This window comes from Aethalodelphis obliquidens, unplaced genomic scaffold (genome assembly GCF_003676395.1).
Source record: "Aethalodelphis obliquidens isolate GAN/ISIS:26980383/991018 unplaced genomic scaffold, ASM367639v1 scaffold1, whole genome shotgun sequence".
NCBI classification, from domain to species: domain Eukaryota; kingdom Metazoa; phylum Chordata; class Mammalia; order Artiodactyla; family Delphinidae; genus Aethalodelphis; species Aethalodelphis obliquidens.
In genome coordinates, this window is record NW_020837945.1 from 13,037,817 (window position 1) to 13,173,414 (window position 135,598).

The window sequence follows — 135,598 nt, forward strand, 5'->3', positions numbered from 1 at the left end:
CAGGCAATCTCAGACCATTTTCTCCACCTTCTTGAAATACCCAGGTACCTACTGATCTCAGACAAAGTGGGCAGGCTTTGCCTCCCTGATTTGAACCAAATACCTCAAACAGGTATTCTGAGGCTCTACCATGAGTCCCAGGGATGTCTTTCTCATTTCTCCAAGGAGATTTGGAATCCTCACACAAACAGGATTTCTGGTTACCTCTGGTATCCCAGTGTCTCCAAGTGGACAGACAGGTTAGGCCTAGATCATGACCCTCACATGCAATGAGACAAGCAGTGCAGTCAGTTGTGAGGCAACCTGTTTTGGTTTGCCTTGGACGGTACCAGTTTTAGCACTGACAGTCTTACATCCCAGGAAAACCCTCAGTCCCAGAAAAACTGGGACAACTGGTCAACCTAACAATCAGCCAAAGTGGAAAGAAAAAGAATGCCTACAAGCAGAGATCAACTGCATGTTGGCACAAGTAGTTTTTTTTTCCCTTTGTGTCTATACACAGTGCATTTTCTTAGATCTACCAAAATGCTAAAGTAATTATGTCCCCTCTTTATCATAGCTTGAAAATATTCATAGAAGTCTTGGAGCCGGCTTTCTTCCAGCCGGCTGACTGCTTAGTGAAGCATTTCCCCGCTTAGCTGCTTCAATCTTCTCACTTTTCATCATTTTAGCTGATCTCTTCTGGAACCTCTGCCAATTTGTCTGCACCTTCTTCATACCATGGTACTCCGGATTGAACGCCAGAGACGTTTGTGTAGACTTTCACCTCCCCATCTCATTAGGTGCCTCAGGCAGCAAACGCAGCAAACCCATGTAAGCACCTTGTCCAATTATTGTAATTGCTTTTGAGACACATACACACAGACAGATACGCTTTGTTAGTCAAGAGAATTAAACACCATCCCTTTTGGTTAAAAAAGGCAGGGCAATAATCTTGGAACACTGATGAGCATAACAGTAAGAAGGGAAGTGGATGGCGTTCTGAGGAGCTTCTTAGAGATCCAGCTCTGCCCCAACAGCTGGGAAACCTTGGAGACAGCCTGGCTTTTCGTTTTCTCATGAATAAAAATGAAGGTTTAGAGAGGTCATCACAAAAGTCCTGAAGAGCTATTTGGGAAAAGACAGACACTACTTCAGGATAACGTTTCATCCAGTGGATCTCAATAGAGGTGGAGCTGAATCACTTTTGCTAAGTACACCGGCTTTTCCAGTGCACTGGCTGCTGCCCCTCCAAGGCAAGTCAACATTTGGAGAAAGGGGAAAGAGACATTTCTGCTTTATGGAAGCTCTTCTAGTGATTATGATAGTGACCGTGGTAGGCTAAATAATGCCGCCTCTTAATCCCTGGAACCCGTGAATATGTTAGGTTACATGGCATAAGGTATTGAGTTGCAGATAGAATTAAGATTGCTAATCAGCTGACCTTAGGTAAATTACACTGAATTATCCAGGTGGGTCCAATGTAATCCCCAGGATCTTTAAAAGTGGAAGCAGGGGCAGAAGAATAGGTCAGAATACTCGATGTGAGAAGGACTCTTTCTGCCATTGCTGGCTTTGGAGATGGAAGACGGGCCACAAACCAAGAAACATGGGCAGCCTCTGGAGCCTGGAAAGGGCAAGGAACAAATTCTCCCCTAGAGTCTCCAGAAGGAATGCAGCCCCACTGACAACTTGATTTTAACCCAATGAGACCCATTTTGGACCCCTGACCTTCAGAACTATAAGATAATAAATGTGTTGTTTCAAGCCACTAAATACGTGTCATCTTGTTGCAGCAGCAACAGGAAACAAAAACAGTGACCTCTAGGGCCAATGTGCAGACACGTACACTCACTCTCACACACATTCGCACACACTCATGTGGTCACACTCACATACATATTCCCACCAACCCACACTCTCTTTCATGTGCACACTCATGTACACTCTCGCACACTCGCATACACTGACACACACACGCACTATTCACTCACATACCCATGCACACGCACTCACTCCTCACACATGCTCCCTCGCATACACATTCACTCACTCTCACACTCATTCACACACATACTCACACACTTGTCCTTAAAAATGAATCCATGCAATTGCCCTGGACTTTATGGAATAATACGTATAGGCTTTTCAGTGTCCTCAGGAGAAAACTTTAAATCTCTTCTAACCATACCAAGAAATAATTGGCAGTGAAAGAAGCTATGGAACGTGATGGGCGTTCTGGCAAACTCAGCTTCTGCCAGGCTCACTCTCAGTGACCTTACCCCGCCCCACCCACACTCCCCCAGGGGAGCATCTCTCCTTCATCTCACGCCCCCCTCACCCCCTTCATCCCCTCCCCCACCTTGCCAATCTCCCTCCCTTGGCCTGAAAGAAGCTCCTTACTTTCTGTGCTACTCAACACAGCAAACTCTTAGACCAAGAGGATAACCAGCCATAAAACTGCTCTCCTTGCTCCTTTCCTCCCTGATGCTTCCCTCCTCCAAGATGCATTTGAAATGCTCTTCCTGATACCAGGATCTGATTTTTTTTTCATTTGCTTAAAACTTCCGAGGCATTTAGGGCACAACTTAGCACTGCAGTTCGTGATGCTCGTTGGGGTCCGTGGACGGCTAATCTGATGGGAAAAGTACTGGGCGTGGAGTCAAGAGGCTACAGGCTAGTCCTGGCTTATCACGTTATTTTGTGGTCCCTTAATTACAAAATATGTCACTCTCCACAAAATAAATTAGGCTGCTGGTCTCTAAACCCCACGCGAAATGTTTCATTGTGAGTGTGTTTATGTTCAGTGGGAATGTTCTGTGTCCCTCAGAAATTAAAAGCTCCTTCAGGGCATGAGTTGAGCTTCCATTTATTTTTAATTCAGCCCCACACCTAGTAAAATGTGCCGCATCCTGTGGGTGTCCAGTAGGTGTGGGTTGATTGACTGCTGGCCTCAAAGGAAGAAAGCATGACTCAATTCAAATAGTACAAATTATGAATCCACTTAGGAAGGAAAACTGCTGTGCGGGCATGAATTTGGATCTTCTTCACATCACCAGTGACATTTTGGAACTCTATGTCTAAATGTGTAACAACTTTTAGCCTGCTATAAAATAATTATTAGCATCATTATAGCTTCATGCTGTAATTATGTTTTTACAGCAGAAAGTGTTTCATGTGAAAACTAGACTTCCTTACTTTATTTAGAAAGCAACTGTTATGAGCTAAATTTTGTTCCCCCAAATTCATACGTTGAAGGCCTGACCCCAGTACCTCAGAATGTGACTACACTTTGAGATAAGGTCTTTAAAGAGGCAATTCAGTTCAAATCAGGTCATTAGAGTGGCCCGAATTCAATATGACTGGTGTCTTTGTAGGAAAAGGAGATTAGGACACAGACACATACAGAGACAGGACTGTGTAAAGACTCAGGGAGATGATGGCCATCTACAAGCCAAGGAGAAGAGACTCAGAAGAAATCTTACTGATGCCTTGATCTCAGACTTCTAGCCTGTAGGACTGTGAGAAAATTAATTTCTATTGTTTAAGCTACCAGTCTGTGGTACGTTTTTTTTTTTTTTGCAGTACGCGGGCATCTCACTGTTGTGGCTTCTCCCATTGCAGAGCACAGGTTCTGGACGCACAGGCTCAGCAGCCATGACTCACGGGCCCAGACGCTCCATGACATGTGGGATCTTCCTGGACCGGGGCACGAATCCATGTCCCCTGCATCGGCAGGCGGACTCTCAACCACCGCGCCACCAGGGAAGCCCTGTGGTACATTTTTATGACAGCGCTAGTAATCAAATATAGCAAGTATATAGGCAAATTTTGTTTATTTCAGATGTTTGTGGAAAGCATATTCATTTTGAAATTATATACTTAATACCTGATCGTTGTAAAATATTTTTGTAAAGAGAAAAGAAAACAGAAATTTGATGAAATTTATATTTCCCCTTCGCTCACCACTGGTGCAAATCCTTCCAAAACTTTTAAAAAACAAAAATATATGCATATAAATATAAAAACTTTTTGAAGTGGATAATACACATACAGTCTATAATCAACTTTTTACTAAATATATGTCCATTTTGTTCTTCCTTTTTAATAAATATAAATTTAATGGCTGTCTAGTTCTCCATTATATAAATGTATGATAACTCAATCAGTCCTCTTGTTTCACAGGTAAGCTTTTTCCTGGTTTTTACTTTCATCTGATAAACAATGCACACTTTGCATTTGCCTGGTAGCTTCCTTCGGATAAATAGGAGATCGCTGTATCAAAAAGAATGCAGTTTCCAGACTTCTGATACTTTTTTTTTTTTTTTTTTTTGCTGCGTGGCTTGAGGGGTCTCAGTTCCCTGACCAGGGACTGAACCCAGGCCACAGCAGTGAAATCCCGGAATCTTAACCACTAGGCCACCACCGTTTTTCAGAGACTCATTTTGTTCTCCACCTTGTCCTCCGTACCTCAAACGAGGCCCAGCACAAAATAGAGGCCAGTCAACATCTGTTGAATTCATCAATTTTGCCAGATGAGGTAGAGTTACTCATATCATATCATTTCTAAATCTATTTTAAGATGCCATAAAATTAAAAGTTATTCAATGTGCACAGCCATGTGTAAAACAGATAGCTAGTGGGAACCTGCTGTATAGTGCAGGGAGCTCAGTTCGGTGCTCTGTGGTGACCTAGATGGATGGGATGGCAGGTGGGAGGGAGGTCCAAGAGGGAGCAGATATATGTATACATATAACTGATTCACTTCGTTGTACAGCCGAAACTAACACAACATTGTAAAGCAAATATACCCCAATAAAAAGAAAAAAGTTATCTGAAGACCCAGAATTCACGGTTAGTCAGAGATTGGCAGCAATGAGGGCCCATTGGTGCCTTCAATCTCATGTACATCAGAGAATCTTACCTATAGCATCTGAATCAGAGTGACACCTCTCCCAGGTGACGTTGCTCTCAAAAATCTGCACTTTTGGCAATGTATGGACTTGGAAAGAGTGGAAGTGGTTAGCCTAAATCATTTGCCACTATTAGAAAAACGAAACAAAAAACTAAACCCACACATTCACACATACACACCTCACCCAAGCTCAGCTTCCTAGAAGGCCGGCATGTAATGCCTCTGTCTTAGCCCATTCAGGCTGTTATAACAAAATACCGTAGACTGAGTGGCTTATAAATGACAGAAATTGATTTCTCACAGTTCTAGAGGGCGGGATGTTCAAAATCAAAGTGCCAACTGATGCAGTGTCTGGTGAGAACCTGCTTCTAGGTGGCCATCTTTCCACTGTAAACTCACATGGGCTAAAGGGTGAGAGAGCTCTGTGGGGTCCCTTTTATAAGAGCACTAATCCCATCATGGGGGCTCCATCTTCATGACCTAATCACCTCCCAAAGGACCCACCTCCTAATGCCATCATAGGAGGGTTAAGTTTCAACATAGGAATTTTGGGGTGACACATTGAGTTCATTGCAACCCCCTCTTCAACAGAGATAAGAAAAGCAACACCTTGTCTATAGCACTGGACTGTCTTTATATTAAATATCCGATTCATCTATTTTACAGTCCTGAAATGAAACCTACAGATGGAATGGCCAACCCACAACTATGTAAATGCTCATGCTTGACTACAATAGAAGACATCAGTGAGTAGTCAGATGCTTGCCTTTCATGTAAAACTCCAGGAACAGGACAGTTAATACTGCAGACAAAAACGGGTGTGCTGCATTGGCAACTCAAACCCCATGAGAGTGTTGCCATCGGTGATGGGATTTTCAGAAACGGTGAACAACTCTTGGTAATGTTCTCACAAAAGAGAATGCAGTGTTGTTTCAATTTACATGGTTACCCAAATGGGATTCATTGCATATTAAAAGTGTGTAAAAAATAACTTGTGTTGCATATAAAGTGGAATTCAGGTCTAGGATTAGATCACTATCAACAAATTTTTCACCTACATGAATGACCAACAAGATATTAAAAAATAATGCAGGGCTTCCCTGGTGGCGCAGTGGTTGAGAGTCTGCTTGCCGATGCAGGGGACACTGGTTCGTGCCCTGGTCCAGGAAGATCCCACATGCCGCGGAGCGGCTGGGCCCGTGAGCCATGGCCGCTGAGCCTGCGTGTCCGGGGCCTGTGCTCCGCAACGGGAGAGGCCACAGCAGTGAGAGGCCCGCGTACCGCAAAAAAAAAAAAAAAAAAAATGCAGTCTGGGGGACAATTCTTCATTGTGAGGGAAAACCTCACTCATTGCAGGGGTATTAGCAATACAGGCACCTACCTACTAAGTGCCAAGTATGTCCTTAGTCATTGTGACTACAAAAAGGTCCCACATGCCTGGAGGGGTGGGATGGGGGTGGGGAGTAGGAGGGAGGGAGACGCAAGAGGGAAGAGATATGGGAACATAGGTATATGTATAACTGATTCACTTTGTTATAGAGCAGAAACTAACATACCATTGTAAAGCAATTAGACTCCAATAAAGATGTAAAAAAAAAAAAAAGGTCCCACAAAGATGTGGAGAAATTGGAACACTTGTGCATTGCTGGTGAGAAGGTAGAACAGTGCAGCTGCTACGGAAAGCACCATGGCAGTTCCTTAAAAAAAATTAAACATAGAATTACCATATGATCCAGCAATTCTGCTTCTGAATATATATCCAAAATAATTGAAAGTAGAGTCTCAAAGAGATACTTGCACAGCCACTTTCATAGCAGCGTCATTCACAACATCAAAAAGTGGAAACAATCCAAGTGTCCACCAACGGATGAACAGATAAACAAAATGTGGTATATACCTGCAATGGTTATGTATCTATTCAGCTTTTAAAAAGGAATAAAATTCTGCTACATGCTACAGCATGGGTGAACCTTGAAGAAATTATGGTACGGGAAATAAGCCATTCACAAAATGACAAACACTGTATGATTCCACTTACATGAAGTATCTAAAGTAGGCAAATTCATAGAAAGTAGAATGGTGATTATAAGGGACTGTGGGAGTAAACTGAGGGATTAATGTTTAACGGGTAGAGAACTTCAGTTTGAGAAGATGAAAAAGTTCTGGAAATGGATAGTGGTGATGGTTGCACGATACAGTGAGTATACTTAATGCTACTGAACTGTACACTTAGAAATGATTAAGATAGTAAATTTTGCGTAATGTATATTTCATCACACGCACACACCTGCACCCCCACACACACACACACACACACACTGGAGATACTGACAGCACAGAAAAAAAAATAAACAACAGCAAAAAAAAGTCCTGCAGATTTCCAAACTCCTCCGAGAGTGGAACTGCACAATTAAGCATCAAATATGCTTTTTAAAATAGAGGCCCAGGGAATTCCCTGGCGGTCCAGTGGTTAGGACCCGGCGCTTTCACTGCCAGGTTGGGTTCAATCCCTGGTTGGGGAACTAAGATCCCACAAGCCTCGCAGCGAGGCCAAAAAAAAAAAAAAAAAAAATTGAGGCCCAAACACTATACTTTAAACGGGGAGTGATGGAAGTGTGAAGGAGAATATCTCAGGGACGCCAAATTGGTTTTCTCTCAAGTTCCATTGATTGCTGGAAGTTGACCGAAGTGCTATGGTGAGAAGGCATCTAACCTGCCTTTGAACTCAGCAAGGAAGATCACCTAAATCTATCAACAGTGCCTTCCGAGGGCAAAAGAATGAGGCAAGGGTGGCCATGTGTCACATGTGTGCGGACTCAGAAATGTAAACCCTCTTACTCTGGACATCTTCTGCCTGTGAATGAAGCCTAAAATCAAAACAGCTTTTTGGGGCTTTCCTGGTGGCACAGTGGTTGAGAGTCCGCCTGCCGATGCAGGGGACCCGGGTTCGTGCCCCGGTCCGGGAAGATCCCACGTGCTGCGGAGAAGCTGGGCCCGTGAGCCATGGCCGCTGAGACTGCGCGTCCGGAGCCTGTGCTCCGCAACGGGAGAGGCCACAACAGTGAGAGGCCCACGTACAGCAAAAATAATAACAGCTTTTTGGCAGGAAAAAAATGCAATTGACATATCAAGCTCCATCTTCCCACATTTTGCAAAACATTTCAGAATTTAAAGCAAAGAAGAAACATTGGGTTCAAATATTCAAAACCATATGTATTTCACTGAACAAGAGAAACTCACTGTGACAGAGAAATAGAAAAAAAAAAATAGAACGGCTTAGTAGATCTATAAAGCCTGGTTTGGGGAGCAGTCTGGAGGTATTTACACTCAGGCAGCTCCAAAATTCAAACACCGAGTAAAATTCTTCCATGTATTAACTTGGATCACATTTTCCTTCCATAGTCTGCCCTCTGGTGACGTTACTATGAAGCAAACTCATCTGAGATTGAATTTACTAAGGGAGAAGGGGGAGGGTAAGAAGAAACGAGCCAATTCTGCCCTAAGACCTTCTAATGATGGAGGAAATATTCTGTGGCTGCTGGTGATGGTGCTGGTGATAATGCTGGTGGTGATGACGGCTGTAATATCTAATCCACATGTAACTTTTCTCCATGCCTGGCTCTATTGCAAATGCTTTACATACATTCATTAATGTAATCATCACAACAGTCTTTTGGGGCAGGTACTTTTATGATACCTACTCAGACGTGAGGAAACCCAAGCAAGAAACCGATAGGCCCGTAACACCCTGCTCTAAAATATTAATTAAATAAAATTCCCTAATAGTTTGTTCCTAATTAAAGTCTCGTTAAGATTCTCTCTCAAAGGAAAAGTATAAGCTGGTTAGTGAAGGCCATCAGTCATTCACACATGTGTGTGAAGTACCTTAATCAAATATTACTCCAAATACTTGGGAGTTTTCATTGAAGGTGGGAAGGGAGGGGTGGCATTGGAGGAGAAGCACCTGAAGAATAGGCTTGAGGGGAGGGGCTGCTGTAGTTGGAGGGGCTTGACTCAGGCAGTGAGAAGGCACATGCATTTGAGTCAGAAACAGGGTGTCAAGCAATCCCACTACTGGGCATATAGCCTGAGAAAACCATAATTCAAAAAGAGTCATGTACCATAATGTTCATTTCAGCTCTATTTGCAGTAGCCAGGACATGGAAGCAACCTAAGTGTCCATCGACAGATGAATGGATAAAGAAGATGTGGCACATATATACAATGGAATATTACTCAGCCATAAAAAGAAGCAAAATTGAGTTATTTGTAGTGAGGTGGATGGACTTAGAGTCTGTCATACAGAGTGAAGTAAATCAGAAAGAGAAAAACAAATACTGGATGCTAACACATATATATGGAATCTTAAAAAAAAAAAAAAAAGGTTCTGAAGAACCTAGGGGCAGGACAGGAATAAAGACACAGATGTAGAGAATGAACTTGAGGACATGGGGAGGGGGAAGGGTAAGCTGGGACAAAGTGAGAGAGTGTCATGGACATATATACACTACCAAATGAAAAATAGACAGCTAGTGGGATGCAGCCACATAGCACAGGGAGATCAGCGCGGTGCTTTGTGACCACCTAGAGGGGTGGGATAGGGAAGGTGGGAGGGAGGGAGACGCAAGAGGGACGAGATATGGGGATATATGTATATGTATAACTGATTCACTTTGTTATACAGCAGAAACTAACACACCATTGTAAAGCAGTTATACTCCAATAAAGATGTTAAAAAAAAAGAAAAAAAAGAAATCGGGTTTTCAGAAAACGGGAGGGTTCCCAGCATGAGGCTTATTTTCCTTGTAAATTTTCCAAGAGACTGCTCTTGACATGTATGACCTTGGTTTATTTTTCTGGTACTGTCATGGATTCCATCCTTATAAAGCTGGTACAGGGCTTCCGAAGACCACGTATTGGTTCAAATTGTCACTGGATATCATTACCATGATGGTTTCAACTGCCTAGTAATTGTATCAGCGTCCCAAATAACCAAAACATGTATTTAGGAATAGACTTAGAAAGGTTTAATGTATTCACCAACTACGTTTTAACAAAAGGGAAAGGGGATGGGGTAGGGAGGGTAGAGAAGATGATAAAATAGCCCTGGTGGGTTGATTTGACTCGGTATCATGATTTCCTCAGGATTTGGAATAGTGTAGATGCTCAGTGAATGTTTGCTGATAATAACTAAAGGGATGAATTCATGAAATATACCAGGGACATCTTTAAAGCAAGAAGTCTGATTCGACATCAGTGACGTCACTGTCAATCTCTTTCAGTTTCCACAGATAACACATTTGTAGTCATATTTTACGTGGATTTTAACCCCTGGATTCTGAAATCATTGCGTCTCTGAGTGACGATACTGAGGGGATGTGGATGACATGTCCATTACGAAACAAGACGTGACTGTTGGTCTGATATGATTCATGGATTTGTGTCAATGGATGGGATTTAACAGCAGATGCTTTATTAGGGACATGATGTGATGTGCAGGTAACATCAGTTTGTGGTAAGTATTTCACAGAGCATTCAGGTAGGGTGGAAAAGAGTGCCTGGTGAAAAGGGTGAAAAGTTGTGAGAACTTTAGATGGGGAGATGAGAAGGACTTCCCTGAGCAGATGACATTTAAGCTGAAACTCGGATGATCACAGGAGCCACCATGAGAAGATGGGGACCCCGCATGTGCAGCGTCCACGGAAAGAAGGTGTGGCATAGACTGCAAAGGAATAGGTAGGGAGAAGGGTCTGCAAAAGTAGGAAGGCCGTGACCGGGTGGGACTTTCTAAGCTAGGGAAAGGATCTTGGCTTCTGTTTTAAGTGCTATAGGGAAGCCTAGGTGGGTGGTGGCAGCTTAAGGGAGTGGCACAATGTGATTGTAAAGAACACTGGCTGTGTTTGAGGAATTGGTTAAAAAGGACAAGTGAGGCAGCAGGGGAACCAAGAGGAAGGTTCTTGGCAGAAGTCCAGGCCAGCAATCACGGTGGCTCTGCTAGGCTGGAAGACAGAGGGTGAAAAGAGAAGGGCAGAGTCGGGATGTGTCTTAGGAGAGTGGGCAGGACCTTTTTGGGGATTAGTGGAAGAGGAAAAAGAACAGACTCAAGGATTGGATTTGGGGCCTGAGCTGCTCAGGGGATACGGGTGCCACTTATGGAAATGCGGAAGACCGTGGTTGGAGTAATTGGTTCTTCTCTTTTTGGAAGTGGAGAAGGAAACAGATCCAGAATTTATTTTAGCCTCATTAATTTTGAAATGCCTCTTTGACATTGGGGAGGAATTCCAAGCAGGACACTGGAGATGCGGGCCTGAAATTCTAGCGAGAGGCAGCTGAGTAGCCGATGCGTGTAGGTAACAAAGAATGCATGTGCGCTGCATCTGTCACATCGTGGAGCACGTTCTGTGTGCCTGAGCCCAGTAAGCGCACAGCCTCCTTGTGACGGAGTTACTACTTCTGCACTTTTACTGGTTAATATTAATACTTTGCGTCTGTGTCTCCTGTTAGAGTTGCCTAAACACTTCCCCAAGGGCTGTCTCTGTCACATTTCGCTCCTGTAAATCACACTGGGAATTAGAAGGCCTGGGCAATGGTGGCCATAAGGACAGGAATTATACCTGTAGAAACTTATACCTGTTGAGACACACAGATGACGTCAGAGGGTATGCACACCTGTGCTTATTCTCTAAAAAAAAAAAAAAACAGTTTTTTTTTGTGATGGACACAAGAGCCCTCTGCTGTTCAGACTGGGCGTACCCATTAACTACAATTTTTCAGCTGAACTGTGTGCAACTATTGAATCAGAATTCTCTTTAATTTTTGTAAAATGTTCTTGGAATAGAAATCCTACATGATGTATAGACTGATGTGTATAAAATTGATGACTAATAAGAACCTGCTGCATAAAAGAATAAAGAAAGAGGGCTTCCGTGGTGGCGCAGTGGTTGAGAGTCCGCCTGCCGATGCAGGGGACACGGGTTTGTGCCCTGGTCCGGGAAAATCCCACATGCCGCGGAGCGGCTGGGCCCGTGAGCCATGGCCACTGAGCCTGCGCGTCCGGAGCCTGTGCTCCACAACGGGAGAGGCCACAACAGTGAGAGGCCCGCGCACCGTAAAAAAAAAAAAAAAAAAAAAGCATCTGGCCCCAGGCAAGGTACTTTGGGCATCATTATCTGCCCTGGAGAATTGCTATGTGGCATAACAACTAATTAATAGCAAAGGGCTCTTGACACCTATAAATCCAGATGTCAGTGTTCAGTGGTAAAAACAGATACGCACATTACGGTAGAAGTGGTATGGAGCATGACTGGCCCAAATAGTGCTTCCAGGCTATAGCTGGAATCTCACTAAATTTTAAACAAGTTAGGTTTGTACCGACAGGGTTTTTCCAAAACCATTGGTTTCCTTGGCCTCCTGCACAGCTAAATGGGACAGTCCCTGGAGAGGTAGGCGGGTTTCCTGATAGGTCACACCTCCCTGGGCAGGCCTGCTCAGCCCCCCACAGGAAAGCCATGGTCTCATCTTCATCAGCCATTGAATCTTGCTTAACCCAAGACTGACAAGACCAAAACATATCCCGCTGGCTGCCTCCTGCCTTGTGACAGGGTCAGCTGTGTTGAAAGCAGAGCTGACCCCCAGCAGCAGGTGACTGAAAGAATTGTAACAATGCCCTCTTCTCATCAGGAAATAAAATGTGTTGCAAAGCAATTCTTATAAATCATTAGGGTCCAAATACAGACCACTGAGACACATAGGTGTTCTGACACAGCCTAATTGGGGTGCTTTTGGAGCAGCAGTGAGCCTGTAACTTGTGAACCACTGCAGAGCAAAAATGAGAACCAAGAGATGTGATTGCAGGACCCTCTTATCACATGCACAAGGAGGGCTGGACCAGGAAGCTCACTGTAGCAGTGTTTGTATGTTGAAAACCCCCCAGGAACAATCTAAACGTCAGAACATCAGTAAAGGAATAGCTAAATAAAATGTGACATGTCCATAGGATAGAATTCTAGACAACAATAGAAAGACATTATATCTCTCTCCCTCTCTCTCTCTCTCTCTCTCTCTATGTCTCTCTGTCTCTCTCACTGGTGTGTGTGTGTGTGTTTGGCTATCAAAAATTTAGTATCGAGTGAAAGTAAGTTTCTAAATGAACATCCAATATAGTATCATGTGTTTTATAAACATATAAAATAATGTTATATTTTTTCATGGAAAATATATTTAAAGGTATACGATATATATTTTTGATGGGCCAGAAGGATACTTGGCAAATTTATAGCACAGATTATCTTAGAAGAAGGAGAAGATGCAGGGACTGGGGAAGGATCAATGGGACTTCCGTTCACTTTGAAAAATTTTATTTGTTATATGTATATGTATATATGAAAGACCAAGCAAATATGTTATGGTTCATCCTGATGGTGAGAGAAGAGGGGTAGGAGAAGGAGAGACAGGAAGAAGGAGCTAACTGCTTTCATTTGGCAGACAGGGCTCTTGGCAAAAAACCCACAAGGAGCCCCGTCCCTCCCTCCCTGCTGCACTTTGAAGAGAGAGAGGAACCTGTTCTCTCTACCCTGCAGGCCCCCTGCATGGCACCCAGGGGGGATGCTCAACGCAGCTTCCACTCCATTTCTGCACAAGCTGAAAGACTTGCTTCTCCCATCTCCCTCCTCAAGGCCACAGACGACAGCCTTGGAGCAGGGACACCTGTGATGTCAGCCCAGGGGTGACTTCCCAGGAAGGTCACAGAAGTGTCTTGTAGGCCAGTGCCACGCCCCTTCCTGGCAACAAGCATTGATCACAAGACCAAGGGCAAATTATAGCCTTTGCGGCCCATGTGTGGCTGTGTCTAGTCACCCAGCTCAGAGGGAAATTCCCTCAGTTAGACTTGTCCTTGGTCAGGGGAGAGTGTCCGCTTCCTGCTCTGCCCACCTCTTCTCACGGAAAGATCCCCAGTCTCAAGTGTCTGTCCAGCGTTTTGGGGAACGTGGGACTCTAAACGGGTGGATCCTTCATGCTCCCCACCTCCCCTGCTCCGGTCTAGGAGCTCTGCCCCCTCCACACCTTGCCCTCACATCCTTCAAGATCTCGGCTTGCAAGATCTTAGTTCCCTGACCAGGGACTGAACCCTGGCACTCAACAGTGAAATCGCGGAGTCCTAACCACTGGACCAGAGAATTCCCCCTCAAGATCTTCTTAAGTCTCCAGGTCCTTCTTTCATCTGGGTCAGAGGTATGTATCCCTTTCTGCTCCTGTGTGTCCTGGGGGCAACCTCAGCAGAGAGGAAGGAAAATACACAGAAAACCAACTGTTTTCTCTGCTCTGATGGAGACCCCTGCTCCCTGCGCATTAGCTGGGTTGATCCTTCCACACTAGCAAGTGGATTTTCTATTATTCCTATTTGGCAGGTGAGGAAACTAAGGCTTTGACTCGACCCCGTACCTGGTCTCACTAAGGAAGAGTTCCATTTCTCTCCTTCCTCTTCCCTCCAAGGCAAGTCTTTTGAGATAGAGAATTGGGGAGGGGAGAAAAAAAAAACACAGAGGCAAGCAGGGGAGGGAGCAGGGACCAGGGGAGTATTTTAGGTGGGGTGTCTTGAGAACAGCATCTGTGTTGTACGTTTGCAGTGAATGGGAGGGAGGAAAGGGGGATTTTCAGAGCTACAGTGATTATGGGTTTCCTCGAGTACAGGAAATAGATGAAACAAATCTGAGATATTTTGAAATGACTGTTGGTTATTGAGACTGTCTTATTTTGAAGGCAACAACATATTGTAGCCAATCCATGAGGCTCATACCTTTAGAAGCTTTGTAGTAATTAAGTGAGGACCAGGGTCTGACCTGAGGCCTCTGGGGTCTGGCACCATGTCCTTTCCACTGGCCCTGGCTGCCTGTCCCACTGTTCTCATGATCTTGACCTAGACCTGGGGCAGCTGGACTGTTGAAGAGCCTATCAGTTAATGCTTAGCCTCTGATATATTGAGGCCCCTGAGCACCCACTGGTGACTGGGCACAGCCAACCTTACCTACAGCATCCTCTCTGCTGGAGAACATCTGCCCCTGTGTCCTGCTGGCAGTGCCCCATTTCCTCCTCAAGGCCACCACCTGACCAGTGAGGGGCCATGGAACCAGGATGGGGCAAGGAAACTTCTCGCTGGGACTGTGGGTAAGCAAAGAAAACCAGAGGAGAGAGTAGAACTTACACATACATGGAAATAAGAGGCCAAAGATTAAGATGACCGAGAGGAATCTGAGGAACCAGAAGCAGGACCCAAAGCTTACTGTTCTGGTAAGCCTAGCATCCCTTCCCCCATCCATCTCTTCCTTCATTCATTTGCTCACTCATCCATTTACTCTACAAATGGGTCTGGCACTGAACTCTGTGCCGGGGGCACCATGGAGAACCCCACAATGCTCTAGTCCTTGAGTGTTTACATACCAGTGAAGGAGGACAGAAGGTTCGTTCACTTTTTTCCGTAAGGTGGCTCTAGTAGCACTTAGCTGTCTTTAACTTCTTTTTAAACAATTTTGTTAGATTGTACTGTGACCGCTGTCATATCAGCATGCATTTTTTAAAAAGTCATCAAAATTGGTGATAGGCCATTTTAATATTGAAGATGAAAGAAAAAAAGCAACATTTTCAGCCTATGATGCTTTATTATTTCAAGAAAGGTAAAAATACAACTGAAACGCAAAAAAAGATTTGCACAGGGTATGGAGAAGGTGTTGTGACTGATTGAATGTATCAAAAGTGGTTTGCGAACTTTCATGCTGGAGATTTCTCGCTGGACGACGCTCCACGATCGGGTAGACCAGTTGAAGTTGATGACGATCGAGTCCAGACATGAATTGAGAACCATCAACGTTATACCATGTGGGAGATAGCCGACATACTACAAATATTCAGATCAAGCGCTGAAAATCATTTTCACCAGCTTGATTACGTTAATCGCTTTGATGTTTAGGTTCCACATAAGTTAAGCGAAGAAAACCTTCCTGATTGTATTTCCTCATGCTATTCTCTACTTAAATGTAACAAAAACATTTTTAAAACAAATTGTGACAGGTGATGAAAACTGGATTCTGTGTAACAATGTGGCAGGGAAGAGATCATGGGGCAAGCAAAATGAATCACCATCAACCACACCAAAGGCCAGTCTTCATCCAAAGAAGGTGATGTTGTGTATATGGTGGTATTGGAAGGGATCTGGAATTAGTCAACAGAAAACCCATAATCTTCCCTCAGGATAACACAAGACCGCATGTTTCTTTGATGACCAAGCAAAAACTGTTTCAGCTTGATTGGGAAGCTCTGATTTGTCCACCGTATTCACCAGACATTGCACCTTTGGATTTCCATTTATTTCGGTCTTTACAAAATTCTCTTAATTGAAAAAATTTCAATTCCCTGGAAGACTGTAAAAGGCACCTGGAACAGTTCTTTGCTCAAAAAGATAAAAAGTTTTGGGAAGATGGAAGGGTGAATACATTGTTCAATAAAGTTCTTGATAAAAATGAAAAATGTGTCTTCTATTTTTACTTAAAAACCAAAAGAACTTTTTGGCCAACCCAATATAAGGTCAAGTGGCGGTAAGTGCTACAAAGAAAAATAAATTTGAGCAGGGAGACAACGAAAGCCTAGAGTGAGGCTGGCTCCTTCAGTTTGGGTGGCCAGGGAAGGCCTCTGAGAAGGTGACATGGCCGCTTGGATAAAGGAAGAGGGTGTTCCAATAGCAAGTGCAAAGGCCCTGAGGCAGGACCCTGCTAAGGAACTCTGAGAAACCAGTGTTGCTAGCCCAAGGGAGCAAGGAGAAGAGTGGCAGAAAATGCGAAGAAGAAACAGCAAAGGGCTTCCCTGGTGGCGCGGTGGTTGAGAGTCCGCCTGCCGATGCAGGGGACACGGGTTCGTGCCCACGTCCGGGAGGATCCCACATGCCGCGGAGCGGCTGGGCCCGTGAGCCATGGCCGCTGAGCCTGCGCATCCGGAGCCTGTGCTCCACAACGGGAGAGGCCACAACAGTGAGAGGCCCGCATAATGCAAAAAAAAAAAAAAAGAAACAGCAAAGCTTAGACCATGGAGATTTTGTCAGCCAATAAAAGGACAGATTCTTTTATTTTTAAGTAAGATGGTAACCCATTGAAGAGTTTTATGCAGGGGAGTGTTATGATCTGATTTTTTTTTTTTAATGTAGCCCTAACTTGGCCATACTCAAGTCAGCAGGGCCCTCTTTTGAGTCCCAGAGCCAGAAATCTCTGAAACTAACCCATTTCTCAGCCCTCTTCCTAGATTCAAATCTTCTTTCCTCCTTTTCCAGCTATTTGCCTCATTTTTCTTGTGCGTTGATCCACACTTCTTGCCCCCGAAGCCTGCCAGCCCCAAGATGTACTTCTACAACAGTTCTATCACTTATCTGTCAATTTCCGGCCCAGGAGCCCCAGCAAAAGTTGCAAAAGGCATATTTGCATCTCACCCGCATCAGTAGAACAAAAAGGGGGCACAGCTGTAATAAACAAATAGTTGGAGGTAGGAAGTTCTAAAGCTAAAAGAGGAGGGAAAATGATTCCAGCACAACTAAATATAGATTCCACTGTGGACCATGTTGCTGAGGTGCAGGCTTTTACAGAAGACGTTCAGTTTTGCTTAAGACCCTTTGCAATCATTCTTAAGCTGTACAGCAAGGGGCCCTTAGGGAAGGGCCACCCATTGGCTTACAGATGGGAAGCTTGAAGTAGCTCACCGAGGGTCACAAGGCTGCTGAGTGTCAGGGCTCAGCTCCATCCCAGGCTCGTGACAACCAACCAAGGCCTCTTTTGATAACCCTAGGAAAAGATTTACGAAAGGCTGGATAACAATAAAATAAGCTTATGTAACACTTCTCCCCAGTGCAAATTAAGAAACTGATTTGAGGAACAGAAACTTGGTGAAGCTTGCCTACCTACAAAAGGCACTGCAGAGAAAGTTGAATACTTAAAATAGAAGAAAATAGAAGAATGGTCTGTCAGGGGACTGGGAACATTATTTCTGCTCTGAATAACTGAGAGGTTGCCTGTGAAAAAGCTTACACTCAAACTTGGAAATTTCAAAGTCTGATGTAAGTTTCTCCAGTAGACCATAAAATAACCAACATTTGCAGAGTTTAGCAGTTTGCAAATCCCGGTCATCATAAACATCCGCTCATTTAGTCTTCACAGTAATCCCAAGAGGAACTGAAAATCGGTATCATCATTATCTCCATTCTACAGCTGAGGAGACTGAGGCTCAGAGAAATTAAATGACTTTCTAAACTCAAGCAGCTGAGCCTTGGACCTCAGGCTGCTGAATTTTTTTCACAAGCTATAGAAGAGGGAAACTCAAGCGTGAAGGTAGCACGATGTGGATTTGAATCCCAGCTTTGCTACTCACTTACTACACCTAGGCCTCAGTTGACTCATCTGTAAAATAGAACGAATAACACCTCCGTGGTAGCCATTGTGAGAATTAAGTGAAGGAATGTATAAAAAGCACCCAGATCAGTGCCTGACACAATGCAGGTCTTTGTCATTATTACTATTTACAGCTTCCTTTTCATTAATCTCAATTTACAGCCTTTCTAAACACTCTTTGCGTAACACATGACTTAACAGACACAGGGGAGGCTTAAAGACACAGGGGAGGCTTCTTTTTTTTGGTCTCACTCCCTCACTCATTGGCTTGCCTTCTTATTGAGAAAGATGTTGGCCTGGTGTAAGCAGAGATTCACTTATTAAAAGAATCAGTCGAGTCACCAGGAAGTAAATGTGACGGAGAAGATGGTCAGCACTTCATTCATTCATCCAATAAATATTAATGAAGTTTCTATCATACGCTGAGCTCTAGGGAGACTATGGTGAACCAGGCAGGGAAGCCCTGGGTCTCAGGGAATTTACAGAGAAAGCAAACACCAAGCAAGTCATCACCAACTGTCTTAGTCCGTTCCATCTGCTATAACAAAATGCCATAGACTGAGGCTTAAAAACAACAGAAATTTACTTCTCATACTTCTAGGGGCTGGAAGGTCCAAGATCAAGGTGTTGGCAGATCCCGTGTCTGGTGAGAATCCGCTCCCTGGTTCATAGATGGCTGTATTCTGACTATGCCCTCACACAGCAGAGGAGGGGAGGGGTCTCTCTGGGGTCTCTTTTATAAGGACACTAATTCCATGACTTAATCACCCCCCACAGGCCATCACCTTGAGGATCAGGATTTCAACACATACATTTTAGGGAGACACAACCATTTAGACTATATCAAGGACTTAGATACCTCTGGTCCCCTGGCTTTTTGGGGTTTCAGAATCAATACACAAACAGAGCTCCTTCCTCCCCATCTGCCTCCTCCACTTGTCCACAAAATCATCTCCAATTAATGAGCATCAAATCTAAGCAGAGAAAATAATTAAGTCCTCAGTGATTCCCATCACTGCCACTCACATTCCATTGCTAAGAACTAATGACGTGACTGTACCTGGATGTAGCCCTTGACTGGGCAGTCACTTTCCACGCTGGGGAGGGGAGAGCATAAATTTTTGGTGGTCAACTGGTCACCTATGTCGCTACCAGAAAGAAGGGCAAACATATCAGTAATTATAACACCTAATGAAAATAACACAGGAAAGTTAAATATAAAGATGTGGAAAGAGATAGAAAAAGGCATGCCAGGTACATATTAAAGGCATGCCAGGTAGAAAATTATCACCTACCAAATATGTCACAAACCTTTATGACCTAAAAATCTTAGCCTCAAAATATATAAAGCAAACCCTGATAGAAATGTGAGGAGACACTGAAAAATTCTTGTAATGGGTGACTTTATTATTTTTTAAGCCTTTCTTTTTTAAAAAAATAAATTTATTTCTTTATTTAATTTTTGGCTGCGTTGGGTCTTTGTTGCTGCACACGGGCTTTCACTAGTTGCGGCAAGTGGGGGGCTACACTTCGTTGCGGTGCACAGGCTTCTCATTGCAGTGGCTTCTCTTGTTGCAGAGCACGAGCTCTAGGCACACGGGCTCAGTAGTTGTGGCACACGGACTTAGTTGCTCCACAGCATGTGGGATCTTCCCAGACCAGGGCTCGAACCCGTGTCCCCTGCATTGGCAGGCGGATTCTTAACCACTGCGCCACCAGGGAAGTCTTGTAATTGGTGACTTTAAACACACCTCTCAGAAATTGGCTGATTATTACAAAAATGAATACGGCTCGAGAAGTCCCACCTAATACAATTAACAATTATCATTTAACAGATATCTGGAGAGAAATAACTTTTTACCCAACAGAGATTACACAATCTTTTCAAAATTTCATGAGACATTCTCCAAGTGTATTAGGTCACAAAAGAAATCATAACACAAAATGCCAAAAGGAAAACTCTGAGAGTACATATTCATGAACTATAATGGAATAAATTAGAAAATAATAACAGAAAGATAACCATCAAAAAATCTATCCTCTTGGATATTTTACAACATTCAGCTAAGTCCTAGGTTTTAAAGGGAATAAAACTGGAAATTATAAGCTATTTAGAATCACAAGAGCACTTACAGAGAGAAGTAAGTCAGAAAGAGAAAAACAAATATTGTACATTAACGCATATATGTGGAATCTAGAAAATGGTACAGATGAAGAGGTTTGCAAGGCAGAAATAGAGACACAGAATGTAGAGAACAAACGTATGGACACCAAGGCGGGAAAGCGGGGGTGGGTGATGGTGGTGGGATGAATTGGGAGATTGGGATTGACATGTATACACTAATATGTATAAAATAGGTAACTAATAAGAACATGCTGTATAAATAAATAAATAAATAAAAATTTATAAAAAAGAATCACGGGAGCGCTACATATGTATCAAAGTTGATAAGGCAGCATTCAGAGGAGAAATATATAGACTTAAACACATATAACACTGATAGAAAACCAGAAAGGTTGAAAATAAATGAATCAACCAAGTTTTCAACTCAAGAAGCTGGGGGGAGATGGGGAGAAGAGAGATAGAAAATAAATCTGAAGAAAGTTGAAGAAAGGAACCAGGGAAGATCAAAGTAGAAATTAATAAAAATTTAAAAAGACAATAGACTCGATTAACTGGTTCTTTGAAGGAATTAATGGAAAGACAAACCTTTGGCATACCTGTCGAAAGAAAAAAGGCAAAATATTAAGTCAAAAATTGTAAGAATATTACCTTTGTGGCAAGCTTTTAGAAAATCTGTAGATGAAGTGAGTAACTTCCTAAGGAAATATTCGTTATAAAGATTCATCCAAGGAAAGGCAGGAAACTTGAATAGAATCTCAACCATAGAAGAAAGTGAAGAGCTATTCAAAGATCTACTAAAATAGGCATCAATTCAGAGGGATTTTCAGGTAGATTCTACCAGATCTTTAGAGAAGAGATAAATCTATATAAACTGTTTTCAGAGCCTGGAAAAGACAGGAAGCTTATCTAATCATTTTATAGATTCCATACTAGGATACACCCTTACTCTCCACATATATGTGTAGATGGTATATATATGGTGTGTATATATGGTAGAAATACACACACACACACACACATATATATATACCTCACTTAAAACAAAAATACAAAATTCCACATCCAGCAGTGTATTAAAGGAATCATGAAAAAGAGTCATTCTAGGAATGTATAGATGTTTCAATATTAAGAATCTATCAAAGAGGGACTTCCCTGGTGGTGCAGTGGTTAAGAATCTGCCTGATAATGCAGGGGACACTGGTTCGATCCCTGGTCCGGGAAGATCCCACATGCCACAGAGCAACTAAACCCGTGCGCCACGACTACTGAGCCCACGTGCCACAACTACTGAAGCCCGCGCGCCTAGAGCCCGTGCTCTGCAACAAGAGAAGCCACCGCAATGAGAAGCCCGCACACCACAACGAAGAGTAGCCCCCGCTCGCCGCAACTAGAGAAAGCCTGCGTGCAACAACAAAGACACAATGCAGCCAAAAATAATAAATAAATAAATTTATTTTTAAAAAAAGAATCTATCAAAGAGATGAAAGTAGAAAAACCATATGCATTCACAGACGTTTTAGAGGCTTTTGCTAAAATTCACCACCCATTTGAGATAGCAAACCAGGAGAAGAAATGTCTTAAACCTGATAAAGTGTGTTAATAACCTAAGCAAGTTCCATTTTATGGGTCAAATATCATAAATCCTTCCCATAAAAGTCAGAGATAAGACAAGATTCCTATTCAACATTGCGCTGCAGGTACTAAATACATCAAGACCAGGAAAAGCGAATGCTATTCATTGACAAGTCTTTTCTTTGGGTCAACAGAACCAATCGTCTATATCTGTTTGCATTTTACAGTTTAAAAAGAGTTCCATAAGTGCTATCTCCTGCAACCCTCACAGTGTACAGGTGAGATGAGGACAAAGATTGTCATCCCAGCTTTCAGGATGAGGAACCTCAGGGACATGGCACTTTTAGATTTCCCTAAAGACACAGGGCCGGTAAGCAGTGATGGAGGAATAGACCCCAGGTTTTCTTATTCTTAATCAAGTTCTTCCTCGATGCCAGGGAGCCTCAGTTAAAACACAATACACCTCATTGCTACCAATGACTGACACTGGCCAGGCCACTGTGCCTCTGAACAAGTTGGGGCCCCAGGAGCAAACTGAGGTGAAGACGGGGGGACACTGCATGGTGACTAAGACGGAAAGAAGAGAGAGGGTGCTGAGGACAAACATTCTTGGTGCCACGGCATATGACCCTAGACGCTGTTTAACAGATGATGCTGGCCAACGCTCAAGGGTGCACCAGGCACTCTCCCAGGCACCTGTCTATGTCAATCATTTAATCTTCAGAGCTCTCATGAGGTTGGCACTATTAATATTACTCCCATTTTACAGAAAACAAAGCTGAGCAACGCACCCCAGCTTATGGATTTAGCAAGGGTAGTACCAGGATTTGAACCCAGGCAGCCTGGCTCCAGGGTCTTTGCTCAAAATCACTACAGTATAGTGTCTTTAAGCCAGTACCCTGGTTCCGGGGGTGAGACCAGAAACCAACCTGCCATGTGTGTGTTTTAGATATAAAAAAAAAATCATCAGAGCATCAATTTGCTCACTCCAGTTTTCTGATATTGCTGAGGCCAGGAGGAGGGCAAAGGTTCTAACATACACACAATCTGCTTAGAAACATCTGTTTTTATTAAGTATCAGTTTTGCTGCCTCCTAAAACTAGACTTAGCCAAGAGAAAGGAAACAGTGTTCCCCTCAGCTTGCTCCCTTCACACTATAGACCTGTGCACTGAATCTTAATAAGAACAAAAAAACAAAATCAGGAAAAAAATATGATTGCCCTGTTAGGACCCTAGATAGGGACTATAAAGTGTTATTTTAAAGAATTACAAAACAAAAAGAAAGAAACAAAGAAAAAGGGGGTGGGGATATTAGGGGAACAAAAGAAAAAAAACAGAATTACCCACATAATTATAATTCATTGCTCAAAACTTCTGCACCTTTCCCCAGGGAAATGCAATCCCTATTGAGGCATAGCCAGCTAGGGAAGAATGCTGTTGCCTTAAAAAACAAAAACAAAAACTCTTTTTAAAATAAAAAAACCTTTTTTTAAATTAGAGTATAATTGATTTACAATGTTGTGTTAGTTTCTGGTGTACAGCAAAGTGATTCAGTTATATATATATATATATATATATATATATATATATGCATATATATACACACACACACACACACAAATATATTCTTTTTCAGATTCTTTTCCATTATAGGTTATTACAAGACACTGAATATAGTTCCCAATTCAAAACTTCTTTTATCTGCAGCTATAGTCATTTCTTATGTCAAAGGTCCTTGATGCTTTTCCCATACCCCCAACCTGTCTCTAGACCTTGTTGCATTTCCCAGAGAGAGCCTGTTAACCCTGTGGTCTAGTCTAGTTTTTCCCTTAGCACATATGTTTATAAGCATAGTTAGATAATCTCAACTCTATGTTCACATGGACCTGCTGGATAATATCCAAACAGAATTACTTTACTTTGTACAATGTGTTCCTTCATCTTGGAAGACCTTTCCCAACACAGGGATAGCCTGTGCTTCCTTTAAGACCTAGTTCACCTCTTCCAGGAAGTCCTCCCTAATGACACCATCACATGGGCTCCAGTAAAACCCATACAACACACCCACAACAGTACTTCCTTTAGCACTTCCCACGTTATAATATTTTTTTTTAACTTGTCAGACTTTCACCTGAAATTGCAGTCTCCATGAGGGCAGGGACACTGTTCAGATCTATGTTTATTCAGATCTGTGTCTCCACTGCCTTTGGATTAAGAAATAAATTAGTATTTCAAGTTTATTGATTTGTCCTGAAAATTTAAGGTCAATGCTTTCAAATATACTAAATATATATTATAATATTTTTAATAAATAGGCTTTAAAGTTTTAAATTTTCATAAATAGTAAATTTTAGATAGAGGTAACTTAGAAACAATTTATAATGTTTCTAATAAGGACATTATAAATAATGTTTATAAGGAAGTAATGAAACAAGGGTCCTTTGGCATTAGCAATATATTTGGACACTTCCTTAGGAATTTTGTATAAAAAGCCCATAAACTATCTCAATAAATCAGAATGCAGACAAGGACTGGAACAGCTACTATCGTTTAGGTGATAATATTTCTTTACCAAAGTAATAATTAGAGAAAAATATCCAAGGAAATAGGATAAAAATAAAAATCTTTGCATTGATACTTTGCATAGGGGGAGGGGAAAAAAGAAGGAGTTATGAATGATTTTGATAAATGGATGGAAGGAAGATCAGGTATTAAATCTTACCCAGACTGGGATGGCAATAATGTCACTTTGCAAGAGAAGTCAATGAAAATGTCGTAGATAATAAGTACAGAATCTGTCAATCTGAATAGTAACATACATTAAAGATTTATGAAGCGATGTCCTTACATTATAGAATGATAGGAGTTATGTCTAGGGGAGACAGATTCTTAGAGTGACAGGTATTACAGGAGAATACTGCGACAATTTTAAGAACTTTAAAGACAAATTGCCAAAAATGATCCATGAAAAGCAATTCCACTGAAAGAACCAGATGTGAGGTAACTCTCATGTAGCCACTAATAGATCATTTTAAAACGTAAAACATCAGGATATTAAAAATGCACAACGGTATAACCCCACTCCAGGCACGTAAACTGGATCTGTTTATGCAGGAAACATATGTCGTGGGCCCCAAACTATTTTCCCAAGGGAGAAATCATAATGAATTTGATCTGATCCATCCAAATTCTTCTCCTTGAATCTCTTATAAGCACAGATGTAGAAGATGAATACCTGAGATTAAGAGGGTGACAGGCAATCACGAAAGAGTGGAAAGCTAGCTGTTATAACACGGGATCAAGCTTGGGAACTGCTCTGTTTCAGGAAGTGTATGTGAGGTAGGGGGTGGGGACAGCACAAGACCTAGGCCCCCATTTCGCTTTGATCTGATCTCAGGGGGAGATGAATCACTCCTTTGATCTAAAGGAGAGCCTCAGATCATAAGACACGTTTGAGGAGGAAAATGAGCCTCCTCAAATACAGAAGAGCCAAATCCACAACTTCTTGGCAGGCATTGGGTAGGCAATGACAATCTGCACTTGATGTAATAGTAACAACAATAATAATAATTGCCCCTTGTTTGTGATATAGGTAAGGTGGGTGAACAGTTTTATATTCGTAATCCAATAGAAACAAGAAGGAAATATTTATCTTTTTTGAATCTAAAAAGTGTGAGATTTCCTCTCTCTTAAAGACCTTAAAACCCAAGTATTTCTCTAAAAAAGATGTATCTAAAATAAAGGAGTCAGCAAACGTTTTGTGTAAAGGGTCAGATAATAAATGTTTTAAGCTTTTCGGGCCATAGGTTCTCTGCTGTAACTACATGACTCTGCCACTGTAGCATGAAAGCAGCCATAGGCGATATGCAAATGAATGGGCATGGCAGTGTTCCAATAAAACTTTATTTCTAAAAACAAGCAGTGGGCCAGATTTGGCCCATAGTATGCCTACCCCAATCTAAAACACTGTTCAAAAAGTAACAAATAAAAAAAATAAATAAAAAAAAAAATAAAAAAAAAAAAGTAACAAATAATGGGCTTTTACATAAAACATTCTTTCATGCATAGTAGGCAAAGACAAACCAGATCAAAATGACACTAGTATTTGAGGAGAGATACTTGAAGGTGACAATTAATGGTGGTGATGATGGCAAGTAACAAGGGAAGAAAAAAAGCATGTTTATTTATTATTTAACAAATGCTTACACAGTGCTTACTAAGTTCCAGGCTCTAATCCAAATGCTTTATAAATATTAGCTCATTTAGTTCCCAAAACAACCCTATCATAAACAGCCATTATTATCCCCATCTTACAGATAAGGAAACTAAGACATAAAGAGGCTGTCACTTGCCCATCATCAAAACGCTAGTCATGATGGGAAGACAAGAAAGTCAAATTAGGAGAGACTCTCATAGAAGTATTATTGGAAGACTAAATTAAAATTCCCTTCCACAACTAACTAGTTAGACCATGTAACTATCTGGTATACACTCCTCTCTAAGTACCTCAGAAAGCTGTGATCATAATGGTGCCCTCCCTTTTGATTGCACAGAGTCCCTGCATCTCTCAAACGTGATTATGCATTGGAAAGGGCTTCATTACTTCTGTTCGCTTCCACAATATGTTAGTTAATATCAATACTCAGTTATGAAGCACTGGGATATAAACACCAATAGATCTGTTATTTTCTCGGATATGAAAATCAACAACCAAAATAGGAAATGTAGTATTTATACTAGAACCAAAATTCATGAATGATCACTGTGACCATCTCAGCCTTGCAGAATTCAAACATAAAACCTGCCTCTTGGACTTCCCTGGTGGTGCAGTGGTTAAGAATCCGCCTGCCAGTGCAAGGGACACGGGTTCAAGCCCTGGTCCAGGAAGATCCCACATGCCGTGGAGCAACTAAGCCCGTGTGCCACAACTACTGAGCCTGTGCTCTAGAGCACAACTAGAGCTCTAGAGTGCCACAACTACTGAAGCCCGCGTGCCTAGAGCCCATGCTGCAACAAGAGAAGACACTGCAATGAGAAGCCTGTGCACCACAGCGAAGAGTAGCAGCCCCTGCTCGCCACAACTAGAGAAAGCCCGCACACAGCAAGGAAGACCCAACACAGCCAAAAATAAAATAAAATAAAAAAATAAATTAAAAAAAAGAAATATAAATGCTTCCATATATGAAAAATAAATTAGAATTTAGTTGACAACTTCTAATAAAAAAATTTTTAAATAAATAAAACCTGCCTCATCAATGTCCTGGGCTCTAAAATGATTTTTCACATATATGAATTAATTTGATGCTAACAACAATTGTTTTGCATACTAGAAATCTAAGATTCAGAGAATCAAGTTCACCTTATTAAATCGTATTAAATCGTATTAAAAACCAATTCCCTTGACTCTGTCCAAGGCTTCATAATAGTAAAGTAGCTCAATGTGAGGGACATGGTACAGTGAGGCATAAGTAGGTTTATTATTTTACTTGCACAAGTATTTTCTAAATGCTTAATAGTGCCCATTTATTTGTATTACTTGGAATTGAGTTGTCAACATAAATTTTTTGGTAATTAAAGTGTATTTCTTTCATTATAAAACTATACATTTCAATCTTTCTTTTTTAAATAAATAAATTTATTTATTTATTTATTTTTGGCTGTGTTGGGTCTTCGTTGCATAGCGCAAGCTTTCTCTAGTTGTGGCGAGCGGGTGGTACGCGGTTTTCTCATTGTGGTGGCTTCTCTTTGTCGCGGAGCACGGGCTCTAGGCGTGCGGGCTTCAGTAGTTGTGGCACGCAGGCTCAGTAGTTGTGGCCCACAGACCTAGCTGCTCCCCAGCATGTGGGATCTTCCCGGGCCAGGGATCGAATCTGTGTCCCCTGCATTGGCAGGCAGATTCTTAACCTCTGTGCCACCAGGGAAGTCCCTCAATCATTCTTTAATCTATTTATTTCCTTTCATGTCAATATTCACACATGTTATATTGCCATCTTAGTCCAGATTCTAGCCACTCCCATCTTGCAGGACAGTAGTGATTATTATAAAGGAATACCAGTTCTGGAGGATGCCATTAGGAGCTATAAATGCAGAAGATTTTATATTGAATCAATTAAGATATTCTCAATTATGAATAACAGAATACCCAGCATAAACTGGCTTTAACAATAAGGAAATGTATTGGCTTTCATAATTCTAAGTCCAGAAGTAGAGCAGGCTTCAGGGTTGGTTTAATCCAGCAGATCCAGCAGATCCAGATTCATAGTTGTTAGACAGCAAAGGGATGAAATGGATCAGGGGAGGCATTTGTCATTGTTTTTGGCTGAGTAGCCTCTGAACCTCCTTATGTTTGGGATAAGAATCTGGATTTATTTTCCCAGATTATAAATTCTGGTGGAAAGTAAACTCTAATTACCTATGATTGAAACTGAAAAACAGATTTGTCAGTCCCCAGGCACTTTTGTAGCTAAGGTGTGGGCAAATGACCTAGACTTGGTCAACTGGACACCTCTCCTTCCCTCAGTCATCCCCAGAGATGAATCAGTAGCAAGTGACCCAAGGAAGCAGGGTCAGAATAGAATCTGAATGGTCTGCCTGGAAGGGATCTTTCACCATGGTTAATTGACCATGGAATTTCTAGGACCAAAATCATAAGGAGCTCATAAACAGAGGCATGGTCTGAGACACTTCAGGAGAGATTCTCAAATGCTAGACCTGAATTAGTTTACAGACCCAGAGCCTCTTGAATGAAGGAAAGGTCAGGAACTCTTGATGAGGAACACTACAATATGATCACAAATATATATTGAAAATCCTCATTTTGATCTTGCTCCAAAACAGTTACCATCATTAATCAGAATAAATGTGTACTAGAGAAGCGAAAATACCTAGATCTTCAGAGCATTGTTAGAAACTGGGTCTGTTACTAATGCTACCTCCTATGGAAGCAGAATACCACTGTTGTCTAACAGTCAGAGAGATTTATGGGGAGTAAGGTAATAAATTGAGTTTTGACTTAAGTTTGTCTTCATTAGGCTCAAAGAGCCCCCAAATCTGTATTTATTTCCTCAGCTTACAAAGGTATAACTGGAACCGATACACACAACAGAGTAATTCTCCACTTTGGCTCTCTAAAATCCATGAAATAAGGGTCATTATGATAGGAATGGCCAAGTGCAAACTGATGGAGCTCTCCCTACATAAAATAGCACATCATAAGTAATATCACATCCCTAGGAGAATTTCAGAGATTAAAAGACCTGAAAGATCCAGAGGTGATGATTGCTACCACATTCCCATTTAACTTTCTAGTTCGGCCAGTGAAGAAAACCAGATTGGTCTTGGGGAGTAACAGTAGATTACTATAATCTTAATCAGTTACACCTGCTGTTCCAGCAGGCTTCATTTGACAGAAGCAAGCATACAGAGACCCTGGCACTTGGTATGCATCTATGAATTTGCCAAAAGCGTGTTTTCTCTATCCCAACACCCAAAGAACACCAGAAGCAGGTGTTTGTTTGTTTGTTTGTTTGTTTGTTTTACCTGGCAAGGACGATAGTACACCTTTACTATCTTACTTCAGTATTATGTTACTTCTGTGATACTGTGCCACAGTTTGGTCTACAGGAATCTCAGTTGTCCAAAGGACATCAAGTTGACAGAATCCAGGGAGCTGAAGTAGCAGACACCCAGGATGACTGGGTTAGACAATTCACATCAAAGCATGGAAGCTGGACTTCCCTGCTGGAACAGTGCTTGAGAAACTGCCTGCCAATGCAGGGGACACAGGTTCGAGCCCTGGTCTGGGAAGATCCCACGTGCCACGGAGCAACTAGGCACGTGAGCCACAACTACTGAGCCTGCGTGTCTGGAGCCTGTGCTCCGCAACAAGAGAGGCCGCGATAGTGAGAGGCCCGTACACCGCGATGAAGAGTGGCCCCCGCTAGCTGCAACTAGAGAAAGCCCTTGCACAGAAACGAAGACCCAACACAGCCAAAAATAAATTAATTAATTAATTTTAAAAGAGTGTGGAAGCTAAGTCTCATAAAACTACATCAGATTTGGGGTAGTGGATTTGAGGAAGAGGTGGGGGAAGGGGTCCAATAATGGAGGACATGTAGGGCTCTCTCTCCAAGAGTACGCTGTTGTACCTTGCAAGCCCTATCACTGGGAGTCGGGTGCCATGTTTGTGGACTTTAGACTTGTATAATACATTGGGTGTGCCATCCGACTCCATGGGTGACTCAACTCTCAGTTTGGAGAGGAAGAAAGTCCAGAGCTGGTCCAGGCTGTAGTATCAGCAACTCTGCCATTTAGCACTTGTGATCCAGCTAATCCAATGAGGTCTGACATGTCTCTGGCCATTTGGGATACAATAGAGTCTGTGGCAGGCTCTGATAGGAGAACCAAACAGATGACCCTATGGTTCTAGCAAATAACAAACAAACCTCTCAGCAAATAACAAACCTTTAGAGAACCAGCTCTTCGGTTGCTATGCTACCAGGCAGCATGACATAGTGATTGGGAGCTCGGGCTGGCTTTAGGCTGCCTGAGGTTGAATCTCATCTCTGCCACTTACTAATTGTGAGACTGTGGACCACAGTTTATCCTTCCTTTGTCTTGGTTCCCTACCCATAAAGCTGGCTTAACAGTAGAGACTTGCCGGGAGGATTCAATGTGCTCACACGTGAGAAGGGCCTGGCATGGCGTCTGGCACGTGTGAGTGCTCATAACTATTAGTTATCATATCCCATATGTTGAACAAGCATGAATCGCACCACAAACAAAACCTTAGTTGTGTTTCCCCTCACCCCTTCAACCTCTCCTCAGTGAAATTAGTCTTCTCATGAGCCTAGATGAAACTCTAGGAGGTCCTAGAGCTTTTCTACTCATTTCTAGGTAATAAGTGAGTCACCTTAAGTCACAGTTTCAATTTACTACTTAAATGGCAGAAAACTCAACTTGACAGTGTTAAATCCTCACCCTTCCTTGACTTTTTGTCTGGAAGCTTCTGCTCCTCCTCTGCCCCTGCTCATGTCCTCCCCAACTTGCCAGTTGTTAGTGTGGTACCACCAGGGGGAAGCAGGAGGGGGGAAGGAGGAGAGAAGGTGTCTAGACCAGCTCTCGTTTTGCTGGTGGCTTCATGCTGAGTCTCAGGGCCGACAGATGGTTAGTGTCGGATCTCCCTCATGGGTGTTTTGGTGGGTTCTTTAGAGGTTTTTCTCTGGATCCTTTTCTTCCCCTCTTCCTTTGACCACGAAGGATGTACCTATTCTGTGTGGTCTTTTGCAATTCCTTCTTTAATCTCTGGGCATGCAATACCTGGTCAGCTCTAGCCTCTTTCTGTCAAGGTCTCCAGGTGGCCTAACCAATAAGACCCCAAATGAACCACATCACTGCTTTCCGTCTCCCACTCAATCCTGAGTGGTCCTCAGGAAACACTCAGAGTCACCTCCCCTACCCACCCTGGATCCAGGCGTCACCACCCTGGTTCTGCCACTAGGAAAGGTCTTACCCTCTAGATTCCTTAGGCGTCAGACCCCCAGCCCGTGGGCTACGTTAGTTGCCTTAGGCATGGTTTATACCTGTCTCCCACCCTCCACAGAACACATTTCAAAACTCTCCCAGTGACCCCTGAAGTCTTCCTCATGAAGCATGAGATTAGAAGTCAGCAAACTTTGCTTGAAGAGAGCTGGGTAGTATATTTTAGGCTTTGTGGGCTCCAGGTCTGTGTCATAACTACTCAGTTCTGTGTTGTAGCTTGAAACACAATATATGGACAATATAGACAATACGTAACCCAATCAGCATGATTGTGTCTCAGTAAAACTTTACTTATTTATTTATTGTAGCATATTCTTGTTTAAAAAAACTCCGAGTGTTTTTTTTTTAAAATTATTTATCTATGTTTTGGCTGCGTTGGGTCTTCCTTGCTGCACGCAGGCTTTCTCTAGCTGTGGAGAACGGGGGTTACTCTTCACTGCCCTGCACGGGCTTCTCAGAGCTCAGGGCGCAGGCTCAGTAGTTGTGGCGCACGGGCTTAGTTGCTCCTCAGCACGTGGGATCTTCCCGGACCAGGGCTCAGAACCCGTGTCCCCTGCATTGGCAGGCGGATTCTCAACCACTGCGCCACCAGGGAAGTCCCAAAACTTCACTTATGAAAAGGTGATGACCAAACCCAAAGTTTGCCGAATGGGAGGGTCGTATTCCTCTACCCCTCGTCTCACTTCCCAATTATGTGGGTTGGAAGCAGCCGCTTTCTCATTACCAATCTCCTTACACCAATTCCTCTCTCTTTGTAATCTGACCACTTTTATCATCTCAAAGTGGGGAAGGATGTTTAAGAGTTTAAGAAACACTTTCTCAGACATTTCCCTTGAAAATGTTCGCACATGGACCTGCCTCACCAACACTTTTGTAACTGATAACAAATTGTCCACTCATGTGGCACCTTAATTGAAAATGAGGCAGGAAATGTTTTAAATGCGTTAGCCTGGAGAGGGCTGCACACTCCAGCTGGTGCCTCCAGTAGAGAACTGAAGGCTGTGCCTTGAAAGTCACAGAGTGAACTGAGTTCCTTTCTCAAAAAAGGCATAGCTATCGTCCTCCATTCTATCATAGGCTGTCTTGCTTTCTTAAAGAACGTGGCACAAACCCTCAGTTTCCTTGTTAACTGGGGTGTGACATTACAGCAGCCTTGTTGTGACTTGCTGTAAAACGGATGTCACTGGGGGTTATGGAGGTGCCTAGAACTAGTTTCCTTTAAAAAGAATGGCCCTGACAACTTTGCCTTGATGAGTTCTTGTGTCTGCTTTCTACAGATGTTTCTGTCTCCTTCCTCACTGTCAGCCTGTCAGCAGTCACTTCACATTGCTGTCAGTTTGCCTATCCCTAGCAGCCTCCTTCCCTATTTTGCTACCTTTAATGTGCTTGGACTTAAAAATCAAAGACTCAAGGTGTTAGAATTGTTGGATAATTGTAGTAAGAGTGAGGGTTGAGTGACTGTCCAGTTTGTAGCATATATGATCTTAATATGTGGACAATAAGACATCTATTTTGGCTGCTTACAGAATTGTTTTTATTTGTCTGTTTAGATGGAACATTTATTGTGGCTGCTTACAGATATTATCCATTCACTCATCCTTCATTTATTTATCTTTTGCTTGAATGCAAGGGTTCAGCCGTGCGGCTAATATTTTGCCCCCAGAAATGACCTTTGTTTTGGATGGGGTTAGAATCGCTTTTTTAATCTTCTGATTGATTTATGTACTCACAAATGTATAGAATTTCATATAAATGCATACATGTGATCTATGTATTTTTTGGACACTTTTTTTTTTTTTGCTTTCATCCTCTCCTGCCTTCATCTACATATCCACATTAGGGCTCCTTTCCCAGCTGTGATGTAGCATGTGCCAACAACTGGGTTTATATCCTTCCACATTTTCTGCATATGCGTATACAGTCACACAACACACACTCACACGTGGAGTGTCTTTTGTTTAGATGGCAGTCAATCTTTGTTGTCCACTCAACAGCCATACCTTAGGGCCGTTCCTCCCACTTGTTCTTTGTTAACAGAATTTATTTGTTCCGATAGTATGCAAAGGTCTCTTGGTATGAAGAAAGTCACCCATATTCTATCTAGCTCTAAAAAATGAATCTGGATTGGTTTTAAATAGGGAATCTCATTCTTCTTTTCCTTTGTTTAGAGATGATCGTATAGCTCAGTTCTGGTAAATGAGAGGTAAGGAGAACTGTGTAAAAAAGTTCCTTTTTTTAATATAAGGAAACGTACTATGCCTGCTGGATTTCACAATGGGGCCACTTGAGATTCATGACCATCACTATTACCTGAGAATCAGATATCTCAATCAAAATACCAATAGAATTTGTTTTTTCTCCAAAATTGACAAGCTTTAGCTAAAACATATAAGGAACTGCAAAGGAACTAGCATATCCAGGATAATCTTGAAGAACAACAAAAATGGAGGACTTACTGATTTCAAAACTTTAACCATAAACTATAGTAATCAATACAGTGTGTTATTAGTGACCAAAGGAATAGAATAATAAGTTAGTTCATAAATACACCCACACATATGCAGCCATTTTTTCACAAAAATGCCAATGCAATTCATTGGGGGTGGGGAAGAAGGCTTTTCAATAAATGGGGAAGGAACAACTTCTTAAAAAATGAAACTTGAATCCTATCTCACACATACACAAAAATTAATTTGAGGTGAACCATAGACCTAATACAAGCTTTAAAACTATAAAGCTTCTAGAAGAAAACAAGGCAGATATCTTCATGACCTCAGGACAGGCAAAGATTTCTTAGCCAGAATACAAAAAGGATTTAAATATAAAAGAAAAAATTACTACATTTTACTACATAATAATCAAAAGCTTCTGGAGACTTCAGCTTCTAGTGATGAGGTAGTAACAAGGTTCAGATTTACCCTTCTGCTGTAAAAAAATATTTGAAAACTGGAAAATTTATAGGAAACAACAATTTTCAGAAAATGGACAAAAGGCCAATTACTGACAGGGGAACAAATATAAGAATTATCAGGGGGCTTCCCTGGTGGCGCAGTGGTTGAGAGTCTGCCTGCCGTTGCAGGGAACACGGGTTCGTGCCCCGGTCCGGGAAGATCCCACATGCCGTGGAGCGGCTGGGCCCGTGAGCCATGGCCGCTGAGCCTGCGCGTCCGGAGCCTGTGCTCCGCAACGGGAGAGGCCACAACAGTGAGAGGCCCGCGTACCGCAAAAAAAAAAAAAAAAAAGAATTATCAAAGACTTCTCAGGAGAAACTATGCAAACAAGAAAACACACATACAAGGTGTGTTTGTATGTGTGAGATAACACACGTAACAATGCTGGGGGGGAAATCCTGTAAATGTAGTATTCTATACCCACTGAAAATATCAAAAATAAAAATGAAATATAGGCTTTTTCAGGTAAACAAAAGCAGAGAGATTTTCAGTGATAGTAGACATGCGCTAAAAGAAATACTATAGGAACTTTTTCAGGAAGAAAGAAATCAATACCAGATGGAAACTTGGATCTATATAAATGAATGAAGAGCACTGGAAATGTTAAATATGTGGGAAAATATAAAAGGATTATCTTGTTTTTAAAATGTCTTTAAAAGAAAAAAGACTGGGAATTCCCTTGTGGTCCAGTGGTTAGGACTCAGCTCTTTCACAGCCGTGGCCCGGGTTTGATCCCTGGTCAGGGAACTAAGATCCCACAGACCACGCAGCATGGCCAAGATTAAAAAAAAGAAAAAAAAGGAAAAGAAAAGAAAAATGACTGTCTAAAGCAAAAACGATACTAATGTGTTGTGGACATATGTAGGAGTAAAATACAGGACAACTGAGCACAAGGGTTGGACAGAACACAGATAGGTTAAAAGTAAAAGCGTGAAAAATATATCTCATGAAAATACTGATCGTAAGAAAGCTAGGGATTCCCTGGTGGCGCAGTGGTTAAGAATCTGCCTACCAATGCAGGGGACACAGGTTAGAGCCCTGGTCCAGGAAGATCCCACATGCCGTGGAGCAACTAAGCCTGGGCACCACAACTACTGAGCCTGCGCTCTAGAGTCCATGCACCACAACTACTGAGCCCGTGCGCCACAACTACTGAAGCCTGTGCGCCACAACTGCTGAGCCCATGCGCCACAACTATTGAGCCCGCACTCCACAACTACTGAAGCCCGCACACCTAGAATCCATGCTCTGTAACAAGAGAAGCCACTGCAATGAGAAGCCCGCACACTGCAATGAAGAGCAGCCCCCGCTCGCCACAACTAGAGAAAGCCCACACACAGCAATGAAGACCCAACGCAGCCAAAAATAAATAAAATAAAATAAATAAATTTTTTTAAAAAAGAAATTGCATGGTATTAAAAAAATTTTTTTTAAGAAAGCTAGAGTGGCTATATCAATATCAGACAAAATAGATTTCAGTCTCAATAAATTTAAAAGGACTGAAGTCACACAAAGTATGATCTTTGACCACAATGAAATTAAATTATAAACCAACACCAGAAAGATATTTGAAAAATTCCCAAATATTTTGTATTGTATTCCCAAATGTATTGTATGTAAATAATACATTTCTACATAACTCATGGATAAAAGAAGAAACTACAAGGGAAATTACAAATACTTTGAACTAAACAGAAATGGAAACACAACACATCAAAAAAAATTTCTTTTTCAACACATCAAAATTTTGAGAGGGAAATTTCCTTTTTTTTTTCTGGCCATGCTGCGCGGCATGGAGGATCTTAGTTCCGGGACCAGGGATCAAACCCATGCCCCCTTCAGTGGAAGCACAGAGTCTTAGCCCCTGGACCACCAGGGAATTCCCTAGAGAGAAACTGAAAGTTTTAAATGCTTATACTACAAAAAAATATGTCTCAAATCAGTGATCTATGCTCCCACTTCAAGAAGCTAGAAGATGGGGCTTCCCTGGTGGCTCAGTGGTTGAGAGCCTGCCTGCTGATGCAGGGGACACGGGTTCGAGCCCTGGCCTGGGAGGATCCCACATGCTGTGGAGCGGCTGGGCCCGTGAGCCACAACTACTGAGCCTGCGCGTCTGGAGCCTGTGCTCTGCAACGAGAGGCCGCGATATTGAGAGGCCCGCGCACCGCGATGAAGAGTGGCCCCCGCTCGCCACAACTGGAGAAAGCCCTCGCACAGAAATGAAGACACAACACAGCCAAAAATAAATAACTAAATAAATAAGAAGCTAGAAGAGCAAATTAAATGCAAAGCTAGCAGAATAAAGAAAATAATAAAGAGTGAAAATCAATGAACCAGAAAGTACACAAACAGTAGAGCCAATCAATAAAACCAAAACTCTTTCTTCAAAAACATCAACAAGATAAGTAAACCTCTAACAACACTGAACAAGAAAATTCTAAAAAGAACATTCAGGTGACCAACATCAGGGTTGAAAGAGGCAATATCACCACAGACATAAAAAAGATAATAAGAGAATATTATGAAAAACTTTATGCCAATAGATCATCAACCTTTAAATAGACAAATTTCTCAAAAAATACAAATTATCAAAACTGGCTCAAAATAATAGAGCACCCAAAGAGCCCTATATCAATTTTAAAATTGAATTATTAATATAAAACCTTCCCATAAAGAAGACTTTAGGCCCACATGGTTTCACTGGTGAATTCTAACAAAATCTTAAGGAAGAAATAATAGCAATTCTATGCAAACTCTTTCAGAAAATAGAGGAGGGAGGAACTACTTCTCAACACATTTGATGAGGACAGACTATTCGGACACCAAAACCATTACAAGAAAAAGAAACTACAAACCAGTATCACTCATAAACATAGAAGTTAATATTCTTGACAGAATATTTGCAGATTGAATCCAGCAATGTATAAAAAGGGTAATACCCCGTGACCAGTGGTATGTGTTCAGGAATGCCAGTTGGTTTAACATTCAAAAACCAATCAATGTGGGCTTCCCTGGTGGCGCAGTAGTTGAGAGTCCGCCTGCCAATGCAGGGGACACGGGTTTGTGCCCCGGTCCGGGAAGATCCCACATGCCGCGGAGCGGCTGGGCCTGTGAGCCATGGCCGCTGAGCCTGCACGTCCGGAGCCTGTGCTCCACAATGGGAGAGGCCACAACAGTGAGAGGCCCACATACCACAAAAAAAAAAAAACAAAAAACCAATCAATGTAATTCACCATTAAAACAGAATAAAATAGAAAAACCATACAGGCCTCTCAATAGACATGGAAACTGCATCTGACAAAATATAACACCCACTTATGATTTAAAAGATATTTTTAAAAACTCTCAAGAAACTAATAGAAAGGAACGTCCTCAACCTGTTATAGGGCATCTATGAAAAACCTACAGCTAACAATGTAATGGTGAAAGAATGTTTACCCCTGAGATAAGACACAGGATAAGGATGTCCACCTTTCCCTCCTTTTATTTAAAATTGCCTAAAGGGGTGGGATAGGGAGGGTGGGAGGAAGGTTCAAGAGGGAGGGGATATGGGGTATATGTATACATATAGTTGTTTCACTTTTTTGTACAGAAGAAACTAACACAACATTGTAAAGCAATTATACTCCAATAAAGGTGAAAAATAAAATAAAATAAAATTGTAATGGAGGACTAAGTGCAAACAAGAAAAATAAATAAAAGACATACAGAGTGGCTAGAAAAACATAAAACTGTCTTCCTGCAAGACATGATCATGTATAAATGGCCAATATGCATATGAAAAAATGCTCAACATCAGGGCCAGGTATTAGACTCTGGGGAAGTAGTCCATGAGGAAGGAATCTATCTGTTTGTGGACAGGCTTTCTCTAGTTACGGCGAGCGGGGGCTACGCTTCGTTGCAGTGCGCAGGCTTCTCATTGTGGTGACTTACCCTGTTGCAGAACACAGGCTCTAGGCGCACAGGCTTCAGTAGTTGTGGCACACGGGCTCAGTAGTTGTGGCACGCAGGCTCAGTAGTTGTGGCACGTAGGCTCTAGAGAGCAGGCTCAGTAGTTATGGTGCACAGGCTCAGTTGCTCTGCGGCATGTGGGATCCTCCCAGACCAGGGATTGAACCTGTGTCCCCTGCATTGGCAGGCGGATTCTTAACCACTGCGCCACCAAAGTAGTCCTGGAATGTATCTGTTTTTGCTTACTGCAATATCCTAAATACCCAGTGCAGTGCCTGTCCATAGTAGGTGTTTGCCTTTATTTTGTGAATGAATGAATAAAAGGGCAAATGTTAGATTGTGGTAGTTCGGTCCTGAGAGGTCACATTTCACTTCAGTCAAGACAATTTTAATATTTCAATTTTGGAAAAAGAATCTTAGATCCCTATTCTTAAGTAAGACAGAATATGGCTAAGAGAAACTGTTTTCCTTTAGCAGTTACTTTTGATGGTTAATTTTCTGTGTCATCTGGCCTGGGCCACCAGATACCGAGATAAGTTATTTCTGGGTGTGTCTGTGATGGTGTTTTGGATGAGATTAGCGTCTGAACTGATGGAACCACAAAAATAGAATGCCCTCTCCAATGCAGGTGGGCATCAGCCAATCCACTGAGGGTCTGAACAGAACAGAGGTGGAAAATGGAGGAATTAGCTCTTTTTTTTCCTGCCTCACTGCAAGAGCTGGGACATCTCATCTTCTCCTGCCCTTGCACTGGTTTTCAGGCCATGGCCTAGGACTGCCCACCAGTTTTCTTTCCTTTTTTTTTTTTAAAATAATATTTTGTGTTTTTAAGGGCCTTGAGTTTTGTGGGGGTGTTTTTTACAAACTTATTTATTTGGGGCTGTGTTGTGTCTCCGTTGCTGTGCGCGGGCTTTCTCTAGTTGCAGCGAGCGGGGGCTACTCTTCATTGCGGTGCACGGGCTTCTCATTGTGGTGGTTTCTCTTTTTGCGGAGCACGGGCTCTAGGCGTGCAGGCTTCAGTAGTTGTGGCTCGCAGGCTCTAGAGTGCAGGCTCAGTAGTTGTGGCACAAGGCACAGTTGCTCCACGGCATGGGGGATCTTCCTGGACCAGGGTTCGAACCTGTGTCCCCTGCATTGGCAGGCGGATTCTTAACCACTGCACCACCAGGGAAGTTCCCCACCAGCTTTCTTCATACTCTAGCTTGCAGATGGCAGATTTTACGTATATATGTATCTCCATATACAGTCATCCCTTGGTGTCTGAGGGGGATTAGTTCCAGGACCTGTTGTGGATACCAATACTGAGGGATGCTCCAGTCCCATAGTCTGCCCTCTGTATTCACCGGTTCTGCATGAACGGATTCTACCAACTGTGGATGATGTATTAAGTTTGCTGTCCACATTTGGTTGAATTTGTGGATGCAGGACCTGAGGATATGTAGGGCCAACTATATATTTACTGAAAAAAATCTGCATATAAGGGGACCCACATAGTTCAAACCTGTATTTTTCAAGGATCAACTCTATATAAAATATATATGGAGAAAAAAATATAGATATATTAATGGTATATATATGAGAATATATAGAAAGAATATATATTTTAATATACACATATATATATATTTATTCTAATGGTCTGTTTCTCTGGAGAACCCTAACTGATACATTACTCATATGCTCATATGTTTACTATCATAAATAAGATTGTCTATCCAAAATACTTTAGGGTTGCTACACACTTATCTGTATGATTTCTTTTTGTAAGGAGCTTACTCTTTATGATTACAAAGGTAATACATGCCTTCTGTATGGAGTCTAGAAAGTGCTGAAAAATTAAGTAGAAAGTGAAAATTCCCTAAAATCCCATCACCCCAATGGACATTGAGCTCTTCCTTCTTCCACTTCCTGTTTTCCTCATAGTTTTTTCCACTATTTGGGCACTAACAACATAAAGGGCATGGAGATAGAGATTGGCACAAAAAGGAATCAGGTGGGTCCCTTGGGGACAGAGGGGGATGGACGTCCATGTGGAATTTTCTAGTGGGTAGTTGGAAATGTAAACCAGGAGAGATTTCAGATCTCTAAGTGGGGAGGGAGAGGGGTCACAGAGGTGTCAGGTGAAATCTCAGGAAGGGGAGGAAGCTGGCCAGAGAAGGAAAGCAGACCAAGAAGAAAGGAAGAATCTTGTACAGTATCATTAGTTTATACTTGCTCCAGAAAGTATATGGGGTAACGCATTAGAAAGAATCTGTTTTCTCTTGAATTCTTATCAATGAATGTTCTTCTGGGCTCTTCAGGAGTGAGATGCTTTCTTTCTGTATTCTCCACACCTGCAGACTGTAGCCAGCATTCTTTTCAAGAGAGTGAGTTGACATGTGAAGGGCACAGAATTAACCAGAATACTACTTTCTGAATGCCATCTTCTCTTTCCTCTGAATATTGATTTCATCTACTCTTTTTAAAAACAAGTTTGTTTGGAATGGCTTTTCAGAACTGTCTATTTCCACACACACATTATGAATACAAGAATCTGTTTAAATCAATGCTCTTTGAGAGAAGGCAAGTTTGCAAGTGGATAAAATGTCTTGCTGATTCTTGTCGCATGCATTTATGATCCTCCAGCCATCTTTTTAATAGGCTGCATTCCTACTGCTTCAAGGTGTGCTCACAAAGGACAGATCTCATGAGTTTTTGTTATTAGCCCCTAATTTCCTATTGTACGATTTGACTTGTGTGCCTAGAGAGACAGAGACAGAAGTCCAGCAGTAGTTCTGCAAGTGGTTGCCAGACGTCCCAAAGCAGATAGAGGTGCTGCCTCTATCTTCTGAAAAGAAAAATGGTAGGAAATGCTGCCAAGGCACCCAAAGCCTAGTCAGCAACACATATTCCCCAAACAACTTGTTTAAAAGGCCTCCCAAACACTATAACATATAAACCAAACAACTCTATACAGAAAAGAACCCCCTGAATCTAAATTATCTACCTCAAACACAAGGATATCAGATGTCAAATCTTGTTCCTTGTACGTTCATATCTCAGTAGAATGGTGCACAGGAAATGTTCTCCTCCTGGCCATCATTCCCTCAGTTCAGCAGCCATTACAGAGCTCAATAGCTATCATGCATTGAGTCCCAAATGCAAAATGTCTGAAGCTGAACTCACCACCTTCCCCCCAGCTCAAGACTTCAAACTTCCTTAGGGAAATCCATTTCCCTGACTCACAGGAGGAAAGAAGATCACAGATATGAGCTGGGGGAGAAGGAATTCCATTAGGCTTTGTGGGCCCATTTTTAAGATCTGCCACGGTTCACAGAAAGAGGGAGGGGAAGGGCAAGGGCACAGCAGACTTTTCCGGATAATAACAAGACAAGGTAAGATGTGCTATAGCCGGGTCATGGAAGCATATGGTGGGAGACGTTGAGTCTGGCTAGGAGGAGAGTCGGGAAGCTTTTCAGTACAGCGCCTGACACAAAGTAGGTGACTGATAAGTGATTAATGATTGAAAGGAGGTAATGTCTGAATATCAACCTGATGCTAAATGGGCCTGCCTACATGGAGAAGCTGGGAGAGATTTTACATGAGAGCAAAAAAGGCAAGCTGTGTCAATTCCCAGACGTGCCCAGGAAATGACAAAACTTGGGTTGTGCCCTGGCAGTAGGCTGGCAACATGGTATGGGGGTCTTGGACAGGATTTGGTAGACAATGGAGATCCAGAAAAGCCAAAGGGTAGATCTACTAAGAACTATATTTTCTTTTTTAATGGCCACACCGCATAGCACTCGGGATCAAACCCGTGCCCCCTACAGTGGAAGCGCGGAGTCTTAACCACTGGACCGCCAGGGAAGTCCCCAAGAACTATATTTTCTAATGCAATGTTGGTGGTCCTATGTATGACTACTCTGAGAGAAGCAAAATGGGCTTAAAAAATATAATCATAGTTCAGCTGAGAGATAAAAAGGGAGTGAAACGAAGTAGATGTTAGATGGGCCCCCAAAGAATACTTTTTTTTCCTTCAACAAATAATTAAGAGTACACATCATCTCACATCCTAAAAGAAACAAGTACACTCCTCCTTCATCCTGCAGCTTTTCCCTGGGTCCCTCACAAACTTGCCTTCACAGTCAAGGCTGTAAAATATCTCCTGCTTGCCTTCCCTTCATTCTTTTTTTTTTTTTTAATGTATTTATTTACTTATTTGGTTGCACCGGGTCTTTTTTAAAATTTATTTATTTTTGGCTGCGTTGGTTCTTTGTTGCTGTGTGCGGGCTTTCTCTAGTTGCAGAGAACAGGGGCTACTCTTTGTTGCAGTGGGTGTGCTTCTCATTGAGGTGGCTCCTCTTGTTGCAGAGCACGGGCTCTAGGCGTGCAGGCTTCAGTAGTTGTGGCGCACGGGCTCACTTGCTCCGTGGCATGTGGGATCTTCCCAGACCAGGGATCAAACCCGTGTCCCCTGCATTGGCAGGCCGGTTCTTAACCACTGCACCACCAGGGAAGTCCCTACACCGGGTCTTAATTGTGACAAGGGGGGTCCTCAGTTGTGGCTCCATGGCTCCAGTTTCCTGTCCCTTTGTCAGTTTCAGCTCCTCCCAGCATGCTTTGCACTACTGACTCCCAGACCTCCACCTCCTCTCAGCCATCTCTCCTGACTCCACACGCGTTTACCCAACTGCCTCTTAGACACCTTCACTTATTTGCGCCAGGGGCAGCTCAAACTCCACAGGCACCAGAAGGAGATCATCTGGCCTTGGGCATGTTAGCTAACCGAATTGGGTCTCACTTCCTCAACTATAAAACAGGGGCATTACCAATAGCCACGTCACACAGAAGCACATTAAATTAAACGAAATAACACAGAATGGCATGTCAGACCCTGGCACATGGTAAACGATCTACAAGTGTTAAACCATTACTGTGACTTCACTCAAACCCATTCCTTCCTACCCATATATTCCCTAACTTATAAACCCACCACCCATGTCCTTCATCAAGCAAATACCTAGAGCATCCTCCTTGATACCTCCCTCTTCCTTAACCTCATAGTTGTTCTGTCCCAACCCATCCATTTCCCTTCTTAAGTACCTGAGCTTGTCTCTCCTCTACTCCATTGCCTTAAGCTCTCAGCATCCCCTGGGCTGAGGGCTAGGGCTATTCTTTCCCTGACCCCACTCTTGCTACTCTACACATTAGTCGTGAAAGAGCATATTGCATGACACCACTCTCCTCTTAAAAGCTTTCAATGGCTTCCCACTGCCTTGGGGACAAAATCCAAACTCCTTGGAAGGACACAGAGGCTCTTCAGGACCTGGTCTCAGTCCTCCTCCTTACTCCATAAGCTCCAGCTCGTCCTCCTTGGGTAATGCCACAGTACTCGTCAAGCTCAGTTAGGCCACAGTGCCTTCTCCAACCACTCTTGCTGCTTCTTCCAGATGTAGCTCAGGTGCCACTTCCTCTAAAAAGCTTTCCTGGACTTCCAGTCAGATGAATATCTTTGTCCTTTGTTCCACAGAGTCTCTGCCCTAACACTTACCATGCTTTAGTTATTACCTGCTCATTTGCCTATCCTCTCCCACTAAATCGAGCTGCCTGCGGGAAAGAAAAGTATCTTTTAATTTCCATATTCCCAGAACCCAGCACAGTGCCCGGCAGGCAGTAGGTTGCACGGGAAGTTAATCAGAACAGTCTTTCCACCTAAAAGGAAACAACGTGGTTTGGGGAATCGATATTAGTGTTTAGCGAATCCACTCCTCTCGCGGCACAAGGCTGCACAGGGGTTCCTTTAGGCCTGCGTGGATATCCAGTGCCTGCATGTCCTTCTCGGGGCTTCAGCTCAGGCAGATTTAACCCTCACGATTAGGGCAGACACAGGACTGCATCGGCAGAGCCTGCACGGGAGCCTGCAAATGCACGCTCAGCGGGCTGAGGTCAAATCCTGAGCCCTTTGTTCCAGGCAGCGGAGGGCAAGTGGCTCCGAGCCCGCCAGCCCTGACGGGTGCAGGGCCTGCCGGGGCAGAATGGCACACAAAAACGCACCGGGGAGCGCCGTGTCGGGCAGGGGCGCGCGTGTGCACTGGCCCTCTCCGTGCCAGACTCCTGGCCCTGGGACCCCGCGCTCGCCGGCGCCCCTCTCGGGGACCCAGTCTCTGGGCTAAGCCGACTTCTCGGCCCGCGGCCGCAGCGGGCGGGAAAGCACTCCGTTGCCCAGCGTCACGCGCTAGCGGCTGGGCGGGCGGCGCGCGCGCACGCGCGGGGCGGGACGGGGCGGGGCGGGGCCAGCGGGGGCGGGGCGGGGCGGGGCTGGAGCCGGGCACAGGAAGAGCTGGGAGGCCCAAGCCGTCCCAGCGTGCCCCGCGCGGCGTGGACTCGGGCAGCTGCCGCCATCCCGCTGGCGAGGAGGAGAGAGAGGCCCGCCCGCTTGCCGGTCGGGCCAGTGTGGGCTAGTGCGTGAGGGCGCGGGGGGCCGTGTCAGCGAGACGCAGAGCGCAGCCGCCACCACCAAACGGACATGTTGGAGCCCAGGGCCGCCGCCGCCTCTTTTTCCTTATCCTCCGAACGGGACTGAGAGGGGGCCCGCCACCCCGCCGCCTCGGCCGCCCGCCCCGCCGCCTCGGCCGCAGCCTCTTCCTGCCCGGCCTCCAGCTCCGCAGGTCATCGCCTCCGCCGGCCCCTCAGGCCCGGCCGGTTCCCCGGCCCCGCTCCGCCGCGGCGCGAGGTCTATGTGACCGGCGGGCCCGGAGCAGCCGCCGCCGCAGCGCGAACATGGACGCCGTCAACGCCTTCAACCAAGAGGTAAGGGGTGCTTGGAACAGGAGGGTGCCGGGCCTGCCGTGGAGTCGGGGCGTCGTTTCTCCTGCCGCCGGAGGTTTAAAGCTTAGGTCGGGGTGGGGACTCTTCCTGCCCCGGTTCCGGGGCGGCGGGGCCTGCGCGGAGCGGCCTGTGGCCCGGGGAGGTCGCGGCGGCCGCGGGAGCCGACCCCACACCCCTCCCCCACCTCCCACTCCCGGGCGGCGACCTCGGGCTGCCCCTCTCGCCCCCTTCCGGCCTTCTCCAGCCCGCGTCGGCGCCGGTGCCTCTAACTTCGCCCCCTTTCAGGTTCGGGTGCTCTCGCTCTCTGCTCCCAGCCCCGTATTGGCTTCGCGGTACCGGGAGCCCGCAAGGGGCTAAGAAAGAAGCGCGGGCGGGCGTAGGGGGCGGGGGGAGCCGGAGCATCTGCTGGTCGCAGGGCTGGCGGAGCGGCGGCCTCGGCTCTCCTGTTGCTCGGGCCGCGGCGCGACAGCGGCTGGACTCTGATCCCGGGTCGGGGAGGAGTTGGAGAGGGTGTTCATCCCTCTCCCCCGGGATTCCTACACTTGGGAAATGGGCTTAATAAACGGGGCTCCTTATCTTACCGAGTCGTGAACCCAACCGTCTTATGGGCTCTGTGGCCCCAACGTGACACCTAAAAAGTTGAATGGGAGGGAAGAGTATTCGCCCCGCCTTAGACCGCTAGAATGCCGGCTTTGGCCTCCAGTCCCCCACCCTTGCACCCTTCTCGCGGTAGTTAATCCTCGGCTCCCTTCTTTGGGAGCATTTACATGTGAAAACCTCCCAAAACCGGGAACAAAGCTGCCTGCCGCCCTAAAGCTCTCTGGTTGTATCTCCAAACATTCCAGGTGCTGTTTTTGAAGCGTAGAGCCCACACATCTCTATTTTTCAGAATGGATTTGAGGGGAGAGGTCTTGACCATTGATGATTTAAAATGTAGTTACAGAATGGAAACAATTGTCATGTGTTGAGTTGGATTATCTTTCTTTTCCAAGTACTAAAGATAAACCCAGCACTGAAGAAGTCAGATGTAGTAGTGTAGTGCTAGATGTCTTGGGACAGCGTTAAAAACTTGGTGCATCTCACAGTGAGATTTTTGTAGTTTCACTTGTGACAGAATTAGGGTGCAGTAACTTTCACTTTGCAGTGCTATAATATCGTACCCTCCACTAACACTGCAGTTAGCACCGTTTATTGCTTTATCAATTATCCTAGAAATGATTTGTCTTCAACTGATGGATACATAACATGTCTTAACTGCAGAAGTTCGGCAGTGTCTTGTAAAGTTCAGTATTGATTATTTTCAAAATGATGAAATAGTATTTCCTCATTTTTGATGGCTAGAGAATTTGTGATAATACTTCAAAGATTTCAGGGTTGGAAGTTGACTTTGTTTCCTTAAGGCAAAATACACTGGAATGTTGGCTTCACGAGGGCAGGGAGTTTCTGTTCTTTGCTTTCTCCCCCCCCCCACCCCAGCATAGCACATGGTTGGCAAATACTTGTTGAATGAATGAGACTTTATACAAATGGTACAATTTTTTAGAAGATAAGTACATTTCTTTCTCAAGATAAAAACTTTTTGATTGGTTTTAACGAACAAAGAGGAGGGTTTTTAGTGTATTCTTAAGATCAGAAGTATTTAATTCTGATTGAGACATTATGGAAGTTCACATTAAGCACATTATTAAGCAAAGTGTCTTATGTTAATTCTGGAAAAATGTCATCAGTAGTTTTTACTTTGAAAACCAAAATTAGGAATGATACTGACTCCTTGAAAAAGGAAAATGGTATTTTAACCTTTTTAAATGTACAAAATGAGAATTTTCTTATCATTGATCATTTTCCTCTTTAAATAATTTCTATTACCATTCCTAGTCTTTATCACTGCAAATTGCATTATGTTAGGTGTATGTTACCAATTCCAACTCTCTTCTGCCAGACTTTCTTCCCAAAACACTTTTTTCTGGAGAAAATAGTCTGACTTTAAAATCCATCTCCTTGTGCCTGCCTGATTGTAGTGCTTCTCAGTTAATTCCCCCCATTCATGAAATGTTATTGATTAGTTCAAATCTGTAACTTCAGATCTCCCAAATCTTCATTTTGCAAACCTGCTTAGCTGTAAAGCTGTGTCCTTAATACGATGGCACTACTACTGAGGACTTCTGTCCCATAGGAGCCTAAACTAATAGAGGACACAAAACTTAGGCAAGTAGCTTTAATATGGGATAGAATGGCTTCCTTTGGGGCCCTTGTAGAGTACTGTGGGATGGCCCTGGGGGATTAGACTTGGGCGGAGAGGATAGTATCAGTCTCAGGATTTCCGAAGGTGTTGGAAAAGTAATTCAGAGGCTACAGTGGTGAGAAATAAGGAACAGTAGTTTGACTCCTGAGAGTACTGGAAAGTAAGAATCATTAAGGTATCAATAATTTTGGGTCTGACAAGTTTTACATCTCTGATGTGTTTGAATTCCATTTTTTTTTTCCAGGTCGTGGATAAATTGAAGGTTTTAAGTAGTGGAGTGATAATCAAAATACTGCTTGATTTGTAGTATATATTGGAGAAGGCAGAGGTTTGGAGAAATTTGGCAGGTTGGGGACTGAGGTAGGAGAAGCAAGTAGAATCTGAACTTGGCACGTCTGTAGAGGGAGTGGAGAGGAGGGGAAGGATGTGGACCAGAAGAATCCATGGACTTGACATCTGGTAGGTTTAGAAGCACCTTTTGCCCCCACATTCTGAGTGCTGGGAGAGGGGGGATGCTGTTAACATGACAAGCAGTCATCAAAAGTATATTTAGTGCATGGGAAAATATGCTCGATTTTGAACAGCTTGAGTTTGAGTGGAACAGTCGTGTAGAAATTTTTGGCAAGCAGTTGGTCATGTAGGACTCAAACTTGGAAGCAAGAGTTAGAGGGAGACATCAGGGAGTCACTCTCAGATGTGCCCTAGAGAAAATTGAGAGGGGGAGACAAAGGAATTAATATTTAATAAGCATCTATATAGCATGTCAGTCACTTTATATATACATATCTAAGTTAATACTCCTACAACCTTGCGTAGACGTCCATTTATAGGTGAGAAAACTGATTTTCAAAGAAGTTGAATAATAAATCTCTCAAGGGCATACTACTAGTTAATGGCAGAGCTGAGATTTGAATACAGATGGTCCCCTCTTAATTGCTGCCTGAAGATAATATTTTATATAATACCAGGGGAGTGGTCACAGGTTAAGACTTAAGTAAGAAAAAAGCCACAAAATTCTTTGAGGGTAATGGAATCTGTAGTTTAAAGTTGAATGGTGATAGGAGAGATAAGGAAATAAGAGGTAGCAAATGTAAAGTAGTTGGGGTTTTTTGTTTGTTTTTGTTGTTTTAGAAGTTTGGTTGGAGGTATTCCCAGGGAAAAGTTGCTTCAAGGATGAAGGGAAGGAAGAATAATTAACAGTGTAGTAGGCACTGGTGCTAGCCCTTTGGTATGTTTATATAGTGTGTATATATAAAGTCTTAACCTAAGTAAGTGGTGTTCAAGCCCTGGTCTCTATTAGATGGGCATAGAAGTTAAAGCATGTTGAGGGACGGAATGTGCAAAAAAAAAAAAAAAGCATAGTTTAAAGCAGCCAGAGGGATTGGTTAACTTAGAGCAAAATTGTGGATGAGAGGAAGGGAACAGATCTGATGCACAGGTAAAAGAGGTCAGTATATCTGTGATAAGAGAGGAAGGAAGATAAAAAAAGCCAAGGTTATTAAAGGCATTTTGACAGGACTTTTATGACAAGACACTGTGTTAAGTGTTGTAAAAGATGGAAAGATGAGTAAAAAAAAATCAGTGATACTTAATTGTGTTCTATTATGTTTATATACACTCCTTAATAAGAAGGGTTTGGTAGTTCATAAGTTTGTTGAATGGATAAAGGTTATAGATAGGATTTTTTAAATCTGTAGATTGCATTTTTAGCCTTTAATCAGTCTTCGCTAAATCCAAAAGAAGAGCTCTTCCCTCTCCCTCACTTTTTTTTTGGGGGGGGCAACATCTGTGATTTTAAGATGTTTAAAGTACAAAAAACGTGCAGAGAATATAACAAGAATCGACAGTTGTTATTTATGTGTTTTTAATTTTAAAATAAAGTATTATAAAGTCCTTCTTTCCTCCCATCTCCTCTATCCCCGCCCCCCCAGTCAGAAGCAATCAAGTAATGAATTTAGTATAATATCAATCTCTGGTCCTTAAACAATATTCTATATTTTGGTATACATGAGTAGTATATTGTACATATTCCGCAATGCTTTTTTGCTTAAACATTATTAATACTGTATATTAAGATTTAGTTCTATCTGCTGTGTAGTATGCTATTACTTGAATAGACCGTATTTTATTTATCTGGTTCCCCAGTTGATGAACATTTGTTTCTCATTTGTTACTGACAAACACTGCAATGAACTTTCTCAATCATGTCTCTTTGTGGAAAAGTTTCTCTAGGACAGCTGTTCTCAAACTTTGGAGTTGGCTCCTTTAAACTCTTAAAAGTTAAGGACCACAGAGAGCTTTTGTATCTGTGGGTTATATCTTGATATTTACCATATCAGAAATTTAAGCTGAGAAACACATTTATTAAAAATAATGTACCTATTGCATGTTAACATAAATAACATTTCTAATGAAAAATAACATTTCCAAAACAAAAAAAATTAGAAGAGTGACATGGTTTTATATTTTTGCAAATTTCATTTAAACTTACGTTTAATAAAACTTGAATTCTTGTATATACTTTTTCATTCAGTCTCTTGCATCAGGTAGCCTCTGGAAAACTGCTGTATACTTGTGAGAAAATGAATGAAAAGGGCAAGAAATGTCTTAGTATTGATATGAAAACAGTTTTTACCTCACAGACCACTGAAAGGAACTCAGACACCCTCTTCCCCACACCGCTCCCCACAGCCCCCAGGATCCTGGAGTTACTTTGTGAGAACTACTGTATCGAGGTGTGGTATGCATATAATGCTACTTTGAAGTGCAGGAAGAAAATATGAGTGCTTTTATATTTGTTTATCTTTAAAATCAGACAAATTAAACTTTATGAGTCATTTTAATACATGAATTGATTTTGCTGCTCTTATTCACTTGGGCTGACAGTCTTGAATCATGTTACTCTGAAGGAAGAATTGAGCTCCACATCTCATTGGGGAGCCTGCCACTCTTCTTATTCCCACTGGAAATTGTTCTGTATGAACTATTGTATATTTTACCTATTGATTACTAGGCATGATTGTCTTCTAGAATTTAGGTCATATGATGAGTATTGTAAAGCATTTTTTTTTAACCTGTAATGTCAGTCTGGTTGCTTTTTGATCATTCCTTTCTTCTTTGAGAGGTCTATCTAAAGAAGTGGACAAAGATTTGAAACACGGTTCTTACTGTGTGGAAGAGATGTAGAGGACCAGGGCAACAGAAGTAAAATTGGAGGTTTCTCTTGACTCATTTGACAATGTCACGCTGTTAATCACAGGAGTTGGGATACTAAAAGTTATAGTTTTGTTCCTCTGCTCTTTCTTGACTCAGAGAATTGCTTATCTCTGACAACAGTAGAGGTCTGGCTTTATGGTGAGTGGAATAAAGCTGGCTCTTCAGAGCTTTCTGTAGCAGGATTTATCACTGATGTTCTTGTTGAAAATATTCCTCTCCCTAGTCTCTCATTTTGTTTAGTATTTTGTTTCAGAAAAATGTGTGGACATATGATAAGGAACTGATTCAGAGAAAAATTGGAGTAATGGAAAAGTTGGCTTGTAAATCTTGTGAAACAGAATTCAGGAGATAAAAGTACCTAATAAAAAGTTGACAAAATGGTAGTTGGTTTTTGTATGTGTATGTTTTGTTTGTTTTGTGGGAGTTTTTTTGTTTTGTTTTCGGCTGCGTTGGGTCTTTGTTGCTGTGCACGGGCTTCTGTTGTTGTGGAGCACGGGCTCTAGGCACCCGGGCTTCAGTAGTTGTGGCACACGGGCTTAGGTGCTCTGTGGCATGTGGCATCTTCCTGCACCAGGCCTTGAACCCGTGTCCCCTGCATTAGCAGGCAGAATCTTAACCACTGCGCCACCAGGGAAGTCCCTGTATGTGTATGTTTTTGTGGGAGTGTTTTTTTGTTTACCAGGTACAAATTGTAGGTTGCTGTCCTCTGACATGGAGCCCAAGTGAATATAATTCACTTAATCATTACAGGAAACTTTTTTTTTGAGGCATAGTCGGTTAACAATATTGTGTTAGTTTCAGGTGTGCAGCATAGATTCCGTTTTTTTTTTTTTGCAGATTATATTCCATTATATGTTATTATATTATTACAGAATATTGGGTATCTCTGTGCTATACAGTAAATCCTTGTTGCTTATCTATTTTATATATAGTAATTTGTATCTGTTAATCCCATACGCCCCCCCTCCTTTTTGGTAACCATAAGCTTGTTTTCTGTGTCTGGGAGTCTGTTTCTGTTTTGTACATAGATTCATTGCATTATTTTTTAGATTCCGTATATAAGTGATATCATATAGTACTTGTCTTTCTCTGACTTATTTCACTAAACATTCTCTAGTTTCATCCACGTTGCTGCAAATGGTAATATTTCAATTTTTATGGCTGAGTAATATTCAGTTGTGTATATATACCACATTTTCTTTATCCGTGCACCTGTTGATGGGCACTTAAGTTGCTTCCGCGTCTTGGCTATTGTGAGTAGTGCTGGTATCGAACGCTGGGGTGCATGTATCTTTTCGAATTAGAATTTTTGTTTTTTCTGGATATATACCCAGGAGTAGAATTGCTGAATCCTGTGGTAGTTCTAATTTAGTTTTTTAGGGAACTTCCATACTGTTTTCCATAGTGGCTGCACCAATTTATATTCCCATGAACAGTGTAGGAGAGTTCCATTTTCCCCGTACCCTCTCCAGCATTTATTTGTAGACTTTGATGATGGCCGTTCTGACCCATGTGAGGTGATACCTCATTGTCATTTTGATCTGCATTTCTCTAGTAATTAGCGATGTTGAGCATCTTTTCATGTGCCTGTTAGCCATCTGTGTGTCTTTGAAAAAATGTCTATTTAAGTCTTCTGCCCATTTTTGGTTTGGTTTTTTTGATATTGAGTTGTATGACAGGTTACTTTTCTATAGATGTCTGCCTGCATTTAAAACTCATTTCAGATACACCTTGATAACATGATAGGAAAAAAGTTGTTAACATAAATGATGAACTTTTAGTGTTATTGATATTTGTTGAGATAATATGTGGAATCTTTTTTTTTTTTAGCATACTTCAGAGCAACAGCATGCAGATTTAATAATAAGCCTAAAACAAGTTACGTTATGTTATCAGGTAGTATATAGGATAAGCAGCTTAGCTATTAACAGTTGAAGTTTTGGTAGAGTTGGTAATAGTTAAATTTGTATTAGGCCTTACTAAGATCTGTTGAGAGCTGAGTCTTGAAGAGACATGTCTACATTTCTGTGTTAATAGTAAGTGTAATTAAAATGTACTGTCATGATTTTTTTTTTGAGAACTAGAAGATTGCTCAAACAGTATTGTAAGTTATTATGCTCCAGTCACCTTGATCCTTTTCAATATTTGCATGCTTTGTCGATTACTTTTTATTGTGTTATAGTTAGAGCTCTTTATTGGTGCTTGTGAATTCATGGATAAATACATAGAAACTTTGATAATACTGATGAAGCATTGTACAGGTTAGTAGTGAATTCAACAAGAAATCCAGTGAAACTCTAGAGTTAAGAATTAGAAGCCAAGCCACTATGGAGAACAGTATGGAGGTTCCTTAAAAAACTAAAAATAGAACTACTGTATGACCCGGCAGTCCCACTACTGGGCATATACCCTGAGAAAACCATAATTCAAAAAGAGTCATGTGGGCTTCCCCGGTGGCGCAGTGGTTGAGAGTCCGCCTGCCGATGCAGGGGACACGGGTTCGTGCCCCGGTCCGGGAAGATCCCACATGCCGCGGAGCGGCTGGGCCCGTGAGCCATGGCCGCTGAGCCTGTGCATCCGGAGCCTGTGCTCCACAACGGGAGAGGCCACAACAGTGAGAGGCCCGCATATGGCAAAAAAAAAAAAAAAAAAAAAAAAGTCATGTACCACAATGTTCATTGCAGCTCTATTTACAGTAGCCAGGACATGGAAGCAACCTAAGTGTCCGTCGACAGATGAATGGATAAAGATGTGGCACATATATACAATGGAATATTTCTCAGCCGTAAAAAGAAATAAAATTGAGTTATTTGTAGTGAGGTGGATGGACCTAGAGTCTGTCATAGAGTGAAGTAAGTCAGAAAGAGAAAAATAAATACCGTCTGCTAACACATATATATGGAATCTAAAAAAAAAAAAAAGGTTATGAAGAACCTAGGGGCAGGACAGGAATAAAGATGCAGACGTAGAGAATGGCCTTGAGGACGCGGGGAGGGGGAAGGGTAAACTGGGACGAAGTGAGAGAGTGGCAAGGACATATATACACTACCAAATGTAAAATAGATAGCTAGTGGGAATCAGCCGCATAGCACAGGGAGATCAGCTCAGTGCTTTGTGACCACCTAGAGGGGTGGGGTAGGGAGGGTGGGAGGGGGGAGACGCAAGAAGGTGGAGATATGGGGATATATGTATAGCTGATTCACTTTGTTATAAAGCAGAAACTAACACACCACTGTAAAGCAGTTATACTCCAATAAAGATGTTTAAAAAAAAAAAAGAATTAGAAGCCAAGGTTTAGATTGGGGGGCGGTTGGGAGATAGCAGGGCTCAGTGAAAAGTAGAGGGTCATCCAAGTACCCCTTGAAAGTTATAATTGGTGTTTGGATAATTTGTGACTTTTGGTGTAAATCCATGTGGGTCACTTGGAAGAGATCGTAGAGCAGTAGTGTACCTAGCATATTTGGCATCCAGAGCAGAACTTTCTTCTTTTTCTTTCTTCTTTTTTTTCTTTTAACACATTCATCTTCTACAACAAAACTGTTCTCAGAAATAATCATGAAATTGGCCAGGAAAGAAATTTGAACTTCATGCCGGTTACAAATAAATATTACAACAGAGAGAATTAATTGATTAATATTTTTAAATTTCATTAATACTTTTTTGATAAAAGTAGAAAATTTTATCTACATCCTGCTCTGTCACAGTAATTAATAATATTCCAGTTTCTTTTTAAGCCTTAACTTCTGCATATTTGTCAATGATTGTCAGTTGATTTTCACAATATTTGAGTTCAGTAGACAGTTATAGTCAGATTTAGCAATTTTACCTTCACCTGTAAGTGACTGAAAAAACACTTCTCATTAATTCTAATTACTACAGGTTGTATGTGAAGCAGCACATATACAGTAGTTGGGATGACTTAAACATAAGGTTTCCTTTAGCAGAAATTTAGAAAAAGCTCACTTCACAGTAAACTCTAGAAATCACAATACTGTCCATGTCTTTTTTTGGCATCGATTCTAGTGACTTCCAAATGTACTCTCAGTCAAAAAATTTTCACTAAAATATTTTCACCCAGAGTTTCAGTGTAGGTCTCTATTATGATTGGTGAACATCTTTGAAATTATGTGTAATGGCATTCTCCATAATTTTTGTTCATGGATCATCAAGCTTTGTGTTTCTTTGTTAAAGACTAATTCTGGCTGCTTTTAAGTATTTACACCAGAAAAAAAAGATATATCAGGAAAGAAGACTTGCAAACAGCTATCACACTTTAAACGTACCATTTAAACATACGAATATATATACATAGGAACTACAGAATTGCAGACGTAAACTGACCCTGAGGAGAGTGCAGGCCGTCCTGAACCTCTTTGTAGTCATTCTCCAAATGAACAGGTGTAACGAATCTGCATGTTCTATGCACTGATCATATAACTGGAAGGTTTCCTAATGAAATTCCACTTAGAATAGATCGCTTATTAAAGGATACATAATAAAAATGTACAGATTTGATGCTTATGTATTAAAAACTTATCAGTTACCACAGCAGTAGTTTAAAACAAGAATCTCAGTCAACAAAATGTTTTAGGGGAAGGAATATTTTATCCCTGATATTATTTAGAATTGCTAGCATTTGGTGATAAATAAAACAATTCTCAAACAGTTTTATTGTTTTATTTAGAGTCTTTATAGACAGTTCACCCACTTTCTGCCTTCCCCTGGGTGGACTTTTCCCACTGTCCCTCTCTAGGTGTGTTATTACTCTGGAGAGCGATAGTTGACTAACCCTATAGTCTGTAAATCTTTTTCTGCAATATCCCCTAAATATCTTTATGCACTTTACCATGAGTATTCCACTTTATTCCTCCTTTTGTCAGAGGTTAGTTTTAGCTGATGTAGAATTATAATACCCTGCTTAAAGGAAACCTATAATAAGGAAATTTATGGTAATATCGCTTTTAAGCTTTTAGGAAACATAAAATACTCTTTTAAACTTTAATGGTCATATATTATCTAGTTTACTGTAATTAAGAGTTGCTGGATGATAAATCACTTTAGAAAGGATAGCCACATTTGGGATTCAGAGATACATTCAAATCTTTATAAAGGCCTTAACCATTTCTGAGTAAATATAAGAGCATATTTTATAAAGTTAGGGGTTTTTTAAATATATGAAATAATCCAAAATGGGCAAATCCATAGAGATAGAAAGTAGTTTATTGGTGGTGGTATGAGGGAGGAATGGGAAGTGACTGCTAATGGGTATGGAATTTCTTTGGAGTGTAATGAAATATTCTGAAATTAAATAGTGTTGATGGTTGTATAACTCTGAATATAGCAAAAACTACAGAGCTGTACATTTTAAAGGGGTGAGTTTTATGGTATATTAATTATATCTCAAAGCTGTTTAAAGAAAAACACAAAAAAGTCAGGTTTTAACACCATTTTCATTGTTTTGTTGCTTGATCTTATTTTCTATCAGGTTGAAAACAATATCTCTTAGCTACTGAGTGGCTCTGGAAGTTATTTTGTTGATCCTGAATCCTAAGTTTGTTCAAAGGATATCTTTAGTTTTTACATGCTATTTTAAGAAGTAATCCAGTGGAGCCAGTTCAAGGGAAGGACAGGAAATGAATCCTGCATTTGCTCATTAAATACCAACCAGATGCCAGCATACCAGTTAGGTGTTTTATATATGCCTTTACCTTCCTTCCATTTTAGAGGTAAGGAAACGGGAGGGGTGGTGTGATTTGACAGAGTACTGTAAGAGGCTGCCTGAGCCCAGTCTACAGCCCCACATGGCTACTCGGAAGTTTTTTGAGCAGCTGACCTTTGTCTATTGTTTATGAAGGGAGAGGGCTCCCTAAACAACTTTTGTATATTTGAAGAAAGGTAGCAAGGCACTGTAATGTATATTTGTGGAAGGATTCGCCAAAGTTTAAGAATGATGAAGTTTGGGAGTTTTTAAGTCATCCACAATAATGCAATAGATGCAATCAGTGTTTAAAACTTAAGATATGCTTTTAGGTGTTTATGTTTCATTTACTAATTTATATTCACAATTAAAATTTAAAATTAATTAGGGATTTTATAAATGTTAGCATTTTCAGTTTTAATCCCATTCTTTTGTATAGATCTAGTCATTACAACTTTGTGGGAGAAAAATAGGTATAGATAAAATATATAATATATGAGATAATTTTTTTTCTTCTAATCAGATGATTTTATATCCTGGAACAAATTTTTATTTCTTCGATTGAGGTCTGGAAGGAACTATGTAATTCATAAAAATGTTTTATGGCCAACTTTGGGTGGACACAAAGTTTACTTAGTGAGGCACAGTAAAAGTGATTTTGAAACCTGGCGTCTATGCTAGTAAAGTAGAGTAATGGCATGGATAAAATATTTGGCATTTCCTAAAATCACATCCTGACCTATTTCTCGAACAAGTGAAAAGGAAGTTGAGGATTGATTGCAGTTCAGTGAATCAAAATGGAGGTAAGGAATAAAAAATGACCTGTTGTAGTAAGTGGAGCTGAAGGAGTTAAAAGCCCTGATTCGGGGGAGGCAGCCTTGGTTCTAAAGTAAAAAGTTTGAGTGAAGGGTAGACCCTTGGAAATTGTAAGGGAGTTAGTCTTAGTTGAAGAATAAATTAGGGCATACTTTGAAGCAAGGTAGCAAGTGAGTTGTCAGAAATTAACTACTTAGAAAATTAGTCCTGCCAGCAGCAAATGGTAACAGAATTAGGAGTTGGTGATATAATTAAAAAGTGATGAAGTTTAAACTCCTGTTTGCTATATTACTATATTCTATTTTCATAAAGCACATAGAAACTTAAGTAGTTAACTTGAAAGTGGTTTCGTATTTAATATTAACAGTATATATTTGAACTTATATGTGTGTATTTTGTAAAGCATTTCTCTAAATTCTGGAACCAGGAGAAAAGTTTGTTTGTGGGAAAGTGTAGTAAGGTAAAGAAGTGTAGACCTAAGTATGAAAAATTTTAAAACTCTTTAAACTTGAGAATATTATTTGCAGGTTTGTTGTTTGTAAAAATATCTGGCTTGGAAACTTTAGAAGTGTGAAAAGTGACTTTTATGGAGAAATAAATAGAACTATTTTGTAGTGTTTAAGTCAAAGTAAAGACCCTGCTCTGTAGGAGCAGGAGAACAGTACAGTTTCTTTTTCTCATCTCTGTTTTAAAGAGCCATGTAAATTTGCTCTATTGTTAGGTATATTTTGTATTAATGCCAGACCTGTCTTGTCTCCAGACAGTCCTCTAAGCAAGTGGAAAATTGGTTAATTATTTGCGTTTCAAAGGATTTGACTCTCTGGAAAGTAAATAGAGTTTACATGGGAGTAAATCATATATCAGTAATTAAAAGGGATGCTTTCTTTAATGCACAGATGTCAAAAATATATTTAAGAAATTTTTCAGATTTGGGTTTTATGTGCATAGAGGCTTCAGTTATAAAGATTTAAAATGGCAAATTTTATTTTTAAGATTTTGTTTTAGCAATTTTGAAAAGTTGTATTAAAGGTTTACAAGGCATTGATTTAAACATAACTGTTAACTTCAAAGACACGATTTACTCCATGGACAGGTTGTACCTGATAATGATGATTCTGTATATTTTACAGTCAAGTTGGAGAAATGCATTTTTGTGTCTCAGACACAAAGTTTTTCATTGTTAATCCATGAATTTTAATTTTTTCATTTTAAAATTAATGCAAATTATGGGACTTCCCTGGTGGTCCAGTGGTAAAGAATCCACCTTCCAATGCAGGGGATGTGGGTTTGATCCCCAGTTGGGGAACTAATATCCCACATGCTGTGGGGCAACTCAGCCTGCGCGCCACAACTACTGAGCTCGCGCACCACAACGAAGATCCCGAGTGCTGCAACTAAGACCCGAAGCAGCCAAAAAAAATAAAGAAAATAAGTAAATTAAATAAATATTTTTTAAAAAGAATGAGAAATCACAACAAAATAAAAAAATGTTTAAAAATAAAGTTTATAAAAACAAAAGAATAAAATTAATGCAAATTAGGTAAACTTAAGCTAGAAAATAAGAAAGTATTCTACCAAATACCATTAACGTTTTACAGTATTTCAGTCTTTTTTTCCCTTCCACTTGTGTATGGAAACTTTATATATGGTTACCAGATCTTTTCAATAACATGAATTATCTTCTAATTTTAAAAGTCATCTTGGGAAATTTGGGAACATCTGATTATTTTAGATAAATTTCTAAAAGTGGAATTGTTGGTTTAAAAGATATGGACTTTTTTAGTTCTTTGCTTCATGCGAATCTACATTCATGACAGATAATTGAAGAACTGTATCTCATTGTCTTAATTTATACCTTTTTGACTACTGATAAGACTGAACATTTTTTTTCTGTATTAGTTTGGGGTTCTCTTTGTTAATTGAGTTACTCTCCTATGTACAGTTTTCAGTTTTATTTTCTCTCTTACTGTTTGTATGTGCTATTGATTAACTCATATGCAATATTCTGCTTTCAGGTAGAGTGGCATAATGATACTTGTCTAGCATGTGCTTGCAGCTCCCCTTTCCCTGTGTGCCCCACCTCTCTCCCCCCCCCCCCCCCCCACACACACGTTCCCCCCATCACATTAAATGCCCAGTATTAAGAGAGTATTACCTTTTGGTAAAGGCATAAGCTGAAATGCCAGGTAAGAAGGGACTGTAATTGTTCTAGCAGTAAGTGTTTTACGGAGCTATCTTCAGGCTATAATTAGATGGACAAAAAAGCATCTTTGTGGAGATGATGATTTTAAAAGATTTTTCCACTAAGTTTTGTTTTGTTAAATTTAATGTGTACTTTTTTTTTTTTTTTTTTTTTGCGGTACGCGGGCCTCTCACTATTGTGGCCTCCCGTTGCGGAGCACAGGCTCCGGACGCGCAGGCCCAGCGGCCATGGCTCACGGGCCCAACCGCTCCACGGCACGTGGGATCCTCCCGGACCCGGGCACGAACCTGCGTCCCCTGCATCGGCAGGCGGACTCTCAACCACTGCACCACCAGGGAAGCCCTAATGTGTACTTTTATAAAATATATTTTACAAGCAAACATTTAAGTTATGTTGGCTTTAACTCTTGATTTGGTTGAAGCCAGTGTATCAGATTTGATGAGTCAGATGAACGAAAGAGGAGGGAAGACTGTAGACTTGAACACTTTGATATCTTTATCTGTCAGAAGGGAGATTTGAGTACCAGCCTGTTACTGTGAGTGTATGTATTTCTGTTTGGAAGCATTCAAATTTTTTCCTGAAATTGAACTTTGTAATTATTAATAACAGGAGCTTAAGCCAGAATTTATCACCTTGGAGGTCATAATAGCAAAGGAAGGAGTACTAGATATAATCAGTATAATTCATTATAAAATAAAGTTAAGGAAAGCAAATACTTAAAAGTTTAAGTGGGGGGAAGGTAGGGGTAAGTATCCCATTGAAAGAGATTCTGTCTAGAGATATCTAGTCACTAGGAGCCAGAACAGATTCTCACAGGCCAAATTAAACATTTTTCTTTTGTAAAGTTTGTCTAGTGATGACTCTAAACCAAATATTTCAGAAAGATATTTGTCATGATTTCATCATGAATAAATTTTAAAAATACATAGGATGAGAGTATTGTTAAGTGAATTTTAGCTGACTGGCAGGGCCCAAGGAATATCACATAAGGTCATCCTACAAGTAGGTCCTGTTTTTAATATTTAAAAAACCATGGGGTTGGAGGAAGCCATATAAAGTAGTTTGTGAAATTTGCAAACTGATTGGAATAGCTGCTACACTGAAAACAGAAAATCATTTCCAGACTACCTAAGTAGATTGAAAGTACTGTCAGAAACCAACATAAAATCAACATGAAGATCTAGTTTTGATAAAGATTCCAGTGAAAACAGTCTGAGGGTTTCAGTTGATTATAAATGTGAGTTAATAATTAAGCAGTATTTTTAAAAAATAATAAATGATCTCCCCTACCCCAGGATGTCCATGTTCTGAATCCTAGAACCTGTGAATATGTTTCCTTACCTGGCAAAAGAGACTTTGCAGATGTGATTAAGGGTTTGAGTTGAGTTAATTATCCTGCATTATCTGGGTGAACCCAGTGTAACCCCAAGGGTCCTTCCTTGAGAGAGGCAGGAAAGTCAGAGAAAGTGCTCTGACAGTGGAAGCAGAGGTTAGGGAAGAGAGAAGATGCTATGCTGCCAGCTTTGAAGATGGAAGAAGCAGCTATGAGCCAAAGGAATTTATGCACACTTTGGCTAGAAAAGGCAAGAAATAGATTTTGACCTAGAGCACCCAGAACGAAGGCAGCCCTGCCAACACCTTGTTTTCAGACTAGTGAGATTCTTTTTTTAAAAACAAGGTACAGTTTTATTTATTTTTAAATTTATTTATTTTTGGCTGTGTTGGGTCTTTGTTGCTCCGTGCAGGCTTCCTCTAGTTACAGTGGGCGGGGGCTACTCTTCCTTGTGGTGCACGGGCTTCTCATTGCGGTGGCTTCTCGTTGCGGAGCATGGGCTCTAGGCGTGCAAGCTTCAGAAGTTTGGCACGCAGACTTAGTTGCTCCGCGGCATGTGGGATCTTCCCGGACCAAGGCTCGAACCCATGTCCCCTGCATTGGCAGGCAGATGCTTAAACACTGCGCCACCAGGGAAGTCTGGAGATTCTGACTTCCAAAAGTGTTGTTTTAAGCTAATGTGTTACTGCAGGAATAGGAAACTAATACAAAAGACAATCCACTAGATTCTACAGGAATATATCCGGGCTCTGTTTATTTTGGTTTATTATACTTGAAAGGAATTAGCCAGGATAGTCGGATCTAGGAATCATATCATTTGGCTAGTAGTTGAAGAAGATAAGAGAAAGGGAAACATGCTTAGTTATATTTATTTTATCACATGAGAAAGATCACTGTTGTTCTGTGCTCCAGAGGCAAAACTAGAACAGGAGAAGGAGGGAAGGTTATCAGAAGGGAGATTTGGGGTCAGTACAAAGAAGACTGCTGTAACCGTTGGGTAAGGTTAGTTATGAGTTATTAAGCCTGTGGACTAATATGGGACCTGCCGGGTGTATTGTGAAAGCAGTTCTGAATTTGGTATGAGTACTGGATTACATACTAAGGTGCTATACAGCTTTAAAACTCTTTGATACTACTGTATTTTCAGTATAGAGAAAATTTCTCTAAATTCAGTCAGCACTTGAATAGTAGATGTAATACAAAAAAGGTATTATGGTAAGCCATAACAAAAAATTAAACTCGAGGTGTGTGTCAGGATTCCCAGGGCATTATATACCTCTATTTACTGAGCCATTTATATGTCAGGTACTAGGCTAAGAGATTTATATACATTATCTCATTTAATCTTAACAGTCTTACGAGGTGAAGTGAGTGCTATTAATCCTTTTTTTCAGATTTCAGAAATCTTTGATATTTAGAAAAGGTTAACTAAACTTGTCAATGTTTATACTGTTAATAAATAGCAGAGTATCATGTTACTTTGACTAACCCCCAAACACTATGAATTCTACAGGTGTCATGGGCCAAATATGCTCCTTCCTTATCTTCTTTTGAAACTGTTCTTTATTGATATAAGGGATCCTTGTGAGTGATTCTTCATAATTTTTAGAATACTTTGTAAATCAGGCACCCAACAGAGCAGTGTTCATATTTAGTATTTTCTAATAGTTATTTAGCTGGTGACAGCAAAAAGACAAACTCATATCTGTTCCTGACAAGTATTTTTTTCTTACTAAGGCTTTCTAAGGAGGTTTTGTACCTTTTGGGTCCTACTGCTGCTATTATTTTATATAAGAGAATTGCATGGTTTTCTCTGGCTGCTTTGACACATTTGTTTTCTTTGACAGATTACATTAATTCTGAATGCAGATCTGTAATAACAGGGAGAACACTGCACCTAGTGATGTTTATTGGGCACTTGCCCTGTTGCAGATGATATACTAGTCGTTCATACACAAAAGCTAATTTATAACATTTGACTTTGCCAAATACCTTTAATTTCTGTTATTTTCCTGGTGTTCCTTTGTGCAACTCCCTTCTCTGTACCACATTGAAATATTTGGTATACCCTAGTTAATTATATCATCTTTGTTCTCGTCTTACTCATCCTCATGGCTTTGATTCTGTGACCTTTCAGTTTCTAGCAGAACCTCTTCTTTGTTCAAGATGCATTTTCCAGTCTGCTGATATCTCTACCTGAATATTCAGTAGGCATCCCAAATTAAATTCATTATGTCTTATCATTATCCCTGAATCAATACAGTATACATATAGACAGGCACAGATGCCTACTTGATATTTTGTCTGTGTTCCCCATCGTAGTTAATGGTCTCTGCATGTATTTAGTCAATAAGCAGCAATTGTATAAGGAGATGACTATGCTATTAAGGATTGTAAGCTTTAAAATCAACAAATTGTAGTCCAGACCCGTTCCCTGGGCATCATCCGAAAACAGATGCAATCCCTTTGGGTATCATCTCAAAATAGGTGTAACAATCTATGTTAATTGTTAATATGATTAAATGAGATAATGTACCACCAAAGGTAATTCTTCCTTATACATAAGCACTCAGTGTTGGTTCCCTCCTCTTTTCCTGAGTTGTGCCTTCTTTAGTGGAATAAACACCCTTCCTCTGTCTCTTAGATGGTAGCACTTGAATGCTCTCTTGCTGTTCTATTGCCTGTAGTCTGTATTTTAATTTTTTTAAATAAATTATGATTTAAGTATAAACTGTGGAACGTTTCATCAGAAGATACCACTGGTCTGTCTTCTGTGCTCAGTTGTCTGTTTTGTTTTGTTTTAATATGGGGAGTTCCCTACTGCGGAAATAATCAAGAAGTGCTATTTGGGACATTAAATGAATATTAGCTCTGGCTTAGGCTTCATTGAAATATGAGTCTCTTAAGCTTTTAATGGCCAGAGAAGTAGTTCTCACTGTTGCTTATTCTTTTTTTTTTTTTTTTTTTGGTGGCTGTGTTGGGTATTTGTTGCTGTGCGTGGGCTTTTTCTAGTTGCGGCAAGCAGGGGCTACTCTTCGTTTTGGTGCTCGGGCTTCTCACTGCGGTGGTTTCTCTTGTTGTGGAGCACGGGCTCTAGGCCCGTGGGCTTCAGTAGTTGTGGCACGTGGGCTCAGTAGTTGTGGCTCGCAGGCTCAGTAGTTGTGGTGCATGGGCTTATTAGCTGCTCTGCGGCATGTGGGATCTTCCCAGACCAGGGATTGAACCCATGTCCCCTGCACTGGCAGGCGGATTCTTAACCACTGTGCCACCAGGGAAGTCCCACTGTTGCTTATTCTTAAGATCCATGTGTAAACTTTTTTGTCTCCCCTTTCTCTGCTTTAAGGTCCAGAGAAGGAAATAGAACTACGGTAATAAACAACTGTCTTAATAACTTTTATAACTTAGAAATGGGCAGAACATGCCCTTTTATAAAATGTGTGCTGTATATTTCATGCAGTGTTGATATTTTTCAGTTTGTGTTGAAGTTGAAATATTTTAAATCATTTCGTATTTTCTCATTAGTTTTTATAGTTTCAAAGATTATTGTCTCCTTTCTAATTGTTTTTCAATTAGTGAGCTTTTATTCTCAAGGAGAATTTTAATTATGTTGGTAAATAAAATGATAAAGAATGACCTTATTTACTTAATCTCTTTTTAAAAAATGAATTTCTGTGTTAATATCTTTGTGTTTTTCCCATTTTCTGTATCTTAGTATTATTTATGGAAAAATTCTGCTTTTCTCTGCTTAGGCAGGGTATGTATCTGGTTCTTATATTGAGTATATCTTTCATTGCGTACTTTTTCTAAAAATTACTGTTACCGTTGTCTGTAGTCCATTGTGTCTGTAGTTTTGAAAAGCTGTGAAAATTCTGTTGCCAGGGAATTTAAGGTATGTTGCTAGGTAGGGCTATTTATTCTGGGAAAGGAGACTTTTGTTCTTTAGGGTAGCCTCTTAGTAGTGGTCTAGTAAAGATGGTCTATGTCTTAGGGGTTCCATATTTGAAATACCAACATTAATTAGAAAGAAATGGAAACATGGTTCATATAAGGTTGATAATGCTCAGGAAGCCCTGAAACTTATTTCAAGATGTATTTTTAGAAGAGTATGTGTGTGTCTATGATTAAAACAAAACAAAAACAAGAATTTAAGAAACTAGATATAAGCTTAATGTCTTTTATCTTTGTAACCCTCTATGGGCTATCATTATATCTTGGTTGGATTTAAACTTCAGGGGGAAGGAGTATGCATGTGTGGTTAAGTCTCCTGTGAGCACCTGATTGCTGGATTTACTGTAGTGAGATTTGTTAAATATGGTGTCATTTTTATTCCTGACTAAATCAAGAAATTGTGAATTCAGGCTTTATAATGGCATGTTAAATTTCTTGCCTGATGTAATACATGTGTTTCTCCAAATGAACATTAGAATTATTTGAAGTTCTCCAAAATCTCAATGAGGTTTGGAATGAAATATTAAATATTGAGTCACAGTATTGCCATTTTCAGTACAGGAACATGGTGTGTTTGTTTCCATTCAAATCATTTTTGAGTTCTCCAGCAAAGTTCTGTAATTTTTTCTGTTACAGATTTTGTAAATATTTTACCTTTTTCCCCCTCTTTTGCTACTTTTAATATGATTTTTTCCCATTGTATTTTCGAAGTGGTGATGCCAGTATGTAGGAAAGCTCTTGTTTTTCTTTACTAGACGAATTATTAAACTTAGTTCCAAAAATTTATTAGTCTTTTTTTTTTTTTTTTTTTTTTTTGCGGTACACGGGCCTCTCACTGTTGTGGCCTCTCCCGTTGCGGAGCACAGGCTCCGGATGCGCAGGCTCAGCGGCCATGGCTCAGGGGCCCAGCCGCTCCGTGGCATGTGGGATCTTCCCGGACCGGGGCACGAACCCGTGTCCCCTGCATCGGCAGGTGGACTCTCAACCACTGCACCACCAGGGAAGCCCCCAAAATTTATTATTCTTTTAGTTAATATATTACAAATATATTTGTAGAACTGAAGGATTAACCTCCAATTTTACTTGTAATTAAAACATTTTTTTCCTCTTTTTCTGTTTTTTAAGCTCTTTTCACTTATGGATATGAAGCCTCCCATCTCTCGAGCCAAGATGATTCTCATCACGAAAGCTGCTATTAAAGCTATTAAGGTAAGCGTAAAAGAAATGTATTTAATTTGGAAAATGTTTTTGAAATTTTGAAAATGTTATTGTTAAATGTGAGAATTCATCTTGTGAATTAGTTCAGGCCTGAATCGAAGAACACTTACCAGGTTTTGCTGAAAGTACATAATAATACAGTATGGTGCATCTACGTTGTAACATATTATTTCAAAACCTGTTTTGTTGTTAATATTTTCCCTTTATATTTTTTAGCTTTACTGAGGTATAATTGACAAATTCAGTAATATAATGTAATAGAACACGATTTGATACACATGTACATTGTGAAATGATTACCTCAGTTAAGCCAATTGACACGTCCATCACCTCACATAATTGCCTTTTTGTGTGTGGTGCTAAAAAAAGTTGAACTCATTGAAGTAGAGAGTAGAATGGCAGAGGGTTTTTTGTTTGTTTTGTTTTGTTTTGTTTTCATTTAATTCTTATCATAAATCAGTGGAGTATTAGCTTCATTTTTATTTAAAAACCTTGGACTTCATGAAATTAAATGTCTTACCCAGTCACACCTTGAATAAGTGAGTCTCTTTAAAAACTGCATTATTTAGTTCCAGTTCCATTGTTCTTAGCCCTCTCATAAAGTTCCTTAATAAACTACTTTATGAAGATTCACTGATTAAAAATCTAAGAAAAGGACCTTGTGTTTGGGGGAATTTTTGTAGTTTTCTGTTTTAGTTTGTAGTTTCATTATGATGTGTTAAGATTTTTTCAGTTGTTGACTATGGGTTGACTATGGATTATTTCCCATGTTTTTTCAGTATCATCTTGGGAATTAATTCAAATTGTGCAAATTTCAAGATTTTTAAGTATTTTCTAATTACAAGGAATGTAGAAGTATGTAAACTGGATAATGATTTTCTTTTCATTCTTTTCAGCTTTATAAGCATGTAGTTCAAATAGTGGAAAAGTTCATCAAAAAGGTAACTATCCATTTATTTATTACCTCATTTTAGTTGTGATCAGTATTTGTAATTTACTTTGTAAATAGTAATTTGGATAATTGCTTCTAAAGCCACTCTACAGAAAAGTTGTCACTAGAAGTTCTTTTTAATCACTAGAGTTTTTTTTTTTTTCTAACAAAACAAAAATTTATAGCAGTACTGTTTGAGCACTTACTATGAGGTAGGATTCAACAACAGTTTCTTCTCTACTGAACAGGACTCTTCCTTGAGCCTGATGTGCTTTCTCTCCCCTTTGCCCTGTCTGCTCTGTTGACATTTAACTCATCTTGGAGTACTTCAAATGAAATCACTTCTTAAAGTTTTTCCAACTTTCCCCTGCTCCCGTCATAATTAAACAGTTTTTCACTTCTACGATTATATGGTGTGATTAGCACACGTCTTTCTCAGTAAAGGACTGAGAACGGAGGCTTACTTAGATATCCTTGTCTTCTCCCCCAACCTGGAGCTATGCCATGTAGTACACTCTAATAAATGTGTGTGGGAGTGTCTCTGGTCCATGGCCATTTAATACTGGCTGTGAGATAGGAGTTAGAGCTCCAACAGACTAAAAAGTATAGTCAATAGAGGTTTTTATAGTAGCAAATCAAAGTACCAGTAAATAAAACGGAAAAATAATTAAAATTACCTATATGCCACCACCCCAGTTATGATGAATATTTACTCATGTTTTAGTATGTACATTTATAAAAGGAAAATGAAGACATAGGCTGATGGATAACCTGCTTTTCCCACGGAATTTATTATAAACATCTGCAAAGTATTCTAACATACGATTGTTTTTCACGATTTACTAAGCCAGTTCCCTATTACTGGCCATTTCACTTCAGTGGCTAGCCTTGTGGAAAAAATTCAGAGGCATCTTAATTGTTTTCCTTAGGATAAATTTCTAGAAATAGACTTGATGGATCAAATAAGGCTTTACTTTTATTGCTAAATCTTTTGTAAAGGTTGTACCACCAGAAATGTGTGCAGGTGTCTGTCTATTCATTTTACCTTGTCAATTTGAAAGGCCAAAAATGACCTCTCCTTTCAGTTTTTGTTTCTCTGGTACTGTACTTTAATAGAATTGAAATTGATATGTTGTTAAAATGATCTCCTTGATAATTTTAAAAGGTAAAAATTATTTTTTTGAGCAGGATGAATTACAGCAGAGATTTATCCATAATAAGTGGATTTGTATGGAGGTGGCTTAGGGATTGGTAAAGTCATGTTGATTCTGGGAAGTTGTGTGTGGGGAGACAGAGGGATCAGAGAAAAGTGAAATATTGGGGGTCTGAAGTATCAAGAGAATGGCAATTCTGTACAGACCTGTGGGAAATTTGACAAGCTAGCCAGTGAGAACTAAACATTCAAGTAGTTTCTAAATAGAAGTAATTCTTGGATATATAGTTTCATGAAAGTGAGATTAATGGGTGTCAAATTGTGATTTGCTTTTCCTGTATTGAATTTACATCTTTAATCTTTGTAGTGTAAACCAGAATACAAGGTTCCGGGATTATATGTAATCGACTCAATTGTGAGACAGTCTCGTCATCAGTTTGGAACTGATAAAGATGTTTTTGGGCCAAGATTCTCTAAAAACATAACTGCCACATTCCAATATTTGTATCTTTGTCCATCTGAAGATAAGGTAGAGTTTATAATTTTTAAATTAAGCTTGTATTCTTGTTTTGGTTTTGTTTTTGTATCTACTTAAATCTATTTAAATGTATATTAGATATTTAAAGCCTACTGTATTACTAGAAAGATAATCATGAACTTGAAACAAAACCCAGTTTTTTCTATAGTAGTCATATCTGTTTTCTTGGGAAGTCCTTCAGGAATGTTGTACTGTTGAAATATAAAAGGAGCACAGTCTTGCTTTAAGAAGACATTGTTGGAAAGATTTCTTGTGGTTGAATGGTAAAGAAATTCTGCAAGTAGAGGAGAGCAGTGCTTATCTCAGATTGTTGCTTATTCCAAAAGGAAGGGACCAATAATTGATGGCTTTCCCCAGCATATGGAGCTGCTAGAATGTAAATGGTATTCATTAGCAATCAGACTACAGTATTTAATTCCTCACATTTATAGCTGGTTTTACTATGTACTATAAAAAGATAGAAGAACATTATAGACAGAAAACTAGACTCCAGTAGGTGGGAGAAATGCACTGGTAGACTCAGAAAAATGAAGACTGGAGACTACAATAAACGGCATATAAATTTGAGTGTTATGGATTCTGTATATTCTTGAAGGAATGCTCTTGTGGGGAAAATATACAAGAGAAAAGAAGATCATTCCATGAGTAGGAAATAAGAGTTACAACCATGAATAACACGTTTTCTCTGGATCTCCTTCATATTTACTAGTCCACAAAACAATTTACCTAACAATTACAGGCCAATAATTGTCTTAAATATTTTAACTGTTATAGTCATCCCGGGAAATTCTTCACTTCTGTAAGATAAATGGTTGTTTCTTTGTACTCATAAGTAAAATATAATGGAAACTTCAGATACATTTTTAAGTATTATAATGCATTTCTTTTGATCCTCTAGGTTATATTTCTTTTCTCTTTCTTTCCGCCCTTCTGTTTCTTACTCTAGATTGCACTACTGAAGAAAGGTCAGTTAGTGTAGTTTAACCAGGTTGTAATTCTGATGATAGATTTTTTTCTGTTTATGAAAACAGATATAGCATGGAAATATTAGCCTGGGGTGGTTTTTTTTTCCTCCTCTTTTTATAAGAGGTATAATAAATTATTTATGCAAATATTTATTGTATATTTATGTTTTCTCACACATAACAGAGTAAAATAGTTCGTGTGCTGAACCTTTGGCAAAAAAATGGAGTATTCAAAATTGAAATCATTCAACCGCTTTTGGACATGGCAGCAGGAACCAGTAATGCCGCCCCAGTAACAGAAAATGTTACTAATAATGAAGGTATGGCAGATGTATCTGTGAGCTTAGAAGATGGTATAATTTTTTGTGCATGAAGTGTTCGGAGTCTGTTTATAGTGATGGAAGTTTTCTATAAGAAGGAAACTTGAGTTTACATCTTAGAAGGTATAGTTTTCTTCCCATAATTCTTATTTCTAATAAAAGTATTCAGTGCTTGTTACCATATAGGCTGTATTACCATAATCTGTATTTTTTACTCTATGTTAAAGTGAATGCAGTATTATTTTAGTAAAGAAGCTTAATGGAGATTAAAAGGAATATTTATGAGTTAAAGTTTACCGAGTGCTTAATGATCTTTTCTTTTTTAGGTTCACCTCCACCTCCAGTTAAAGTTTCTTCTGAACCCTCACAAGCCACTACAAACTCCATACCAACTGTACCACAGTTGCCCAGCTCTGATGCTTTTGCTGCTGTGGCCCAACTGTTTCAGACAACTCAAGGTCAACAGGTAAACTGCCTATCCAAAGATTAAATTGTTTGCAGTTAGGTACTGTTGTCAGTTCTTATTTTTCATTCCTAGTTAATGAGCACATTGTGGGGAGGAAATATTTCTACTTTTCAAATAGAAAGGCCTTTACTAGGAAGGGAAGGGATACTACATAGGGATAATAGGGGAAATGTGGGAAACAAGGGAACAGCACACTGAGAAATAGCAGTACCCCTTTGGAGAGAACTGCAGAACCGCTGAGTGGTGGTATTGTTGCTCACAATTCTAGCATTTCCAGATTTCAAAATTATTTGGATTGGTGGAGATGATTTTTTTTACACTTTTTTAGAAAACATATTTACCTTGTTCACAATTCAGTGTATTTTCTCTTTTCTCTGACCATCATTTTCTACTGTTGGGGTATCAGCATACATTTTTAACCTTAAGTGACACATCTTATATCCCTGATACATTCATTCACAATAAACGTAACCATTATTAAAAGGTTGGTTCCTTTTTCCAGTTTACTCTGTGCCTATGCTATTTTGAGTCACCATTAAGGTTTTTTTTTAGTAAATTAACTTTTGATACTGTGATTATACTTTATTATGTGGTTTATCAGTCTTCCCATTCTTTAAGCTTCAGCAGATCCTTCAGACTTTTCAACAGCCTCCAAAACCACAGTCTCCCGCCATTGACAATGCTGTGATGGCTCAGGTTCAGGCTATCACAGCTCAGTTAAAGACAGCTCCTACACAACCACCTGAACAAAAAGCTGCTTTCCCCCAACCTGAACAAAAAACTGCATTTGACAAGGTATGCTTCTCTCACATAACCCACCCCATTGTTTACATCACTCAACTTGGAATGTGGAAGTTACCCCTTCTCTAGCTTCTCTGGCTTGTTCATTTTGTTGTTTTGTAATTTGAGGGATTTTCCCCCTCGACATCAAAACATTGATTATTATTCCTGGTTAAAAATCTAATATATACTCATTGCACAATTTTCAATATAAAGGAAAAGTAAACAGTGTAAAGGAAAGTAAACAGGGGAACATTCACCATTAACCCCCATACGTGAAGGTAACTACTGTAACATTTTCTGTGTATCTTTTCAGAATTAATTTCCTGGATATATGCTTTTCTTTTTTGGTCATTATATATGTGTGTGCATATATAAAAATGTGTGTTTTTAGTATATATATACACATATATATACATACACACTGTTTTTAACTTGCTTGTTTTGACATTAATCCTCTTGTCTCTTTGTTGTTGTTAAGGTTAATAGATGTAAATCTACACATTTACTGAGTGCTTATTAGGAGTATTCCATTACATAGAGACATCACAATTTAGCCATTCCCCTATTGATAGACATTTAAGTTGCTTTCTGTTTTCTGCTGTTAAAAACATTAGTTACCATATCTATAATATGAGGGTTTGGGTTGGTTGAGTGTCTTCCAACTTCTCTGTTGGGCCTTCATTATGTTTAAGGAGCTGCCACTAAGGATATAGATGTGCTGGATATGCCTAGCTTAGAGCTTCCTGTTGAAATGTTAGCCCAGACAACTCCACTCTTGTCTGTTTATGTCATGTCTATTTACTGGATTTATGACTATATACAGTTTCATCTCATTTTACAAGTTGCAGTGCAAAAACCACAAAAGTTTGAAAATCCTAGAACGAAGTATCTTTCAATCATCTCTAAAATTTTTGATTCTTTCTAACATTCTAAGATACAAAACTTTATTGCTGGTAGTCCAAATTAAGAATCCATATGATAATTACTGCTTGTTATTCTAGTACAAAAGAAGTACATGCTTTTAGGGAAAAAATTGCAAATAATACAGAAAGTTCTAAAGTAGAAAGGGAAATCAGTTCCACTCTGCTTTGAACAGAGTTGTGTATGTTCCCATCCATATGTGAACATAAATTGTTATGTATTGTGGTTTTGTTTTTTAGTCTTCTGTGTTGTGTTGTGATTAGGAAAACTCTCTGAACTTGTATTAAAAATTCTCTTTCTTCTAGTAGTTTTATATTTTTGTTTTTCATGTTTGTCTTAATCTATCGAGAACCTATTTTAGAATATGGTTCAAGATAGTTAAATCTTTGTTTTGGAAATAGCCAATTCTCACAATTTTTGTCATACATTTAATTCCCATTTGTTTCTGTGTCTGTCTTTGGACACTGTTCTGTCCCACTAATATCTTTGTTTATTTCTGCAACATAACAGTTTAAACACTTGCAACTTGTATTTCATTTCTAGATGTGTTCTCTGCCCTTACTCTTTTTCAGGCATTCTTTGGCTATTCTTGGGCATATGTGTTAGGGTTCTCCAGAGAAGCAGAACCAGTTATACACAGAGACACACAAAGGGGAGAAAGGGAGGGATTTTCTTTAAGGAATTGGCCCACACAGTTGTTGAGGCTGGCAAATTTGAAATTTGTAGGTCAGAGTGGCAGGCTGGAAATTCAGGTAAGAGTTAATGCTGCAGTCTTGAGTCTGAATTCTGCAAGGCAAGGTTTTCATGTTGCTGTCTTGAGAATGCCTTTTTTGGGAAACCTAAACCTAAGTCCTTGCTCTTAAGGCCTTTGATTGGTTGAGGCACAGCCACATTATAGAGTGTATTTCTTTATTCATAGTCTACTAATTTAAATGTTAATCACTTTTTTTTCCCTTGCTGCACCATGCAGCTTATGGGACCTTAGTACCCAACTAGGGATTGAACCCAGGCCCTGAGAACACAGAGTCCTAACCACTGGACCGCCAGGGAATTCCCAATGTTTTCTTTGTTTTGTTTTGTTTTGTTTGTTTGTTTTTGGCCATGCACATGTGGTTTGTGGGGATCCCCGACCACGGATTGAACCTGGGCCCATGGCAGTGAAAGGGCAGGTCCCAACCATTGGACCACCAGGGAATAATTCCCTGTTAATCACATTTTTAAAATACCTTCACAGCAACATCTATATTAATTCTCCCGTTGCAGAGCACAGGCTCCGGACACGCAGGCTCAGTGGCCATGGCTCACAGGCCCAGCCGCTCCGCGGCACGTGGGATCTTCCCGGTCCGGGGCACCAGCAGGCGGACTCTCAACCACTGCGCCACCAGGGAAGCCCTATATTAATCTTTGACCAAACAACTGGGCACCATAACCTGGCCAAGTTAACACATATAATTGATCATCACAGCATACTTTACCAGATGAACTTTAGCATAAATTTTTATGAATTTATAGGTTAATTTAACAAGTACTGATAATTTCTTACACAGAATCTCAATTTATTAGATTTTTAATATGTCATACATTTCTTGTGTCATTTATTCTTAGATGTTTACTCATTTTTCATGTTTAGTGTTTCATAACACTTTCGTTTAGTTAATAATGCCATACAGGAAAACTACTGATTTTTATTTTATGTTGTAAATTATCATGGTATTAGAAGCTTAGTTTTCTAGTTGTTCTCTTAGATTTTCTAGGCTACTAAATTTGACTTTTCCCATTCAACATCTAGGCCTGTTTCTTTTTCTTTTCTTACTGTTCTGGTGGCTAGGACTTCCAAAAAAGAAATGTTGAGTAATAGCAGTGCTACTGACATGCTTGTTTTGTTGTTAATTTGAATTACAACTAATTCCTCTAGTGTTTTATCTTAAGTGGGTTGGCCAATGTTTGTTAGTTATATTAAGTTTAGAAAAAGGAATTCTGTGCTTTTCCTTTGACTGTAAAGGTCTATTTTAAGCTAGTCAGACAGCTGACTGGGAACAGTTTTTCTATTTTGGCTGCTTCATAGATCTTCAGTTTCCTAAAAAGCAACAGAAATGTCTTTAGATAGTAGAGATCTCAGTTTAATTTTTTAATTGCTTCAAATCTTCTCCCAAGTAATAGGTATAAATCGTAAAACTTTAAGGAACATGTGTATATGCGATAAACTGCAAAGATCATAGGCTTTGTGGTTTTTTTGTAGACAGTTTAGACCCAGGTTTTAATTTTGGCTCCTGTCATTGACTCTATCTTGATGTTGAGTTAGTATTCACTGTGTACCACTGTAAAAGAGCTATGGTAGTACCTATATTTTTTTATTGCCATGAGGGTTAAGTAAGCTAACGTGCGTAAAGCAGCAAGGTGCCTGGGCCATGTTACATCGCTCTGTTACAAGAACTTTTAGTCACGTGGCCTAGAATTATGAAGAAAGAAACAGAAGTGTTGTCCAAGAAGGGGACTTCCTTTCCTAATTTAAAAATCTGTTGTCCAATAAAGTAGAACCAGAATTTCCAGGCAGAACTATCACAGAACAATACAAATTTAGGAATTTGAGGTTGGAAATCCATGAGCAGGAAGGGCACAGCCTGAGAGAAATGACAGCCTTGTTGGATGCCAGAGACTGAGGGCTTTGAGGTAGAAAAGACCATTGTCCACATCCTAATTGTACCTGTATTAACTGTACAGTCTTGGTCATGTTTCTTAATTACCCGAGCCTTAGTCTCCTTGTCTGTAAGAAGAAGAAGCTATATGTACGTTGCATGTTTCTTTTGATGATGAAATATTGTGTATAATCTATCAAAACACAATAGTGGTTGCATTACTTTCATTCCTTCTTTTCTGAGTAAATGTAACCATATTTTTAAACGGCTCTTCTTCTAGACACGTGATCCTGTGAAGTGCACTGATTGGTTTTTTTGATTTTTTGTTTTTTTTTTAATGAAGGTTTCTGGTAATCTAAGGTGGGTTGTGAAGTTTTAAGAAAGAAGCAAGTGCACAGGTAGACTTTGCGGCCCTGTCTGTGCCATTCTCTTTTTTATTTTTCATATTCTCGATCAAGCAGCATATGGACATTTTTCTGTAGGCATTTATAATGATTGGATAAGATGGTCTTTCTTTCTGTACATTTTACAAAGCCGACTGAAAATGTGTACCCATTTTCATATGTGCAAAGTTCCAAAAGTTTTTAGTCTAGGAAAATGAATGGGTAAAATCTTTCTATCACTAAATTAGTTATAAAATCATATAGAAAATAGTCAAAAAGAAAACACTGTACTTAGAATTGGGGAAGAAAAACAGAATTTTTTAAAGTGTCTTTTCAAAATGGCATTTGTGTAAAGATTGTCTGTGAACTAGGGTCCTAAGAGGCATGTGGGAAGGTGAAATTGTACATGACAGCATTGCGGGATTATAGATGGTGGTAAATATCTGTTTTTATAAAGTTTTTTGTTCAGTGAATCACAGTCTGAATTTTAAAATGGAAAATTGACATACACACCTATTCCAGAAGCTACTTGATAGATTTGATTACGATGATGAGCCGGAAGCTGTGGAAGAATCGAAGAAGGAAGATGCTGCGGCCGCTGCTGCCGCCGCCGCCGCCGCTGCTGCGACCGCCGCTGCCGCCGCCGCCGCCACCACAGCACCTGCTGCTGCTGTTGCGCCCCCTGCATCTGCTGCTGCTGTACCTTCTGTTGCTGCGACTGCTGCTTCTCCTCCACAGGCACCCTTGTGAGTTGCTTTCTTTTGATTCCTCAGCAGATAGAGATTTGGTAGTCATAATAAGGCATAATGCAAGTAACAGTTAATAACGAAATCATTTTTCATATAGTCTTTTAAAATTCTTTTTTTAAATTGTGGTATTTGGAGTTTTCTTCTGAATGGAGAGGAGATCCTGTCAGATTTACAATTAAAAATGACTTTTGGGGAAAATGCTGTGTTTAAGTTAATACAGGCAAATATATGATTCAGTAAAGTGTTGATTATTAATAACTCCTGAACAGCATTCTTTAAGTTTCTGTAGTATAAATGTGGCTAAGATTCATGTGTTTTCGAATGGGTGAAAAGACTACTCATCTTTTTTAGTGGATTTCCTGGAGATGGCATGCAGCAACCAGCATATACCCAGCACCAAAACATGGATCAGTTTCAACCTCGAATGATGGCAATACAGCAGGATCCAGTGCACCATCAGGTAGAGGCATTTTTCTTATAGCTGAGTTTTAATAACTGAAGATCTATTCATTAGAGCATATGGGTTGCACTTCCCAGACCACTGTTACTTAGCTGTGTGCATGGCTAAATACTATAGCTACAGTAAAAGCTGTTGAGTACATAACTGATTTGAGTTGCTTTTGCTTTAATTAAAACAAGGATGCTAAACATTACATGCTGATAATTTAATAGGCATTTTTGTTTAAATAATTTAGAGAGAGATTGTGGTTCTATTTCAGGGAACTGGCCTGTTTAGTTATACAGCTATTCCCCTTGTGAGAAGCCTTTTTTTCTTTTTTTTTTTTTCTTTTTTTTTTTTTTTTTGCGGTACGCGGGCCTCTCACCGTTGTGGCCTCTCCCGTTGCGGAGCACAGGCTCCGGACATGCAGGCTCAGCGGCCATGGCTCACGGGCCCAGCTGCTCCGCGGCATGTGGGATCCTCCCGCACCGGGGCACGAACCCGTCTCCCCTGCATTGGCAGGCGGACTCTCAACCACTGTGCCACCAGGGAAGCCCAGTAAAGTATTTTTTAATTAAAGTATATATGTTGATTTTTTTAGACATAATGCTATTGCACACTTAATAAACTACAGTATAGTGTAAACATAACTTTTACATGCTCTGGAAAACCAAAAAATTCATGTGACTTGCTTTATTGCGATATTCGCTTTATTACAGTGGCCTGGAATCGAATCTGAGATGTGCCTGTATTTGGTCATATGAAATTGATATTGTGATTTTAATGACTTGCTGAGGAATGAAATTTGAAAAATATTTTATAAGCCTGTTTAAAATACAAAGAAAGCCTATGAACTTATTTCCAGATGTTTAACAATTGCTGAAAGTTTATTAATAATTTAGAAAGAATATTTTGTGATACTATAATGGCATTACAATTATACTTTTAATTCTATTAGCGTTGGAATGTCACATGTAGAAAATTGTTACATTGTGGCATAATTACTCTCATTATTAAGATATTTGAAACCCTAAATATCAAACCCTAAGTATTATGTATTCAACCCTAGGCATGTTGGTTGAAACTCCCCTTGGCGTAAAATGTTTAAAATATACCTAGAAGTCAATTCTTCTAGCCACTTTTCCTCCCCCCAAAGCTTAATTGCCTTTAAAGTTGAAGAGAGACAGTTTGCGATAGGGAGTACCTTTGAGTTTAAGTTCAGTCTGTCACATTGCTTCCTCATATAAATGAAGTTATGTTTTTAAATTATAAAACCAGATCATGTATTCATAATTTTAAAACGAGTTGTAGGATTTTTACCCTGTATTCTTGGATATATAACAATTCTTTGAATAGAGATTGTACCAATAGGAATTGTCAGTCATGGTTCCGTGATCAAGGTTTTTTTTTTTAATTACTTAAAGTCTGCTTGTACAATTTTTTTAAAAAACAAAAGGTTCCACTTCCTCCTAATGGACAGATGCCAGGATTTGGCCTTCTTCCTACACCTCCATTTCCTCCCATGGCTCAGTCTGTGATTCCTCCAACTCCACCCGTGCAGCAGCCTTTCCAAACTTCCTTTCAGGCACAAAGTGAACCACTTACACAAAAGGCACATCAGGTAAAACTTCATTCTCAGATTGTTGATTATCTGTATGGTTCCCTTGATTTATAAATAGATTGCTGCCTGTTGGCTTGTTATCTTCCATTTTGAATATGAAGAAAGACTATTACTTCGGGCACAGATTTGCCCTCTCTGTGAGCGAAGTTTTTCATTTGGAAAGTGGACATAATAATACTACAAATTTCCATACGGTTTGTGAGGATTGAGATAGAGTATAGAATGTTTAAACAGTGCCTAATTCACTGCTTTAGGTGATGGTTGGTAAACACAGTATGTAACTTTTACGAAATAATTTCCAGAAGTAGATCAGTATTTCTTCTAATCTTGTAAACCATATAAAAAAAACTTTTCCCACTCATGGCCAGTCATTATTAAACTAGTAATTTGGTCTCAAGTAACCAAAAGAGAACTTTCAGGGCAAGAGATTTGTAATTTAGCATTTTTTAGATTTTTGTCCCGTTTTTTTCTATTTATAATTGCCACTTTCTCTTTTAATGATGGGTTTTGTGTTTTGTTTTTCTTTTTAAAGGAAATGGAAGTAGAACAACCTTGTATTCAAGAGGTTAAGCGGCACATGTCCGATAACAGAAAGTCAAGATCTAGATCAGCATCCAGGTAGTTTATAGAAAATGTTAATCCAAATCTGTATGTTTTAGGAGTGATAGAATTTAAAATCTAGTTGGATTGTTTTCAGATGCCCAGGACTAATAAAATAACACTTGGTATGTTTGTATGCATGTGTGGATTGGGGGTAGGAGAAGTATTAATTTTAAAAAATTAAGTCATCTTAACCCACATATTTTCCCTTTGAGTTGCTTTAATGCCTATTTACAGATATACATGGAATCATAAGATTTATGTATTCAGAGTTCTTTTACCAATTTATCAACCCAAAAAAGTGGAAAGAGAATAAGTAATACTGTAATCGGATTACATGTTTTAATTCCCACAGAAAAGACTTTACTGAGAAGATAGAGAATAGTAGTCAGTATATCTCAATGATGACATTAGCTTCTTCACTATAAAGATGTCATTTAGTATAGTACCAGAGGTATCAAAGATGGGAGGTACTTTTATAAGTTAGCATCTTTATTTATCTCATTTATAATATATTTGTGCTTTCTAACTTTGAGCATATTAAAAATCTTTAAAATGAATTCCCTGCTGTCAAATTCTTACATACCCAAACATTAAATTACCTAGTTGTATTTTTTCTTTTTCAGATTAACACGTGCTTACATTTTCTTTTTTACCTCCATGTGTTAATCCATTCTCCCTCGTTCTGAAAATATTAGGTCACCAAAAAGGAGACGATCTCGATCTGGTTCTAGAACTCGAAGGTCTCGTCATCGACGTTCTCGATCTCGGTCCAGAGATAGACGCCGACATTCTCCTAGATCTCGATCCCAAGAAAGAAGGGATCGGGAAAAAGAAAGAGAGCGCCGACAAAAAGGCCTTCCTCAAATCAAACCAGAAACTGCTAGTGGTACGTGAACGTTTATATTCAAATTTCCTGCATTTTTTTCATGTCATGAGTTTAAAATGTTTTATAACTGTTAGCAGAATACCACTTTATGAGGTCTTACTCATTTGTGCTTTGGCATATACCTTGGATTTGCCTTTGTACATTAAGCCAGCTGTAAAGCAGCAATGAGGAGCGAACCAAACTAATGATGAGGAAGTGTGTCTTGAATCGAATGTATGAAATAGAGTCATTAACTAGTTCTCCTACACATGGTGGAAAGGTGGGGTTTTTTCCCCCTAGAATAACTAGTGCCCTCTTTTATAAAGATTTATGATTTACAGAATGTACTAGCTTACATTATCTCCTAAATTTCATGATGTGTTTAGAATATGTTTAATAAGGTGTGCTAGACATATTCTTGATACAACTCTAGCTATTAATGAAATTTTAATTTATAGTATAACTAGGGCATATATAAAACTTCTGACTCTGCAAGGCTTATTACCGAGGACACAACATGAAACAAAACTCATATACTCTCGACAGTTGGAAAGGAACAGCTACATGCAGTGAACAAAAGCACTGAATTGGTTGGTGATCAAGATAGTTGGGATCAAGTCTTAGCTCTTGTGTTCACTTGCCAAGGGCGATCTTGGGCAAAATACTGCTTCTCTGGCCCTAGTTTACGTAGATGAAATCTTCAGATGTGTCTTCAAAAAGACCAATTTTTTTTACCAACTTATAGGTGTACCTTTCACTATCCTGGTTCCATTTCTGGAAGTACTACCACAACTTTCTAGAATTTTTTAAATGTATATGGGGTTTTCTACTTAAACTTCTGGTATCTTAATGTAACTCATGCATATCTTCTTTAATGATTGTTTTCATGTAAAGTACAGTGCTGTTCATTATCGAATGTGTATATTTTTATGATTATAATTTTATTTTAAGTTTGTAGTACTACACTCTGGGTGGGACAGCTGGACAAAAGGACTACTCAGCAGGATGTTGCCAGTCTTTTAGAAGAGTTTGGTCCAATTGAATCAATTAATGTGAGTATTTATTAAATCACTTAATGACAGTAGATAGATGTGACTAATGTTACTCTATGAAACTAAGGACTTGAAACCTAAGTTAAAATTTTCCCATGTTTGTAGAAGATGTGGCTAGCGTTCAGGTGTTTTGAGTTCATGTTTAGCATTTAACTACATTTCTTGGGTCACCAAGTTTAACCTAAAACCTTTTTCTAAAAAGTTTTTCTAAAAAAGTCTATATAACAAAGCTTGGGGAACTGTAGATTTGTCGATAATTGGAAGTTGAGACCAAACTGGAACCACCAATTTAACAAATTAATTTAATCTCCAGTTATAGAACTCTGGCTCTGGAGGGTGCAGGGGGTTTGAATTGGGCTTGTTGGAACTGATTACGTAGTATTATATCTTGTTGCTTTTTTATTTTTTTGTTACTATATTTTATAATATTAAAATCTTTTGGAGCAGATGATTCCTCCCAGAGGTTGTGCCTATATTGTTATGGTTCATAGGCAAGATGCTAACCGTGCCCTGCAGAAACTGAGCCGAGGAAACTATAAAGTGAACCAGAAATCCATAAAGGTACTGTTTTATAGTTTATAATTCATTTCTTTTAAAACTTAATATATAATATTATGTGACTTTTTTAAAAAAACTGTAATTTTGGACACGGGGCATTATCTGTGCATCTTTTTTTAAAGAGGTTATCTCCTAAGAGTTAAAATAAAATTTTAAATGTTAGGTGCATGGTAGAATTTTGTCTTTTTTTTTTAAAGGTAGGTAGGTTCATCAAGGTATTTACTTGGCGCTTTAAATATAATGTCATTTTGTAAAATATTTTGTCATTCAGAAAATTTTGTATTCTTCACATTTTAATTTTAAAGTTTGCCATCTCATCTTAGAACTATGAAAAATACTCACTGAAGATAGAGGAAAAGATATAGGTACATGGGTATTACTCTGAGGGGCCAGAGTCAGTGTTTCCTTAATGTTATAATACCATGTTCTACCCTTGGATCGCACCGCAAAAGGATTTTGTCTGATGTTGAGTAATTCCGAGTTACCCAAGACTTTTAAAAGTGCTCCCCACTTTTTTATGCTGAGTTGTATAGGGAACTTCAGCCTGTCCCTGATAAACTTTTTCCTTTTCTCTTAAGTTTTATGCTGCCTGGGTTTGCGGGGTGGTGGGTGGTTGGAAGAGTGAGTAAGGAAGTGATTGCCAGTCAGATTTCCATCCTAGGAGAAACAAAGTGAGATGGTAGAGTAACCAGTTTCTTAGCACCGAATAAAGTTTTGAGTGAGATCCAGAGAAAGCCAGGCCAGATTGCTCCCTTGCTGACAAAGTCTGAGTAATTAGAATCATGAGGAACAGTTAACTCTCAATTTATGACATTCTTCTCCTTTCCTTTCTTTTTATATTTTAACAAATGGTGAAATAGATTGCCTGGGCCTTAAACAAAGGAATAAAGGCAGATTATAAGCAGTATTGGGATGTAGAACTTGGTGTTACTTATATTCCGTGGGACAAAGTCAAGCCTGAAGAACTGGAGAGTTTTTGTGAAGGAGGAATGTTGGACAGTGATACACTTAATCCAGGTAAAGCAGTATTTAATTTTTTTTAAAAAATTCATCTGTTTCCTTGGTAGTGCTATGACAAATGTTTATTCTTTGCCTTAGGATCTGAATTTCGAGATTTTTCAAATACCCACTATGTGGGTGCCAGTCTCTCCATTATAATAAACTGAGGAAACAACAGTGAATAAGACAAATGTGGTCCTTGCCCTTATGCAACTTACATTTAGTGGGAGAACTTACATTTAGTGGGAGAGTTGCAGACACAAATAAATACTGATTATGGGCTTAATTATTAATTATAGTATTAAGTGGATCTTAGGTAGAATTTTTCACTGTAAAAACCTAACAGATCAAATGAGTCTCAAACTGAACATTGTTAGTAAAATCCACTGTTTCATAGTAATTTCTTAGAAAATGTTTAAATGTCCAGAGAAGCCATCAAAAGTAAACGTGTAAGACAAGGAGGTGCAGTTATTTGTAGGCTGAATATTAAAAATGCCAGGTTGATAGTGGAATTGCATTGGGAAAAATGGCAGCTTGTGGGGGCATAACCTGAAGATTGATAGATAGCAGGATGAAAGGAGCACAGGGTGGCATGGCAAAGTACAGTAAATACTTAAAGCATTAAAGAACTTCAGTCAGGAGTGATGATTTGAAAAGCCAAAAGGCAGTGAAACAATGCTGGACTTTCCCCATACACCACCTCCTCCCTCCTTGGTGCGTAATGCCTTCGCTTAAGGATCGGACTAGGTTTCTGTTCAGGCAGACAGGTATTGAGGGTCTACTGTGTGCCAGGCATTCTGGGAGACTCTGGTCCAGGGTAAAAAGAATCCTGCTCCTCCCTCCCAGGGTCTTTAATCCAAACAATACACTGTTGTGGTTTAGAACAGAGACTTTAGAGCCAAATATGCCTGGGTTGAATCCCACCTCTGCCACTACTAGGTATGTGACTTTGGGCAAATTGTCTTTTGATTTCACCTCTTGAGAAATGGGAATCATAATAGTAGGACCTACTTATAGATGGTACTTATAGATGGTTATGAGAATTAAATAAATATATATATAGCTTAGAACTGTGCCTGGCACGTAAGTAAGCATTCTTTTTGCATGTTTGCTATTGTTAATTTAAACAATTAATGTTTATGAGATCAGCATAGGCATTTCTTTAATAATCAGAATGCTCTCTGTTTTGGGTTTGGTTTTTTTTTTTAATTTATTTTTGGCTGCCAAAAATAAATTGGGTCTTCGTTGCTGAGTGCGGGCTTTTCTCTAGTTGTGGCAAGTGGGGGCTACTCTTCGTTGTGGTGCACGGGCTTCTCATTGTGGTGGCTTCTCTTGTTGCAGAGCACGGGCTCTAGGCACTCAGGCTTCAGTAGTTGTGGCTCACAGGCTCTAGAGCACACGCTCAGTAGTCGTGGTGCACAGGCTTAGTTGCTCCGTGGCACGTGGGATCTTCCCGGACCAGGGCTCGAACCCACGTCCCCTGCATTGGCAGGTGGATTCCTAACCACTGTGCCACCAGGGAAGTCCTGCTTTCTGATTTTAATATCAACATTTAAAAAATCATTTCTGGGTTTAAAGTTATAAGCTGAAATGTAAGCTTTTGTTAAATTTCTTTAACTCTCATAGATTGGAAAGGAATTCCCAAAAAGCATGAAAATGAAGTTGCTCAAAATGGAGGGGCAGAAACCTCACACACAGAACCAGTATCACCCATACCTAAGCCTTTACCTGTGCCTGTCCCTCCTATTCCTGTTCCTGCACCTATAACAGTACCACCTCCACAGGTAAGACTATTTGGGGCATTGTTTAAACTTTTAGAAAGATACCTTTCTAAGTCTTACTATAGATGTATGTCTAGATTCATAGTCAAAGATATGAGTGCATATTAATTTTTTGTGTGTTGGTATGTCAGACCTATTATTTATAAATGCTTTTAAAAACCAGAATAAATTTCATATTGCCTTACATCTGTCGAGATTATTCAGTGTCTTACCTCATAACCTTTTTGACTTGAGATGTGATTTTCCTGTTACATGTTAAGAGCTAAGTAAGTAATGTTTTGGTAAAAATTATAAATACTTGACCCATACTTTTATGTATGATCCATTAGATTTTTCTTTTCTTTCAATACCTTCTTTCCCCAATTTCTCACATTAAAACTGAATCAGATAAATCTGAGCTATCACAAAACTGGGTTGCCTAGCTTCTTCATTTTTCGTAGTGTTAGGAGAAAATTACATGCTTTGATACATACTTAGCTGTGATATTTTATAAATGGAGTCCTCAAATTGGCACTCTTTAGCTGACCTTTTGGATATGCCTTCCAGTGCAGGTTCTAAATAAGATTCAATGAAAGTCAAAGAAACTTGACTAATCTCTTAAGATTGATTATACTTTTTTGTAACAATAGCTAACATATGTTGGGTATTTATTAAGTGCCAGGCACTAGCACTTAATATTTATTCACTCTTTAATCCCCATAATTATGTGAGGTTGGCACTTTTCCATTTTACAGATGAGTAAACTGAGGTAGGTCTAGGGAGTGTAATGTAAGTAGCTTGCTCAAGGTCACAAAATAACCTGAAAGGGGGACCAGGCACTTTGACCCTAAGGACCTGTGATCTTAGTCACTGTGCAGATTACCAGGTAGCTTTTTTTTTTTTTTTGCGGTACGCGGGCCTCTCCCGTTGCGGAGCACAGGCTCCGGACGCGCAGGCTCAGCGGCCATGGCTCACGGGCCCAGCCGCTGCGCGGCACGTGGGATCTTCCCGGACCAGGGCACGAGCCCGTGTCCCCTGCACCGGCAGGCGGACTCTCAAGCACTGCGCCCTGGTGGCTAAAAGTTGTATTTCTCGGGACTTCCCTGGTGGTGCAGTGGTTGAGAGTCCGCCTGCCGGTGCAGGGGACACGGGCTCGTGCCCTGGTCCGGGAAGATCCCACGTGCCGCGCAGCGGCTGGGCCCGTGAGCCATGGCCGCTGAGCCTGCGCGTCCGGAGCCTGTGCTCCGCAACGGGAGAGGCCACAACAGTGAGGCCCGCGTACCGCAAAAAAAAAAGTTGTATTTCTCAAACTTATTGACCTAACCATGAGACATTTTTTAACATATTAATATTCTAGCAGAACACCAATACAGGTGCTGGTGAATTACAGTGTGAGTTTGCTGTCATAAAGTAGAGAGTAAATATGTGATTTCTCGGAATTCCTTGGTGGTCCAGTGGTTACGACTCCATGCTTCCACTGCAGGGGGCACAGGTTTGACCCCTGGTCGGGGAACTAAGATCCCGCATGCAGCGCGGTGCGGCCAAATAGAAAAAGGGAAAAAATATGTGGTTTCTATTGTTTAGGGGTAGGTGCAGATTACCACCTGTTATCTAATAAGTGTACTCACATAATAAGCACAATTTAGAGATTCCTTTTTTCAAATTTTCTCAACAAAGTATTTTCTTTGTCTCTACACACTGTGGGTGGGAGGGTGGCTAAATTTGTGCCTTCATTTTCCATTTTCTTTCTAGGTCCCACCACATCAGCCGGGACCTCCTGTAGTTGGTGCTCTCCAGCCACCGACTTTCACGCCTCCTTTGGGAATTCCCCCTCCAGGCTTTGGTCCTGGTGTTCCTCCTCCTCCACCTCCTCCACCATTTCTGCGCCCAGGATTCAACCCAATGCATTTACCACCAGGTACACTAAGTTATTTGAGAAGACATTCTTTTTTTAGAGCCTGAAATAAAGTGACACAACTTCAGTTGACATTATTTTTCTTATTCTAGGTTTTCTTCCTCCTGGACCCCCACCTCCTATAACTCCACCAGTATCCATTCCTCCTCCTCACACTCCACCAATAAACATCCCAAACTGTAAGCATGTTTTTCCTTTGTGTTCACTTGTCCTCTTGGAATTGAGAGTAGGAGGGAGAATGGACCAGTAATAGGACCTATAGTATGGCAAAAGAATGTTGACCGGGAGATAATTATTTATTCAGCTTCACATGTTGATGTAATTATATTCCTTAGCTACTATCGCTGGTATAAATGAAGACACTACAAAAGACTTATCTATTGGAAATCCCATTCCAACAGTGGTGTCTGGGGCTAGAGGAAACGCCGAGTCTGGTGACAGTGTGAAAATGTATGGTTCTGCTGTGCCACCTGCTGCACCCACGAATCTGCCCACCCCTCCTGTAACCCAGCCTGTTTCACTTCTTGGTAAGTTAAGTTTTTTATCATTAGTTTTCTTTCCCCTGCCCAAGTTAGGCTTTTTATATAAACAATGCTACTTTTGGTAAAACGTTCTCTGAGGCTATTTTTCTTTGAGGAAGATCTTTCTCTTAAATATGTGTACTTTAGTCTTTACCAAGAATATGCTCAAGAGACAGCCTCAAAAATGAAATCATGTTTGTTTGTCTGTCTTGAATAAAAGTTTGGATTTGCACATCTTAATTTGGTATAGCAAAGTGATTAAACTAATCTCTATAAAAAGGAGTTGGTACATAGTCCATGATGAACAAAACCCCAGACATCGCAGCTTTATAAGAGAGAGCATTTCTTTAACAATGTGGGTTTTTTCCCTGTCTGGATTAATTTTTATACATTTAAAATCCCTGGACTTTGGTAGCATTCTCTGTGGGCTAGCAAAGAAATTATCTTTGATACATTGCCAAAAAATGGCTTTGTTACCTGAGTGACAGTTACACAGCCTGAGGCAATGCTTTTTCCACTGACCCCTCAGTTTTCTCCTGCAAGAGTTCATCTGTTGTATTCTTTACCCACAACTCTGCTTCTGTGATCCATGGAAGTGTGGTTTAGATTGTTTACATCTTTAGGAGGCCTTACCCTTGCTTGCTTGAATTATAAGTGAATATGTCATATACTTGTTACAGTGACCATCCTATAACAATTAATAAATTGTTGTATTTGAAGTGGTATTGCCACTTATAATTAACACTTGATTCTCCTAATGGGTAGTTAATTCATCCTTAGTGTTAGAATATTCTAGTCCTATGAGCCCATTGTATTTTTCAGAGGTATGTGTGTGCAAATGTTCGCTTTCATAATTTTAGGTTTTTTAAGGAAAGAGCATATTGGTTACTTGTGGGATGTAGGACTGTGGGACATTGGTTTGTGATGTAGGACTTTTACTTTTCACCTACAGCTTTCAGTACTGTTGGAAATTTTCACTTCGTTGCATGTACTACATTTATAATAAAAATCAATTTGTTTTTAAATGGCATGCTGTTTTCTGCCCTCTCCAAGACTGAGTTTAGGCTGATAATAAACTTGATTTTTATTTCTTTTAGTACACAGACTGGGTAATGGTAAAAGAGGATTTAGGGTTAAAAATTGTCACAAGTAATGTAGTGTAGTCATCATAATGATGGAAAATGATTTGTTTAATGGGGAAGTTGCTTAAGAGGTCTGTACGCTAATGGAAGTCATAGTAGAAGGAACAGTGAACTAGGAGCCAGGAAACCTTAATATCTTTGGATCTCAGTTTTGTTATGATTCTCCACCCCCCCATATTTGTAATAAGATGGTTACACAAGAATCAAAGAATCTAAGTTGGGTAGAATTTTCTGATCAGCTTCTTTCCTCCACCCCACACGCATGCTCCTGATTGTGAATTCTCTTTGAAATGAAGTTTCCTACTCTGGTGTCCATGGGTATTAGGCCACCTGAGACTGTTTACAGAATTTCATGCATTTGTGGTTTTTTTCTGGTCTTAGTAAATTCACTGAATGAATGAAAAGATTTCCTCATCTCCAAGACTTTAATAACTGCTACTTTCGAACAACCTTTAAGAACAAATAACCCAGGGAGTTCCCTGGTGGCTTAGTGGTTAGGATTCTGGGCTTTCACTGCTGTGGCCCGGGTTCATTCCCTGGTCGGGAAACTGAGATCCCACAAGCCACACGGTGCAGCCCCCCCCCGCCCAAAAAAAGAATAAATTACCTGCCTTTTATTTAACATTTAGGTCTTGGAGACTCTGCCCTTTTATTTCTTACCACTACTGAAATGTATAATTTAAACTCTCAGCCAACATGTGAAACAAATCAAAAGTTGGTGAGCATGAAAAATAAACTTAGTAAGCTAGTCACTGCTAGAAAAATAATTAAATTTCTTAGGATTTATCATTATCTAACATACCTATTTGGATGTCCATCTCCTCCCACCCCCAAGAATGGAAGCTCCATGAGAGAGGAACATTATTATGTAAGTGGGTGGATGGATGGTTTTCAGTGTAGGACTGTTTATACTTCACCTCTGATGATGATCTTTGTCTGTAACTTATAAAACAAAATTTAGAAATTGAAGGCTGTTCCAGATCTGGAAAGGTTAAAATATGACATAACATAAAAATGAAAACTTTTGTTAAAATAGGCACTTTTAACTAAACTGCAGTAGTTTAGTTGAATCATGAGAAAGAGAGCCTTCCATTTTCCTTCAATTAGAAATCTTGAAAAGAATATCCCATGAATTTGACCTTTTATAGAAATGAGACTTTTTAATGCATATGCAAATAAAGGATTTAACCAAAAGACTAGTCACAATTCCATCATTTTGATAAAGGAATATTGTAATCACATGCAATATTGTAGCACTAAAGGATCAGTAAATAGGTTGAATATTGTTGATGTTAACCAAGTAACAGAATACTAGAACTAAGATGCTTTCAAGTTTTCTCTTGGTGCTCTAATGTTTTCTCTTACGATAATAAAAAGCAGTGTTATACTACACAGAAAACTTTAAGCCTAGAAGGTGATACTAAACTTGCTTCTTCAACTGTGAGAAAAGGAATGAAATGTCACACCGGGGTGTTGTGATCATTCAGTTGGGCTAACATATATAAACAACTGACATGGGGCCTGCCACAGAGTAGGCACTCAGTGAATGGTGGGTGCTTATTACAGGTAAGGAATGTCATAGACGATATTTAGCATACCTAGAGAAGAGTACTGGAAATTCTAAAGTTATATTACTTACTTGTGATTTATTTTAAACTGTTAAAATTGTCAGCAGAGGAAGCAGCCTTTTTAGGAAAGTATGTATCTTGGCATGGTTGCCTCAGATATTTCATGGTATATTAGACCAGGAGATAAGTTCACATGTATTAAAGTTCCATCAGTTGGCTTACTGAGAAAATGTGTGTTAGTCATAGTGGCATTTCATTTAAATAGCACAATATGGTATCTGTATTCTTCCTATTAATGATACTCAAATTGTTTTCTTACAATGGAAGCTAAATGTATCCTTGAGACTTAACTGAGTTCTTGGATCCTAATTTCTGAAATGTGGCAATTATATTTTTAAAGTAGAGGGGCCAAAAAAAAGATTTCAACAAACATCTTCCGAAATTCTGTTGTAGGCCCTGGTTATGAAGGAGGTGGTGGGGTGCTTTAAGGATGGTTTGGTGTAAAGAATTTTCTGAATGATCAGACTTAAGTGTGGATGTTAGTTTGGGAGTGATGACTACCTGTTTCTTGAATTGGGCTGAAGTAGCCCTCGCAGCCAGATTTGTAGGGAACCACCTCCATCTTTTAGAGATTTTGATTATTTTAGTAACTGATAATCTGAAAACATAAAACTATTCGATGCACAATAATCACTCATTATCACTTGATTTTAAAGGAATCTGTTCTTAGTACCTCACACTTCAAAATAGCTAGAGCAGTGGTCATTTCATAAAAGCTAAAGGAAACAGTTTACAGTTGTTGACCATTTAGGAGAGAAGGCATATTAAAGGTGATAGCAATTCATCAGTACATTCTCTTTACTGTATAAGTGTATGTGTTTACTTTTCCAAACTTTTGTATATGTATCTCTAATACAATGTACAGCATATTTTTATTTAAAATTTCATTGTAAATGTGAAATTTGGGTTACTTTGGTGTTCCAAACAATAAAAAAATACACAAAAAAATGTTTGTTTGTGTTACATATCTCTATTGTGTTACCAGCATATCCATAATATCTTTTCAAGGAAAAATTAAGCTAAATCGGATTCATTCCTATTGTGGAAAATTAAAGTCTCTTCTCTTGCCAGATACATTTACTCATTAATTATTATTATACAGAGATTCTCTACAGTTTTGTCACACTGCTATAGATGATGGTAAAATTTATAAATAAGAATTGGGTATGTGTAAGATTGCTTCTTATTGATAATATTTGTTACCAGATATTTAAAGCAAAAGTCACAGATTGGTAGCCTACAGGCTGACTTGCTAGGCAGTAGTATGATGTATACTTCATGCTTGATTTTCACACATCCTTGCCTGGCCTCGATAGGCATTTGATGTTCCAAACTTTGGACACTTCAAGAATTATGTAGACAGAATTGGTTTGTGAATTAAACAGGCGTGTTTGCTTTTATGCAGTAACTATCTATGATCCTTAAGACTGCCTTGAAGATGAATAATTTTACTATCAAGTTCTGTAATTCCATTTGACTCTTGAACAACGCGGTGATTAGGGGTGCCAACTCCCATGCAGTAAAAACTCCACACATAACTTTATAGTTGGCCCTCCATATCCGAGGTCCCTCATCTGCAGATTCAACCAACTACGGATCATGTAGTACGTATTTACTGGGAAAAAAAATCTGTGTATAAGTGGGTCCGTACAGTTCAAACCTGTGTTATTCAAGGGTCAACTGTACTTTAAAATTGATATTTGACTTGTGATTTCACTTAGCTTTAGATTTTTCTGCCTAGAATTTTGATACTTTTATAATTAGTAATTTTTAACACTATAAATTAGAACATTAGAGCACCAATCTACTAGTGTGAATAACATTCAAAGGAAACCTGAAGAAAATTCTCAAAAGTTTTTTTTAATGGTAACACCTAATTTTTTAAACACTTTTTGCATTTTAATATTCTTCCTTATTGTAGACTTTGTTATAATATTGGTTATGTTAAATTATAACCCAGAGGGGTCTACCAGATGTTTGTTTATCCTTTAAAAGTGTTCTTTGAAAGCTTTAAAATATTTGAATTGGTACTCTAAATATTGCATTATATTATTCCACTATGTTTCTTTTCCCAAATACTCATCACAGTGCCATCAACTTTGTATATAACATTGTTCAATGAATGTTTTAATAGTGATCGATCCACAGCAGGTATTTACCTTGGATATGAATTTATGCATGAATACACACTATATTTTCTCAGAAGGCGAAGCAGTTCAAACAAAACATGGAGAAGGTCTTGCACGAAAACTTGAAAGCTGCTTATCATATTGTCTCCATCTCTCTCTGCACTTCCTAGGCTGCAGAACTCCAGCCTAAAGAGTCTGTTTTAAGTTTAAATCTCTCTGACGTCTCTGGGCCTGAGGAAGGTGGGAGGGGCAGAAATTCTGGGCTCTAGATTGATTTTGGTAGACAAAGATAATGCTGTGAAGAATTTCAGGTAAGATTTTTTCCAGCTAACATTGAAAATAAAATTTCCTATGGATGATCTCATTCAGTGATGGATTACCAGTATATCCCAAGCTTCTTGACTCTAATAGTACAACTCTTTAACTCTTAAGTCACAGCTGTTATACTTTGCCAGTTACAATAAAATAGCAATTCATATACAAATTCTTAAAAAACGACTATAAATGAGCCATAAGGAAATTGACCAAACCTTATTGTACGTTATTTTGCAAAAAATCCAAGGAGACATTTTAAAGAGATAGTAGTCTCTGATTCTTCATTTGAAATTATGGTTTTCATGTATTAGATTTTATCAAAACATAATGTGCCCCATGCTAAAAATAGATACACGTGTTAGTCTGCCTGCACTATATGTTATTGAAAACTCAAATTTCTTTTAGCAATCTTTTGCTACCATTCTAAGAACGATTTTTTTTTTGGTATAGTAATGTATAATGCAATCTAAAATGTGCTCTCTCTCATTCTTTTGAAAACTAGCTCCTCATTTTTCCATTCTCCCCTTCTCCCATCACAGTGCCTCCTGTAAGAATAACCTGGGAGTCTTTTCAAAATAATTACGGCCTAAATGTAGTTAACTGGTGAATCTAGGCGAAGGAAATACATGTATGGGTTGTACTGTTATTTCAATTTTCTAAAGGTTTGTAGTTAAAAAAAAAAAAAAACACTTTTAATGATTAAACAAATACATATATGTATATGCCTTGGGGCTCTCAGGGCATTGGTGGGAGAGAGAAGAGTGGCTGGTATATCTTTTTCCTTGTATGAACAAATTTTGAGTTAGGTCCATGCACAATGCCACAGTGACATTCATTCGTTTGGAATCAAGAAAAGGTGGAACTGCGACTAGGAGCGGAAAAGGCGGTTGTGAAAGAACATTGCAGCTTTTCTCAAAATTTCAGATATTCATAGGTTTACAATGGAAAGAGACTCACCGCCCTGGGGGAGAGACCTGGACCTTGTAGCCACTGCTTTTGCCCCCCGAGAGGTATCTTGTTGATGAGTTTAGTCATCCCTTATGCCACCACCATTCATTCATTCATATGTTCAACATGTATTTACTCGAGTACCTACTGTGTGCCAGGCACCCTTCTGGGTACTAGAGATCCCTGAATGACAAGACAGGGCCTTTCTTCCTGGAGCTTACGTTCTAGTGGGGACTTAGATAGTAAGTAAACTAATAATTTCCCATGAAGCTATTCCTATGAAGAGAGTAAAGCAGCGAATGGGATTGGAGGAATGTCGTTTGAGATGTACTCTTTTATATAGGATGGCCAAGGAAGGCTTCTAAGGAGGTAATACAGAGAAATAATAGAGGAAAGAGCCATAGAGACACAGGGAAAACATCTCATTTAGAGGAGAACAGAAGGGGAGCTTGGACTGAGAACAGACTTGGCTTGTTGGAGGGACTACAGTGGGCTGCTAGGGTTGAGCAGTGCAATCATACGGAAGAGCGGCAGGTGATGAGTTCAGAACTGGTTGTCAGGGGCCAGTCAGAGTACAACAAGAAGTATAGGTCTTAAACACTTTAAATCTGGTTTCCATTTTTCAAAGGATTATGGATGGCTGTTCTATAGAAAGCAAACTACAGGCGTTGGTAAGAGTGGAAAGAGGAGACTGGTTTGGATGCCACTGGAGTAGATGAGATTAGAGTGCTAACAGCTTGCACTAGGATGGCACAGCAGAGGTAACAAGCATTTGGATTCTGAACTTATTTTGAAGATACAGCCTTCAGAATGGCCTTATTATATATGTGAGAGAAAGGAGTCAAGGACGACTATGTTTTTGACCTGAGCAATTTAGTTGAGTGTAATTACCATTCCTCAGATGGGCAAATCTCAAAGAGGAGTGGGCTTAGGATGAGGATGTCAAGTTAAATGTTGGATGTTTTAACTTCGACATTCAGGTGCAGATGACAACTAAACAACTGGTAAAGTCTAAAGATGTAAATTCTGGTGTAGTCAGCAAATAAAAATAATATTTACAGCCACCAGAGTATGTGAGATTACCTAGGGAGGGAATGTAGTGAGAGGGATGAGCCCAGGAAAACGTCAGCATTTAGCAGTTGAAGATATGATACGGAGAGCTAAGACATGATGGGAACTCTTCTAAGGAGTTTGTATATATATCAGTCATTTAAGCCTTACAGTTCTTTGAAGTCAACACAGTTATCCCCAGTTTGTAGTTGGGGAATCAGAGGCGTAAAGAGATGAAGTGACCTGCCCAAGGTCACAGCTCCATGTGGCAGCACCTAGAATTCAAGGTACACTTATTCCAGCACCTGTGCTTTTTAACCACTGTCCTCTACTGTTCCATCCAGCAAAGGATACTGAGAAGGTGCAGCTAGAGGGCTAGGAAGCAAAAGTAGAGGAAGGTATTCCGGAAGCCCAGTAAAGAAAGTTCCTAGGAAGGAGGGAGAGATCAACTATCAGATGCCATTTTTGGGTCAAAGAAGAGTGCTGAGACTTGCTAACGGGATTTATCAAAATGAAGGCTTCTGGATGACCTTGAGAAATGTGGTTTTATTGGAGTGATGGGTTCACAAGTATATATAGATAGGGTCAGGAGAGAATGAGAGATACAAGAAATGGATACAATGATTTTGGACATCTCTCTGAGGAGATGTGCTATATAGGGGAACAGTGAAACGGCGGTGAGCTGAAGGGAGATAGAAGATGAGGGCAGTTCTTTCGTGTTTATTTCTAAAAGACAACTCTAGCATGTTCATTATTGGAAAACCCAGTAGAGGGGAAATTTTTGTTGCAAGAAAGAAGAGATATTCTCTAGGTTGATATTATGTAGGTGAGGGTATGGATTCTGAGTTTGAACGTGGGGCACAGATGTTGACAGATGGAAGGAGTAATACAGATACAGGTGCAGGTAAATCGGTAGATTTGGTGGTAGGTAGGTGGATTAAAAAAGCCTTTCTAAAAGTCCTTTTTTTAAAAAATATATACCAACTAGGATAAATAAAATGTATTTCCATTTAACAATACTTGATAATGAAAAGAAATGAAGTACTTATACATGCTACAACGTGGATGGGCCTTGAAAAGATATGCTAAGTGAAAGAAGCCAGTCACAAAGGGTCACGTATTGCATGATTCCACATTTATGAAATGTCCAGAATAGGCAAGTCCATAGAGACAGAAAATAAAATGTATGGTTGCCTGGGGGTTGGGATGGAGTTGGGGGGAAACAGGAAATGATGGTTAATGGATACAGGGTTTCTTTTGAGATGATGAAAATGTTCTAAAATTTATTTCGATGGTTGCCCAACTCTGAATATATTAAAAAAACATTGAATTACACCCTTTATGTGGGTGAATTGTAGGCTATGTGAATTTTACCTCCCAGAAGCTATATAAAACCAGCTAAGAATAGACAGGATTAAGGAGAAACAGGAACATGTGAAATAGATATCTAGAAACATAAGAATGTGAATTGACTAGGGAAATTAGAATTGCTGGCCAGGATTAAGGGAGCATTTGTGGTTGTAGTTATAAATAAAATGAGACCAGTCAGCATGTCGGAGGTGGTGCCCAGCCGTATTCAGGTGCAGGTTAGGTAGAGGAGTTGCATTTAAAGCCAGTGTTGAGGTTTTTCCAGGCAACATGGTAAGGGAGAACCGTGGACTCCAAGACAGGTAAGGAGGAAAGTAAAGACATGAAGGGCATTGGGGACTTGATCCTAGTGGGATTGAAGGTTGTTTTGGGAAAGAGGGTCAGAGAGTGGGGTACTTGAAAATGAGAATTCAGAAGTGATAAAGTTACTTGTAATGAAAGGTCCAGGACTTCCTAGAGGCGTTGGCTGTGGTAGAATGCAAGACAAGATGATGGGCGGAGAAGAGGTAGAAGAACCGCCCTTTCTACTGATTTCCCTTTTCAGATGTTCTCTCTGCCCTTCCTTTGTGTGTGTGTGAAAGATCCAACTTAAATTTACATCCTCCATGAAAGGGTTCAACTAACATTCTCCTGACATTTCAAGGTCCACACTGGTCTCCAGTCATGATATCAGCCTTCCCCTCCTTCACCACCCCTTTAATCTTTTAACATACCTGTTCTTTATTTCCCATAATTACCAACGTCTTCGCTATAGAAAGCACTGGCACCTCCCCTTTAATCTTGATTTTTACTTTTTGTGAAAGTGGGTTTTTTTTGATTCATCATAGGAAATAGCCTTGGTTATTTAAACTTCAGTGTATTTCTTATACTTCTTGAATTGAAGTAGAGACATTTGGGGCTGTCACTTTTTTGGTCTGCCTTAAAATCTTGCTGTATTAGGAAATTTGGAGTCTTCTGTCTATAGTGTGAGTTTCCCCAGGTCTGAACTCTTCCCTTTTTTGTTTCATCCATGTTCTGGATAAGTTAACACCATGGTTCTTCTGAGCTCTGTACATTTAATCAATCACTTCAGCACATTTCCACCAGGTGTAGCCTAGGCCCCTCCAACTCTCAGTATTAACATGTGAAATTTGTTGTCTGTCTCCGGAAATTGTTCCTCTTTCTAAATTCCTGCATTGAGTTGATGCCTTCATCCACCCACTCATTCGAAGCAGCTATGTTCCTCCATCTCATATTCTGCCAGTCCTGCCTACTAAAGGGCTTAAGTCTGTTCTTCATCTCTCGCACGTCGTTCAGTTGTCTCTCACCTCTTTTCCCTAGATTCTTGGAATAAGAGCCTAACTACTATTCAGTGTCCTCTGCCTCCTTGCTTTCCTGTATGCTATTTGCTGGAGAGGTCTTTCAGAAATGAACATGAGGATCATCCCTGCTAAAAATTTCTCCGCGGTTTTCCCACCACTCTAGATCAGAGTCCAGGTTCCTTTCCATGGCATATAAGACCTGGATTGCCCCGGCCTAACTGTTCAGCCTCACAAACCTCATTTGTTTCTTTTTTAATTGATAGCAATCTGTATTCATACAGATTCTTTCTTGCTGCTTCAATAATAAACCTCATCTTTTCTCTCCTTGATTCTCATCAAAAGACATTCTGTTGCAATTCTCAGAACAACACACTTTACTGCTTCACTTTGCTAATAATATAATAGGCCTTTCCAGAAGCCGCTGTTCTCTTTAACCAGTAATGTCCTTCCTTAAATTGGCCTTGAATGTTCTTCCTTTCCTTTGGGACCCAATTCAGACATTCCCCTGGGACTCCCGCTCAGATTCACACACACTGACTTTGTCAGTTCCACCTTTGTCACCATAATAGTGTGTGCCGTCTCCTATTGACAGCAATTGACATTTGTCTGTTTCTACTATGTTATGTTCTGTTTGAAGGAAAAGATGATTACTTTTTTTAATCTTTATATCCCCAGCACATTAAATATGTTAATAATGTAAAGCTTAGATGTTCAACATATGTATGAATAAATAAAGTTTTTAAAGTTTTTAACTCTAGAAAACTTGTCAGGTATTTCACGTCATACTTCCAAACAAAATGAATAATTGCTTTGAATGTCCTTTAGACTTGGGTAACTCACTGTGTATTCCATTGGTATATGCATCATGACAGCTTTCCTAATAAAAATAAAAATGAAATTCAGCTCTTATGCCTACCAAGGGCTTATGCCACCTGATATATTTTTTAATTAAATATAACTGTTATTATAAAAGCAGTACTTTTTTGTTCACTGCAGAACAACAGAAGAGAAAAAAATACCTAATTCCACCACTTCTGTGCCCTGAAGGCCAACATTTGGAGCGGTGGGAATTCTATTGGGGGAATCTGTAAACCTTGTTGGTCTGTAAAGGGTTAAAAGGAAATCAGCTTATTTACAAAAGAGGGAAAGAATTTGAATAATATTTTAAGTAAATCCCAAATACAAATATCCACATATATGGAATAGATGAATTAGGCTATGTTTTTCTCTTTATAAAAAATGTGCTTTGTAGGAGTTTTAAATATATGGGTACTGTAAAAGTTAACCCTGTTAAATGAACCCGTATGTACCCTCAAATGCATGTTATAAAAAACTTAGAGATGTGTTGCTAGAGATCGGTTTATATTTTACAAAGAATCATTGCCCATTTGCGCTCTTCTGTACAAGATTGAGGTTGGCCTTGCTTCCTTTGGCAAGCTGTCAGATTGGTAGCTGAGGAAGCCATCATTATGGGGAAATCAGGAATAGGACCTTCCCATTGTCCTGCAAAGGTCTGTTTCCTCTTAAAGGTTCATCTGAACTTAATTCTTCTGTTACAATAAGATGCTTTGAACCCCTTCCTCATTTTTCTAGTGTTATTTAAAACTTGCTATTGGCCCCTTGAGCATATCGTTAGGTACTGGAATGTGCCACAACAAGTCTTTAACAGAGTAAACATTTACCGGTTTCATCCTTGAGTAAAGCTGGTGGGAAAGTAAAGTTCAATTTGTTGAAGTGTGCTTCTCTATATGATGACTCTATTGAAGGAGGCTGTACATGGGTGCACATTTTATGTTGCTTGTTTTGAGTTAAAGTCCACAAATGTTGCGGCTCTACGATTTCTTTAAAAGGTGGGAGCAAGGACATATCTTAGGTGTCTTGTTGTCCCTTGTATGGTATGTACTCAATATATGTTCACTAAATGATAAGAAGAATGTTAGTTTGCCATGAATTTTATATCAGTCTGAGATAATAGTATAAGCTCTGTAATATATTCATTGTCTGGGATTTCCTGAGGAGAGTGTAAAGAGTCTATGGGGTCTTGGCCTTGTTCATCCAATTCATCACTTCTGGCTTTTCACTATGGTAATTAGCATTTCTCAACTTTAGGCCTGACATATGGAAGCATAATTTTTTCCCAGTTACCAAAGTGCTTGGTGGATATTGGGGGACCAGGAGAGGCCAGTAAGATCTCAATGATCAGAAAAGAAAAATGTGTTTTTGCAAAGTGAAATATTTAGTGTTAGGATACTTATCGTCTGTCAAAATAGATGTGTAGAATAATAATTTCAGCACTTAACTGTGTGCCAAGCTCTGAGCTCATGCTTATGTACTTTATCCCATTTAATCTCAACAACAGGCAGGTATTATTATCCCCATTTCTGAGGCATGTGTCCAAGGTTGCTCCTATGTGAGATCTTTTTCACTGAATGTATTTCTCTTTAAGCATTTAAAAGAAGGTACTCTGTTTAAGTAAATACCAAGGCGGTGAGTCTTCATGTTAAGAGTTATAAACTGATGCACATAACATTTTCCAGTCTACTCTGTTTGGTGCCTAAGTCTGACAGAATAGTATTGGACCATATGTCCTGAGGAACAAAAACTGAAGTAGAAATTCTTGTCTATCATATTAGTATTAATTGTTTATACAGAAAATCTAGGAGCAAATAGGACTTGTTAAATGTTTGCTAAAGTGAGTGGAAGTGATTGAAACTGTAAACATAAAATAATATGATGCTGGGGACAAAAAGGTGAAGTATTGGGTTTGCTCTCCGGTGGTTTTTCTGTCAGTGTCACGCAAGCATTTTTCTCACCATTGCCAGTTGATGGTCATAACGCACAACTTGCTCAAAGGCATTTCTGCAGTACATGGATAAATGGCACATTCTGACAATATCTGGAACATTTTCCTTTATTAGAATAACTCTTGTTGGTCATAGTATTTGCCTTGTGATGTTTATATTTGCAAAGAAATAAATTGAGAGACCACGATACCTGTTACTTAAGTTGTGAACCACAACAGATCGTCCTTTTCCATGGTATTATAAATGATGGGTTGAATTTGATTCTTAAAGCATAAGCACACTCCTGTAAATGGGAAATAAAGGCATTGTCACTTTCAGCAGCAGCACTAACTTTATCAGTTTTGCCACCTTTGGGAAAGTGAATAGAAGGTGACTGGCTGGGCACGCAGCATTGTTCAGCAGTCATTTCGGCATAGCAGTTTACACGTTATGCTGTGGTTTGAAGAGGGACTTGTAAAAATAAACTCTATGTTTGTGCATGGATCTTTATTTTATAAACATTAAAGTAATGCTTACTGCATAATAACTGCACAAAGCATTTTAATGACAGAATCAAAGAAACCTCCCTCTTCACTGGATTTTCTGGGTCATTGACCCCATGTTTTCCTAGTAAAAAGTCAAATTAAGACTTAGAGTAAGAAGTTTTCTTCTAAGAGTACACCTGAAATAACCTTCAGTTGGGTCAAATAGTTCAGTTCTTTATCTCATTATTTCTTTTATCTCAGCGCACATGTGTTTCTCAAGTATTTTGAGTGGTAAACAGCTACTAGTCAAGGCTATAGAAGGAGATTCTGACGTACTCTTTCCAAAATTTGGTATATTACGATTTCTTTTTGCAGCTTATTTTGACCTGTATCTATATTAGGTAGACGTGTATACATAGTATGTGTCTCCAGGACTGCTTGCCCTGCCTTGTTACTGGGCTGTCACATTTTTCTGCTAGGTAGACAGGCAGACAGTATGAAATTTGAATTTGGGGTTGAATTTCATTTTGCTTCAAGCCCCACGGGAAATAATTGGAAATAGAATATGCTGTCTTCTATGTTATTTTATTTACACTTTAATTTTTATTGCCTTGCAGGTACTCAAGGAGTAATTGGGCTCCAAGCCCCATCCACTGGTCTTCTTGGTGCCCGACCTGGCCTGATCCCACTCCAGCGCCCGCCAGGAATGCCTCCACCTCACCTGCCACGCTTTCCTCTGATGCCGCCTCGCCCCATGCCTCCGCATATGATGCATAGAGGTCCGCCACCAGGCCCCGGGGGCTTCGGGATGCCTCCGCCTCATGGAATGAAAGGTCCCTTTCCTCCCCACGGCCCCTTTGTCCGGCCCGGTGGAGTGCCAGGGCTCGGGGGCCCAGGGCCAGGCCCAGGGGGTCCCGAGGACAGAGATGGAAGGCAGCCGCAGCCGCAGCAGCAGCAGCAGCAGCCGCCGCCGGCACCGCAGGCGCAGCAACAGCCACCGACGCAGCCACCACAGCCGCCGCCGACGCAGCCACAGCCGTTTAGAAACGATAACAGGCAGCAGTTCACTTCAGGTAGAGACCAAGAAAGGTTTGGAAGAAGATCTTTTGGAAATAGGGTGGAAAATGACCGGGAACGGTATGGGAACCGTAATGATGATAGAGAGAATAGTAATCGTGAAAGGAGAGAGTGGGGAAGAAGGAGCCCTGACCGGGACAGGCACAGAGACTTGGAAGAGAGGAATAGACGCTCTAGTGGGCATCGAGACAGAGAGAGAGATTCTAGAGATAGAGAGTCTCGTAGAGAGAAGGAGGAAAACCGAGGCAAGGAGAAGCCTGAGGTGACAGACAGGGCAGGTGGTAACAAAACCGTTGAACCTCCCATTAGCCAAGTGGGAAATGTAGACACTGTTTCAGAACTTGATAAGGGGGAGTCTGAGTCTGCAGTTGTAAAACCTTCTGAAGAGTTACCTGCTGAGGCTACCTCATCCGTTGAACCTGAAAAGGATTCTGGCTCAGCAGCCGAGGCTCCTCGTTAGAGACTGGAATTTGTCCACATGTGACAGTGACACTTCCTGGAGTGTAGAGCTTGAAGTGTACAGATGCTGTATTATACTTGCTCCTGCTATATCACAGCCCCGCAGTAGTTGGTGGGGAATTGTAAGCAATTTGATTGCTTCCCTTCTATTTAAAAATAGCCACAAAATAACAAAAAATACTGAAAATATGAATAAATATTACCCTTTTTGCTGTAACTTTTTAAAAGTTTTGACTTTAAAAAGTTTACAAATCGTAATTAGAAGTGCTCTCTATTTTTTTTTTTTAATTTAAGACAAGGTAACGGTGAAAGCTCCTCAAAAACAATAGGGATGTTTTTAATAAACTCTATTTTCGTAACAAACTTTAATGTGTGCTATTCTTCCTACACTGCATTAAGGTGGAAAAGGATTGTTCACCATCAAAGTTTGAGCTGTTAATACTGTGCTGGAGTCTAAATTAGACTTGTATATTTGATGGAAATAGACATCTTTATGTAGTTAGTCTCAAACACTTCATTTGTAATATTTTTTATTTTTAGCATTTCAATCATAAGGCAAAGGTTAGTGGTTTTAATGTTAACTGAAAAGCTTGTTTTGGAATTCAGTCAAGGTCTTCTTTTTTTGCCATTGACTTTGTGGTAAATGTTGCCCTAAATAATTAATTGTAAAAAAAATTTTTCGCTGGGGGAAAAACTGGACCCCAACATTACCCGTTGTACTATAAATTATCTGATTGCCTGGGTATTACTTATTTAGAAAGAAGGTTGGGTGTTTTTCTTAACCATCCCATGAAATTTTTCAAAAGGGTGAAAGAAATCAAGGTTAGTATTTGCAACCTAAGAGCTTATGGTCTTACCTGTTTAAGGACTTAAATGCAACCTATTGTTTCTACAAGCCTCGCCTGTTGCCTTTCTTTACCATTTTTTAAAGTCCCCTGCTGGGCAGAGGTAAACTGAACTTTTTGCCACTTACAAAGTACTTTCTCTCTTTTCCTTAAAATTGTTGGGTTAACTAGGAAAAATAGTCGTAGGTTATCCAAGAGCTATTACATGAACACATCCAAAGCCAAATCAAACCTATACCTGAAATAGTAAAGAAAAGCAGTTACATAAAGCTGCTTACCTAGTGCCAAGGAAAAGACCGTTAACATAATCCTAGTACTTTCGGCCTTGAAGCTTTTTTCTTCTTAAATCACATTTTTAAACTGTCATTGTTTCAGTGTGCGTAAGATAACTTTTTTCTTTACCCTCATCCCCAGGCGAGAAGCTGCTTTATTACTTTGGTTTTGAGTTCTCTGCAGCAAGACCTTTGTTTGTTTTGATGGGGGGAAAATGTATTTATCTAGGGCAGTGTTCTTGAGTCCCTGCCTTTGGAAAGTAAGAGAAAATCCGGTTTCATATATGCAGATTTGAGTTATAAAATTTATCCTGTTTTATGTTGGCCCACTGAGAAGTTTAAAAGTCCCAGCTGAAACTGCTTTTGGAAATAAAAATACACCTGACTGATTAGTGTTCAGATTTCAAGGACTCGCAGCCCTGTATTTCCAATTGAAAGTATTAAGGGTCACCCTATTTGCACATGACAAAACCCCGAAAGTACCAAGTGGTAGTAATTACACTTGAGGCTTTAAAGGACACAAGCAAGTCCTGTATTTGAGTCTTATCCCATTTATGTAACAAAACTGTACATTATGTAATCTGTTTGTTAGTGTTTGTTTTTAAATTCCCTACCTGATGGTAGTTGTAACCATTATTGTGAGCATACTGTTACCACCAATTTAAAACTTTGAAAACACACACAGACTACAAATTCTTACTCTAAATTAGCTTTTCCTCTCCTAAGTGACCTTCGCTTGATAAAGTCCATAATATAATTTACGACCAACCAAAACTGTTGCTTATCTGGCTTCCCTATCAGAAGTAATATTATAACCCACCGTCAAACCTGAGTTAGATTAACACTTAAAAGCATTCTCTTACAGGTACATATTTCCATTAAGAGAAACAGACTTGAATTCACTAACTGGGTGTGTCAGTTCTTGTATTTAAACAAACAGAACCCACAAACATTTCTTTGCTTCCACCTTACAGTGGCATAATGTATTTCTTTAAGGAGCTTATCTGAAAGCAGATTGTGCCAACCTCTACTTTTATTATAAACTAAACGTTCACAGTTCTACAAAAATGCAGAATGTGCTATTTGACAGGTAGGTAAGTCTTCTCAGCTACCTGAAGCTCTAACTAACTTGCCATTCACAATTTCACTGAAAGTTATCAAAGGGCTCTCTTAAACTGTAACATCTACTTTTTAAAATAAAGGTACCACTTTAATTTCCCTAAAGCTAACAAAGGATAGCCTATTTGTCTGAGATTAAAGTTCAGCTTAGTCTTAGCTAAATTTACCAGTTGCTAACATTTTAAACATTCTGATCTCATTTAGAACAAACACTTTCAAAAAAGAGCTCTATGGAAGTTAATACCCGTCAACATATTACTAAATCTGTTCCATTCAAGCTCTGTGTATGAGTATCAGAGCTAATTTAGAATTTCAACTTAGATACTTTAATAGGCTCAAAATACAGTAGTGCCACAGAGAATGTTTATTGCAGGCTTGAGAACTGAAGAAATTCAGACAAATAATATCCATATGTGACTAAGTTTGGCAAAATACAGAGACCACTGAAACAAGACACTTTGAGTATGAGTCTTATAAAATTATACAAATCTTCAAGTGATCATGAATCAGTTCTTATTACAGGTACTTAAAGCAATTAAAAGTCACACAAAATACACTTTTAAGGTTACGGTGTTTAATGTTTCTCTAAATTTCTACAACTAGCAAGATAACATATGCGTTACTAGGACTCAAGACCACCTCCTAGGGAATGTTTATTGGGCGATCCCAATTACACCACAGGCCAAACGACTTCCAGCGTTTCCTGTCTTTGTACTTTCTTCATTTCCACCTCTGCCCAAGTCATCTGGTTTTTCATGGACCTTTAAAAAATTTTAAGAACACATTAACTTAGGGCTATCAAGCAATTACCGTATCTTCTCAACAATACCCAAAAGACTTTTAAGAACCATTTAATATTAGAAAATAACATGTTAAAATAATTTTACTAGGAGGAAAGTATACTAATATTTAATCTAATAGTAAAAAGTAGAAACTACTCCTCAAAGCTTTTTCTTGATAAAGCAAAGAAATAGTTACCCTCAAACACTAGGTAAGCAGTGCTATCTCTAAATGAAATACAAAAAACCCACACAATTAGGTTACACGGCTGCCACATGCTGAATCCAACATGAGAAATTCTAGTAATCTCAGTTACAGTAGTCATTCTTTTATTGTATAAATTGCTTTGGGGGAAAAAAAAGTAAACAACAAAAAAGAACATCAAAATCATGCCTAATTACGGACCCATAAACAAGAGGTAATCCTAAAAATATCTTGACGTATTCAAGCAGTAGTATTTTAAATTTTGCTCATCAAACACTGATACGTGATTTTTTCTGCTTCACAACTACAGGTGAAGAAAATTCTAAGAATAAAAGGGTCAACTGAAAGGAGGTGTCTCCTGAATGTTAACTGTCCTCTGGGGCAGGCAAAAGGGAGCCTATCCTAGGTGGTGTTCTGTATGAACCAGATGCAGCTCTACGTAACTTGGGGCAACTGCTTCCACAAGTGGTGATAACCTGCAGACATGAATGAGTATTAGTACTGAGGTCCATCCAATTTCAGACTTAAGACGCTCTGGTTAACTACAAGGGGAAAACCCAGTAGTGGCAAGAAAGTCTGGCCATTTAAAAACTAGATGAAGACCACTCCTGTTTCTGTAACACAGATCTAATTAATACGATCTAATGTAATCTACTTTATTACCGCATCTTAGCAAAACAGTGTTCTTAACTGACCTAGATCATTAATTATTCTTCACTGTAATCATCCAATAAAATAATTGCTTTTCCTAATCTGAACTAAAAGTACAATTTATATGGATCCTTAGAAACCAGGACTAATAATCATGAAATCATGAAAACATATGTGACCATGTGTTAGAAGTAATTTTATGCATATTCTTATTATATGAACACTTACCACCATTGTGCGGCCAATGATGGAATGGTCTCCACAGAGTGAGATTACGGAATCTTCAATACGCACTTCGGCCACACCATTCTGGTCAGCCTTCACATTGCCCAGGTCTCCAACATGCCTAACGTTGAAAAAGCGTTAGAGGGATCAGGACTGGTTTCTATTTAACTTTACTTCATGAGCTAAATTAAAAATGGACTGAGTCAGATATGTAAGGGTGGGCTAAGAGGTGGATATAGTCTGTATCAAATAGAACCCACTTTTCCAGACTGACAAAACCCTGAAAAACATGTAAGTTTAAAAACAAGTAACTAGATGTTCTAGACACACAGCTCTTCAAACACAGGCTTCAAGTCTATAAAGCAATGCTCTGGGAAGAGTGGTAGGATGGGGTGCACCTCTAATTTCACAGGTAAAGGACCAAAGGGTAAACTCTAAGTTACTGAGTTACGCCTGTTACTTCCTGGCATGGCAGAGCTATGCCCCTAGGCCTCTGATATAAAAATAAATTAATCCTTGTCCTTAAATTTAATATTTTCCTGAAAGGCTCTCAGAAAACAAACACAAATGGGAGTCTCACTGAATTTTCAATATCAAATTTTTACCTACAAACCTTCCAGTGTTTCACAATGGTTTATTTTGCTAGTGGTTGACAGTACTGTTATTCATGACATTTCCTGTATTAGATCCCTTTGACGCTTGTATGAGCTCTATATTCAATAAATGCTACAAAACCAAATCGTTTTAAGTGTCCCTATTTAATTCCTTAGCCCAAGGGGTAAGCCATTCCAGCACTTGGGGGCAAGGGGTTACATGGGGGCAACAAACTCAAGAGCAGAGGTGCAATTATCTTAGCATGCAATCTGCAGGTCATATACCCATACTGCCCCCTCAAAGCTGTCGCTATTATTTCAAAAAGAGTTAAGGTCACTCACCTCTCTTCATCCTCTGGCCCACCGTGTTTTTTGGATAGAGGGTTAAAGTGAGGACCTGCACTGGTACAGCCTGTTTACGAAAAAAAAAAGTGCTAAATTATGAATCAAAATTCCAAAGTAAGTTCTCAAAAGAAACTGGTCATTGCTAAAAACCTCAAATGGAGAAAGTACTGACCCACACTGTGACTTCTAGGCTAATAAAAACAGAAAGCAACACATTAAACAGGCAGGGAGTAAAGACATTCTAACTACTGTGTAACACTGGTGAAGTTAAATTAATACCCTTCTCTGGTCTCTGGTTTCTTCACTGCCCTGTAAAATGAGAAGGCCAAGACTCGATCTTCAATAGTTCTTCTGTTAAAATCCCATGATTATGATCCTACTTCATTAGACAACACCACACCTCAACTACAAAAAACTTATCTCCCCAGCAACATACTACCAGGCAGCTCTCCTGTTTATGGCCTTTACTTTGCGTGCAGAATATAAAACGGCACCTTAATCCAAGGGCTGCTGCCCGGCACAACTCTGGGGCATTCAGACTGTACTCTGTAAAAATGGCACTCCAGTGCACCAGGGAACAGCGTTCACATAGAACACAACCACGACAATGCAGGAGGCTCTTTCATGACATGGTTCTTCATTCAACAGCTGACAGAAAGTTTCCCCTGTTTACAGCTTTTATCCATCCTCTACCCAGGGAGAAGACATGCAGGTTATAGAAAGTAGCACAGTAAGTCAAAGCCACAGAGCAATCACCCCCCAAAGCAGAAGCAGTAAAACCAAAAAAAAAAAAAAAACGACGTGAGTTTTTTTTTAATTAATAATTTATTTTGGCTGCACCGGGTCTTCGTTGTGGCATGCAGACTCTTAGTTGCAGCATGCATGCGGGATCTAGTTCCCCAACCAGGGATCCAACCCGGGCTCCCTGCATTGGGAGCGTGGAGTCTTACCCACTGGACCACCAGGGAAGTCCCAGGACCTTTTATAATTGTTGAAATGGATCAAATCTGATCATTAAATCACTATTTACAGAAACCAAATTATGGAACATTAAAAACAAGTTCTAAGACAGAAGGGATATGTGTATACATATAGCTGATTCACTTCACTGTACAGCAGAAACCAACACAACATTGTAAAGCAATTATACTCCAATACACACACACACACGTTCCAGCACAATGAATTAAGTTCTCACCATAAAAAGTCTAAACACTAAGTTTACTCAAATATGGCAATTTAACCCATAAGCTTTTGTTGACTTGCTTCTAAACCCAACTTGAGAAAATGGAAGCACAATCCAAAGTGTGAAGAGTGTACACCCCCTCATCAGTTTGTACCTTGCCCCCCCCACCCCCGCTAAGGCCCTTAGGCTAGAGGCGCAGAGCTACCTTGCAGGGTTATGCAGATAAATGCACCCTGCTTGCCACACCTGCCCTCAAGCCCCAGCTCACCAACACCTGGGAGTAAAGGGGAAGGTCAGAAAGAAGCTGCGTTTTTACTTAAAACACACCTGAGACTCTGACATAATCAACCCATAATCACAAAACATCAACTCCTTCTCCTTCCATTCCACACGGAAGAGTCAAAAGCCATTTTTATCCCTGAGATCGACTTTAGTAGTCATATTAACTTGACTTTTAAAAAAACTGTCACGAGTTTTTAATGTTTGGGGGTAACTCTACTCGGTGTATCTTACTAGGTGAAATAACTGTCAGTCACTAAACCAGCACAGCACCCACCTTGTGTATTATCTCCAAATTGATGGACATGGAATCCATGATAGCCTTCAGTCAATCCTGTAATGGATCCCGATACCACGACCGTCCCATCTTCCTTTATTCAAAGAAAAGTGCAAGAAGTTTGAGACAGCAAATGCTTCTGAACAAAGAAAACAGTTGAATTATCTTTACCACTGACAGGAAAGTGAAAAGAACATGGACTCAGGAGTCGAAAAATCTGTGTCCAAATCCCAGGTCCGCCGGGAGCAGTGAACCTCCAGCAAGCTGCTAAGCTACTCTATTCATACGTAATACGAGTAAGTTCTTGTTTATTATGTAAATACTTCGAATAGGTCGTACTTGCGCATAGTGAGTGTATGTGTACAAATCAAACTTTTGAACCCAAATGTTAGCACGTCATACACTCCTTAGCGCCCTACTTTCTTCATGCACTCTTCTATGTTAGCAATCATACAAATCTGCCTTAAAAAGAAAAACAATATCCAACTTGCTACCCTAGGATCCCTGTTCTCCACTCTCCACCAGAGGGGTGTTGACCCGTTTCCGGCGTGGATATCTTTGATTTACACCCAGAAAATATCCTACCTCACTGCCCCTGGGGGACTGATCCTAGTCCAAACAGAAGTACTGCTTTCTCAAGTCTTTTTAGGTATTGAAACCTAGATAACCTTTCCACTACAGAGACCAAAAAGAAAGGACAATGAAACACTAAAACAGGTGAAAAAAAACACACTGCAATTCAGGCAATGTTGATGGATAATGGTACCGCATGCTACATATAGAAATCAAAGAAGTTACTTCTACAGCTACAAAGACATCTTAGGAAGTAAAATAAAATAGACACAGCATCCACACCATATAGTAATACACGACGGTGTCTTTGTTTTTTAAAAAGCCAGGGCCAACAGTTACAAGAGGTGTTAGCCTTGAAGATCGTACTTTCCACTGGCTAGACACCACTGCTCAACGGAAGTAGCCTGGCAACTGCTGCCTCTTGTGTTTCTTTTTGAGAATAGATACACTATGATTCTTCTACGTACAACCTTTAATTTTGGAGAACCCCAAATGTGAAAGTAATTCCCCCAAACACGCCATGTTATCAAGAGCACAGACAGACAAACATGGCAGGTTCTTCCAAGCCTCTACTTAATTGGTAATGCATAGAGCACAAGAAGTTCAACAGTAAGCTGCCTGGGTACAACCCTGCAGGGACCAGGCTATTGTCTCAAATGAGTAAAACAGGTCAGGGAAGCAGGAGGAGTGTAAACCGGTCCAGCACAGCGTTGCCCTGGGCTAATGAAGGCTCAGTATGGGCAGATCTCCAGATTTTTCAAGAGAAGCTAAGAATTTGGACTTAATAGGTGAAAATTTCCGATTTTTGAAAACTGGAAACTAATCCAAACTTTTAAACACTCAATAGGCCAAGAAATACAGTTTATTGTCAATTTAATAATCTGCATATCCAAGGGTCTTTATCAGGTACAAAGAGCACCACCAAAATGATGCTGGAACTTAAAGGAGGGGCCATAGAAGCTGCTCGGGGAAGGTGGAAAAACCAGTTTAACTTCTGAATGCAACACCACGAGCCGTTTTCTCAATGGCCACAGGGCAAGAATCCCTCAGAGACTTCTTAGGTTCTCTAGTGGAGAGAGAGAGGATGGACAAAACAAAGTCTTGCAAATGAAAACAGCAAAATTCAGTCAAATATCAAAGAGCCTTTTCTAGAAAATTTGGAAACCACCTAAAGGAAAAAAATTAAGCTCAAATATAAGCTCTCTCGTTTAAATCTCACAGATGGGGGACACTTACCTAGATTACTTTGCATGTCCTCTCACATTTCCATAAACCACTTTAACGACTAAATCTCATTCATATTCCCTCATGATTAACAAGCCAACATAAACAATTTTCCACCCACTGGTAACCTCACTAAGATCTGGGGGGACAGGCTTATCACAAGCACCTTCCTCACAACACCTGTGTTTTGCAGTGTCATCAATGAGTATGTCTGTACACTTTATTTTACAAGATTTGTTCAGGGGTTTATCCACCTGCATCTCAGTTAACAGGCCCACGGGTAGAGAAATTTCAAAGTCACTTTACAGGGAATTTGTTTAAACGAATGCTCCAAGAACAGAAGTGACAATTCCATGCAATGGAAATACTCTAGGTGTCCTAACATTGGACTTCCAAACCTCATCCACTACCCTCTACCAACAGGAATTCTCAATCCTCCGTGCACTGTTAAGAACCACTTCGGAAGCTTTAAAAAGAGCAACACTCAGACTGCACCCCATCAGGTTTTCATGTAATTGATCCGGAGTTGAGCCCTGCTATCTGTATTTTAAAAGCTCCCCAAATGCGTCTGCTGTGCACCCAGAGTTAAAAATCGCTCCTCTGGAAAACCCCCAACCATGGAGGCTGTTAGATCTCTGGCTTTTGGAGCTCTGACCAGGGCCGTCCTCTTTGCCCTTAGAGGATGACCCTGACCTAGAGCAGGGGTCAGCAAACTTTTCTGTAAAGGATCACTGTCACCTACTCTTGTTTTCACGACCCTTTAAACACAAACATATAAAACCATAAATATATAAAAGCCACTCAGCTCGAGAGCTGTACAAACACCGCCTCGGGACAGATTAGGCCCGCGGGCCGCAGTCTGCAGACCACCTGAACTAGAGAGTTCAAGGTGGAAAGTCCCAAACGGATACGGATGCTACGAAACCCAGACGGCCCAGCCGCATCCGCCACCCCCGGGTCTCAAGGACCGGCCAGGCCTCGGACTGCGCAACTCAGCATCCGCGCTATCTCAGGACCCAGAATCTGAGCCCGCAAGAAGGGCCACAGCGTCCTCAAGCACCTCAGGTCTCCGCCCGGGCCTACGGACGCCGAGGAGGCGCCAGGGCAACCGGCTTTCCTCTCACGCTTTCTCTCCTTCCGAAACTCGCGGTGGTCGGCACCCACCGGGCCGGCCGGGTGTTCCCTCCCTACACTCCCGCCCAGGCCTCGCCACGCACAGCCGCTGCTGGGCTCGCCCGGTGACTCAGCACTCCGCGGCCGCGCGCGGCTGTCGGCTCTGAGGGCGCCGCACGGCCGAGGACCCGGGGGGCGCCGACCCGCCGACCCACGCGCCGGGTGCGTGGCGAGGTCGGCCCGAGGCCCCGCCGGCCGCTCCCGGGCACAGGTGTGCGGGCACGGCCTCGCCGCCGGTCTCCCCCCGCCGGTCCTTGCCTTTTGTTCGAAGTGGATAGTACCCTGCACCGGGCCGTCGCCCTTCAGCACGCATACGGCCTTCGTCACCATGACTCACGGGGACGCGCTCCGGTCCACTGCGAAGACCAGACAAGAAGCGGGAAACACAGCCGAGGACGCCAACGCAAACCGAGGACGCAGCACCGCGCCGAGCCGCGGCACCTTTATATGCCGGGCCGCCGCACCCCGCCCACCCTGGCCCGGAACCAATCGCCGCCCGCGTTCTCAGCCCGCTCCCCACGGGACGCGAGTGGCCGGGAATCACCGGGGGCGGGGCCAAAGGGCTGCTTGGGGCGCCTTGCCTTTCGCGCTGCCGGCTCCCTCCGCCCGGCGCCCGTAAAACGCCCAGAAACCTGGAACGGCGAAAAACAGCAGCCCTTCTCCTCCAAAGGGTGTAGTCCGTGGATTGCAGTACACAAAATAAGGAAAATGAGGTATACGCGGCACGCCTTGAAGATCTGAAGTCCCTTTGTCTGGAAATGTAGTTAGTTATAACTGACTTTGGTCATAATATTGTCGCATTTGTTTTTTTAAAAGTTGGGACTGTCAAGCTGGGTGCTTTTGATAGCTTTTACTTTTTAATTGTCTTGTGTTTTGGGTTTCGGAGGGTATGTAAAGTCCACGCATCTCAGCCCCTGGTCTCACCTTTTCTTCCCCGCAATTTTCGTAGTCCTAAACGTATAGAGTTACTTGGTTAGCAGAATTGTGTATTCTTTTCGAATATTTCCTGTTTGGCAAGGCCGCAAACGTGAAAATACCAAAGAATGTCAACTGATTGATTTCTCCATACCTCTGCGTTTTGTCTGACTCTGCTGCCCCAAATGTCAAGGAAAAGGGTAGAAGGGGTGAATAATTTCTGATACCTCCGTACCTCAGAGTATTTCTTATCCTTCAAGGACAAGACTTCAAAAACATGAAATGAGCAAACAGTACAAACTGCTTCTGTGGGTTTTTATTTAAAAGTATACACATATTTACTTGTGCGCTCAGAAATCTAGAAAGATGTACAAGAGACTATGGGTGGGTACCTTTGGGGAGTGCAAATTAAGCTTTTACTAATGTTCTCTCAAAAAATTTTTTTACGATACATGTGCATTTGCCACAGTTTGGCTTAGAATGAGAATTCCCCTCCCCCCGCCAACACGCACACATACTTTTGTTGGCAGAACAGTTTGATAAACCAGGGGGCTGGGGAGGGGAGCATCAAGAGAAGGATTTTCATCTTCCCTCCCTTCGGGGCTGCCTGAATAACAAAGATGAGTGAACTGTTTTCAGAGGTGAGGTTAATTTAACCTGGAAGTATGCCTTAGACTTACCCAGAAAACTCATTAAACTGCAGGTTGCTATGTTTCTGACTCAGCGAGTCTGGGGTGGGAACCTGGAATTTACATTCCTACCTTGTGCCCAGGTAGCGCTGATGCTGGCACTTTGAGAAACTCTGACTTGCAGGTGTTGTTCATGCCCAGTGAAGTATGCAAGTTGAGGGCAAGAGCTGGACCTACTTGACTCAAAAGAGGAGATAGAGAAAGCATCCCGAAAAGAAACTTGGAGTCAAGGGGACCCAATAAGGGACACACCTAAGGGAGAAGAGCTTTGGCTACTGGGGATTTCTGTTTTTGTTTTGTGGGATTGAAATCCTTCCCATCTCCCCATGAACTCCAATGCAATCTGCATTTCCCTCTAATGCTCCGTAGGGAGGATTTAGTTGTAAGGGTGATGAAACACTGACACGTAGTTCAAGGCCAGAGTGAAACAAGGCAGAAGCTGATTCAGCCACATCTTGGCTGTCCATAACTTATTTATTGAATTACACCCTTGGACTCAAAGGCATCTTCTGTCAGAGATACACAATCCACATTTTTTTATCATCCTCTTGAAAGTATACATATTTGTAATTTTGCTTGTTGTACTTACTAGCATTTCCCAGATAGCTGACTTGTGCTAGGCAATTGCATAAATGTGCAAATTCCAGCCACAGGGTCTTTGCCCAAGGCCAGAGTTTCTCTTTGGCTTCAAAATTCCAGGAAGTTGGAATCAGATTTCAGTTCGCTGGCCAACAAAGCAGCCCATGTACAGAGTGGCCCTGGGACCCTGAGTCCCTCCTCTTTTGAGATATGTAGACAAAGCCTGGGTCAGTGCCAGGGCTTGTGTCATGCAGGATTAGAGGACCCCTGGGGTTTATTCCTATGACCACCCTCACACCTGGGCAAGGGGGTCCCACACTTTAGAGGACCCTGTTCTGTTCCTCTCAGGCCATATTTCCCCTGGGGGGTGTTTTGCCAAGAAAATGCTTCCACCCAGAATTTTACCCCTCCTTCTAGAACAAGGTTAAGGAATATAAATATGTGATCTTGAACAGTATTTGTTTGCTTCTAAGGCAGCCTGTGCGGATGAATAAGCAGTTTACCGTGTGTCATTCTGGCATTCCTGGGGATGAAAATCGGTGTTTGGGGACCTCTGTGGTTAAGAGGTAAGCAAGAAGGTAGACCAGAAATTCGGTCTGGCGTTTCCATCCTTTTCTCTTCCTCTCCTTCCTTTCTTAGGACTCACTCTTCCCCTTTCTCCTTTATCTCATCTCTCTCTTTCCCCAAATCATTTTTTTCTTCTGTAATCCCAAGGTGATTCCCCCCTTTACACCTTCCTCATGCTCAGGAAATAAGTAGTTTTTTAATTTCCTTCACATCACACATCACAAAGGGATTATCACCAAGACCTTTGTTGATGAAAAATATGTTTTTATATGAATTGTAGGAAAATGTCAGAACTAGGGAAAATACAAAAGAAGCAAAGTACAAAGAGAGAAGCTTTTTAAAATATTTATTTATTTATTATTTGTATTTTTGGCTGCGTTGGGTCTTCGTTGCTGCGCGCCGGGCTTTCTCTAGTTGCAGTGAGCGAGGGCTACTCGTTGTTGCGGTGCGTGGGCTTCTCATTGTGGTGGCTTCTCTTGTTGTGGAGCACAGACTCTAGGCGCACGGGCTTCAGTAGCAGCACGCGGGCTCAGTAGTTGTGGCGCATGGGCTCTAGAGCGCAAGCTCAGTAGTTGTGGCGCACAGGCTTAGGTGCTCCGCAGCATGTGGGATCTTCCCAGACCAGGGATCGAACCCATGTCCCCTGCATTGGCAGGCGGATTCTTAACCACTTTGCCACCAGAGAAGTCCCAAGAGAGGCTTTTTTAAATGCTAAGAAATAAATGCACTAATAACTAGGAAGCAGGGACTTCCCTGGTGGTCCAGTGGTTAAGATTCCATGCTTCCAATGCAGGGGGTGCAGGTTCAATCCCTGGTAAGGGAACTAAGATCCCACATGCTGCACGGTGCAGCCAAAAAATAAAAACAAAATAACTAGGAAGCAAATTAAAAACAGTTAAAGGCAGTATTAGCTAGTCCTACCTGCATATATTTAATGCTAGTAAATTCCAAAAACTGGAAGCTATTACCAGTAAACACTGTGAGAAGATTATATCCCAGAATCACAAAGTATCTGAGGCATTTTTTGTTTTGTTTTTTGTTTTTTGCGGTACGCGGGCCTCTCACTGCTGTGGCCTCTCCCGTTGCGGAGCACAGGCTCCGGACGCGCAGGCTCAGCGGCCATGGCTCACGGGCCCAGCCGCTCCGCGGCATGTGGAATCTTCCCGGACCTGGGCACGAACCCGTGTCCCCTGCATCGGCAGGCGGACTCTCAGCCACTGCACCACCAGGGAAGCCCTCTGAGGCATTTTTGAAAGTTGGAGAGGGAAAATTATAAAAATTAATTTATATTGTTAGTAAACAGGAGTGAACAGCCTGGGATTAGAAATTTGCAAACTATAATTGAGAGTTAGCTGTATATTTAATAATCTTGGCTATAACCTGTCATACGGTCTCTGTTTAGCAGTTGCAGCCTGGGCTCAGGCCCACTCTGGCCCACTGTATCATCTTGGGTAATTCTCTCTAGAACTCAACTGTAGATCAGAGGCACCTGGGTTGGGTACAGTGCTTGTCCACAGTGGCTGCACCTCAGAACCACCTGGGAGATTTTTGAAAACAGTGTGCTTGGGCCCAATTATATTCACAGCTTCAAATTGCATATATTTAAACAGTAAATGCACATTACGTTGCTGTAAGATACGTAAGATACCAACAATGGTTTTCACTGGAAATAGGCTGCTTACCTTGGCACTTTCCATCCCATGAAGAAAATAAACTTATATTTGATTAAACAAGCATAACCAGGTTTCTGTTACCTGAGGTCGAAACAATTTCTAACTGACGAGATAAGAAGCCACAAAAGGAGTTTTAGCAGGAAGCAGCTTGATTGTGTTCATGGGTGAGGTCAGGGTGCATCTGGGTGCCTGAGAAACCTCGAAGTGCTGAGCTGGAAGTGTCTTTTTGGACACAGATGTGAACCTCAGGGTCACCCCTAAGTGTAGGCTCTATATCAAACTCAACACACGTGCTATTCAGATTTGTAAGGAAAATGTAGTTACTCGTTCGCTTTAGGGGATATAATTGTCTTCACGATTCCCTACCACTCTGGGTAGGCAACTGGTGAGACTTAAGCATCAATGACATTTTCTCGGGTTCGTCTGGTTTAAACAGTCTCTTTAGAGCAGTGATCCTCAAACGTTAATATACCTTAGAATCAGCTGGAAGGCTTGTTAAAACTCAGATTGCTGGTCCCCAACCCCAGAAGTTTTTTCTTTAAAAAAAAAAAAAGCACTTTATTAATATATAGTTTATATGCTATAAAAAATTCACCCATTGTAAGTATACACTTAAGCGATATTTTTAGTACATTTATGTAATTGGCAACCATTACCAAAATGCAGTTTTAGAACATTTCCATCAGCATAGGAGATTTCGTCATCTGGTTTTTGCTTAAGCCATTCTCTCACTCCGAGCCCTAGTCAACCACTGATCTACGTTTTTCTCTATAAATTTGCTTTATCTGGACATTTCTTATAAATGGAATCATACAGTATGTAGTGTATGATTTTGCACCTGGCTTCTTAGCGTAATGTTTTAGAGCTTAATCTATGTTGTAGCATATTTTGGTAGTTTGCTCCTTACGTCTAAAAGAGTACTCCATTGCCGAATATACCATAAATTGTTTTTCCAGTCACAGGTTGGTGGACATTTGTGTTGTTGAATTGTGTCCCCTCCAAAATTCATATGTTGAAGTCCTAACCACCTCGAAATGTGACCTTGTTTGGAAATAGGATTTTAGAAATGAAATTAGTTAATATGAAATCATACTGGAGTAGGGTAGACCCCTTATGGAATATGATTAGTATCCTTATAAAAAGGAAATTTGGACACAGATAGGCAGACAAGGAGAACAACATGTGAAGATGAAGGCAGAGATCAGGGTGATGGTTCTAGAAGCCAAGGAAAGCCAAACATTGCCAGCAAACCCCAAGAAGCTGGGGGAGAGGCATGGGACAAATTCTCTCTCACAGCCTCAGAAGGAACCAACCTTGCTGACACCTTGATCTCAGACTTCTAGTCTCCAGAACTGAGACAATTCAATTTCTGTTATGTAAGCCACTTTGTTACAGAAGCTCTAGCAGACTAATGCAAGATGATTTCCAGGTTTTGAATATTATGAATAATGCTGCCAAGAACATTGGTATACACATCTGTGTGGACGTACAGTTTCATTTCTCTTTAGTTTGCTTTTTAACTTTTGTCCAATTTTTTTAAAACCTGCCAAACAATATTTCAGTGGTTATATTATTTTATATTCCCATCAGCAAGACAAAGGTTCCACTTTCTCCACATCCTTGCCAACACTTGCTATTGTTTATCTTTTTTTATTATATCCATTCCAGTGAGTATGTAGTGGTATTTTATTGTACTTTTATTTTGCATTTCCCTAACGACTAATGATGTTGAGCATCTTTTCATGTGCTTATTAGCTATTTATATATCTTCTTTGATGAAATGTCTATGCCAGTCTATTCCCATTTTTGGCCTTATCACACTGGCTGGAACCTCCAGTGCAATGTTGACCAGAAGTGGTGAGAGTTGAGATATTTGGGTTGTTCTCAATAGTTAGGGGAAGCATTCAGTCTCTTACCATTAAGTGTGATATTTGCTGTAGGTTTTTCATAGATGCCCTTTATCCAGGTTGAGGAAATTCCCATCTATGCCTAGTTTGTTTACATGAAGGAGGTTAGCTTTTGTCAAATGATGTTTCTGCATCTATTAAGATGATCATGTGGTTTTTGTCCTTTGTTCTATTTATCTAGTGTGCTACATTGATAGAGTTTCAGATGTTTAATCAACCGTGCATTCCTGTAATAAATCCCATTTGAACGGAGTATATAATCCTTTGTATGTGTTGTGAATTTGATTTGTTAATATCTGTAATGTTATTTTCTTGTGATTCTTTATTTGATATCAGGATAATACTGGTGTCATTGAATGAATTGAGAAGCCATCCATACTCAGGCTTTTCTTTGTGAGAAGATTGTTCATCACTAATTCAGTTTCTTATTAGAATTCATTTTAGATTTTCTATTTCTTCTTGATTCAGTTTTGGTAATGTATGTCTTCTAAAGAATTTGTCCACTTCACCTAAATTGTGTAATTCGTTGATATAGAGTTGGTCATAATATTTTCTTATAACTTTTAAATTTCTATAGGGGTGGTAGTAGTGTCCCTGCCGTCATTACTGATTTTGCCTATTTCTTTGTTGCTCTTATTTTCTTGCTCAATCTTAACTAAACAGTCGTCAGTTCTGTTAACGTTTTTCAAAGAACCAACTTTTGTTTCTGTTTTTGTATTTTGGCCACACCGTACGGCTTGTGGGATCTTAGTTCCCCAACCAGGGATCAAACTCTGGTGGAATCCTAACCACTGGACCTCCAGGGAATTCCCCTCAAAGAACCAACTTTTGGTTTCACTGATTTTCTTAATTGTTCTTCTGTTTTCTATTTCACTGATTTCCAACCTAATCTTTATTATGTCTTTCCTTCTGCTTGCCTTGGGTTTATTTTGCTTTTCTTTTGTCTAGTTTCTTAAGGTGGAAGCATTGTTTATTGATTTGAAATCTTTCTTCTTTTCTAGTGTGGGTATTTAAAACTATAAATTTCCCTCTAAGCATTGCATTAGCTACACCCATAACATGATACGTCACATTTTCATTTTAATATAATTTGAAATATTCTCTAATTGCTCTCATGATTTCTTTTTTCACTCATGCATTAAAGTATAGTGCTTAACTTCCAAATATTAGGATTCCCCAAATTTCCTTCCGTTGTGTTTTTTGTTGTTGTTGTTGTTGTTTTGGGTTTTCTTGGCCATGCCACACGGCATGTGGGATCTTAGTTCCCTGACCAGGGATCTAACCCACACCCCCTGCAGTGCAAGCACTGGAAGGGCAGAGTCTTAACCACTGGACTGCCAGGGAAGTCCCATGTTGTTGATTTCTAATTTAATTCCACGGTGAGTTAAAAGAATAGACTCTGTATGATTTCACTCCTTTTAAATATAGTGAGATTTGTTTTATGGCCTAGCGCTTGATCTCTTCTGGAGAATGTTCCACCTGCTCTTGAAATGAATGTGATTATGCAGTTGTTTGGTGAAATAGTCTACATATATCATTAGGTTGCGTAGGTTGATAGTGTTTTTTAAGTCCTCCCTACCTTTGCTGATTTTCTGTCTGCTTTTTCTATAACTAATTGAGAGTGGGATATTGAAATCTCCAACTACTATTATTGTGTTGTCTACATTTCCTTTTTTTAATGACTGAAGTATAGTTGACTTACAATGTTGTGTTTCTGGTGTACAGCAAAGTGATTCAGATTCTTTTCCATTATAGTTTATTACAAGATATTAAATACAATTCTCCGTGCTGTACAGTAGGACCTCGTTTACCTGTTTTATATATAGTAGTTTGTATGTGCTAATTCCAAAGTCCTAACTTATCCCTGCCCCCCCCAACCCTGGCCCTTTCCCCTGTGGCAAAACCATAAGTTTGTTTTCTATGACTGTGAATCTGTTTCTGTTTTATAAATAAGTTCATTTGTATCATTTTTTAGATTCCACATATAAGTGATTCATACGATATTTGTCTTTCTCTGTCTGACTTCACTTAGTATGATAATCTCTAGGTCCATCCATGTTGCTGCAAGTGGCATTATTTCAATTTATTATGGCTGAGTAGTATTCCATTATGTATGTATACATACCACCTCTTCTTTACCATTCATCTGTCAGTGGGCATTTAGGTTGCTTCCATGTCTTGGCTCTTGTAAATAGTACTGCTATGTACATTGGGATGCATGTATCTTTTTCGAATTAGAGTTTTCTCTGGATATATGCCCAGGAGTGGGATTGCTGGACCATATGGTAACTCTACTTTTAGGTTTTTAAGGAACTTCCATGCCAGTTCTCCATAGTGGCTGTATCAATTTACATTCCCACCAACAGTGTAGGAGGGTTCCCTTTTCTCCACACCCTCTCCACATTTATTATTTGTGTTTACATTTCCATTTAATTTTCTCCATTTTCTTTCATGTTTTTGAGGTTCTGGTAGTAGATGCATATATATTTATAATTGTTATACCTTCCTGATGTAGTGACTCTTTTATCATTTTGGAACATCTCTGTCTTTAGTAATATTTCTTTGTCTTAACATCTATTTTAGCTGATACCCGTATAGCTACTCCAACTCTCTTATGGTTACTGTTTTCATGGCATATCTTTTTCCATCTTTTTACTTTCAACCTATTTATGTCTCAGAATCTAAGGTGTTCTCTTGCATAGTACATACAGTACATAGTACATAGTTGACTCTTAGTACACAGTACATAGTTGACTCTTACCCTTTTTGTCCAATATGAATATCCCTGCTCTTTAATTGGATTGTAGACCATTCAAATTTAATGTAATTAATAATATGTTTGGATTTACTTTTGCCGTTTTGCTGTTTGTTTCCTATACATCTCTTATCTTCTTTGTTTCTCTGTTCCTCTTTTACTGCCTTCTTTTGTGTTAAAAAATTTTTTTAGAATATCATTTAAATTCCTCTGTTAATTTTCTTACTATTTAAAAATTTATTTTATTAGTGGTTGCTCTATAGATTGCAACATCTTAACTTACCAAAATCCAGTTGTGATTAATACTAATTTAATTCTGGTAAAATATAGAAACTTGGCTCCAGTATACCTCCATTCTCTCCTCTCACCTTTATATTATTACAGTTATATGTATTACATTTATATGTAGTATAAACCCAACAATAGAGTGTTATGATTATTGCTTTACACAATCTTATGTCTTTTAAAGAAATCAGGAGAAGAAATAAGGAAAATATATTTATAGAGTCTTTTATATTAACCCACATATTTACCATTTCCAGTGCTTTTCATTTCTTCCCATGTGTTCAAATTGCAATCTGATGTCACTTCCTTTCAGTCTGAAGGACTTTCTGTAATATGTCTTGAAAGGCAAGGCTGTCATCACTTCCATTAACAATGCCTCTGGATGTAAGCATCACCCACTACACCCGATCAATTGAGACCCCTTTAATCACAGCACCATAAGTGCCAGTCCTCACGGCCTGGCCAGCCCTGGCAGAACCTCCACACCCACTGGGCTGGAGGAGATGGAAGCAGTACTGGCAAGCATGCCTCGGATATCCACTATTCTTATCCGAAGTTCAGCAGTTTTCAGACATAAACACTTCTCAGATTGTCGTACGTCTTTGGTCAATTTCCAGGGCACTTAAATGTTGTTCTTGTCAATTTTTTTTAGCTTTACGGTTGCTATCTGGGGAGAGGATTTGCTAACCATTTCACTTGGCCGTAGCCGGAAGTCTGCTTCCTCCCCATGTTTCTGATTCATTAGACCTGAGGTGTAGCTGGAGAATTTGAATTTTAATGGGTTCTCAGGTAATACTAATGCTGATGCTGCTGGCCCAGGGACCACACTTTGAAACCCACTGCTTTAGGTTAAATCAATCTCTTTCAGATGTGAAAACAACTTTCTCAGATATGAATTCATTATGAGCACACATAAAATTTTATTTTAAACTTGCTGCAGGGGAACAAGGCATCCAATAAAACCAGTTCAGATATTTCCTTTTGGTGGAAACTTTTGGTAGAAGTAAAGGTTACTAGATAATTTTGTTAACATTAGCTTCAAGACAGGCCTGTCGGGTGAAACACTCTCTGTTCACACCAGCCTGATGGTCAACAATTCGGGTGATTCATAACAAGACACGCCAGTAAGTCTAGCAGCCCACGGGAGCTCTTAATCTCATCAGAGTCTACAAGAAAATTGCTCAATTATTTTATCAGGAATGCTAGACACTTTCCACAGGAGGTTGTTGATTTTACCAGGCCCCTCTGTTCTTCTCCAGACGGCCCTCCTCAGATAGTGGAAGTGGACAGTTTTCTCTCTCATGTGTAAATGCCGAGTTTCCTCCCTTTCCAGCTGTTGCACCCCAGGATGGACTCTGGGCATCTAGTTGGCAGAAGTCAGGCAGCAATAGAGGAGGGCACTGCCTATCCACGTGTTGTCATCAGGATCCCCGTTGGTTTCTGCTGCACAGCAGCTGGTCCATTCTGCTTCTGGACCGGTGACAGCTATGGCATGACTCGTCCCACCACTATCATCTGTGGTTCCGACCACTGCCATCTTGTCACCAAATCTCCACTTCTTTTGCATGGCCCCCAGTCTTCTGCTGGTCCCCAGTCAACTCGGCCTTTTCGTATCCCAGCAAGGGGGCCCACAGGAACGTCAGGTGCTAGGCACAGGCCACACTTTACTGCTCCAACTTTTCTATCCTGACAGCTCCCTCTACACCCCACTGCCCTGCCCTGGCACCATGTTGAAATGTATCCACATGGATCCTCTCTTAAAACTTTGTTCCTCCTCCACCCACCGTTGTATGAATGCCAGCGGCATTCCTAAAGTTGTCAAGATCTTCCATTTCATCTGGGTGTTTCTACCTCAGCCCTCAGCACTCACAGGGAGAGAGGAAGTGAGGACCCAAGTGGCACACGCCACTTGCTTGCTCTACAGCTCCCTCCTTTTCCCTCCCTTCCCATAATGTTGAAGGAAGAGTGTTTTACTTTCTCCACCTAAGAGGATCTCAAACTTCCGCTGCATCAGAACCCCTTGGAGGGCTTATTAAAGCACAGATGACTCAACCCCATCCCCAGAGTTTCTAATTCAGCAGGTCTGAGATGGGGCCTGAGAATGTGCATTTCTAACACGTTCCCAGGAGATGCTGCTGCTGCTGGTGCTAACCACACTTTAAGAACCACTGGTCTACCTTCTACCCTGATTTCTTGCTACCCCGATCTCAAGTACAATCCTATTGTCTTTTCGCAAAACTTGATACCTGGTTTGTTAATGGATGCTAAAGGGACTTAGAAAATCCTTTCTTCTCAACAAAAGATTTTCCAACTATTATCTTCTAAGGTGAGGATGACTATAATTTATTGTCCAGACAGGGATACCTTTGATGCTTAAATGGGTTAATAATAATAATAATGCCAGGACCACAAGAGTAGTCCGGACTGCCGTAGGCAGACCAGGATGCCTGTTCACCCCATGCTACGGCCTCAAGAAAATCATCTTTGGAACTCAAAGCAATTACTTCCTTGTTCTAGGAATAAACAAGCTCTCCCTCCCTGGGACAAAGAGGTTGGTGGCTCAAAGTTGAAGATGGAAGGGCTTCCCTGGTGGCCCAGTGGTTGAGAGTCTGCCTGCAGATGCAGGGGACACGGGTTCGTGCCCTGGTCCGGGAAGATCCCACATGCCATGGAGCAACTAAGCCTGTGAGCCATGGCCGCTGAGCCTGCGCGTCCGGAACCTGTGCTCCACAACGGGAGAGGCCACAGCAGTGAAAGGCCCGCGTACCGCAAAAAAAAAACAAAAAACAAACAAACAAAAAAACTTGGAGATGGAAGACTGCCAGGGAATGTGATTTAAGAGGGAAACAAAACACAGTGGTTTAATATTTTCAAAACATATCCCCATTACAGTAAGTCCTCTACATACGAACCAAGTTGCGAACTTTCAAAGAGGCGAACGTGCGTTCCATCAGCGTCAGGTGTGAGTAGAATTGCAGCCCTCCGTCTCCTGTTGCTGACGACCCTTCAGCTCTACCATCTCCCACCTCCTCTACCTCCTCCAGTCAGTAGCTCTTCTTGCCTGTTCACTCGATGCCAGCCCCTGGATGCCAGCTGTTGTACTGTACTGCTGTACTTTTCAAGGTACTGTACTGTAAGATTAAAAATGTTTTCTTGTGTGTGTGTGTGTGTGTGTGTGTTTATGTATTATTTGTGTGAAAAGTATTATAAACCTATTACAGTACAGTACTATATAGCCGATTGTGTTAGTTGGGTACCTAGGCTAACTTTGTTGGACTTACGAACAAACTGGACTTAGAAACATGCTCTTGGAAGAGAACTCGTTCGTATGTAGGGGACTTCCTGTATATACATTTGGAGTTAACCGCCTAGAGCACCAAAGCGCCTAACTAGCCTGTGGGCACAAAATAAAGGCAGTTTGCATTTCCTCCTGGCACAAGCCTCACCAGCTCTATTGGAAATTAGCCCTTTTCTTCCTCACCCCGTGTCCTTAGTTATTTCTGGGCATGCCCAAAGTAGCAGCTCACAAGTGCCCACAAACCAGAATGTCAGCTGCAGCCCCCATATGGCCTTGTCCTTCCTCTTCTGCTCAGGCTTCTTGTTCCCATCCGTAGTCCATAGAGCCACCTGGAGAAGTGTCACTCCTGCAGCTTCCCATCATGGGGACCCCGTTCTAGGCCAAGGGTGCTCCCTCGTCTCTGGTACCAGAGCATGGCTGGGTTTTATGCAGAGCCTCTCCCCCAACTTCCTGCCACACTTTGTTTCCTGGGCCCCAAGTTGGATTTTTTTTTTTTTTTTTTGGTCCACGCCACGCAGCATGTGGGATCTTAGTTCCTCAATCAGGGATTGAATCTGCACCCCCTGCAGTGGAAGCATGGAGTCTTAACCACTGGACCACCAGGGAAGTCCCAAGTTGGATGTAATTTGAAGGCAACACAAATAGGATTTGCTGATGGTTAGAATATTGGGTGCAAGAGGAGAGGAGTCCAGGCTGATTCCAGGGTTTTGACTCAGTGAATGAGGTTGTTATTAATTAGGATGGTTGGGAAGAGTGTAGATGGAGCAGGTTTTCTTTGGAAAAGATCAGTAGATTCATTTTGGACACAGTTTGTGATGTCTTTTCAATATCTAAGATAAGAAAGGTAATAATGGACCTTCCCTTTCAACTTCTATGCCATTACCGTAGACAGAACTATAAAGATTATTTTCCAATTCCAGCAGGCACTGTTGAGTGCCTGCCCAACTGTCCTGTTCCCTTTATTCCACACTGGCAGAACCCTGATTTTGTTCCAGTGTCTAACCTCACCTGTGTGACTGGAGAAAATGCTGGTTGTCTAAACCTGCCAGGGTCACCCCATTCTGCATGTCAGTGAGGAGTAGAAGGGTAAGCCTGACGCCCACTCAATTCGGGTCAATGAGACGTGGGGGGCAGTCATTTGGAGGCTTCTGGGAAATGTTCTTTCTTTAAAAAAGATTTACAGAAAGAATTGGTCTGGCTTTTTCTCCTGGACGTCCTAGGGCAACCATCCTGCAAACATGATGTGAGTAAAAACAAGCTGAGGATGGTCAAGCTGAAAGATAGCATTTTCCAGCCCATTAGTTAACTAACGGGAACCGTCCTCTCTCTGGATCTCTTCCGCAAGATAACGCACCCCTTGATTCGTTAAGCCACTTTGAGAAGGGTTTTCTTCACTTGCCTGTTAAAGCATCCTAACTGGTACACAAAGGAAGGAGAGAAAGTCATCCTGAGGAGGAAACCACAGAAAGTTCAGGGCAGTAGATTAAGGTGCCCGTTTGTCACTGGCAAGGTCAGGCCAGTACCAGCAGCAGGGCAATTTCCAGTGCAAAGAACCGACTGGATTATGAACTTGAACTAGAAACTGCTTGTATTGTCATGGGTCTCTACTTTTTCTTTGCCAGAGAGGGCCGGTGTTTTACACTGTAGGGGTATCTGTGCCCAAGGCCTTATCATCTCCTGTCAACTCCGAGCTCCGCCCTCCTACACAAGACTGTCCTAGGCGCAGAGTCAAGTCCATGAATTGCTTTCACACTTCCTATTCCACTTTGTGCTCACAAGCGCCTGTTAGGAGGCCAGGCATATCCCCAATTTACAAACTGAGAATTAAGACTTTGGGGAGGTGATCACAGCCTAGAAATGGCAAAACCCCGACTCGAACCAGGGTAGATTCCAGGCCGGCACTCTTTGACCCACACCATGAAATTTGTTTTAAAGTCTAAAATGACATCATTGTTCTTACTTGGTTATTCTAATTTTACATGTTAAGCATGATTAAAGTAACTAAACATTGTAAGACTCCCATGTGTCTGGATTCAAACAAAACACACACTAAATACCTAAGGTCTCTAGGGTATGTTTGGTTTTCTGTTACTCAAAATAACAATAATTTTCTTTCATATGCCACTTGATCAAGACTGTTTTTGCCCTTACTAGTTTTCTTACAAACGTGCTTTGAGTTAACCTTTTAATGCCTTATATAACAGGGTTCAGAATCACATTAATTCTAGAAGTGACCTTTTTATTACTCTTGACAATTAACAGGTATTTAAATTTATAGCAATCCTGTTACATATGCAATTCGTTGTGTGTGAACCAGCATGGTATGTTTTTCTTCTCATAAAGCTCTTCATTTGCATTGGAATAAAAACTGCCTTGGTTTGAAGTGAGAAATTTAGTCCAGTTTTACCAGGAAGGGAAGTCAAACCAGTTCCGCTGGGAGGAAAAGTTGTTCAGTTTGGTTTTGTTAAGAGCCGGTTATTTCAACAGGAAAATGAGTTTATTTGGGAATAGCAGAGGAATTACAATTCAGGACGGTAAACTATGGCGAACCATAGGCAAGTCCTAAAAAAGTGGTTCTTAATAAGTTGGTTTGAGAGTGAGTGTGGAATGTCCCTACTGTTTATTTTTGCTTTGAAGATGAGAAATATTCCAGAAATGTTAATGTGCTGAATTTTTCAAAGAGCAAATCATTTTTTAAATGTTCCAGGAAAGTTTGATTTTGACAAAATGTGTACGAGGTGAAAGGAAGTTTATCCTCTAATTATTCGTGTACACATTTTATAGTGAAAACACCCTTATTAACCAGGACATCTGGGGTAGAGTATTGATTCTTTTCTCTGGTGTTCTTGTATCTCAGTTTCTTCTTCTACAGAACGAGGGGTTGACAAGATGGATGAGTTTCTTGTTACTGCTATAACACATTACCACAGACTTAGTGTTTTAAAACAACACAGATTTATTTTCTTGTGTTTCTGGAGGTCAGAAGTCAGATGGGGGTCTCACTGGGCTAAAACCATGGTATTAGCAGATCCTTGTTCCCTTCTGGAGTGTCTTGTGGTGAATCCATTTCTTTGCCTTCTCCAGTATCTAGAGGCTGCCTGCATTCCTTGGCTCATGGCCATTCCCTCCATCTTCAAGGCCAGAGTCAGCAATGGCCAATTGAGTCTTTCTCACATTACATCACTCTGACGCTGACTTTTCTGCCTCCTTCTCCCACTTGTAAGGATCCTTGTGATTACATTGACCCAGCTCAGCCAGAATTATCTCTTTATTTTTTTATTTTATTTTTTAAAATAAATAAATAAATGTATTTGTTTATTTATTTATTTTTGTCTGTGTTGGGTCTTCATTGCTGCGCGCAGTCTTTCTCTAGTTGTGGCGAGCAGGGGCTACTCTTTGTTGCGGTGCACAGGCTTCTCATTGCAATGGCTTCTCTTGTTGCAGAGCAAAGGCTCTAGGCGTGCGGTCTTCAGTAGTTGTGGCTCACGGGCTCAGTAGTTGTGGCTCGCGTAGTTGTGGCTCACGGGCTCAGTAGTTGTGGCTCGCGGGCTCTAGAGCGCAGGCTCTGTAGTTGTGGCGCACGGGGTAAGTTGCTCCGCGGCATGTGGGATCTTCCCGGACCAGGGCTTGAACCCGTGTCCCCTGCATTGGCAGGCACATTCTCAACCACTGCGCCACCAGGGAAGTCCCACCTCTTTATTTTAAGGTCAGATGATTAGCAACCTAAATTCCATCTGTGAACTTAATTCCTCTTTGCCATATAACCTAATATATTCACAGGTTCTGGAGATTAGGATGTGGACATCTTTGGGAGCCGTTATTCTGCCTACCACACTAGGCAATCTCTTAGATCTTTCCAATTCAAAATGTTATGAAAAAACTCAATATAATTGTCCTCCATTACTGTAACTTTAAAGTGCAATAAATAAAACCCAAACAACTAGGTTATAGGGAAAGAAGTAGAATGATATTTTATTAATTGTTTAAATTTTATTTTTATGAAAGGAACTATATTCACATAGTTCAAAATCCAAAGCATAGGGCTTCCCTGGTGGCGCAGTGGTTGAGAGTCTGCCTGCCAATGCAGGGGACACGGGTTCGTGCCCCGGTCCGGGAAGATCCCACATGCTGTGGAGCAGCTGGGCCCGTGAGCCATGGCCGCTGAGCCTGCGCGTCCGGAGCCTGTGCTCCACAACGGGAGAGGCCACAACAGTGAGATGCCCACGTACTGCAAAAAAAAAAAAAAAAATCCAAAGCATAATAAGGAATAGGTTGAGGGTCTCACACCCATCCCTAGTCACGTGTATGTATCATTACTGAGCCATCCCCTACTGTATTGCTTTCCTAGGGCTGCCATAACAAATTATAACTCACTGGATAGGTTAAAATAACAGAAATGTATTCTCCCACAGTTCTGGAGGACAGATGTCCAAAATCAGGGTGTCAACAGAGTTCTGATCCCTCCAGAGGCTCTAAGGAAGATGTCTTCCTTGCCTCCTCCAGCTTCTGGAAGCTCCAGGCATTCCTTGGCTTGTGGCTATATCACTCCAATCTCTGCCTCCATGGGCACATGGCCTTCTTCCCTGTGTGTGTGTGTGTGTGTCCTCTCCTCTTCTTATAAGGACACCAGACATTGGTTTAGGGTCCACCCTAATCCAGTATGACCTCATCTTAACTAATTATATCTAGAAAGATCCTATTTCCAAATAAGGTCACATTCACAGGTGCTAATTGTTAGGACTCGAACTTATCTTTGGATGGACACGTGGAAGTTTTCAGTTATTTGCTATTAGAACATGTTTTCTTATGGACTTGTACGGGTATTCTTATGGATTTGTGAAATGCCTCTGAAATACAGATTCCTAAAAGCGTAAATGCTGAGCCATAGGGGTTTTTTTGGCCAAATTGTGCTTCAAAAAGGTTGCAGTTATTTCCATCCCCACCCTCAGTGTTTGTTTCCGTACAGCCTCATCAAACTTCCGTAATACCGGTCTCTTTATCTGCCAGTCTGAGAGGTAAAAATAAGATCTCATTTTAAATTGCCATTTATTTGATTATTCATGCAAATGAGCACACTTCCTTGTGTTTATTGACTTTCTAAGTCTGTGAATTGCTAGTTGTTTCCTGTTCCCTCTTGAGCAGCTGATCTATTTTTTGTTTAATCCACTTCAGGCATTTTTGGTCACCATCTTTTCTTTGTTCTTTCTCTTAAATGGAGCTTGATCTTTTACGTAAATCTAAGACAAGAGATTGTGTGAAAGTCCATACCTACAGTGAAGGAGTATTTGCTTTTCAGGGCTAATTTTCTATGATACAGCTCTGACGTGAGTAGGCAAAGTACCTCATAAGAGTATGGTATCCGTGGTGGTTGTAATTTCTGGCAAGAGAGAGGGAGAGAGGGAGGACAGTTATATCAGAAATGAGGTATGTTTGAAAGTGTGTCAGTGGGTGGGAGTTTATACAAAACTGTGAGAAGGTGAAATCCCTTTTTCTCTTTTTTTTAAATGAGAAGCCTTCGGCTGGGTTATCAAACTGGTGGTAAACATCCAACAGACTGCACGTTCATCCTGAGTTTCTCTTCCCAGCACAGAGTCATTTAGTTTGTAATTAAGAAAAGTGAGGAGGGTAACTCCACTTCTGGGTACACATCCAAAAGAACTGAAAACAGGACATGATCAGGTATCTGTACACCCAGGTTCATAGTAGCATAATTCACAAGAGGCAAGATGTGGGCACAACCCAGATGTCCATGGACAGATCAATAGATAAACAAAATGTGGTCTATCAATACAATGGAATATTATTCAGCCTAAAAAGGAAAGAAATTCTGACACAGGCTACAACAGGTGAACCTTGAGGACATTACGCTATCTTTTTTTTTTGCGGTACGCGGGCCTCTCACTGTTGTGGCCTCTCCCGTCGCGGAGCACAGGCTCCAGACGCGCAGGCCCAGCGGCCACGGCTCACAGGCCCAGCCACTCCACGGCATGTGGGATCTTCCCGGACCGGGGCACGAACCCGTGTCCCCTGCATCGGCAGGCGGACTCTCAACCACTGCGCCACCAGGGAAGCCCTATGCTATGCTTTTGAGTGAGACACAAAAGGACAAATACGGCTTGATTTCACTTATGTGAAGTATCTAGATAGTCAAACTCATAGACACAGAAAGTAGAGTAGTAGTTGCCAGGGACTGGAAGAAGGAGGGAATGGGAAGTTGTTTAATGGGTACACAGTCTCAGTTTTGTGAGATGGCAAGAGTTCTGGAGATGGATGGTGGTGGTGGATACACAATAATGTGAATGTACCTGATGCCACTGAACTGTACACTTAAAAATGGCTGAGATGGTAAATTTTATGTTATGTGTACTTTACCACAATTTAAAAATTTAAATTTAAAAATGTAAAATTTATGTTGTATATATTTTACCGCAATTAAAAATAAATGGAAGGAGGGAAGGAAGGAACAGTGAAGAGTGAAGAGTGAAGAGCGGTTGTTTTTAACGTCATTTCACAGCAGGTAATTTCCAACACAAGAGGCAACCCCAGGTCAGCGGCCCCGTAACTGAATTCTACTCTCAGTCCTTTACAGCCAGGCCCCGTCTCCAACCCACTGGCTGCAAGAAGTCTTCTAGAAATCAGAAATGGCTCCTTGTCTAGAACTGGCAGCGTACAGCACTGCTTAAAGATGAAAAATCGGTAGTTCACTGGGATTCCTGTGTTTCAAGGTCAGTTTTTGTTGAAGAAAAGTAGAGTATAACATCCTTCAGGGATCCTTTGTTCATGCAGAGGCATCGGTGGTGGCTGCAAATCCCTTGCATTGTAGGTGCCTAAGGAAGAAAAGACTTGCACTGCCCCCCTGCCAACAGGAAGCTGTTTAGTATGCAGTTAAGAATAGTGCGGTGGGGGAAGGTTTTTTGCCCTGGTTCTCACACCAGGCACTCATGCAGCCACCCCTTACCAGCTCTTCACCTGCAAGAAGGTGATGTCTCCCAACTAAATGTCTGGATCAGTGTCTGGCATCCATAAGCATTTGAGAATGAGTAACGTCCATCCCTACCCCAAACAGCTGGTTAGATATGTGAACCCAAGGCCTTTCTTGGGGACTGGGGACTTGTCTCACCCCTGCCGCCACCCCACCTCTGCCCAGCATGCCAGAGCCCTCGGGTCCAAGGATCTAGAATAGGCCTGAGGAGAAAGGAGAGCTGGCTAGGAGGTCCCCCTGCAGGCCTGAAGCCTAAACTTCTCCTACCAGCTCTGGGGGAAGGAGCGGTTGACTTACCTGTGATCCCTTCTGGGCCATTTGAATTTACCATGCTAGGGTACTGGGTAATCTTTTTTCAAAAATATTTTATTATATATATTTTTAAAATGCTTAACTATTAAAAATACTACTAAGATAAATTTTATAAGATGTAAGATTCACCTCTGGTTGAGACGGTTAAAAACAAGACAACAGGCCCCAAATGGAGTCGCTTATGTTAAGCCCCATGTCACCAAACCAAGACAACTTAATTACAGTTTCTGCTCTCCTAGAAATGGAATCTTTAACCGGTCAATCAGGAATCACCTGATTCCTAGAATCGCCTGACTCCTAGCACTAGTTAGGTAATCTGCCTGACAAACTCGAAAGGAAAGTAACCTGCTCTAACCACCTGGCATTTTTGTCTAGTATAACGTCCTTGTTTCTGCTCCCTTCTACCTATAAAAGTCTTTCATTTTGTACAGCTCCTCAGAGCTCCTTTCCACTTCCTAGATTGGATGCTGCCCGAATCAAATTAACTTTTGCTCAAACTCTTAAAACATTTAATACACCTCAGTTTATTTTTTGACAAGACAGAGGTAGAGTTTTCAGGTCTCAGAGAGTTTTTCCCTTCAGAATGAAAAATAACTGAAAGCCATCTCACAGCGGTGCCTTTCTTCAACTTTGACCTCGCCTACCCTGCTCATCATTAAGCCTCCAGTGCCAGCATCGCGCTGGGCGCAGAGGAAACCCTCAGTAGGCATTTGATGAATAAATCAATTGATGTCAAAACAAAATGCGGGATACTTATGATCCCCAATTCTGCATTTTCCTAAAGAAAGGATATTTGGGGCTTCCCTGGTGGCGCAGTGGTTGAGAGTCTGCCAGCCGATGCAGGGGACACGGGTTCGTGCCCTGGTCTGGGAGGATCCCACATGCTGCGGAGCGGCTGGGCCCGTGAGCCATGGCCGCTGAGCCTGCGCGTCCGGAGCCTGTGCTCTGCAACGGGAGAGGCCACAACAGTGAGAGGCCCGCGTACCGCAAAAAAAAAAAAAAAAAGGATATTTGGGTCATGGTATGGTAATGTAATTAAATATATACTTGGTCCTCGTCCATTTCTGACACAGAGCTCCTAAAATCCTTGCAATTTCCTAAGTGACTAGAAGGATGAATGTTCTTTTTTATGTTAATGAGATGACTTTTGGATCCCCCTAAGGGTGGGAGTTGGTTGCCAGAAGAACTGACCACGTGATTAGAGGCTGAACCTTTTGGTCCCACCCCCTCACCCCCAGGGAGGGGAGAAGGGTTGGAGGTCGAGTCAGCCACCAATGGCCAATGACTTAATCAATGATGCCTATGAAATAGAGCTTCCGGAAAACCCCCAAAAGATAGGGTTTGGAGAGCTTCTGAGTTGGTGAACACTTGGAGATGGGGGGAGAATGGTATGCCTGGAGAGGGCATGGAGACTCCACGCCCCTTCCCCATACCTTGCCTTACGAATCTCTTCCATCTGGCTGTTCGTATCCTTTTATAATACACCAGTAATCTAGTGAATTAAATGTTTCTCTGAGTTCTGTGAGCTGCTCTAGTAAATTAATCAAACTCAAGGAGGGGTCTTGTTGGACCCTCCAATTGACACTGTAGCTGGTTGGTCAGAAGCACAGGTGATCAGCTGGCCTTATGCCTGGCTTCCGAAGCTGGGGAAGGGGGTAGGCATGTGAGACTGAGCCCTTAACCTGTGGGATACGATGCCATCTCTGAGTAGGCAGTGTCAGAATAGAGTTGAATTGTGGGACACTGAGCTGGTGTCTGGAGACTTGTTGGATAGTGTTGGGAACCACCCTCCCTACTGCCACCAACACCCTCCCCTCGCACAATGGAATGGAATTGGTGCTAGAAACATTTTACATAGAAACCAGCCGGGTGTATAATATTTATTGTTCATTAATTGAGGTGATAGATGAGGACCTCTGATTTTAGGCTTGGCTGAGATTCCCAGATGCTTAAAACTGGAGAAAGAAGGAAAGTATCTAACTGGAGTTGTGGAAGCCCAAGATGCTGGGAAATCCCTTTCAGGGCGACCAGAATGGCCCATGTGATGGGAAGTCACATTCACATTGAAGACACAGAGAAAGAGTCAGCCATGAAATTGATGGTTGAACAGATCAGGTGTCTGGGATGAATCCACAGACCTCCAGATTTGGAAGACTGTGACAGACCCCCGTCTGGGAGTGTCAGCTGAAGCCCCAGACCAAGCATATAATTGAGGGAGTTCCCTGATGGTCTAGTGGTTAGAATTCCGGGCTTTCACTGCCGTGGCCTGGGTTCAGTCCCTGATCAGGGAGCTGAGATCCTGTAAGCCACAAAGCATGACCCAAAAAAAAAGGAAAAAAGAAAGAAAACATCTGTCTGTGGCCCTGGCATCCTATCCAAGGAAGGCTGGAGGAGCATGGAAATCCTGAGAAGGACACTGGGTGGGCTGGAGGACCTCGAGAGAAAACAAACTCTGTCCTCCTCCTTCAGGATAGCCCAGTGTGTGGAGAAAGCCTGTGAGGTGAACCAAAAAGTTTTTTCTCCTCCCTCCCAGCCCCCCTCGCCACGCCACCCCCAATCCCCAGCTCCCTTTCCTCTCCCCTCCCCCATCCCTAAATAGTAAGGCTTGGCGGCCTCCTCTCAATTGACCTTTGTCTGATTTGGAGGTGGAAGATTTTTGCAAGTGTCAACAACAGTCCCACAGTGAATAAAGCTGTGAACTTACCCCTTTTGTACAAATTGCAAGGCAATCTTCATTGTAACATTACCTCAACTGGGAAATGTAATTCGATGGAAGAAAGAGGTTTGTTAATCTTTCAGATTCCCCCCCCTTTTTTTTTCTTTTTAAAATTATGTGTTGCCCAAACTGAAAATTGGCACCACCTATGGGTTCTGGATGCAATGAAGTCAAAAGTGATACTGAGGCCAGCTGGGCCTGACGCAAGAGCCCAGTGGGGTCAAACCGACGTTTTTCTTCTATATTTGATGAGTGGAGAAAAACACTGGATGTGAATTCTCAATAACCAGTCTACTGTACTTTTCTTGCAGACTGGCTGTTGCTGTCCGTTTCCCAGTCCTGCCGTTTAACCAAGTGGAATTCTTCTTCATGCCAGTTACGTGGGCGCAGAGGCTGGACTCTTCCTCCAAGGTCACGAGCAGGTACCCTCCCTTGTATGAATGTATCACAAGGAAAGGGCATTGTGTAATAAAGATTTACCCTTGCCCAAAGAGAGATCTGCTCTTTGCCCTCAGCTCCCCAGAGGTGATCTCTAAGCCCTCAGGCTCTCCTGCCTGATAAGAGTGCCTTTGTGTTGTGGAACCAAATGTAGGTCCACTTGCCCACGGGCTGGCGGTAAAGCCAATCTACTGACACCAGGTTGTGGTGAAGAAAAGTGCAGCGTTTATTGTAAGGCACCAGACAAAGAGTCCAGTGCAGCTAATGCTCAAAACACTTGCACTCAGGGAGGTGTTTTTAAAGGCAAAGTGAGGGAGGGGAGTCCCAGGGTGAGTGATCAGCTCGTGCACTGTTCTCTGATCAGTTGATGGTGAGTGGTGGTAACATTATCAGTCATTAGGCTCCAGTAGGTCTAGGGGCTATGTGCTCATGGTCATCGTATAGTTCGCTTTTTCCATTTGGTGGTGGTTTTAGCATCTGTAAAACAACTCAGGAAATGTGCATCAGGTACTGTTATCTAGGCGCTTGAGAGGAGCTAAAGCAGAGGACGTGGGGGGAGGGGTCTGTCCCCGGCAGGCCCCGTAGTGTCCTGATCAGTTACATGTGTTTACCCGGACGCTGAGTAGGAACCTCTCCCGACTGCGCCCTATTTGTCTCTTCTCTTGGCCGGTTTTCATCTGTATCTTTTCGCTATAATAAAGCGTAACTGTGAGTATAATAGCTTTCAGCAAGTTCTGAGGGTCCTTCTAGTGAGTCACTGAACTTGGCGGTGGTTGTAGGGACCCTGAGCTGGCCTCTGGTGTCAGAAGTGAGAGTAGTCTTGGGGACAGTTCCCTGACTTTGCAGGCACTGGCTAGGACTCTATGCTCATGGTCTCTGGACTGGACTCTCCTCTCAGTGGCTGGGTGAGCTGCTTCGTCTCTCCGAGCCCCTTTGCCTCAGCACTCAGCAGGGAGGGTTCTCTGTACCCTCTGGGGGAGGTTGCTGTGGAGGCTGAGACAGGAGTGAGAGGGAGGGCTGTGCGAGTTGTCCAGCTGCACGGAAATGCGCCCCCTTGGTGCCGGTGGACTGAGTGCCCTCTCACGTTTGGGCACGTTTGACGACGATGGTGATATTAGTGACGATCCCATTCCTACAGTCTGACAGACCTCATCTGTCTAGACAGGGAGGAGAGAGGGGCTGGGGCCAAAGAATAAGCACCTGGAGCCCGAATGGAAGCCATTTCTCTAAAATAAGGTCTTAGGAGCCACTTACTGGAAGTGGTGGAAGGATGCAACCTCTCTGCACGCGATGAGACACACCTAAGTGACAATGCACCTGTCGTTCATCAGAAGAGCAGAAACTCAATATCTTGACAAACCACTCTGTGGCGAGGCTGGAAGTGGGCACCACAAAATGGTCCAACCTCTGCTGAGGGGAATTGAGCAATAGCTAGGAAAATTACAGAGTATTTACCCTTTGACCTAGAAATAGCACTTCTGGGTACTACCCTCAATTACCTCTAGCAATACAAAAAAAACTGTGATGGTTATTTATTACAGCATAATTTGTAACGCAGAATATTCAAAACAACCTAAATGTCCATATGTAAGAAATTGTTTGAATAAATTATAGCATGTCCACACAATGAAGTAGCACATTGCTATAAAAACCAACAAGGAAGAACTCTATGAACTGATACAGAGTGATATCCAGATATATGGTTACATGCAAAAAACAAACAATCAAACAAAGTTCACCAAAATGACTATAGATGTCATAACACCTTGAGTAAAAAAGAATCTGTGGGGCTTCCCTGGTGGCGCAGTGGTCGAGAGTCCGCCTGCCGATGCAGGAGACACGGGTTCGTGCCCCAGTCCGGGAAGATCCCATATGCCGCGGAGCGGCTGGGCCCGTGAGCCATGGCCGCTGAGCCTGCGCGTCCGGAGCCTGTGCTCC

At 40.8% G+C, this 135,598-nt stretch overlaps 2 protein-coding genes across 5 annotated transcripts; one reads left to right on the forward strand and one right to left on the reverse strand.

Annotated features, from left to right (window-relative positions):
* The first annotated feature begins 44,821 nt into the window (after positions 1-44,821).
* Positions 44,822-102,359, forward strand: SCAF4 (SR-related CTD associated factor 4). Of its 4 annotated transcripts, none has more exons than XM_027101339.1 (20): positions 44,822-45,243; positions 65,843-65,926; positions 66,832-66,876; positions 68,387-68,548; positions 69,707-69,842; positions 70,169-70,308; positions 70,927-71,103; positions 75,554-75,777; positions 76,132-76,240; positions 77,676-77,840; positions 78,373-78,458; positions 79,139-79,329; positions 80,260-80,360; positions 80,808-80,921; positions 81,779-81,935; positions 83,544-83,701; positions 85,430-85,595; positions 85,685-85,771; positions 85,928-86,119; positions 99,880-102,359. In XM_027101339.1, the coding sequence occupies exons 1-20, from the start codon at positions 45,214-45,216 to the stop codon at positions 100,797-100,799; spliced, it is 3,444 nt and encodes a 1,147-aa protein (XP_026957140.1). In that variant the 5' UTR covers positions 44,822-45,213; the 3' UTR covers positions 100,800-102,359. The 4 variants fall into 4 exon arrangements, with proteins under 4 accessions (XP_026957140.1, XP_026957158.1, XP_026957143.1 ...); XM_027101357.1 differs by having other exon boundaries at positions 85,994-86,119; XM_027101342.1 differs by having other exon boundaries at positions 70,933-71,103.
* Positions 102,360-103,375: 1,016 nt separating this feature from the next.
* Positions 103,376-110,997, reverse strand: SOD1 (superoxide dismutase 1). Its single transcript, XM_027101369.1, has 5 exons — positions 110,803-110,997; positions 107,575-107,668; positions 105,830-105,899; positions 104,898-105,015; positions 103,376-103,795 (listed from the first exon to the last, which is right to left on the reverse strand). Exons 1-5 carry the CDS (start codon positions 110,872-110,874, stop codon positions 103,688-103,690), a joined length of 462 nt encoding a protein of 153 aa, XP_026957170.1. The 5' UTR covers positions 110,875-110,997; the 3' UTR covers positions 103,376-103,687.
* Positions 110,998-135,598: the final 24,601 nt, after the last annotated feature.

Excerpts from the sequence above, each read along its gene's own strand:
- SOD1 (XM_027101369.1), bottom strand. The coding sequence starts at position 110,874 with ATGGTGACGAAGGCCGTATGCGTGCTGAAGGGCGACGGCCCGGTGCAG. Across the intron at positions 107,669-110,802 it reads CTATCCACTTCGAACAAAAG|GAAGATGGGACGGTCGTGGT; the intron begins GCAAGGACCGGC and ends CTTTGAATAAAG. Across the intron at positions 105,900-107,574 it reads ATTTGGAGATAATACACAAG|GCTGTACCAGTGCAGGTCCT; the intron begins GTGGGTGCTGTG and ends TTTCGTAAACAG.
- SCAF4 (XM_027101339.1), top strand. The coding sequence starts at position 45,214 with ATGGACGCCGTCAACGCCTTCAACCAAGAG. Across the intron at positions 75,778-76,131 it reads TCTCCTCCACAGGCACCCTT|TGGATTTCCTGGAGATGGCA; the intron begins GTGAGTTGCTTT and ends CATCTTTTTTAG. Across the intron at positions 83,702-85,429 it reads TAACAGTACCACCTCCACAG|GTCCCACCACATCAGCCGGG; the intron begins GTAAGACTATTT and ends TTTTCTTTCTAG.